Genomic DNA, 121,329 nt, shown 5'->3' with positions numbered 1-121,329 from the left:
TGGGTTATAGATCAAATCAAGCCTGAACTGACTCCAGAAGCTAAAATGAGTAAACTGAGGCTGTCGTATTTTGGTCACGTCATGAGACGACAAGAGTCACTGGAAAAGACAGTCATGCTAGGAAAAGTGGAGGGCAGCAGGAAAAGAGGAAGACCCAACAAGAGATGGACGGACTCAACCAAGGAAGCCACAGCCTTTAATTTGCAAGATCTGAACAAGGTTGTGAAAGATAGGACATTTTGGAGGATTTTTATTGATAGGGTCGCATGAGTGGGAAACGACTTCACGGAGTTAACATATATATACACAGCAATGTAGGAGAAAGGAGTGAAAGAAAGTAGAGAGGTTTGAAAAGAATTGAGTAAAGCTTTTCTATCTTTTTGACCAGAAAGTTCAGTCTCCGTAGAGACTGTCAAAAATTGCCAATGCCGACTATATTTCAAGTCGTCATGGCGGGGTATTGGGAAAAGTTTTCAATTAGCAATAATCGCGCCTCGGATTAACCTCATTGGCTACGATACTGCCACTGCGCAAAGCTAACGAGTCTCTCCTAGGCCATTCAGCCCCTAGACCGGTGCTGAGTCATGAGGTTACGGTGAGCTGGACTCAGGCCGCCCGCTAATGCCCGATCGCCGCCCGCACTGAAATCCCAAGTAGCCCCCATGTGAGCCACGTGTTAATTAAACAAGAACCCCGGTATTTTCTTATCACACGTCGGCGCTCCACCGCAAAGGGCTCTGGGTAGTTTATGCTAATCAGGAAAACGTCACACACATCGGAAGTTTGGGTTGTGGTTGCTGAGAAAAGAGAGGGGCGGGCGTAGCTGCGGGTCTTTCAGTGCAAGCGGTTCGTTCAGTGCCCTTGGACTCCAGTCTGCCGGGTGCAAAAACGACGCTGCAGTACACAGTCTCGCTGGACTATCCAATTAATTAATTCAAACATGTATCAATTATCCAAACGCCTTGCATGTTTATTTGGAAGGAAGTCTAGCTGAGCTCAGTAGGGACTCGCTACTGCGGGCCGGAGCAGTTAAAAAGGGAGGGAGCTGCATGGAGGTAAATCATCAAGTCTTTATCGCATTAGCAAACAAATAAATAAAAAAGCCATAGCGACAATACAGAACAAGGTGGAAATCCCGCCAAAACTAAATCAGTAACATTAAAGAAATAGTAACATAACATAGGTTAAAAAATTAAACATTTCCCATAAAATATTACAATAAAAATACAAATTCATCATTAAAATATAATAAGGACAGATCATACAATCTAGAGACAAATAAAAGATGACAAATGAACCAGAGTAGAGCAATTATGGGTCAGAGATATTATGGTCAGCATGTCCCATCATCTTTTTTATGCTTCATGATGGCAGCAGCAAATCTTGCCATTTGAGAAATAATATATTTCAATAATATTCAATATTCAATAATATGATTAATTTCTCCTGATCTGACCTTCCTGGGAAATGGGATAATATAGTCTGCAAAACTCGGTTACCCTCATCCTCATATCTTGGACATTGGAATGTGAAGTGGGATAGATCCTCAATACACTTTTGATCGAAGGAGCATACTCTTTTCTGCGTGGAGGTAAATGAGCTCCATGGAGGTAAATGGGTGATACACATGAAGCTGCCTTATGCTGAATCAGACCCTTGGTCCATCAAAGTCAGTAATGTCTACTCAGACCGGCAGCAGCTCTCCAGGGTCTCAGGCAGAGGTCTTTCACATCACCCACTTGCCTAGTCCCTTTAACTGGAGATGCCAGGGATTGAACCTGGGACCTTCTGCATGCCAAGCAGATGCTCTAACACTGAGCTAAAGCCCTTCCCAAATATGCATAGAATGCACTCAAACTCAAATGTTCTTTTATGTATTTCACCGATAAATCCCGGAACTCAGATCAGGTTCCAGATGTGCATGTATATCCCCCACCCCACCCCGTGTTCAGTTTGCACAAGGAAATCTGCTCTTTCTGCCCTGGACGTGTTTAATAACGTGAGTCTGGGATCAAGCTGAGAAAAATACTCTACACGTGCCCAAGGCATTTTGTTATAAATCATCCATCCTAGGCTTCAGCACATACTGAGAACAAGTTCTGGAGCAAAGGCATTCAGCCCAGAGTCCTTTTCACTTCCAGCAATATGCAGTCAATCAGGCCTACTTAGTATTATTTATATATTTAGAAAATGGGTATGCCAACTCCCCAGGAACCTGCCTTAGACACAAAATAAAAACAATTAAAAATTAAAAGACACTAATTAAAATCCAGCATTTAAAAAGCCCAGGCCAGCACAAAAACATAGATAATAAAAACAGATCACAGACAGCCTAAAATTACGCTTTCCAACTAGCAGGTGGGACGATATGGAAGGAAGCAGTCCTTCAAGTGGTAACCTGTGCCTATGTGTGATAACAAAAACGGGATGATAAGAGATCATGGCAGGGCTGTGATTAGTTTACCATGATACTTTTTGCAGCATAGAGAGCTATAAACCCCAACAGTAGCTGTTAGTAAATTTCCAAATAGAGTTGTACGCTTCCAAAATCATGTTTGTCACTGGGTCTAGCTCAGCTCAGCACTACAGTGAAAATATCTCTCCCCACTCCAAAGTAATCACATGGGGGGCTGATTTCAGTTCAGATGGTGTTATTTCCATGTTGGCTTGGCCTATAGCATCTCATTTCAAAAATTATGCACTGCAGTGCTCATATCCAAGACTCCCCAAGAGAGAAGAAAATAGCGCTACACCTAGCAACGTGCCAGCAAATCAAAAAAGGAGGGAAATGACAGGTGCCCCTTGCTTATTTGCCAAGACTCCCTAGACATGTTTACAAGAACGTGAGAATAAAACCTTCTTTTATAATGAAATATGCACAATTTCTCCTTGTCACTAAGGATTGAATTAGGGTTTAAGTCTGGGAACCAGTTTTCAATTCCCTTTGTATCTGTAATAATGTCCTCTTTATGGCCCACCCACCAGGATGATTTCTGTGTTGCTATCCAAAGCCTGTTTTATCCCTCTGTGTGCTTCCTGTTATCATGTGACTTCTCTCATGACACTGGTAGGAATGAAGACATTTTCTTTCTGATGTTGTATTTCTAAGTGTGGTTGCAACCAAGCTCACAAAAATCAGTGAACATTGTCCGTTCATTAATCTTGTGTGACACTGGATTCTAGCTATTTTATTTCTAGTGGCCACTAGACACCTTTTTTGAACAGGGTGGGTGAACTGAATCTTTTTTTATAGAGCTAAGGTGATGGGGTGGCATTATCTCTCAGGATTATGAGTTAAACTGATTTGTATTGTAACTCACTTACTACAATCAGGGCTCGCTATTATTTATAAGTTGTACAATGCTTTAAACTTGCAAAGAGTGTATAACCTCACTTCTCTGCACAACAGCCAGTCACGGAAGACAGATTGCTATTCTTCCAGTTTTATAGACCAGAAACAACTGGCGCACAGAAACAAGGATTTTACCACAACTAGTTTAAATAGCCACACCTTGTGACACAATCACATCTATGCAGTTTAAATGTAGGCTGCCTTTTTGGGTGGAAAAAATCAAATGTTACAACTCCCCATGTGCAGTTTGCAAAAAAAAATTCCCTGTAGTGGCCATTCCATGCAATAAGAGCTATAATGCGGTACTATCTGAAACCTGCTTAATTCATATGTAGTCCTGCTTCTGGCTTAGTGCTGCACATTCTTAGAACAGGCTTCCCACGTAATTTGGTTGGTTTCAAACACCCAGGTTACATTTCAGATGGCCACTCGCATGAGTTGTTGCACATAGGATTCAGGCTCCCATATTAGGAATTATCATCTTCATGAAACATAATAATAGATGTGTGTCAGGCCAAGTTATTACTTCCTAAAATGAGAGTTTATGAGGCTCAAATCTATCCAGCTGTTATATTTTCAACAAGCCTGAAAGCCTTTTCTTCACATCCCACAATATAAGAAGGATGCTCATGGCTCAGGGGTTATGTAGCCAGGCTAGAGTCAATGGGTGCACCATCATCTCATCCGGAGCACAGTTTCTGCTTGTCCAAGAATTATACCATACAAACATTAATTTGTGACATGGCTGATTCTGTTTAAAGAATAGGGATTTGTTTTTATAGCAGGGAATGTCTTTTTTAAAAAAACTTCAGCAACTATGACTGTGACCTTGCAGGAGTTTCACAGGAAAGCTTACAAGGACAGTCCATGTGTTCAGCCAGGAACTGAACATCATTGATTCACACCTCCCCTGCAAATTGTTAGGACAGGATCTGAACACACCAGGAAACCTTGCAACCTGACCAAGTGTGGGAGGCAGTCTACAGCCCTGGTGAGGCTGTGGTTAACCAGCGGTGAGGTTAAGGCATTGTTCAAGTTTATTCTAAGTGTTTCCTCTTCCTACATGAGCTACCAGTGGAACATCCTGCCCCAATTCACAACCATGCACATTCACACTGGCACCTCTTTTAATATGTCTTCTTGGCATCACTCCTGTTTTATTGAAATGTTGTAATACTGCCTCAAAAATATTGAGAGAACAGGGTATAAGGAGTTTTACTCCTACTTATATAATTCCATTTTTAAAATAATTTAAACTAGTGGCCTCTACTACATCCAGCGGCAGTGAGTCCTGCAAGTTAATTATGTATCGAATCCCAGCTGCACAATTTCCCCCCCACTGTATATTTATTTACTTCTTTTATACCCTGCCTTTCTCCCTAGTGGGCACCCAAATCAGCTTACATCATTCTTCATTTCACCCTCATAACTGGTGAGGCTGTGTGAGCCAGGCCCAAGGTTACCCAGCAAACTTCCATACAAAGTGCGGATTCGAACCCGGGTCTCCTAAATCCTAGTTCGATACTCGAAACACTACTGTAAAAACCTTGGAAGTTATGGCACTCTGCACATTTTCAGAGACACTCTTGCCTTCCCATGTTCTAGACTTGACACACATAGTTGAAAATATATTCAGAGGAAAAGCCTGGCAAACCCTGCCTCGAGCTCAGCTCTGACCAGGCCGCCTTCTTCCCTTCAGGTAACCCTGCCAGGTGAGGAAACGGTTTACCCAAGAACTTTTGCAAAGAGGTAATATACAACGCATGCGCAACGGTGCCTTTTCCTTCTCCCGACCTCTCGCCTTCCCGGAGACACCCCCGCGCGCCGGACTTCTTTTGCGCATGCGTAGTTCGCGCGGAGAAGCTGGGGAAAAGGAAGGGAAGCTGCCTAGAGATGGTTGTGCGGAAATACGCGGGGGCCATGATGAGGAAGGGAAGAGGAAGGAAATGAGCCAGGCCTGTAGAAAGGAAGCTGCGACGGCCGAAAGGGCAGCGAGGAGGGGCCGAGCATGCGCAGCGGCGCATCCTAAAGCAGCTGGCGGTTTCTCCAGCTGTCCGGGAGGAGCGGCGCGCATGCGCTCTCCAAACAGGGGGGGGGTTGTTGCCGTCGCTCGCTTTGCCGCTGTTGCCGCCTCTGCTGTCAGTTCCGGCTGCTTGGTGAGGAAGAGGATCCGGCCTCGGAGTTGCTTCCGCCGCCGCCTGTGGGGACTTAGCTCTCTCTCCCGACACTAGGAGCACCGGCTCCTTCCCCCTCCGCCGGCCATGGCCCGGGACTACGATCACCTCTTCAAGCTCCTCATCATCGGCGACAGCGGTGAGCGACTGAAGGACGGGGGAGTGGGCGGAGCCAGGCGGGGCCGGCCGGAGGAGCCTCGGTTTGGCCCACTGTGAGGGGTGGGGGAGAGAGCTGAGGGGCGGGGGGGGGGCCGAGAGGAGGAAGACCCCCATTGGTGGGCGCGGGGTGTGACAGAAGTGCCTATTGGTGAGCACGGGGGGGGGAGAAGAATCCCATTGGTGGGATTCCCCACTGGGGGGAGGGTACTGATGGGGGGGATAGAACAGGTGTTCTAGAGGGAGGGGTTGCCTTGGAAAGAGGCTTGGGGAGGGGCCGTGGCTCAGTGGTAGAGCATCTGCTTGGCATGCAGAAGGTCCCAGGTTCAATCCCCGGCATCTCCAGTTAAAGGGACTAGGCAAGCAGGTGATGTCAAAGACCCCTGCCTGAGACCCTGGAGAGCTGCTGCCGGTCTGAGTAGACAATACTGACTTTGATGGACCAAGGGTCTGATTCAGTGTAAGGCAGCTTCATGTGTTGGCCTGTCTAAAGACTTGTGGGGGATAGTAAAGAGATCGCTTTTTTAAAAGCGCATTATTTTCTTGAGCTTGTGTGGTCTGGCTTAGTTTGTTCTGCCCCAGAGTAGTAGAAGTGGTAGAAAGAAAGAGCAAGTAGCAAGTGTGCTCTTTCTAAAAGGGTTGCATATATTTTTTTAAAATAACTTAACGGTCAGAGTTTGGTATTTCTCATAATGGTCACACTGCTTCCCATTAGTCCTCTCACAGCAACCCTGTAAGGTAGGTTTTAGTGTGACCGTTGTCATATTGCGGATGGAGCTTTTGAGGCTCTGAGAAAGCAGCTTGCCTAAGGAGGTTGTGGCAGAGGTGAGATTTGAACTGGTGATGTCCTTTTCCTTAGTCTATTTGCTGCTATGAGACTGCTGCATATTTCAATGCAGTGGCCCCAAGGTAGTGCCCATGGGGAGGTTCCATGGCTCAGTGGTAGAGCCTCTGCTTGGCATGCAGAAGGTCCCAGGTTCAATCCCCGGCACTTCCAGTTAAAGGGACTAGGCAAGTAGGTGAAAGACCTCTGCCTGAGATCCTGGAGAGCCGCTGTCAGTCTGAGTAGACAGTACTGGCTTTGATGGACCAAGGGTCTGATTCAGCAAAAGGCAGCTTCATGTGCTCAATCAAACTTCATTTGTGGTAGAGCATCTGCTTGACATGCAGAAGGTCCCAGGTTCAATCTCCGGCATTTCCAGTTAAAGGGACTAGGCAAGTAGGTAATGTGAAAGACCTCTGCCTGAGATCCTGGAGAGCCGCTGCCAGTCTGAGTAGACAGTACTGACTTTGATGGACCAAGGGTCTGATTTAGTATAAGGCAGCTTCATGTGTTCATGTGTTAACCAGTGTGTTTTCTGATGCTCCCTTGCTTCTGGCTCAAAAAGACAAGCCTAGCTTTTCTCCACTTGTCAGAAGTGCTTCTGAAAAGCACTGGAGGCGGTGTTGTGTTTGCAGGGAGCACCCAGTTGGAAACAGCTGTCTTCATCAGCACAGAATGCTTGGTTTAGAACCTCCTAATATTTTGTGGAGCATGCTCTGTGACCGTTGCCATCCCCTCCAGCAGTTTTGTGGTGGCATACCAATCTGTTCTCAAAATTCCAAGCTTGGGCCCCCTTCAAAGATGAGAACAGGGACAGACAAGACACAATATTGCTGTGATTATTTATTATCTGGATAAGATGTGACGGGTGGCAACTTGGGCCTGTGCTTCCAAGTGTATGAGCGTTAAGAGTCAAAGTGCATCTGTCCCTCACCCTAGGTATATTGACTTCTGGAGACCTTAGCAGATGGATGCCAAAACCTGGGTAACTCTTAATATACTTGTATTCACGGTAGCAATGCTCTTAAAAGACACGTTGAACATGAAGATGCACTACATAACCTACTAAGCGCCTCAGGCCAAACATGCTTTTTCAGCTTCTCAACATACCTTTGAGCAGGCTAAGACACAAAACTTGTTTTTGACTCTTTCATCTGTGGGTTGTGAGCCTAGGAGGGAAGAGGAAACCCTGAGAGGGTGTGAAGGCAGATATGGTCTTGTCTCAGCAGAATGTGAGAGGTAGCCATTGACTACAGCAGGTTATTCAATAATGGGTATAGTTTTAAATTCAAAACATGAAAAATTGAGTATTGCTCAGGGTTAACTAATTCCTGTGTTTTCTGCTGGGGAAATACTGTGAAGTCACTTTGTAAGTAGATCCCAGAAACTATTGTAAGTATTGCAGTGGGTCCAGTGTGCAAAGGTCTGAGAGTCATTGTCTTAGATGCTTGCAGTGAGGATAAAATGAAGAAGAGCCTTTTATAGTTGCTGTCCTGTGCTCTGGAGGTAGGGTGAGATGCAGATACAATTGGTAGCAATTGAAAAATTGTAAAGCATTTTGCAGAATATTTTTTTAAAGTACCGTGTAAACAATTAGAAGGAAACTGAGGAATATCTGAAAATGACAGCATGTGAACTGTTTTCTTCCCTTGATCTCCATAGTCACCAAACACCTCCCCAGATGCTGGTGTCTGGTGGATGCTGTTTTTTATGTAGCACAATCAATATACATGGTAAATCGCACAGTGACATGAGAAAAGTCGGGTCCCTCCTTCGGTTAGTTTACCGAAAGTAGACAGAGAAAGGCAGAGTTACAGGGAAATGAACATGAGCATAAAAGCAGTTGAACATAAGCATCATTTCACGTAAGGTTTAGTTTTAATTTATATCTTCTCCATCTCCAAAGGAGCTCAGAGCAGAGCAGCATTCTCTCCTCACAACAACCTTGCAGTTATAATGAGAGGCAAAAGCTTGCCCAAGGCCATTCAGTAAGCTTCATCATTGAATGAGGATTTGAAATTGGATTTCAATCTACTGAACTTAGTAGTGACTTCTACCCCACACAAACTTTAGAAACCGAACATGCTTCTGCTGTCTTTGAACTGGGTCCAGGTTTCCAGTGGAAAAGAGTTTGAGGAATAAGAAACAGCCATTGAGAAGCCTCACGATGTGCGTTTAACAACCATATTTGGCATACCTAGTGGATTAAGTTGTGGAGTGGTTGATTCTTAGGGATTGTGTTGTGGACATATGGAAGGAGGTGATCTCTCAGTGTAATTGTTGAGGTTTTTAGGTCATCCTATGTGCCCCGTGGCGCAGAGTGGTAAGCTGCAGTACTGCAGTCCAAGCTCTGCTCACGACCTGAGTTTGATCCCAACGGAAGTCGGTTTCAGGTAGCCGGCGCAAGGTTAACTCAGCCTTCCATCCTTCCAAGGTCGGTAAAATGAGTCCCCAGCTTGCTGGGGATAAAGGGAAGATAACGGGAAGGCACTGGCAAACCACCCCATAAACAAAGTCTGCCTAGTAAACGTCAGGATGTGCCATCACCCCATGGGTCAGGAATGACCTGGTGCTTGCACAGGGGACCTTTACCTTATGTGCCACTTAAAAGTATTTATTTGCCCCAGAAGCATAAACGTGAATCAGCCGCATCACATAAGCAGTGCCTCAAATGACAGTTGTAGGAAAAGGGATTCTATTTAATTTGCAAGGCAAGAGGAAGTGCATGCGAACAAGCTGTACTTCTGCCTGTCACAGATGGAGGTTTGTTATGACATCTGAATATGGCCTATGAGTAGCTGTTTGAATGCTTGAAAAGTGCCATGTGAATGCTGTGTATTTCCTACACCAAAACGTTGTCTAAGTAGAAAATGCCTAGTGTATGAAGCCCAGGCTAGCCTGACCTCGTCAGATCCCAGAAGCTAAGCAGAGTCAGTCCTAGCGAGTACTTGGATGGGAGACCACCAAGGAAGTCCAGGGTCGCTATGCAGAGGAAGGCAGTGGCAAACCACCTCTGTTAGTCTCTTGCCTTGAAAATCCTCCTGAGTTGCCATAAGTTGGCTGCAACTTGATGGCTCTTTACGCACATGTGAAGGAGTTCTAATGACTGTGACTCTTCATCTGTTTCCTTGGCTTTTCCTTGAGAGAGCCTTCCCCTCCTTATGGTGTAACCATCCTTGATCAGTTTCTGTCCCAGTAGGTCTTAAGAGTGCATGAAAGCAGATAATCATGTATCAGTGGTCAGTTATCACAATATGCTTGCAGCCGCGCTATCTGTTATCCTGCTGAGTGCAGAGGAGAATCTTGCCACGTTGGTACCTGATCAGAAAATTAAGGAAGCAGTGGAGCAGGAAGAGTTTCCTCTCCACTTGGAGGACTGTTCAAATGACCCACTTACTAAGTGGTTACTTGTGCATTATGGTAGAGTAAAACTAAGTAATTTCTTGTTGATAGTCACTCAATGTCCCCATCCAGTCCCATGATAAAAATTCCATTTTATCCCAGTTGCCTGAAAAAGGCTTCTATGGGGAAAGTGGCCTGTGATTGCAGTGTAAATTGTGTGTGGCTTATCCTGCACCACAGAATTCATTACATTCCTTATGTTGTGTGTTTATCTTCTCTATCCTGTAAGGAGGGTGACTTGCCCCAACCTACCCAGTGAATGGGTCCCATATATCCAGCAAAGACAACTGTCCCCATGTAAGAATGGAAGCTGATCTTCTGGCTCCTGCATCAACTCCAATCATTCCTTTTCTTTCCCCCCTCCCTATAACCAGGCTTGAAACTCATCTTGAACCATTTTTTTGAGCTGGTCTCCATGCCTTGAGCTTCTGTTCAGAGATACCCGTTTCCCCCCACTTTTTGTGGGAAATGTGTAATAAAGTTAAGAGCCTCCTAATCCTTCAATGTATCCAAGTAAACCAAAACAGAAATATTGCTTCCACGAGCCAAATTCATACCAGGGGGCAGGGCTGTTCTCCTTACCAGCATGTGGGGAAAGCCGCTTCTTCATCTCTTGGCCTCGGCCAGTCCCTAGTGAATCATGCAGGGGGACAGGTGGGTTGCGGGTTGTAAGCAGCAGGATTTGAATAGTTCATTTTGGCCTAGCAGAGTGCCTGTTCTTGCTGTCTACTGATACCAGTGGTTGTTGATCAGCAGCAGTTGTTTTTTTCCTATGGTACTTGCCATTATAAGATATTTGAGATGTATGCTATTCGAGTTCAAAAAAGGTAACGAAAAGTTAATTTGTCTATAAAACCAGAGTTTGCCAGCATTCTTGCTATCCGGACAGGTGGGAAAGACTGAGGCGCTTTCAAAAGTTCTGTTTGGCCCTTAGAATCAGGGAAGAGTTTCTTCACAACATAAACTAATCTGGACTTCTTTAAAGCAGTTCAGTTTCAAAAGCTGCACGTGGTGGCAGAGCAACTTAAACATGCACTCACCCGAGCAAGCATTACTACTTCTCTTACCTTAATTCTGGTCTCTACAAGCCAGGCCAAATAAGAAGGGCAGGTGACGCTTCTGCAGAGATTCTCAGCTCAGGTTACAGAGAGCCTCCCAAGCTCCACTGTAAATGTTTCTGTCCAGGTGTGGTGCACGGATGTAGTGGTGGCAGTATACTGCTATGGTCAGGTGTAGAATGTTCAAGGGAACTGTGGGAGGAATATTATAAGATTTTAAACAGGGGTGTCATAAGAAAAGCCATGCTAGATCAGACTAAGGCCCATCAAGTCCAGCAATCTGTTCACACAGCGGCCAACCAGGTGTCTCTACAAAGCCCACAAACAAGACGACTACAGCAGCGCCATCCTGCTTGTGTCAAACTCATTTTTTACAAGGGCCAGATATGATATAAATGTCACTTGGTCAGGCTGTGCCTTGCCAGCCCAGATCAAAAGTGGGGGGGGGGCTGCCTCGGCTGGCCAGCCCGCTGTAGGCTCACCAGCCCAGATAGAGAGTATGGGGGTAACTCCCTCAGCTGGCTTGTGGGCTGGATAAGAGCTCTCAAGGGCCGAATCCAGCCCTGGGCCGTACGTTTGACACCCCTGCTTTAAAAGTTTGCAACTTGTTTTATATTGCTCTTGGAGCTGGTTGGCTGGTTGAACATCACCATTTGTACATTTCCTCACGGCGGACCAATCTTTCTGTTGCTTCCCATCCCTCCCTGTAGTCATTGTCATCCCCCCTCCCCGCTCACACCTGACCCCTCAGAAAAAGTTAGGACTGGGGAAACGCGGGATCAGATCCCTTCTCTGCCACATTGTCGTCCCCAGGTTTGTTGTAAGGATTAAATGGGAGAAAGGAGAGCCATGTATGCCATGGCTTCTTGCAAGCTGCCATAAGCAGATTTTCCAGAGGGATGGCTTGGAGGAGTTCAATAAATGCATGAATGACACCAAGCTTCTTGGAGAAGGAGCAGGAAAAAAATGGGATAGTTGTTGCTTGATCCAGTGGGTGTCGTTTTATCGCTTCTGGTAGGCCTGGGATCCTTTTCTCTGGTGTGAAGTTGTCGATATTATTTAAGTTGCCTGGTTTCCTGTAAGAAGTGACAGAGCCAAAGATGGGAGGGGCAACTGAAAAATTATTGTGGCCAGAGGAGGAAGGGTAGGGCAACAAAACCAACATACCTGCAAAAGTTTTTCTAGTTCAGCATTAGTGGCTTTGTAAAGAAGGCTGATCTCAGTCAGATTGTGATAGGAAATAGAGGAGGGATCGCTATAGTCTGCAGGGTTGGAATGCTCGAGGGCAGAGTAGGGAGCCAGTACAAGTGCTGGGGCGCTAAGACTATAAGCGCTCAAGCAGCGTTTGATCTTCATAGCTGTTCTCAACATTTCACTTGCATCTCCTTTATTTTTCTGTTGTGGCTTACTGCCCTCAGTTGGATCAGCGTTACTATACATCGCGTTCATTGAGGCTTCGAGGGTCCAAGATTATTTGGTTTTCCCAGATTAGAATCTGGCCCATCTAGACCATCATTGTTTACTCTGACTGGAAGGAGTGCTCCAGGGTCTTGGACAAAGGCTTTTCTCCACTGTGCTACCTGGAGGTGCCGGGATTGAACCTGAGACCTTAAGCAAGTACCCTGCTCCTCAGCTTCTCGGTGAGATAGTAGGAAGACACCTTGTAGTATATGACTCTTGTGTATCATAAGATGCTTTTTTTTTCTTGGATGTGCTTCAGATGAGTTCTATATGCGCTGTTTCAAAATCTGGTCCATATAAAATAACATTGATTGGATTCACCTTTGTGTTGAAAGCTGAAGTCTATAGTGCTCCTCGTGATCGCATTCCTGAGTGTCATTACTAAAAGAAGAGCAGTCATTTTTACTCTAAAGCAATGGTGGGCATTTGAACTGTGTTTCTAATTTCAGAGAAGGCAGAATGATGTGAGATTCTCATCCTCATGGCAGCAGACTATTGTAAATATAACTCTGTGTGTTGCTTTGAGTCTTACTGTAAACCTCACTCTGCATCTGTGTCTCCTTTTCACTCTGCTGTTCCCAGGCAAGGCTGTCAAAATGGGTTAATGCCACTGAGATGTGCCTGTGAAAAATATGAGATTGTGTGTTTTTACTTAACATCCTTTTGGCTGTGCTTGGACTCAGCTGCTGGGTTGCTTTTCACTGATGGGCTGACTGCAGGAAAGAGAACATTATATACAAATCCCCAAATGGCTGGGATTAAGAATGAAATGCCCCAACGTCCTGCTACTCCTACATTGCATTTTAGTAGTTGTTGTTTTCCCCTTTCTCTTTCAGGTGTTGGCAAGAGCAGTTTGCTGTTACGCTTTGCAGACAACACTTTCTCCGGTAAGATGGCTGAGGGCAATTCCAGCAGAGTGTTCGTGCTCTGAGCTCCGGAAGACATCTAATAATATGCAAATAATGCTCTGTGAAGTTCTGTAGGAAAAGGGAAGGTGTTTGTAGGCAGGGCGCTAAGGATACCCTTGTCCCTTTCCCTAGACCTTGGGGATACCAGGGTCGAGAGTGGTCCTCTTCCTTTACAAAATGTTCTTGATAATGGGCGCTCACCTCCTGTCACAGAACTCAGTGAGGTCAACAAGCTTAATGAAGTTCAGTGCCAAATTTCTTGGCTGCAGACCAATGTATTCTTACTTGAAACTCACAAGCTTAGTATATGTATGTGTGTGAGAGCAAGCAGGCAGGGATATCCATTGTGTTTATGGTAAAAGGAGCATGTAAAAGTAAAAAGGCATTATACTCCTGCACAGATGTGAAAGTTTACAGGTGTTTGGTAGCCTGATCCCAATTTAGTTACTAGTTTTAGGTTTGGGAGATCTGATACCTCTACATCAATGGCGAACCATTCTGTTTTTTATAGGCTATGCATCACGTTTTAAAGTTTTTTGGAGAGAGTTAATAATATGCGCTTGCCTTCAATGATTACATTAGCTCAGGGTAGTTCTGTCCTCATTCTGAAATGGCTTTTGTGTATACAGTTTCTGGGATGGGGTTTCATTGTTAGAGGTTTTGTCTTCATTCTAGGGGAAGGGTGACTTGCTATGGAGAAACAACAATATGCTGTTAGATCATTCCAGTGAATTAATGCAGTCAGCATAAAAGCTTTCCTGATCAGTGCTGAAAACTTACATTCAGCCTCCAGAGTACTAACTGGGGCTGTCTGTCTGTGTTCCACAAGGGCTGCGTAGCTTATAGGGTCGCTTTCTTTTTTGCGTACGCATTGTCTCTCCGCAGGCAGCTACATTACTACAATTGGGGTAGACTTCAAAATCCGGACAGTTGAGATTAACGGAGAAAAGGTGAAGCTACAGATTTGGGACACTGCTGGACAAGAGCGCTTCCGAACCATCACGTCAACGTGAGTGTATTGAGTAGGGCTGCTGACCGAGGAATTCGATCATCTGCCTTGCAGCTGATGGATTAAGTTTAAACTAATGTAAGCAGGAGACCTCTGTGGACTTGGGGAGGAAAGACTGCTGTGCCGGGCCACCTGGCCAGGTGATATCTGGTGCCATTATGGGTTGGTGTGTCAGTGGGGTTTTTCCTGCAGGGTCTCTGCATGTGCAGGTCTGAAGAAGAAGAGTTGGTTTTTATATGCCGACTTTCTCTACCACTTAAGGCAGAATCAAACCGGCTTACCATCACCTTTCATTTCCCCACAACAGACACCCTGTGAGGTGGGTGAGGCTGAGAGAGCTGTGACTAGGCCAAGGTCACCCAGCTTGCTTCATGGGTAGGAGTGGGGAAACAAATCCAGTTTATCAGATCAGCCTCCGCCGCTCATGTGGAGGAGTGGGGAATCAAACCCGGTTCTCCAGATCAGAGTCCACCGCTCTAAACCACTGCTCTTAACAACTACACCACGCTGGCAGGGTTTACCCCCCTATTTTTAAAAACAACTTTTGATATTTTTCTGAAAGCCTGTTCTTTGCCCCAGGTTTGTAGAAACATGTATCTTAGCCCTGGAAGCCTCCCCCTTTGGGTTTTTTTTAAAATCCACACCCAATGGGAGTGGGGAGTGGCATCCATCACTGTTAGATATGTTTACTCAAACCGCAATAGGTTCTTTTCTGAGTTATGGAGGAAGCGTAAGATAGCACTCATTGTTCAGTTGTGAGTAAAAAAGAGGCTCTTTAAAGCCATCATCAGAGGTGCTGGAACTAAAGCGCAGGTTTGGGTCCTAGGACACGTGCTAGCAAGTTGCGCTAGGTGCATCCTAAGAGTTGCACTTGAACCATATGGGGTATGGATTCACGACCACCTTTCTATAACATCCTTCATAAATGTGGAGAAGTGGGGAGGGGCCGTGGCTCAGTGGTACAGCATCTACTTGGCATGCAGAAGGTCCCAGGTTCAATCCTCAGCATCTTCAGTTAAAGGGACTAAGCAAGTAGGTGATGTGAATGACCTCTGCCTGAGGCCATGGAGAGCCGCTGCCAGTCTGAGTAGACAATACTGACTTAGATGGGCCAAGGGTCTGATTCAGTATTCAGCAGCTTCATGTGTTCATGTGAGTTATCAATTATTACTAAAAGGGAATATTCCTTATTACAGTGACTCATTACAACCAAAATAGCCTTAAAAAACCAACATCACCAAATTGGACCCCAGTGATTATGTTAACAACAATGTATATTTTATTATGAAGTTAAAGCTCTCTTATTTATTATGAGGTTAAAGCTCTCAGCCCTGGTATTTAGGTTTCTCTGTTCTTCAGAACAGAGTGCTAGTAAATAAAATAGTAAAGTAGTAGATAAAATTTTGCAGAATATAAACTCAGATGTGGCTGATGACCACAATTTGTACAGGCTTCAGACTGCAGCTGTTCTTGGTGCAGAAATGCAGATTCCTTGGTACAGGTATCAGTGTCTGAATTATTATTTTAAAACATTGTTTGATACGCATGTCTCTTATGTTGTTGCTCTGTACCTTACAGTGCACTGGCACTTGTGGGGTTGGGGTACCATGTATGGACCTGTTTTTAGTTGATAATTCAGTCCTAAGCAACATGGATTAATTTCTAATGAGGTTAATCTGTGTGGCGAATGTGAGACTAAAAATGGTTTGCTTACCTCGAAGCCCTCTGATGCTAAAATGAATATCTGATGTCAGATGCCTTTTTGAAAAGCCCATATGTGAAAGGCAGATCAGGGTGATACATAGACAACAGGGATTCTCCTCAAAACAAGCAGCACTTGAGAGATCATCTTCAGAGGCTGCGATTTGGGTCTCGAGCCCATCATGAGGGAGTCGGCAGGATTTTAAACCATTGCAGCGAAGAACCAGCGAGATTCTCCTAGCCCATCCCACAATAAACAAGCTGAACGGAAAAATGAAATCTTGGACAGGTACAGTTCTCCTCCCCCCATCCCTATGAGCAAGGTTAGAAAACTGAGTAAGAATGATGAATGTCATAATTGTACCATTCACTTTATTGTTATACCAAGGTGGGGGAAACCTCGCAATAATCAACCGTGAATTAAAAAACCAAGATACAATTAAGAATGTTGGAGGGGGGGTTGTATATTGCAAAGAACCCAAGTGCACTTGATTTCTTCCTCCCCTTCCCAGGAACAAATGGCAATCATTCGCTTACACGCAAGAAAAGAAGGGGTGTACTCAGAGATGGTGTTGGGATAGTGGCTATACTTGCCGCTGCCTATAGATTGTAAGGTGAGATGGCTGGTCTTGTTCATGTGTAGCCCATTTACTTTATTTCATAGAACTCAAAGAGGCTCACTGAGAATGTTCACAGAGAAGTCTCCTCTTGTTCTAATCCATCCGTGGGTTCTATTTCGAAGAATGTGTTGGTAGAAAGCCAGCGTGGTGTAGTGAGCGGTGGTTTGGCGCAATGGACTCTAATCTGAAGAACCGGGTTTGATTCCCCACTCCTCCACATGAGCGGTGGACACTAATCTGGTGAACTGAATTTGTTTCCTCACTCTTACACATGAAACCAGCTGGGTGACCTTGGGCTGGTTACAGCTCTCTTAGAGCTCTCTCAGCCCCACCTACCTCACAGGGTGTCTGTTGTGGGGAGGGGAAAGGGAAGGTGATTGTAAGCTGGTTTGATTCTTAAGTGGTAGAGAAAGTTGGCATATAAAAACCAACTCTTCTTCTTCTAGAGTATAATACTATATTGGGAAGAAACTGGCTTGTGGGTCTGTTCTGGTTACAATGTGGTTGGCTTCATAGGCATGGGGATGGGAAGACCTACATAAATGGAAACATGAAGTTACTTGCTGACTGTGCTCTGAGCGGGTGTTAATGAATACGGGCAAGGGCACTTTCTGGTGGATGGATTCTGGTGTATTGTATAGGCCAGATGCACACCCACTGAGGAGAGTCCTCTGGTTAAAGTTATTAAAGGAACTCTTGGAGGATAGGACAATCAATAGCTGATAGCCATGGTGGCTGAATGGAACCTCCATGTTCAGAGGCGATACATCTCAGAGAACTAGTTGTATGTGAGAGGGTAACAGCCTGTGAGGGCTGTTACCCTCTGCTCCTTGTGGCCTTTCCAAGGATATCTCATTGGCTGCTCTGTGAAACCGGATGCTGGACGTTGGGCCATTGGTCTGATTTAGTGTGGATCCTTGCATGTTTTTATGAAGGTCCCTTTTCCATGGATACCACGTGAAATTTTCATACTGGCCATAATAGTAGCTCTATAGAGAGCTTGTTCTCTTCAGAACGTCATCCTGTCCTGTACTCCAGCGTGTTCAGAAAAAGAAACATCAGGTTAATCAGCTGCTGTAGATTTATGCTTCTTGGCGTGACATTCTGAAATAAAGAAGGCAGATGTAAAAGTAATTTTCCCCTTTGAGTGCAGTGACTTGCCTGCCAGTTTTAGTTATTAATTTTGTCTTGGGTACATTGTCCAAGTTGGGTTAGTTACTAGGCAAGGATAAGAGTGTCATCATTACAAATTTAAACCATTTTACTAGTCATTCACTCTCCTCAGTGAATCATGGGACATATATTTCTCTGAGGAAGCAGCTAGAGATCCCATATAGTCTCAGCAACCTTGCCAAATTACAATTCCCAGGATCCTTTCAAGGTAGCCCTGACAGTTAGAATGGTATAATACCGAAGTGCTGTCATACAGAGGATGGTGCAGAATTATTATTTTTTCTGTTGCCCCAGAACCAACGGGTTGAAATTAAATCAAAAGAGTTTTCGGCCAAACATTAGGAAGAATTTTCTGACAAAGTGGTTCCTCAGTGGAACAGGCTTCCTCTGGAGGTGGTGGGCTCTCCTTTGGAGGTTTTAAAGCAGAGGCTAGAGGGCCATTTGTCAGCAATGCTGATTCTGTGAACTTAGGCAGATCATGAGAGGGAGAGCAGGAAGAGTTGCGTCAGCATTTGGCTCTCGTGGCCCTTTCTTACATGCCCAGGGAAATGCTGATTGCCACTTTGGGGTCAGGAAGCAATTTTCCTCCAGGCCAGATTGGCCGGGGATCCTGGAAGATTTTTTTTTTGCCATCTTTTGGGCATGGATTAGGGGTCACTGGGGGAGTGGGGGTGAGGTAGTTGTAAATTTCCTGCATTGTACAGGGGGCATTGTACAGGGGGTTGGACTAGATAACCCTGGTGATCCCTTCCAGCTCTATGATTCTACTTTGATAGTATAATGCCCTTACCACGTAGCTGTGGTGCATGTTAGGCCACGCTTTGATCTAGACCAACTGCCGATTAAAAAGTGGAACTTTTTTGCATTGCACAGCGCTCATTAGGCTTAAGGTGTTTAAAGCAAGGAGCACAAAAATCCCACACTCTGTGGCTCGGCTGCCTCTCAGGACAAAGAAGAAAGACGTCAGTATTGGGTCATGAATTAAATTCCCAACAGGCCTTGCTGAAGAGAATGAAGTTGCACAGTGTCCTTGCAGGGGCAAATCAAAAAGGGTTATTTTTGGAAATGTCTTGGGGAGAAGACAAGATAGACATGTTTTATTAGAGATTGTGCAGGGGTAAGGGCTGTCCCCAGCACAATAGAGAGCCAGTGCCTTTGGACAGGGCTGGAGAATTGGCAACGGTCGAGGAGAGTTGGCTGTGTGCTCTGTGGTCTGCCTTAGCCTTTCTTGACTGATACAGGAAGTGGTGTGGGGGGACTAGCAGCACAAAACGCAGCTTGAATGCTCCCCTGACTTCCTTGCAGTCCTAAGGCATCTCCTCTGAAGCTTACACTGAATGGGCCAGCTTCAGGCCGGAAACAATGATGTGGTTGAAACAGGCAGGCACCGCTGGCTTTCTTGTAGCTTGGGGTGGTGGCAGTGTGTGGGTCAGCTGCGGTGCAGCTCGTCAGTGCTGTGTCAGCAGAGCTTTTCCTGCATCTGGCTGCAGGCTTTAGCAGAGCTAAACCAGGCCCTGCAGGAATACTCGGAAAAGAGTTGTCAGATGTGAACAGGAAGTGTTTTGGAGCATGTTTTGTCACAAATCTCCATTGTCAAGTAAAGGCTACACCCAAGGCTGTTGCGCTCATACTACAGTTTCAGGGAAGTACTAGAAAGTGTCAGCTGTGGTACTGAGCTCTGAATCTCAGCTCTAACTTTTTTTTTAAAGCAACTTTCTGGTCCATGTAGTTGTGAAGCCATGATTGAGCAATGCCTGGTGAAATCGCAGAAGCCAGAACGTCAGAATTAGACTTCCTGTGGTTGGAGGGTGGGGCTTTGTTGACCTGTATTTTCCTGGCCTCTCCCTGTCACTAGCAGAAGCAAAAAAGAAAGAGTAAGTCCCTCAAGTCACTAGGTGATTTGTGCGTAAAGTGAAATGGGTAGGAAAGAGACTTTAGGAAGGAAAGAGGAAGGAAGAAAACAGGAGGGAGTGCTGTTGGGGGAGGGAGGACGCCTGGCAGAAAAGATGGTCCTTGAATGGCGGAAGGAAGTCAGACAGCAGGTGGAAGAGCATTCTGGGGCAGGGAGTAGCAAGGGCAAAGGGTCGCTGATGGGGAATAGTGACGGGAATGTTAGAGGTTTGGAATAGATAAGGGTTGTATGATGAAGACCCTGAGGAGAGCATAGTGAGAGAGTGGGGGGAAGAGCAATGCATGTTTGCACAACTTGGATTCTGTTAGTCACTCTTGAGGTGAAGAATTCTGGAAGGGGAGTGAAGAGTTCCATATGCATAGCTAACTTCCCCAGCATCCACAATATATTTGCAGCGGACTGCACATGGCATAGTCCCACCAACATTCTTAGGGCTGCACCTGGTAAATGCACAGTACGTGGGACTGAGAAGGTGCAAGGTGAAGCCAGGTGACTAGCCCACGTGGCGATCAATGTGCAACAAGCCTATTACACGTGAAAGCCAGCCCTCTTCTCCCACCCCCAGCAACTTAATCCATGCTGTGATCGGGCTTTTATCTGTTTTGCCATCAGTTACAAAGAGATTTGTAACTGTGCCATGTTAGACAAGCAAATGAACAGCCCCTCCCCAGGGAGTTTACAAGTGGACACTGAGGCAGACAGTGCGCGTAATCCTGGGAACTGTCATGTTGAAATGCTGTCTATGGAATCCATCCATGGCTCCATGTTCTTCTCGTTGTTGTAGGGTTTGTGTCCTGCCTTGCCATGGCTTGCTCCTTGCCCAGTGTCGTCTCCTACCCAACAGGTGTTGCACCTTCCATCATTTCTTCCTTTCTCTGCAGTAACCTTTGAATCCTTCGTGCTAAACTGCTTTCCAGCTAGCAGTGACAGCTGTTGTCCAAAGCTCACAAAGTCCTCTCCATGGTGATCCGATGCTTCGTTACTGTCTCCTGCCAATGCTGCATCCCACAGATTCATTTCCACTTCCTGCATAAAGCGCTTCCCCCATAAAGTGAAAGCACAGAAGTGAGAGGAGGCAGACTGTCCTTGCCTGTTTTTCACATTCAAAGGGTTGGGGGTATGCTGCTTTGAGGGACAGCTGTGGAAAAACAGGTTATAAATTAAAATATTAAGAAAGGCATAGACCTAGAAATGAGTTTCAAATAAGTCCATTTAGAGGAGGCGGTGGGTTACAAAACACGGATTGATGTGTCTGGGTTTTTTTCTCCTCCTCCTAGGTACTACAGAGGAACACACGGGGTTATTGTGGTTTACGACGTCACGAGTGCCGAATCCTTTGTGAATGTGAAGCGGTGGTTGCACGAAATAAACCAGAATTGTGACGATGTTTGCCGGATATTGGGTAAACTACCTTTGTGCCTTGTCCGTCCGGCTGCCCAATGGCTCATTCATGGGATTGCTTTTATCTTGTGATAGCAAGTCTTGTGTTATGGCAAAGAGATGAAGCTGTGAGCCAGGAAGTCCCTGGTTCAACTCTCTTCTCAGCTGCAAATGCTCTAGATGGCCTTAAACAAGCTGTTTCTTGTTAGTCCCTTCCAGGCTTCAATATGGGCATGACAAAAATATTGGCCAACCTACCGGTACTTTAGGGGTTACTAAACTAATGTACGCAAGGCACCGTATTCACCTTTCATACAGCCGCTGCTTTATAGCAATGACTCCATATATATACACCTCTTTCCATGAATATATGAGTTGGGCCCTAAGAATTCTGTAGTGACCTTATCATTATTTCTCATAGTTGGCAATAAGAATGATGACCCAGAGAGGAAAGTGGTGGAGACGGAAGATGCCTATAAATTTGCCGGGCAGATGGGGATCCAGCTGTTTGAGACGAGCGCCAAAGAGAACATTAATGTGGAAGAGGTAAGAGGCATCTGGGGCAAGACAGGAGTGAGTGAGGCTGCACTTCTCCCTCCAAGGCCAAAGGGCCACTGCCTCTGCGAAGGAGGCTCATGAGTGTTCTTTCCCACCTTGAGTTTTCAATCATAGAGGAGCTGAGAGGGGATTGCACAGCTATGTAATCTGGTTGCATCCACCTTTGCCTGCAAAGTGTTGTGTAAGCCATTGGAGCAGCAAGTGGGGAGAAAGAAAGCTGCTCCTTGTGGGTGGATGTCACCATTAGCAGGGGCAAGCCAAAAACCTGATGGTGACAAAACAGTAGCATGTTTCTTAGAGCCTGCTCCCCCTGTCCATCTGTTAAGTGTTTCCTTGCAGAAAGCTTGTTAGAAGCGGGCACAGAGTAGCCTGCGCTCACTCTTGAATCTGACTGCAGCCTAGCAGTGATGCATGGTGGCCCACCAGGGACTTGACAAGCCTTCTTTTGATGCCTGGAACTGCAAAAACGGGAAGGGGGGGCTGTGTCAAGCACATGGCAGGCCAGAGTGCTGGGCTGTGTACATCATGGTGGGTCACAAGTTGGGCAGGCCTGCGGTACATGTTACACAGCTAACAGGGTGTCCGGGAAACAGAAAAGCAACACTTCGCTCTCCCTGGTTCAGCCATGTCCCAGGAGCTAAGGACAGTCTACATACGCTGTTGAAATGAAACAAACCAAGCTGGATCTTACCTTAGTAGAGTTATGGAGGAACCTGGTGGAGAGGAGAGTAGTTTTCAAGCTAGGTTGTCAACCACGTAGGGTAAATCTGGGTTATATTCTTGAGTGGCAGGATGATACCTTTACTGCAACTGTTCAGCCTTCAGTTTGTGCTGATTTGTTGAGGGGAGTGAGCAGAGACTGTCCTTGACTGTCATGACCCACGCCCTGACCTGGATGGCCCAGGCCAGCCCAATCTCATCAGATCTCGGTCAGCTGTGGTTAGTACTTGGATGGGAGACCACTAAGGAAGTCCTGGGTTACTACACAGAGGCAGGCAATGGCAAACCACCTCTAAGCATCTCTTGCCTCAAAAACCCAATGGGGGTTGTTGGAAATCGACGGACATTCCAGACAAAAAAGACTGGATACAAAAGATGTTGGAACTGGTGGAAATGGCAAAACCTACGGCATTGATACATCAAAAAGATAATATGCAATTTATGGGAGAATGGGAGGCATGGAGAATTTATTGTGAAAATGAATTTCAAATAGGGGAATTTAAAGGTTATTCATTGATCTAATCCATTTTTTATTATTATTAGGGATGTTTTTATATTAAAATATTTAGTTATTATAATAAGGTTGATTTCAAGAAGGATAATAGTTATATATGATTTGATAACACGAATTTGTTTTATTTGATTTTGATATAAAAATTTATCTATATACATGTGACAATATTAGGATTAGAACCTTATACAAGAGAGTATATAAATTTATAATGAGGTAGACGGAGATGAAGGGGAAGTCTTTATTATATTTAGATATATTTGTATTTTCAACAATCATTCATTGTTTTTTACCTTTTCTGATGATTTTTGTTGAACTGTTTGTTTATATATTGTGAAAAATAATAAAAAATTATTATAAAAAAAAACCAATGGGGGTTGCCATAAGTCAGAGCTGCGATTTGACGGCACTTTACGTGCACATCCACAGTGCATATACCATGACTCGTCCTGTCTTTAACACCCTACCTGGCATTCTGTAGACACTTGATGGTCGGCCACAACAGACTTAAACAGTTTTTGTAACAATGCTGTCGTTTTTTTAAAAAAGGGTTATCGCAGGATCAACCTCTCTATTTTTAAATCCAACATGGGTTCATGCTCTGCTCAGAACTACATTCTTCGGGGCTCTGACCACCCAGTTGCTACCTCCGTATCCCCCTATTTTGGTTTTATTTTTTAAATGGTTGCTCAGGCATTAAAAGTCTTGGTACTTAAATTCTGGGCTTCCATAGCACCATATAACATAACATTTTCTGTGAGTTTCTAAGAGTTCTATGAAGCATTGCCAGGATAGGATCCCATAGAGGAATTCCGCAAACAGTATGGGTGCCTGTGTGATTTCCCCTCACACACACTGGTTTCCCCCCATGTTGTTCCTGGGAGTCCCTGGAAGCAGTATTTTGTGCTGTAATGGGAGTGGGGGAGACAAAGAGAGTCTGCTCTGTTAATGGAAATTACTTCTGTTGGTGGAAATGTTCTTTGGGATCCATTCCTAGATCTGTGTTAGCCAGGGTTAACATGCAGAGATCATGCTGAGGCAGGATAAAGGTCGACAGGGGTCACTTGTAACAGAGGAGGAGCTTGGAATGAGGGGAACCTGGGGTCCTGCAGCCAGGACTTTTTACCTCCATCCGACGGCCAATTAACATTCTGCCAATACTTGTGCTTGTTCTAAGATTGGTTGGTGTAGCCCCATTGTAAAGAGAGACTGTCACCAGCTTGCTTTTGCCCCCTTCCGACTCTCAGCTGATTTCTTTTCGCTCTCTTGCAACAGATGTTCAACTGCATCACAGAGTTGGTACTGCGAGCAAAGAAAGACAACTTGGCAAAGCAGCAGCAGCAGCAACAGAACGACGTGGTGAAGCTAACGAAGAATAGTAAACGGAAGAAGCGGTGCTGCTAATGCCCTTTCCTCCTGCGGCAGAGACCGCCCACTCAGACAGCTCAGCCCTTCCAGCCAGACTTGGGCAGTTCCACTGGGCTAGGCCTTGGGAGGACTTGTTTTTTTTCTCAGTTTGTGCCGTTATTTAAAATGAATTCTCTCCGCGTCTTCAGTCAGGAGGCACCTTACCACAGCAGTGCCAAGAAGGTATTGGACGGAGGTGATCCCTCCCCCTCTCTCCTTTCTTTTTTCAAGAGCATCTTGTAGACAAAAAAAATGACTTTGCCTACCAAGTGGACTTTTGATTCTAAACGTTTGTACATAATGTATATTTGCTTTAACCAACTGAGTCTGCCCCTCGTGTCGCTTTGGCTTCTGCCTTCTTAATATCATCCGATCATGGGTTGTCCAGAATTCCTCCCCCCCTCCTTTTCCAAAGAAACAGAATAATGTCCTTATGCAGAGTTGGCATCCTCTGCTCTCTGGAGCCTTTTCTTAGCTTCCAGGCTAGGAATTGACATCCTTGGGGCTTTCGGTTTCACTCGCTGTTGAGCTCCGGGCTGCTTTGGGAGCCTTCTGAGATTTCTTCACTATCATTCCAGAATTGCTGATACTGCTGGAGTTGACTTGGCAGTCCTTGAAATAGCTGCATTCTTGCCTCTCAACAGTGTGGTAGAGGGCAATGAGAAGCCCCCTAGGCCATTTGTTAAAATGAAACCTTCAGGGATGAGATATGTGTTTTAAAACAACCTTTTTTCCTCTGATGACATTAATCTCCTGTAGCATCATCAAGAGCTACGGAATTGTCATTTGGCCAAAATGTCCCTTCCCACCCCCTTTCTCCCCCCCCCCCCATCCGTCATTCAGTATCCAGTTTAGAAGGGTTGAATTCAGAAGTGCTTTTCTGAGGGACAAAGTCTTTGGAGTGTGTATGTGTTATGTATAAGTGCTGAAAAGTATAGGAGGGGACTCTCGCTCTTCCCAGTGGTGCTTGCAACCCACAGCGGTTGCCAGGCTATTTCCAGTGTCCTCCTCATTAGAATGGGTGCCCTCTTGTGGATATCAAGAAGTTGAGAGGCCACTTGGTCGGGTTTGTGTAGCGGTGATGGATCTCCTTCAACAGGGCCACTAGGCTCTTTTTAGGCTGAAGATAAAAACCAGGATTCTTCTGGCAAACATGTACTTTGGTAGGGATGTAACTAGGGCTCACCTCCTTGGCATTTAAAGATCGACCTCTCCTAGCGTATTAGGAGGGTATTGCCTGGGCTGTCAGAAACATCTGCTCATCAAACTGAAACGTGTGTGTTTTGTGGCCCTTGACGATGATCATGTTATCAAGAGGCCCTCCAATGTCATTGACCGCTAGGACTTTGAATCATGTAAGAAGGGCTGAAAACCTTATTTATTTATTTTTTTCGCTTGCCTTTATTAACGTGCCCTGATTGTACAGTCGCATCACAGGTAGTCTGACTTCTGCAGACATTTCCATGCAATCAGTGAATGTGATGGGTTTCAGCCAGTGAAAGTGTTTTTGGCGGGGGGGGGGGGGGAATAATATCCTAGCTTCTTATCTTCCACCACCAACTTCTCTGTGCATCTCTTGTAAGTTGCTTTCACTAACTAAAAAAAAAATGGGAATGTGAATTTGAACAATCCAGTGTGAAATGAATTTCTAGTGTAAGAGGCCTGTAGAAATGGCAGAGGTTATCTCAGTTTGGATCTGATGGCCTGAAGAAATTGTGTATCATTGTGAGCGGGGTGGGATGCAGTGCGTGCTCTCGAGTTGCAGTGGTCTCTTGGTAACGGGGGACACAGATGCGGAGCTTTGCCAATCCAGCAGTACAGTATCTGGCTTTGAGGTGTGGTATGCTTTTTCCAGTGCTGCTTTTAGCCGTCTCCCTCCTCGTTCAACCTTGGCTCATCGTTAAAGGAGGTTGTACAGTGTTAGGCTACTTGGCGGATGACACCCGCAGGGAGTATTAAAGGGGAAAAGGGGGGGAGATACTGCATCCTTGGCAGTGCTAATATCAAGCGGTGGAATGTCTAACGGGTTTGCTAGGATTATTTCTGTATATTGAAACTTTCTAATTATGCTTTTTAAATAATTTTAAAAACTAAAAATAAAGGTGCCAAGCTGCCAAACCTTCCTCCACACGCTCTTTGTCTTCATTGGTTTCCCTGGCTTTGAGTATAAACCGTTGAGCCCTGGTTTCTGCAGAACATCAGACACCTTTCAATGGAATATCTGGTGTACAACGGAAGTTTCACCTCTGTGATCAAAATGTACTTGCCAGTTTTAGTGTTCCCATTCCACAAAAGGATTGAGGATTCTGCCTTTGGAAGTGTGGTTTTGACCTCCAGAGAGTCTTCCCTCTTTCCCATTACTGCTTTCTGCTGTCCTGCTGGCTCTATCCAAAGATCTTTCTCTGCTTGCTGGGTTGTCTTCCTGAACTACTATAATATGTATTTGTAAGCTGCCCTTTCTTTCCTTACTTTAACTAAACTCTGTTCTTTTATGTGCTGGCTTAGGACATACCTACACTCCATGCTTCCACTGGTTTGGTACAGAATTGGCAGCAATTTTCTGAACTACAGCTTCCAGGCTTTTTTGGGAGATGCCGTGACCACATTGAAAGAGATAACATTTATGGTTTAGATACTGAACATAAGAACATAAGAAAAGCCATGCTGGATCAGACCAAGGCCCATCAAGTCCAGCAGTCTGTTCACACAGTGGCCAACCAGGGGCCTCTAGGAAGCCACTAACAAGACGAGCAGCACCATCCTGCCTGTGTTCCACCGCACCCAAAATAATAGGCATGCTCCTCATACTAGAGAGAATAGGTATGCAGCATGACTAGTATCCATTCTAACTAACAGCCATGAATACCCGTCTCCTCCATGAATATGTCCACTCCCCTCTTAAATCCCTCCAAGCTGGCAGCCATCACCACATCCTGGGGCAGGGAGTTCCACAATTTAACTATGCGTTGTGTGAAAAAATACTTCCTTTTATCTGTTTTGAATCTGTCACCCTCCAGCTTTAGCAGATGACCCCATGTTCTAGTATTATGGGAGAGGGAGAAAAACTTCTCCCTGTCCACTCTCTCCAAACCATGCATATAGACCTCTATCATGTCTCCCCTCAGCTGCCTTCTTTCCAATCTAAGCAGCCCTAAGCGTCTTAACCGCTCCCCATAGGACAGTTGCTCTAGTCCCCTAATCATTTTGGTTGCTCTTTTCTGCACCTTCTCAAGCTCTGTAATATCCTTTTTTAGGTGTGGGGACCAGAAGTGTACACAGTATTCCAAGTGTGGTCTCACCATAGATTTGTACAAGGGCAGTATGATATCAGCAGTTTTATTTTCTATTCCTCGTCTAATTATGGCCAGCATGGAATTTGCCTTTTTTACAGCAGCCGCACACTGGGTTGACATCTTCATTGAGCTATCCACTACCACCCCAAGATCCCTTTCTTGGTCTGTTGCTGCCAGCACAGATCCCATCAGTGTATATGTGAAGTTGGGATTTTTTGTCCCAATATGCATCACTTTACGCTTACTCACATTGAATCTCATTTGCCATTTTAATGCCCATTCTTCCAGTATGCAGAGATCCTTCTGGAGCTCTTCACAGTCCAATTTTGTTTTAACCACCCTAAATAAATTGGTGCCATCTGCAAACTTGGCTACTTCACTGTTTAACCCCAACTCCAGGTCATTGATGAACGGGTTGAAAAGCTCCGGTCCCATAACTGATGTTATGTTGCACTGATGGTGGTGAACCATTGGATGTGTGGTGGGGTAACATGGAATGTTCAGTGGTGTTGGCTTAAACCTTCCCCACAGAGGGCACACTAGACTTTGGTTATGGTGATTAAAAACCTTATATAGATATGCTGAGGAGCAAGGGGTGAAGTCAGTGTAGAGTCCTTCATTTTGCCATCTTCCTCAATCCTTGTCATTAACCATCTTGCTGCATGTCTGAATGCTTTGTTCTTCAAAGTCTTATTTGCTGATTTAACTTACCATGGCATAGTCATAGCTGGACAAAAATGACTCACCAGGGGAGCTCTGGCTGAAATAGAGAAGCAGTCTGATAGACTCACTCTTGCTTCCATCTTCTCAGACGCATTTGCCACTCGTCAGGGAAAAAATTAGTTGCATATCTCTTAACATCTGCTGCAATGAATTTTATTGAAACATAACTAACTTTCCCTGCTGAAATTGTATCTGAGAAATTGTGGCAATATTGGTGATGAAGCATGGTATTTGGGAATGAGTTGACAAATTTATACTGGGCTTGATGACCCAGTATCCACACAATATACCCATGCTCTCAGTTCACATGTGAAAATTCCAGTTTTGCAAGCAGAGCATCTGCTCTCTCAATGAACTTCAGTCAAACTGTGTGTAATTCACCCTGAGTCTGTAAGAAGGGCAGGCTATAAATGTAAATAAATAAACCTGGCTGGAAGGCTAGAAGATGGTCGACCTGAGACCAATCCTTTTTTTCATTGTTTTAAAGGACACAAATAACTAAGTTGGCCAGCATAATTTCTGCCCCAAATAAATTGGTACAAAGCAGCATTACAGCCGGAGCATGACCGAACCTTTCTGGGACAGAATAAGCATCGCAACTGGATGTCTTGCCTTGCCCAGCTGCTAGAATTTTAAAAGCGTGGAACAAATTGAGTGGATGACCATTTGTGCACTTTACTCTCAAATAGTTTTTGACAATGTCCAAGTCTCTTAAGAAAATTTAGCAGTAACAAGATTACAGGATTGGTCTTCATGTTGATCAGTAACTGATTTTTTAAGAAGAGTTGGTTTTTATATGCTGACTTTCTCTACCACTTAAGAGGGACTCAAACCGGCTTACAATCACCTTCCCTTCCCCTCCCCATAGCAGACACGCTGTGAGGTGGGTGGGGCTGAGAGAGTGATTAGCCCAAGGTTACCCAGCTGGCTTTGTGTGTAGGTGCGGGGAAACCAATCCAGTTCACCAGATTAGCCTCCGCCACTCGTGGAGGAGTGGGGAATCAAACCCAGTTCTCCAGATCAGAGTCCACTACACCACGCTGGCTTTCTTTAAAAAGATACCAGCCTGGAAGGATAAACAATCTGTATCCCCAAATGTCCTGTGCTGTGCAGGCTGGCCAGTCAGGACTCCTCTGGAGCAGCGCCCTCAGGTCAAGCTAGCAAGTCTTGGGAGTGTCAATAGATGCTGGCAGCCAGGAGCTGGAGGCAAGGAGCTGACAGACAGGCTTACACCTAGGGCAGGGGCCATTTCCCCCTCCCCGTCCGGAGTCCTCGTCTGGAGGCCTGGTCTACCGCCATAAAAGCCTATTGGTAGACCTGGCCTCTGAAGGGGGACTTTTTCCCCTCCTTGGAGTCCAGGTCTACCGCCAAGAAAGCCAGTGGGTAGACATGGCCTCCCAATGGGACTCAGCCGGAGGCCAGGTCTACCAAAGGAAGCCCGCCCCGCCCAACAGCTGATAGGCGGGGGGCAGGAACCGCCGAGCCGCCCACCCAGCAATCGCGCGGTGGGAGGGGAGGCTTTAGTCTCCCAACCATTGAGGGCAAGGGAAAGGGGGACCTGGCCATTCTCCACGGCAGGGGGGGGGGAGAGACAGTGCGCCCGCTCGCCTGCTCTCTCTCTCTTGCTCTCTCTGGCGCGCGGCTCTGCAGCCCGGCTGCCAGCGCAAGCGGGCGCGAGAGCAGGGGCTTTGAACTAAGTTCGGAGAGCTGCACTCAACGGGCCGAAGAGCCGCATGCGGCTCAGGAGCCGCAGTTTGCAGACCCCTGGCCTATGGGACCAGTTGATCCAGCAAGGCAGACTTCCCAAGCCTCAGCAGGCTGGGAGGTGATCAGGCTCGGCTGCACTGCGCTGTGGCCAGGATCCTGCAAATAAGTATCATCCTCGCAATGTTATGCACTGCCAGTCTGGCAATTAGCCTTCTTCAGGCTGCTTCGGCCTTTGTAACCACCATTCTTGTGGAGAGGAAGCAGGTCCTGGGGGGTGGCTATCACAGTGGAGGTACAGTGGCAGGTTTTCATTTGCAAGTTCCAACAGGGTGGTCTCTGACACATAGCCCACTGGCGACTCTTCCACGTCAGGCCCTCCCTGGTCCCGATGGTCCTCCTCATCCAGTGGCCTTGGTTTCTCAGGCTCTTCCACTGAAGACTCTTGAGTCTGAGTTGCTGGGCTGGTCAAAGGGGGTCATGACAGCAATGGGAGGGCAATGAAGTACCTGTAGTGAGACTGGAGGTGTGTAATTTATTCATAGACTGTCTGCAGTGAGAGGTGGAAAAAGAAGTAGCCTGATCTGCGGATTGTTCAAACTGGTGTAATCCCGAGAAAACTCAGGACTCCCAGATTCCCAGTCCTCCTCATTGTTAAAATATACGCAGGACATAGGCAATTGCAGAAAGCAGAAGAGCCGCTGAATGAAGTTTCCAGTGGGCAATGCTTCTGTGCCCTGTAAAGCATTCTGCCCTGCCTCATCATTAGTAAAAAGGTAAAGGTCCCCTGTGCAAGCACTGGGTCATTCCTGACCCATGGGGTGACATCACATCCCGACGTTTCCAAGGCAGACTTGGTTTACGGGGTGGTTTGCCAGTGCCTTCCCCAGTCATCTCCCCTTTACCCCCAGCAAGCTGGGTACTCATTTTACTGACCTCGGAAGGATGGAAGGCTGAGTCAACCTTGAGCCGGCTACCTGAAACCAACTTCCGTCGGGATCGAACTCAGGTCGTGAGCAAAGCTTTGGACTGCAGTACTGCAGTTTACCACTCTGTGCCACGAGGCTCATGATTAGTACAAGCCGAATAAATGATCCAAAATATGGTTTAATTGCATAATTTACCTAGGATGCAACTGGGTTTACATTTAATCTCAAATCTTGATCTTTTTATCCTCAGATTAAAAGTACACACGTCCTCACACTCCAAGATGATGATTGCCTTTTCACTCCTTCCTTAATCTCTCACAGAGATCTATCTTGCCAGAACTCAACTACCTGTACTGCGGCCATGTATCTGTTAGCACCTAATGTCACACAAGTGGCCACAGAGACTGTCCCAGTCGGTCAGGCTGTGTGGGTTTTACCATCCCGGTGAGCAATTCACAAAGACAAAACCAGTAGAAAGGACTCTTTTATTTGGACGAGAACTATTTACAAAAGAAGCAGTAGAGCAGTGTTTTCTACTAAAATATGCCTTTATAGAATCTTATAAAAACCATATATTTATTTACATTACTGCTACATACAAAAATTACTGCACTGTGTGGTATGTACATACCTACATAGATACATTCTGTCTGTTCATCCCTGCTGTGTGCTTTTTTTTTTTTTTTTAACACCCAGTTCCCCAAGGGACCCACAGCTCCCAGGCACATCTCCCTTTTCGGTAAAAGCATAGGTGGGGCTAACGGCAGACTGACGTTCTTTGGAGATGCAAGCTGTCCCTAGAACCGGCCATCCAGTGGGAAAATTAACTCTTCATCCTCACTTTGTTCTAAGTGCATACAGCAAATAAGACACAAACTCATTCCTAGGTTGTACCACTGCTGGTGGCGGGTTCACTTGATTGAATTCCTGCAGCATAGAAAGCTAGAGGTGTAGGAGAAGAGTACTAGCCTAGCCTTCTCTCTGCATGCTAGTTTCACATGCGCAAGATTATTTTTTCCCATGGAGCAGGGGTTCAGGCAGTTCTTCCCCCTGCATTCTAGACTGGAGCATCCTTCCTCCCCAATTATCGCTGATGTGACATTCATCCATCCCAACCATTACTTTTCTTTTTTGACCTTGTATGCAATGGAAGATGGATAGATTCTGGCTACACATTTCACCTGCCGTGTGTGGCAGCCCATCTTTGCCTGAAGAGAACTCTAAGGACTCCTGCCTAGAGAGGCAGAGACTGCTGGAGGGGATCACAGGTGAACACAGGGAAGCAGGAATGGCTGGCGGCTGCTCTCCCTGCAGAAAGGTTAATTTCCCCTGCTCTCTCTCCCCCCCACCCTTGGAGGGAAGACCAGTTGCTAAATACAGAGACAATAATAGCTGAACAGTTAAGGGAGAAAGGGAACTAGCAAATCCTGCCCCCTTCTTTGGCTCCAGCCTTCTCGGCTTGTTTCAAAGTCCTCAATAAGCAGAGCTCAGTAACTGGCTTCTGTTCAGGTGGGGGATGTAATATGTAGCCAGCATCAAATGACAATGCATGAAGGGGAAAAGATGGCATCATTGTCTGTTTCTAAGTGCAATAATGGACGTTTAAGAAGTTTGATTAAAAATTCTTTGTGCAATTGTTTTTTTTAAGACCACCCCTTTAGATAATGTCTCGTGACCTCCCAATAGCCTGTTGACCCCTCCCCAGAATGACTGAGAAGGGAGGCCCCGCCATTTGCTCAGCTGACAACCCCCTCCTCACCCAAATTCATCATATGGACTAAGTTGCAGGCCCCACCCAGATTTGTCACCAAGACCTACCCCTGGCTATGGTTCAGTAAAATCACAGTGCAGTGCATGAGTGGGGCTTGCTCGAAACCTGCATGGAGGGGCTGGGCAGATATGGCAGGTAAACTAGAAACCCCAGTGAGCGAGAGAGCGCTGGCTCACTCAAGAGAGGCCAGTATCTCCTTGTTATTGCTTTCCTTCTCTTTCCTTCCACAAAGCTGTGGAGGATGGCTGCCTTTGTATCAGGTGGCTTATACGTGGGACGACATCTTAACAATAAGTCTCCAACCTCTACCACAGTACAGCTGGACCCTACATAAGTTTACTCAAAAGTAAGACCCAGAGTTCAAGAGAATTTAGTCCCAAGCAAGCATGCATAGGATTATAAATTTTGTTGCATAGGAGCACACTCATTCACCGTCAACTGAATTCTGCAAATTCTGGCAAGATGTGTCTTGTTCCTGTTAAATCTTCCTCAAGCTGTTCTCATCTTGGCACACACTAAACAATGAAGAACAGGACCCTGACAGAGCCAAAAAGGTAAATAATAACTCAAAACACTGGAAGCAGCACCTGACACCTTTTTGAAATCTTTAGGAGAATCTATGCGATTCAGTAAACTTTAGAAAAAAGTCTCAGAATAATTAAATAACACACTAAAATTCATTTTTAGCGAAACATAAGGCAACAAAGTCAATTTTCAGTGTAGTCTGAATTTAGCACGTTTTCAAATATACCTGCAGAGACTGCAATTACTATTATGGAAAAACATGCGCCCTGAATTCTGAAAATGGTAGCAAGTAATGACATTGCAAATTACTTCAACGGTACTGCTCTTAATTGTTAAATAGAAATCACTGTAGCCCCAGTTAAAATAAACAAGATGAAGGAACAAATAGAACTCACACAGAAAACTTATTAGACGACCATACCCCAATCAGAATGCAGGTTTTCTGTATCAGCGATTGTAATTTCTGTAGAAACTTTTTTTAAAAATCTTGTTAATTCATATTACACTGGGAGTTAGCTTTGTAGTGTTTTTAAAAATATTTCTGTGCACTGTTTTATTATTTTGAGGCTTTATCTAAGGCTTACTAAAAGTTATATATATTTTTATCGATTCCCCTGAACATGATTTCAAAATACATAAGGAACTTTCCAAAAAGTTTTATTATTTTCTTTCAAAAAAATGTTTTGGCTTTGCCTGGGTGCTGGTTTACATCTTAGTACAGCAGCTGAACGCACAGTAGGTTTGATGTCAACTATCATGTCCGGACTACAGTTGCCAGCTCTAGGCTGGGGAATTCCTGGAAACTTGGAGATGGAGCCTGGGGACAGTGGGCTTTGGAGAGGAGAGAGATCCCATAGGGCTATAACGCTACAGAGCTCACCTTCCAAAGCAGGCCATTTTCTCCAAGGGAACTGATCGCTGTAGTCTGGAGACCACTTTTAACCCTGGGAGATCTCCAGCCCAGAGTTTGGCAACCCTAGTTCAGACACTCTAGTGGGCAGCTGAATTTAGCAAACAACCTTCTTTTCCACACCTAGTATTGTAATACTATTAAAGGATTTTTTTTTTTAAGGCCATATGCTCCTGTCTGAAAGGGCAACTGAGGAACCAGCAGGCGTTGAGGTGGGCGATGATCCCCAAATGGGTGGTAAGGTGGGGGCCTGGCCCACCTTCTACATTTAAAGATTCGCACGACCCTTCAGCCTGGGTTGGAAAAGAACAGCAGGTTAGGAATTTCTGTTGTTGCTCAGGGTTTTCCTTCTTCTCCCTCATTCCCATTTCGCTTTACCCTCTTGAAGTCCAGTCTTCTCAATTGTGCCCTTTCTACAACGATGACATGCATAAAGTGCTTACCGCTATGTTTACAATATTAAATTCGTCACAGGGATTGCTTGTGCCTTTACGTTATAACAGTCCTAATTGCCCTTCAAGCACAGGACCCTTTTGCTCTGTGTGGTTTTCTAACTCTACATGTGTTTCTAATTAAGCCACCAACTCTGGTAGCCTATTAGGGACCCCTGGAAAGTTACGTGCACTAAATTCTTATTGCTACCCCCTGAAAGACCTTTCCATGATCACAGTTTGGGTTCCCCCTCTGGGGACAGAGGATTCCCATGTATCTTTGGGCACTGCTCAGGGATACAAACACAAGGATACAGGTAAGTATGCCATTGGTATTTTTTCCTTACTGGTGAGGGATAAATTGAAAAACATCCTCCCTTTGTACCGAAAAAAGACAGGGGAGGGAGCAGCTCTGGCTAGGGTCACCAACTGCTAGGGCTGCCAACCTCCAGGTGGTGGCTGAAGATCTCCTGGGGTTACAACTGGTCTCCAGGTGACAAAGATCAGATCACCTGGAGAAAATGACCTCTTTGGAAGGTGGACTCCATGGCATTATAACCGGCTGAGGTGCCTCCCCTCCCTAAACCCCACCCTCCTCAGGCTCCACCCTCAAAATCTCCAGGTATTTCCCAATCCAGAACTGGCAACCCTACCAACTCTGATTGGGAAATTCAAGGGTGAAGTCTGAAGAAGGTGGGATTTGGGGAGGGGAGGCACCTCAACAGGTTATAATGCCATAGACTCCACCCTCCAAAGCAGCCAGTTCCTCCAGGGCAACTGTAGTCTGGATATCAGTTGTAATGCCAGGAGATCTCCAGGCGTCACCTGGAGGTTGGCAACCCTAGCTATGTCAGAAAACAACAGTGAGGCAGGTGTATGTTCCACTGCGCACACATGCATATACCTGCATGTGCTGAATGCAGAAAAGAAAGCCTGGGATACAAGGCATCATTTTCATACACAGCAGAGTGGACCTTCAGCTACTTACTTCAATTTGTAAAGCCTGATTCTCATTCTGAGAGAGAGAGAAATGCCCAGTCTAGGGAGGCTGCTGCTTCAGAAACACCTACATAAGGAAGGAGAGGATATGTGGAATTGGCTAACATAGATGTGACATTGCTCAGCTTAAGAGAGCCGTTGTTACTCGACTCCAGAGGATGTAGTTCAGAGGACTAGGCCCTTGGCACTTGATAACAGAAGGAACTTGAATATAAGGATCTCTCTTCTCCATCCCTATCACCTTTCCCATCCAGCTTTTCTATATATTGTCGAAGGCTTTCACGGTCAGAGTTCATTGGTTCTTGTAGGTTATCCGGGCTGTGTAACCGTGGTCTTGGAATTTTCTTTCCTGACGTTTCGCCAGCAACTGTGGCAGGCATCTTCAGAGTAGTAACACTGAAGGACAGTGTCTCTCTTTCTACACCCTTGACACTGAGAGACACTGTCCTTCAGTGTTACTGCTCTGAAGATGCCTGCCACAGTTGCTGGCGAAACGTCAGGAAAGAAAATTCCAAGACCACGGTTACACAGCCCGGATAACCTACAAGAACCAGCTTTTCTATGTGCACCCCAACAGTCGCAAGACAAAGGCTATATCTATAGGGTTCAAATCCAGGAGCACAATGGACTGGTTCCACCTAAATGGGCCCTGCCAAACCCAGCAAAAGAGTACATCAGACTGGTTGGCATAGCACATGAAGCTGTCTTATACTGAATCGTCCATCAAAGTCAGTATTGTCTACTTAGACCAGCTGCAGCTCTCCAGGGCCTCAGGCAGAGGTCTTTCACATCACCTGCTTGTCTAGTGCCTTTAACTGGAGATGCCAGGGATTGAACCTGGGAGCTTCTGCATGCCAAGCAGATGCTCTACCACTGAGCCACAGCCCCTCCCCTATGGCAGATACGGGCCACTTCAAGACTGCCCAAAGACTGTTCAATCTGTGTTACCAGGTTCCTGTTTTGAGTGCCCGAAGAGGTGGCTGAGTCCAGCAGCCAGAAAGTCAGGGTATCCACAAATGGCCATTTATGCATGGGAGGTTTTGCCTTGGGTTTGCCACTCTCTAGATGCACATTTTCCCCATCCAAATTCTCAAAACTCTTATTTTTGAGTTTTGAGAATTTGGATGGGGAAAATGTGCATCTAGAGAGCGGCAAATTCAAGGCAAAGCCTCCCATGCATAAATGGCCAATGGCAAAGGGCTAGTTCTCACTGAGGTAATAAACTTCTGTTTAGGCTGAACCACTTCAGATGGTAGGTGGGGTCTCAGCTGACAATGCTCCCCCATACAACCCCCCCCCACACACACACTTCTTATAGAATCCAGCATCAGGAGAAAGAGTTCTAGCTTAGTCTACTCTTTGACACACAAGAGTGTTTTTTTCCCCTTTAATATACATGGGATGAATAGAAGGGGTTGCCAGGTCCTTGCTGACCACCAGCCAGGGATGGAGGGGTTGGGTTGTCAGATCCAGGTTGGGAAACTCCTGGATATTTGGGGATGGAGCCTGGGGAGGACAGGGACCTCAGTGGGGAACAATGCCATAGAGTCCACACTCCAAAGCATCCATTTTCTCCAGAGGAACTGATCTCTATAGTATGGAGATGAACTGCAATTCTGGGGGATCCCCAGATCTCACTTCGAGGCTGGCACCCCTAATGAAGAGGCAGTCAGTCATATAAGCCTGCAATGGTAGTCTGAAGTTGTTAAACCCAGATAGAGGGTTCCCACTAAAGAAGTCTCACCCTTGGAACTACCACAATCCCTAATTCACCTTCTGCTTGGAAGGCCAGCATTATCTCCTAAATACCAAAGACATTTTTGAAGATACATTCTTTCTTAGGGTGAAGACTCCATCTAGGCAGCACCCGCACACCTCCCCAGGAAAATGCCACTCTCTCTTCACTTCTGTTCTGCAATCAGCAATCCCCCCTTGCCCTAAAACCAGGATAACAACAGGGGAAGGTGAATTAAGGATTAGAAGTTAACAAACCATGTGCTTTTGCTTAAGGGCAATCTTGTGCTGTGGGAGTGGGGCACTGAGGCTCCCAAAGACTCACAACTTTTTGAACTGACCCCCCCCCCCCAAAAAAAAGATAGGCAACAATGTCTTTATGGAATGCTTCTTGTTCTCCTGCTTGGGGGTTACAGCAATTGCCTAAGACTATGGGAATTTGGCTTCTGACTTCAGACTGCTTTCCAATTTCAGCTGTTTAGGGATGCACATGTTCCCCTAAAGCCATGTTACCCAAGAAAGAAAGGGGGAGGGAAATTACCAAGGTAGCGGATGGGTTCTTGTATGCTCATGACAACTCCACTCTCCCCCGTGAGATTCAACTTTCTATAAAATATGCAGGTGACTCCAAGACACTCCCAAGAACTTTGGGGCTCTGCATCTTGGTACCAGTTGCACATACTAATCTACTTCTCATGGGCCCGAGCTCTCATGACTTTCCACAAAGTCTTCTCATGGATCTTTGCACTGTGGATAAGGACAGACAGACACACCATGCCGCTGAAGGCAATGGACTCTCAGTTGGTAAGAAGTCTTTCTATCAGCACCACCTTTTACAGCCATGTTCCCCTTCCTTCCTAGCAAACATCTGGAGCTGGCTCCTTTAAAGTGATCCCTCTGGGAGAAGAGAAATGACTTTAAGACACCTGGAATACTCACAGCAGAAACAATAGACCCTGAAGGTTTTGCGTTTTCTTTTTCATGTTGCTTAAGGTATAGGAAAAAAAGGTCCTTTCAATTGCTATCACACTAGAGATCTGCAATTTTACTATGACATATGTAAACATTGAGTTCAGACCACGTTGGGTTGCAAATAGTGCAGAGTTCAAGGGTTAACTCCTTTGCCCTTTGGCGGTTTTCTTCTTTGATCAGAATTTGGGACCATCCATCACAAGCTGGGCTCACTTACCCTCCCCAGCTTCCTTCATCTCACCTCCCACCCCAAAAAGTTAAAAAAACAAAAAACAAAAAAGAGGATAACTGGAAAGTGCTTGCTCTGTTCCAACTAATTTTTCTTGAAAAAAGAAAAGAGGCGACTCCCTTCTGCCCCGACGGGCTCGGTCCCTTGCTGCTCAGGCCTCAGCAAGGGAGAGGGTCTGCTGCGCCGCTTTGCTCCAGGACCACTGGAGAAGGAGTAAGTGGGTTGGCTCCATTCCTTTGGATGTTTGTCCATCAGCTGCTGGTCAATGACCCTCTGCATATCATCCTGTGGCAGGAAGAAGGAAAGCCATTAATAGGAGGGGCAGAGAGGGAGTGCTTTAGTCATGACTTAACTGCAGGGGTGCAGTGAGAAGTACTTTATGGGGGGGGGGGGTAAAATAAGAAGGTACAGTGATACAGACAGCAGCTTTTATCAGCCCTGACCTGGATGGCCCAAGCTAGCCTGATCTCGCCAGATCTCAAGCTATGTAGGGTCGGCCCTGGTTAGTGTTTGGATGGGCAACCTCCAAGGAACACCAGAGTCATGAGGCAGAGGCAGGCAATGGCAAACCACCGCCAAATGTCTCTTGCCTCGAAAGCCCTATAGGGTCAGCATAAATCAGCTGTGACTTGGCGGTACAAAAAAGTTTTATCCTTACAGCAACCCTGTGAGGTAGGTATGACTGTCCCAAGGTCACCCAGCAAGCTTCCATGGCAGAGAGGGTGTCCGAACCTGGGTCTCCCAGATGATACTCTAACCACTACACCACACTGGTAGTTGAACAGAACTTCCATGTACGGAGGCAGTATACCTCTGGATACCAGGTACGAAAAGACAAAAAGGAGAGCTGTTGCCTTCAGGCCCTGCATGTGGGCTTTCTGGAAGCAGCTGTCTAGAAACAGAATGCTGAATCAGACTGGTTCTTATACTGTTTCATCAGGGTCTTCTTTATTTATTTAAATATGATTACCTCCCCCCCCAGTTTTCCTTTGGCTCAAGGAGTCTTACAGTAACAACTAAAACATTACAAGAAGTTAAAACCAAAATAAAGTAAACCCCACATAACACCCTTCCCCCCCTAAAGGATGCCTGCTGTTCATAGCCCATCAAAAGCCTTAGCAAACAAACAGGACTTGCTGCACCTCCTAAAGATCTCCAACGAGGGGGCATCCCCTGCCTCTTTGGGAAGTCTATTCCACAGAGTGGGAGACTCAACGGAAAAGATACCGGCTCTGGCCAATGCCAGCCACACCACTAACAGCCAGTAGGTGTAGGATTGCCAGGTCCCTCTTTGCCACCAGCGGGAGGTGTTGGGGGCAGAGCCTGAGGAGGGCGGGGTTTGGGGAGGGGAGGGACTTCAATGCCATAGAGTCCAGTTGCCAAAGTGGCCATTTTCACCACCTACCATATATGAACTTATTGTTGAATCCATTGTATGTTAGAAACACAGACTGTGTATGAAAATTCAAAAACACAAGTTGAGTGTATAATATAATTGACTGATGTAGCAGCAATTATTATTTATGTTGAAATACAATAGATATTAAAGAAAAGTTTTTGTTACAATACATAAGATACAAAAAAAACTTATTGTCAACATCCTATTTTACTCACGAGTAGTAAGTCAACATCCTATTTTACTCACAAGTAACAAAAGATACAAAAAATCTGTATTGTCAACACCCTGGTTTACTCACGAGTAGTAAGCCAACACCCTATTTTACTCACGAGTAGTGATATATATATATATATATATATATGTGTGTGTGTGTGTGTGTGTGTGTGTGTGTGTGTGTTTTCAATTTTGATAGCCATAATAGCTGTATTTTTTTGAATTGCCAAACCTCCAGGTGGTGGCTGGAGATCTCCTGCTATTACAATTGATCTCCAGGCGACAGAGAACAGTTCACCTGGAGAAAACGGCCGCTTTGGAAGGTGGACTCTATGGTATTATATTCCTCTCCAAACCCCAACCTTCCTCGGGCTCCACCCCAAAAATCTCCAGATATTTCCCAACCCAGAGCTGGCAACTCTAGTGGAGGCTGGTGCCATGGAAACAGCATTAGAGAGGCAGGGAAAAAAATAAAAGCAAGAGACTTGGGGGGGTTGCATATGTTGGAAAGGGGCAAGGAGGTTAGTTACTTAAATCTATAGGGGAAGAAAAGACCCAGAAAATTAAGTGCCCAGTAATTACATTGGGATGAAGGATGGAGCAGCTCATATGCATAAATATAGGAAATTAAGATATTCTGCAGAAGAGAAGAGACAATACCATATTAATATTTTAAATAAGCAAACCCTAGAGTCTGTGTGTATCTGTAGAAGGGCGAGGCTCTGTTAGATTAATTCACATTACTAGTTCCTGATTTACATTATTAGATGTGAAGCTCAGAAGCAGTAGAAACAAAGAGTAGTTTTGCTTTGCCAAAGACTATTTAAAGAGTTAAACAGAGAAGTAGCAGAGACACCTACAGATTAATCCAAAGTAAACATCTGTGAGAATACTGTGAGAAATGCTATACTGGAAAGAATAGGGAGGGGTTATCTCTTCTGCAGCATTTTTAACCTAGACGGAATGTATTTACTTCATTTATACCCAAGCCTTTCTCCCAAGCAGGTACCCAAAGCAGCTTTGTAAATAGGCTGTTATCTGAGATAGAAGGGAATAAACCCTGGTCCTACTCCAGACATGGAAGTGAAGGGAGGGATTTCCAAGAACAGGATCGGCCCCGCTCTCAACAGTTGTCTCCAAACGTTTTCCTTTAATTAAAATATACATGCCTCACTTTTAATTAATAATTCCAAAGTGGTTTTTAAATATGCAATCATATACTAATTAAAATTAACAAGAAAAAAAAGCAGGTCAAGTACATCCAACAGATACCATGCCTTAGAGAAAGGACAAAAAGACCCAAAAAAAACCCTACGCTAAATCATCCAGGTTCTTAAATACCCAGATCTTCAATGGCTGCCAGAAAACAAGCAGCAAGAAAAGACAAACAGATTTACTCCCAGAAGGCTAGGCTGTCAAACATCCCAGCTCACCACCATTCAGACAGCTAGGACTGCGTCAGGTCCCCACACCAACCGGCCAGGGGATGGGAGTGTAGGGTGGCCAGATCCAGGTGGGAAAACTCCTGGAAATTTGAGGATGGAGCCTGGGGAGGACAGGGACCTCAGTGGGGTACAATGCCACAATGTCCACCCTCTAAAACAGCCTTTTCTCTCTCCAGGGGAACTGTTCTCTGTAGTCTGGAAATGGGCTATGATTCCAGGGGATCCCCAGGTCCCACCTGGAGGCTGGCATCCCTACAGAGAGCAAAGGGTTGTACAGAAGGACTCCAGATGTTGACTGGAGGAGTTGGGTAGATTACTATGGAAGGGGATGACCTTCAAGACAACTGTTTAGGGCTTTAAACACCAACAACACGATTATTAGGCAATTAAAAAGGTAAAGGTCCCATGTGCAAGCACCGGGTCATTCCTGACCCATGGGGTGATGTCACATCCCAACGTTTACTAGGCAGACTTTGTTTACGGGGTGGTTTGCCAGTGCCTTCCCCGTTAGGCAATTAGGCAACAGAATTATTGCCTAACAGAAATGCAGTCAATGTAGTTGGGATACTCCATTTGATGAGCTCTAGTTAATAATCTATCAGCTGTATTTTGAACTAGGTGCTTCTCAACACTTTTCAAAGGCAGCCCCATATAAAGCATGTTGCAACAATCCACTCTGGAGGTTACTAGGGCATGAATGACTGTAGCTAGGTTCAGTCTTTCTGCACAAGGGTCCTCCTATGCAGTTTAAAAAGTACTTCCGTTCATCAACAGATGCATCCAAGGATCCAGGTGCATGCCCATTCTACCTAGGCTGCAGCTGTATCTCCAGATCAGCTGCAGCATCAGCACCGAGTTGTATCCCATGCAAAGTCTCTGCTGGTGGAAGGGATTTACGACAGTGGAATAGGACTTCTCAGCCTCCCCTCTCCCATTGCAGCCTAAAATGCCCCCCAAATGCTGCTCTTGGGGGACAGTGGAACCCCAGGAACATCAGTGAGGAGTTGAAGGTCTGCCATGGGAGGGCAGAATTGGTAAAAGCAACCCTCCCTTCCATCCATTGAAATGTCCAACCCAATATCTGACTTATATGGGAAAAAGTAATCCAGACAAACCAGTGGTTGCCCATTCACAGTGCTGCAGGGGGAGGGGCAAATCCATCTGTACAACAGTGGGTAGCCCAATATCCACTGACAGAAACTCTCTGTATACAGAGAGCTCTGAGTAGAGTTGCTAACCTCCAGGTAATAGCTGGAGATCTCCCACGATTACAACTGATTTCCAGCCAATAGAGATCAGTTCACCTGCAGAAAATGGCCACTTTGGCCATTGGGCTCTATGGCATTGAAGTCCCCCCCCCTTCCCAAACCACACCCTCCTCAGGCTCTGCCCCCAAAACTTCCCAATGATGGCAAAGAGGGACCTGCCAACCCTAGCTTTGAGAGATATTGCACATGTGCAATATCCATCACATATTCATCCTGCCCTTCTTCTCTAAGGAACTCAGGGCAGCATCTATAGTTTTCTCCTCCTCCAGTTTCTTCTCACAACAACCCTGTAAGGTATGGTAGCTTAACAGTATGTAAGTGACCCATAGTCACTCAGTGAGGTGAGGCTTGTAGCTAAGTGGCAATTTGAACAGGATTCATCAGTCCTAGTTCAAAAAATCTCACTGACTCTCAGTGTGGATGCAGGTGGCTCTCAGGACAGGCAGGGCCTTCACTCTGTGTCTTTCATAACAATGGATGTTCCAGTAACATTATACATACATTTCAGTATGTACAGATCATTTAATGTCAAACTGAGATTAGCCTAGTGAAACAGGCCTAGGTGCTTGGCGTGAACTTGGCATAAGGAATAATTTCAATACAAAAGGAGTCCAGTGTAAAAAACAGTGAATATTAACTAGACTGTTGGTGAAGCCAATGAAGAAAAACAAGGATTTTCAAGCTCTTATGTGGATTATATCAGCAAATGCTTGGTTGCCAGGAGTACCATCAAATGCAAATGAATACCAATGAGACTCACGTCCACTCTTAACACAACACTAGCATCATCTCTAAACTGATACAACCAGGGAATTGACCCTAGAGAGGGTTCACCTAATATCTGTAATGGGTTATAAGCTTGCCATCGCCTGTCTCTTAAAGCTGTTGCTAGCTCTTGGCAGAAGCTGCTTTTGATATCATTCAGTAAAAATGAATACATTTTTATTCCAGCATAAGCTTTTGTGGACTTCAGCCCAAGTCTTCAAATGAAATGAGCGAATCCTCACCATGCGGGCATTTAATGTAGTTTAAGTACGTTCTGAGAAGGTTGATTCTGTTCTAAAGTGTTTTAAAAACAATGCAACTACCATGAGGAATGCAGAAGACCCAGTTTGCTGGGAGATAAAACTTTCAAATGGGAACTATTGACATAAGGAGCTGTTTATAGGAAGAGGAGCAGAGAGATGATTTTCATATTTTGATTCACAATAACCAGCCAGAACTTTGTTTACTGGTACTGATCTAGTGGGTACTGTATGATTCAGCAACGAGTACCCATAAGCATAGCAAGATCCAGTCTTGGATAACACTGCACAAACTCCAACCCACATATGTTCTTAATCCACCAATTCAATAAAAATCGTGGAGACCAGCTCCATGCTGCAGGCGAAAGCCATTCACACCCCAACAATGCAGCCACATTGCACTCCACAGAGTTCACTGTAAATGCTTCCAGCCATCCAACCAGGACACAGAGTAGTTGTGGAAAGGGAAGTTTCCCTTACTGAAAGAGAGTGTGGAGCCTCCCTGTTTATGTTATGCAGGTTCACTGAAACCAGGAATGTCCTTGCTCTAAGTTCTAGTGACATCCTTAATTTCACACTGAAAAAGCAGTCCTATGCAGATCTACTAAAATCTAAGCTCATTGAAATCAATGGCATTAGAGTAACTGTTTATTCATTTAGAAAGTGCCTATGCTCCCTCTCCAGACAACCTGCTCAAGGCAGAACTCTCCATAGGGCTGCACTGTGAATACCCTAGCTTTTAATGACAGGGAATATTCAATGATGCAGTCTATTCAGTTAGCGGCTCTCTAGAATTTGTTTTCCCCATCACAGGTCCTCAAGATCCTTTTAACTAAAGTTGCCAGGGACTACTATGCAAAGCTTGTGCTCCACCACACAGCTATTGGCTCAGAGATTCAGTTCTAAAATGCTGTAACATACTATTACAAGTAAGTAATAAATCAGTGCAGTACATTTAAATACTTAGGAGTCACTTTTGGTGAGACCTTAAATTGGAATTCACATTTGGTAACCATCAAATCCTCAGCTTTAAGGATTGTGGGAGCTATTCTGAGATTTTACTATAGCAAAGGGGGGTTAATTGATCAAGTTTTAAAATTATTTCTAAGTAAAGCTGTCCCCCACTTACTATATGGTATTGAAGTGTGGGGATGTAAGGAACCTATTATGTCTAGTCTGGAAGCTATTCAAAATTATATTGCCAGGCAAATTTTGGCACTCCCGAAGGAGTCCTCTGCGGCTCTGATGAGAGCCAAACTCGATCTTCCTCCTCTTAGAGCCCGCGTTCATCTAGCCATCTTAAAATTTTGGAGGAAAAATAAAAATGCTAACATATTAGTTTACTGAACAATCCTTTAAATTCTTGCTGAGCAAGGATCCAACTCACCTTCATATTAATAATAATATTACAAGTAAGTACATCAGAGAAAAAAGCATGCTTAAATAAAAAAAGAGGCGCAAGGAGACAGACCACCAAATTCAAAAAGGTCCTTGTTAAAATGTGGCATGACTGTGAAAGATGGCGAGAGAAATGATAGAAAACCAACAGAAGAGAACACGTGGGAGTCCGTAGATGCTTTCATTCCTTCCATTAGATGATGAAGCGACACTGAACTGGGATGGGATGGGGACAGGATGAGGTGGGCATGACAGAAGGGTGGGAGCTCACCTTAAAGGCAGGAGGGGTGTACGACTAAAGCTGTTGTTACGGGAACTGAGAAAGGCCACTAGATCAGAAACCAAAGGAGCCATATAGTAAAAAGCCCTGAGGAAGCAAACTGTAAGCACAGGAGAGAAGAGAGAAAAGGAGAATACAGAGAAGTTGAAAACAGGAGAAAAAAGGTCAAGGGGAGGAGGGGAGGTTTCTACTGGGTTTATGCGTGAAGGGTGGGAAGTGGGGAGGAAATAAGGCCTGGTTTACACATACATGTTAACCACTTGAGAAATCAATCATCTCGTGGTAGACTTGCATGTGTGAATAGGCTGTCTCAAATCTGCCACCACAGATCAAATATTTGAATCGCCTGCAGTCATCTCAAACGTAAGTCTTTTTCACCAGTGGAGTCCTTTCACACACTGAGCTGCCAGCCATCAAGTGTCGAGAAATCAAGCACCTTGCTTGCATGAGAAAAGCAGGCTCCAGCTTCAATGTATGTGCTCTGTACTAGGCAACATGAGAATCACCATCAGCTTTGTCTCCTTCAAACACAGCTTATGCCCATCATAAACAGCCCAGTCCTCTTTTCCCAACAGTGTGATTGTTAGGAACTCTGGGTTCCGGGGGCAGGGGGTGGTGGAATGTCTAACGGAGATCTTCCAGCCGTCTCAGATTTAACCCAGGCCCACCAGATCATTCAAACTAAAATAGCCACATTTTCTAGAGCCCATCATTCAAATGAAACATGGCCGTTTTCTACAATGCATACTACCGGTACATTATTCATATTCACATATCCCACAAAAAACACACACAACATGCTGGGGACAAAAGTGTGTAGATCTCCTTCTGTAAATGGCAACGATCTCTCGATTGTAGTCAGACCAGTGGAGCCAATTGTAATTTATATCGCTATGGCACTGTTTGAAGTAGGTTATGATTCAATTTTTATGTTTATTGGGCTATAATTCTTAAGATCGTCTGGTTTTGAAGTCTTTAATAATATGCATTGCCTTGAGAACACAGGAAGTTCTGTTTTTATATAATTTGGGGGGATTATTTACGCTTAATTTTGCTCATTAAGTTAGGACCATTCTCTTGGATCCCATTGATTTGGCTCAATTTTGTAACAATTTTTCAAGTGCTTTATACCAAAGCTTCCTAAACTGTGGGTTGTGACCCCACATGGGGATGTGTAGCTGAATGTGGGGGTTGCGAAAAATTTGGCAACGGTAAAAGGTTATATGTATACCACATAATTGTTTTAAAATTAATTTTTTATTATTTATTATCTGTAAATGTTTAATTTGTATACCTATTTTATATACCTGGGCTCGCATAAAAATTTCTCTGGCGAAAAAGGGTCATGAGTGGAAAAATGTTTAAGAAACCCTGCTTTATACCATTGTTGTTGTTTTTACCTGTTTTTGTTTTTACTTAACTCTGTCTAAAAGACACTCAAAAGTGTTTCCAAGGAGGCTAGGCTTTATGAGGGATGCTCCTTTTTGGTGTTGAACCAAGGCAGTGGGAGCTGTTCTGGCTGATGAATAGGTGCGGGGGCTTAGCCTTCTCTTACCTGCCACGCCTCAAGCTGCTGAGAAAGATTAAGTTTCTGTTGGATGGCATCCAGGAGCTGACTATTCAAAGACATCATATCAATCTTGCACTTGGCTAGTTCCATTTCGACAGCATTCTTCCTGCAAAGCAGAGCAGAGACTGTCTCAGAGAACACAAATACAGAAGTAGCTCAAGGAACAACGTTCGATTTGAGAACCAGCTCAACCGACAGTGAAATCAAAGTTAGTCACACGCTTATAAAGCAAGAGTTCTGAATGAAAATTTCTGTTGCAAAACTATACTTTCCATATCTTGTTCACTTCAACCACACATAGGGCTTTGCCAACTTCCAGGTACTAGCTGGAGAGCTCCTGCTATTACAACTGATCTCCAGCTGATAGAGATCAGTTCACCTGGAGAAAATGGCTGCTTTGGCCATTGGACTCTATGACATTGAAGTCCCTCCCCAAACCCTGCCCTCCTCAGGCTCCGCCCCTCCTGCCCGTGGCGAAGAGGGACCTGGCAACCCTATCTGGAGAATTTTACCAACAGGAATCAAGTGCAAGGCCAGCCACATCCAAGACAGCAAGCTCACAAGGCCCAGCTAGAGTTGTCATCCTACAGGTGGGGCCCAGAATTACAGCTGATTTCCAGACTCCCCTGGAGAAAATGGCTGCTTTGAAGCATGGAATCTATGGCATTGTACCCTGCTGAAGTCTCTCCCCAGGCTCCACCCTAGGGTTGCTGGGTCCCCTTTGGCCACCAGCGGGGGATGGGGGGATAGGGTTGCCGATCCAGGTTGGAAAACACTTGGAGATTTGGGGATGGAGCCTGGGAAGAACAGGGACTTCAGAGGAGTATAATGCCATAGAGTCCACACTCCAAAGCATTAGTTTTCTCCAGGGGAACACATCACTGTAGTCTGGAGATGAGCTGTAATTCCAGGGGATCCCCAGGTCCTACTTGGAGGCTGGCATCCCTACTCCATCCCCAAATCTCCAGGAATTTCCCTAGAGTTGGCAACCCTAAATCCAGCCTCAAGTGAACAGGCACTCCAAAGTCCTTTGCCATGTGGCAGAGAATTCTGGGACCCTCTGTCTCTTTCCCGCTCTCCTCCACTGAGAGGCAGCATGAGGGACATAGCCAATGTAGGACAACAAATACGGCACTCTCCTAAATTCGACTGCTCAAAGTCAGACAATCCAAAAGATGGAGCTGGGCCTGTCCCAACTTCACAATTAAAAGACCTTCTCCTCACTATCGAAGGGTACAGGGGAACATTGGAGAAACAGAGTAAATAATAAAGGAGCTAAGTAAAAAACTGGATGCATTTAGAAGGTCTGAGATAAGTAAAATCATCCCAGGGGATGACATTATTCTGGATAGTGCAGAACGGAATGATGTCATCTAGCTTATGTGGCCTATGCTTTACATTTGGGCTGGCTTAGACAATTATATACTTGACCTGTGGAGACCCCTGACATGCACTTTGCCCTGTCCCAAAGTTTTCCCCCTGTATAATGAAGGGTAATTGAAATATGCTCCTTATGAACAAGCTATGCATGCCCTATCCCTCTGCTTCCTTTCTGCAGACCACGGGTCACCAACCTTTTCTTTAATGAGAACTACTCATCCTAAGCTATTATACACACAAACACAGAGACACTATCAGGTCTGTTGATTGAGCCTTCCTGAGTCTTTGAGTCTCATAAGAGCACTCTCTCCCACGATTTTTTCCCCTGGGTCTTCCAGGGGCTGCACAAACTTACTCTTCAACAGCCAGCAAGCTACCAGTATCGTGCAATCTATCTGCTGGAGGCCCCTGTTCTGGATAAACTATGCAATCAATCACCACAACATAATGTCAGTTTCTGGAACTCAGATAAAAACTTAGCTATGATTATTAACATTGAGCGATGCTCAATGCTCATCATTTGATGGGCAGAGAGGAATAACAGGCTGCCATACTGAGATAGACCGTTGGTCAATCTGATCTCGTAGTATCTGTACTGACTGGAATTTGCTGTCATGCAGGGTCCACCCCAGTCCAGACCCAAGATCCTTTTAACTGGAGAAATCATGGACAGAACCTGGGTCTTATGCATAGCACAACTGTACATCCTACAACTGAGTTTTGGCTGCTAACTAGAGTATACTGTATAGTGTGTACTTCTGGGGTGGGCCCAAACAGCCCACTCAAAGTGACTCTGTTGATGGAGGCTGAAGCAATGTTGTTCCCAAATACAGCGCTCTATATTTTTCTCCATGTGGTTCAATGACAGCCACTCCTTTATGCTGGAAAAAGCAAAGGTTGTGGCCCAGAGACATCAATGGGATCGAGGTTAAATTTATCCACCAGCGTGGGAGAGGGACAGATTTTGCTCCCCTGTCAAAACTGTTACTGCAGCCCTTTTATCACAGAACTCAGTGGGAGCCAATGAAATCAAAGCTTGTCTCTGCTCTACATACTCTGGGTTGTGTTTCCTAGCAGACACCCAGAATTTGACAGAACATCTATGAGCTAGCTGTGTGGGTGGGTATGCACCACTGGTCATTCTCATCATCCTATCAAAAATGCCTGCATAATGAATATTCACTCGCTGCCTCTGAAGCAGTGGGCAGAACAAGTCCACCGGAAGCTTACGGCGGAATAAAATTTTGTTGTTCTTTGAAGTGCCACAAGATGCCTGTTTATTTGTCTGCAAAGCTGCTGGAGCAAAGGCCGCCAAATGTTCCTGCACTGTAAAAATCCCTACCACTGAATGAATATTAAACATTGGGATTCAAACATCCCCAGAAAGGCAGCTGGTTTCCATAGATACAGGAGAACCAGTAACCCACACACATACTAAAATGTCAGAAGCTGGCTTTTGCATCAAAAATCAGCAGCCAGCCAGTTTCCTCCTTCTGCCAACAGATGGCACTGCTGTGGTGGGACTTTAAAGGAGATTGGTATTCTTCCTTGCGTGCCCAAAAGTGCCCCTTGAGATATGATGACCAAGTCCTTGAAAATAACAAGATTGAGCTGTTGTGCAGTTTCCCCTAACAAAGATTCTGCTGCAGCCTTGTGTATTGTAATAAAAAGAAACAAAGCAGTAAGTGTAGTGAAGACCTGACTAAGATTATGGGATGCATTTGTCATTTTTAAATATTACAGATTTAGGGTATCCTACTGAGTAGCAGCATAGTGGCTAACGGAATTAACTGTGAATCAGGACTTCCAAGTTCAAATCCCATCACTGCAATGAATTCCACAGTAATAATTCCAGAGGAGCAGCCATCTTAGTCTGTGGCAGAAAAATTACACAAGAGTTCAGTTAGGGTTGCCAGCTCTGTGTTGGGAAATACCTGGATATTTTGGGGGTGGAGTCTGAAGAGGGCATGGTTTGTAGAGGGGAGTGACTTCAATGCCATAGAGCCCAATTGCCGAAGTGGTCATTTTCTCCAGGGGAACTGCTCCAATTGCAAAAGAGGCCTGGAGATCAGTTGTAATAGCGGGAGATCTCTAGCCACCACCTGGAGGTGGGCAACCCTAAGTACAGTGGCACAACAGATGCATGTATCTGAGGAAGTGAGCTCTGGCTCATTAACTTTTATGTGCTGAAATACATTTTGCTAGTCTTTAAAATACTACTGGACTCCTGTGTAATGAATTAAGTAAGTAACCTTACTCTTAGGGCCAAACTAAACGCCACAGGGTAGCTTGTCTGCCTCGTTCAGATATAAAGAAAAGAGTGGGGGAGGTCTATTTTTATATACAAGTCAAGGAATGCACAGATGAGCTAAACTCTGCACTCTATCCCACCTCTCCTTACCTCGCTGGATCCCATAGCTTTGAGCGTTATTCTCCCAGCCCAGTTCCAATACCAGAAATGAGTCAGGTTGAGAGAAAGAGCAGATAAGAACAGAAAAGGAAGATGGGTGGAAGCAGGGGGGTGTATCACTCTTCTCATCTTTTTGCTCCTTTTGCGTGAAAAAGACCCTCCCTCCCATCCCAATTGGGCAGACATGCTAATAAGCACATGCAGGCTGCCCTGTTGCATCTACCTGGGCCATTAGCTATGCTTTAAATATTCCAAAGCATGATGCGAGGGTTGCTGTTTATTCAGACCATCCATAAGACCCAACTCTAAAAGCCACCAGAAAGGGACATGCAAAAAAGAAGAGGGAAGAATAACCGTTTGCAGGACTGTAGTGGGAAGGGGATATTGGGGTTTGATCCCCTCAGTAATGTGTCAGGTCCCGCTCTGAAGTTTCACTTTTCCTCAAAAACAAACCCCACAAGTAAAAATACCAACATCAAAAAGCATACAGTATATGTCGCAACTTCACAGGAAGAAATAAACATACTCCAAGCTTCCAGTATTCTGGCCAAGGAATTCAAAGACAATGGGATGAACAACAAGCACTAGATCAGGGGTGTCAAACTCAATTGTCACGAGGGCCGGATATGCCATAAATGTCACTTGGCTGGGCCGGGCCATATCAAGAGTGGGGGGGGGGGCTGCCTCGGCTGGCTTGCAGGCCAGATGCAGCCCGTGGGCTTTATGCTTGGCACCCCTGCACTAGATACTTGTGTTTTTAAATGTGTCAAAATCAGGTTTGCTTTTATTATACTTTAGCAGTTTAAAATACAGTGCATGTATTTAGGCTTCTGTTGTTCTACAATGGCCCTGCTCTACCCCACCTAGGGTTGCCAACCTGCAGGTACTAGCTGGAGATCTCCTTCTATTACAACTGATCTCCAGCCGATAGAGATCAGTTCACCTAGAGAAAATGGCCACTTTGGCAATTGGACTCTATGGCATTGAAGTCCCTCCCCTCTCCAAACCCTGCCCACCTCAGGCTCCGCCCCCCCCCAAACCACCGTTGTCAACCTTAAACCCACCCCATGTTGGCTTTATTTGCTTGCAATACCATTTCTGGCCACTGCCTTGAGCGTCACTGGGGTTCTACCCAAACATGAACAATGCTGCTTACTTGGCAATTGCTTCATCCCGATCCCTGATGGCCTTCAAGAGTTGTTCGCTTGTGTCTTTATCATCAACAGTCCCTCGGAGTCTGTCCCTTTCCTCTTTAAGGGAAGTCATTTCTACGCTCAGTAGTGTTACCTGGCAAGAACCAAAAGAAAATTAGCGAAAGATCTGGGGTTGACACTACTTCAAGGTTGTCTGCCCTGAAAGTACCACAAAGAAAAGATCGAAGAGGAGGAGGAGGAGGAGAAGAAGAGCTGGTTTTTATATGCCGACTTTCTCTACCACTTAAGGAAGAATCAAACTGGCTTACAATTACCTTCCCTTCGCCTCCCCACAGCAAAAACCCTGTGAGGTAGATGGAGCTGAGAGAACTGTGACTAGTCCAAAGTCAACCAGCTGGCTTCGTGTGTAGGAGTGGGGAAACAAATCCAGTTCACCAGATTAGCCTCCGCTGCTCATGTGGAGGAGTGGGGAATCAAACCCGGTTCTCCAAATCAGAGTCCACCACTTCAAACCTCCACTCTTAACCACTACACCACGCTGGCTCTCCTAGCAAGGGCTAGGGGGTCACCACATCACACTCACAGTAATGGCATTTGGAGGCAGCGGAGAAATGATTAAATCCTGCTTGTTCTGTCTAAATAAAAAGCCAGTCCTTGCAATTTAAAACCTTGAATTTCTAAAGATCACATGCTAGAATGCAAAAACAAACAAAAGCCCCAAAAATATTGCTGCTAAACAGCTTTAAGCCATTCCCATAAATTGTAAGAATCAGCTTGTGACTTCCATACATTTTGAGTCTCCAGTTTCAAGTTTGTAGTCCCTACAGCTATCTGGAAGCTGTGTTAGGATAACAGAATGCAGAGGACCCTAGAAGTCTTTTTAAAAATACACTACATTGTTCACAGGAGAAATCCAATGTTGTCATACATATCCAAGGACCAAGCATGCTATTTTTTTGCAGATAATCTTTTGTTCTTTTTTCTCTTTCTTAAAAAAACCCTCTACCCCTTCTTGAAGCCTCATAGCAGTGAACAGCAGCTCAACTATATTCATTACTCTTTGTCCCTTAAAAGACTCGTTATCAAAATAGGCCATATAAAAGAATCCAAGAGAAATGAAGATGGTAGGAGGGCTGGAAGGCAGAGAAGGGAACAGGTAGAAAACCAGTTTTTAAGAACACTAAACTCAATGGGGGAAAAACCCTCCCACACATGGAGAACAGTCAGTTCCTCTGAACACGGGGGGAAGGGAACAGCACAGGAGAACAATTCTGAGAAAATTCAGGAGCAGGAGTGTAGCATTTATGTTTCCCTGCCTCTCTCTCTCAGTCTTCTGGCTTTATCCCATTGATAGCACTTGGCCATTACGGTAGGAGAGGGGGGAACCTGGCCAGTCAAAGGGCAGATGTGCAGACAGTGTATGTTTTGGCAGATCTGCCTGTGTTATTTTTAAATTTTGAATGTCCTTAATTCTGTGTTTTTAAATTACATGCATTTTTTAAAAATCTGTGCTTGTTAGCCATCTTGAGTCTGAGGAGTTAATGGGGGACATAAATGATTATTTATTTATTTTTTACTTGTCAAACTTATAGCCCTCCCTCCCTGGCAAAAGCCGGGCTCAGGGCAGCTCACAGTCATATAAATATACAATATACCATAAAACATCATAAACATAATTAAAACAATGGATTATAAAACCAGCTCTATAAAATCTTTAAAATCACATAATTCCAACGGTGCATTTAACTGCGACATAAGGCCACAGCTGGGCCTGCTGGTGGGTCAAATAAAGGACAGAACCTACAGATAACATAAAACACTCAGGAAGGGTGGAGTAGGGTAGGGAGGCCAGCACTGATGAAGAAAACCATAGCTGGCCTCAACCGTAAGCCTGGTGGAATAGCTCTGTCCTACAGACCCTGTGGAACTCCATGAGGTCCCACAGGGCCCTGGTCTCACTAGAGAGAAGATTCCACCAGGCAGGGGCCAGGGCTAGGGTTGCCAACCTCCAGGTACTAGCTGGAGAGTTCCTGCTATTACGACTGATCTCCAGCCGATTGAGATTAGTTTCCCTGGAGAAAATGGCTGCTTTGGCAATTGCACTCTATGGCATTGAAGTCCCTCCCCTCCCCAAACCCCGCCCTCCTCAGGCTCCGCCCCAAAAATCTACAGGTATTTCCCTACCTGGAGCTGGCAACCCTAGCCAAGGCCGAGAAAGCCCTGGCCCAGGCCAGTCGGACACTCTTTGGGCCGGGGACCACCAGCAAATTAGTATTTAAAGATCTTAAAGTTCTCTGGGGGACATATTATATAAATTAATTAAATAAAATCCATACAAGTCTATTCAAATGCGTCAAAACCATCCCACATAGGACAGTGCTTACCTGGCTGTGGAGTTGCTGCAGCTCTTCCAGGCTCTGCCTCAGTTTCCCCCGCTCACCTTCCATTAGCTCCCTCAGGGCTCTTGAGTCCTCACTTGTCTGCTTGATCTGATCTTCTAAGGCATCATCGTCACTTCTACGAGAACTCTGGCAGTAGAAGGGAAATAAACTTGTTCAGCTATCATCACTCAGGGTGGAGGGAACATGAAATTAACACGGTTTTTGCACTTATAAAAAAATTGTAGCATAGGATGCTTTTAAGGAAGTATTATCCATTGTAGTATGCCGCACACCAGAGAGTAACGTAAGCAAGAAGAGGCAGGTGCACGCCACAAAGAACGTACAATGTAAAATTCAACAGTGGCAGGGAGGGACAAAGTTAGCAGAGGGTTTATGTGAATTATGCAGTTGTATGAATTTAGACTTAAGTTCAGAGGAGGAGAAGGAGGACTAAACTGTGATTCTCAAAGGTTTTCTTAAGTGGAGCCTACTTCCAGACTTAAGAACATAACATAATAACATAAGAAAGGCCCTGCTGGATCAGACCAAGGCCCATCAAGTCCAGCAGTCTGTTCACACAGTGGCCAACCAGGTGCCTCTAGGAAGCCAGTAACAAGACGAGTGCAGCAGCACCATCCTGCCTGCGCTCCACCGCACCCAAAACAATAGGCATGCTCCTCTGATACTAGAGAGAATAGGTATGCAGCATGACTAGTATCCATTCTAACTAACAGCCATGAATACCCCTCTCCTCCATGAATATGTCCACTCCCCTCTTAAAGCCCTCCAAGCTGGCAGCCATCACCACATCCTGGGGCAGGGAGTTCCACAATTAAACTATGCGTTGTGTGAAAAAATACTTCCTTTTATCTGTTTTGAATCCCTCACCCTCCAGCTTACTCTGTCGAGGACTGGCTTACAAAGTAATGTCACACCACTTTCCCCCTTCCCAACTTAAAATGCAGGAATCTCATACCACTTAACACTGAACTGTTTTATTTTCATTTTAATACTCAAACAGACAGCAATATTGCTATTTATTTATAAACACAACACACAGCAGCACTCTCACAAAAGCCACAGGAAGCGGCAACTGTGTGGTTCGCTTTCTTAATAGCCTGCCTGGCAGCCCCTACATCCCTGTATCTTTCTCTTTTTCTCACTAACCAGGGGAAAACTAGTCTACTTGCTTCCTCTGCAGCAATCCACATGCTTTAGGAGCTGCTGCTGCTGGCATTCTCTGCCAGATTCTTCACACGGGGATTGGGGACCTGCCCTGTCCTTCAAACACAAGACCACCTCCTTCCTTTTTCTTCACTGCACCTGTGCCTTTTCAAGCTGCAGTCAGTGTGGCCAGCATCCCAGCTTCAGAGAGAGGTGAGGAAGGGCCTTCCCATGAGATAGCCAGGCTGGAACACTGCAGTTGCCATAGCGACTGCAGTGCCTCAGCCCAGTCTTGGGAAGGCCGTCCTCGGCCTCAGGAGACATCCATGTCTTCAAGGCCCAGCTCAGGGGCTGCAATCACTACGGCGACCACAGCACATCCTGGTGGGCTTCACTGGGAAGCCCAGAATGTCTTGTAGGATCCTACGAGGCACCTGGGCCTCCTAATGAAATCTGCCACAGCACTTGCAATTAGGGAGGTAGAAGTAGAGATTAATAGACGTGTGCTTTGGAGTGGTTTAAATCACTCCTTATGGGCAGAAGGTCCCTGTTGGGGACCAGTGGTCTTCCGTGTGGGACCTGTCAACAAACAACAACAAAACTAACAATGGCAGGCTTTCAGTCTCCACCTACAATGCAGTGTACACTGTATTTTTCTTTTTTTAGGTGAGAGGAAACATTGAAAGCAGGCAGCACGGATCTGCTTGCGTGCCAGCTCGAAGGGTCCGGTTTTTGGATCAGTCCGGATATGGCATGTACAGATAAGGGACCTGTATTGGGTTCTAAGTGGAATGTGCATACGGTATTACTCCCATTCTGCAGACACTCCATTGGTTACCTGTGTGGTGTAGTGGTTAAGAGCAGTGGATTGGAGCGGTGGACTCTAATCTGGAGAACCGGGTTTGATTCCTCACTCCTTCACATGAGCAGCGGAGGCTAATATGGTGAACTGGATTTGTTTCCCCGCTCCTACACATGAAGCCAGCTGGGTGACCTTGGGCAAGTCACAGCTCTGTTAGAGCTCTCTCAGCCTCACCTACCTCACAGGGTGTCTGTGGCGGGGAGGGGAAAGGAAGGCGATTGTAAGCCGGTTTGAGTCTCCCTTAAGTGGTAGAGAAAGTCGGCATAGAAAAACCAACTCTTCTACTACTACTACTACCACCAATCAGGTTAAATTCAACATTCTAGCTATCACCGACAAAACCCTTACAACACTGAATCCATGCAGCTGCAGGACTGCCTCTCCTGCTATGTTCCACTGCGATAGCTGTGCTCATCTGAGCAAAGCCTTATGAAGATGCCACCCTGCAAACCCGTGAAACCGGCAACTGTCCATTTCCATGCATTCTCTGTGGTGGCTTCCACATTATGCAGAAGCCTGAGGCTACCAGAAAGCCCCCCTCGTTTTGATCATGTCATAGACTGTGCAAATCCCAAATGTTCAGGATGGCATTCTTATAAAGGGATCAAAACTATAGTATAGTGGGTCAACTCAGGAAGTTGCTTCTATAAGAGACAGTATTACAGTATGTTGCAATGTTTATTGTACATTTCACCCCCACTTTTTATTGCAATTCAATATCTTCAGCCTTTATAACCTTTTCTTCAGTATGGTACATCAAGCGTTAGTTTTGTTGCTTGCCTACATTTACTGTTTTGCTGCCATAGACCAGGGGTATCAAATATATGGCCTGCGGGCCGGATTGGGCCCCTTGAGAGCTCTTATCCGACCCACGAGCCAGCCGAGGCAGCCACCCCCTACCCCAGTCCTGATCTGGGCTGGTGAGCTTGCTGTGTGTTTGCCAGCCAAGGCAGCCACCCCCACCCCGCTCCCGATCTGGGCTGGCAAGGCATGGCCCAGCCCAACCAAGTGACATTTATGTCATATCCAGCCCTCATAACAACTTAGTTCACCACTCCTGCCTTAGACAGTTCTCTTTTTCTTTTTGCTAGTATTGTTTTCCAGTTCTTCAGTCCTAGCCCCACTGCATTATTTGCTCTTTAGAGATCTTTGCTGTTTGACTGAATTGTTTTTATTGTTTTTATCATATTTTGTAATCTGCCTTGAGTCTCAATGAGAAAGGTAGGCTGTAAATGAACTCAACAACAACAATAATATCTGGATAATTCTACCCTGAAACATATACTGAAAGCTATGCTCTGTATAAAGCACAGGTTGAGATGGTAACATTGATATTAAATGGATAGGTCAAGGCTGCAGTGGTGAGAAAGGGAACAGATAAATGCATAAAAGGATAAAAGCATAGAGAAGACATGGCAGAAGGCACACAGGTGAGCATGAGAGAAGTGGATAAAAAAAGTTCAAGAGTAGGTAAGCTTCTACCAAATAAGGCGTGATGAGGAGAGCGAGAGATGATGCAGACAAAACAGAGAGGTGAAGAACTTTTCAAGGAGACCACTAGAACCTTGAAGTTGATCTCAAGCACGACAGGAACTCGGTGTAAGGGCTTAAGATTGGTTAGTATAGTCAATTGACATCCCAGGGTTCAATCAGACTCCCAGGGGCATTCTTTCTGCTCCTAACTCCATACATTAAGTGCATAGTGATACAATCCTATTCATAGTTACTCCAGTCTAAGCCAACAGATGCCAGGTCTGCAAAGGATTGCACTGTAAGGGACTTGCTTTCATGCAAGCAGAGACTTTGGCAAAGGACTCCATCTTTCCCAGGGCCACTAGGAACCCACAGCTCTTCCCATGTTATGTGCCTAAACTCCTCACCACCCCGACCAAGTCACAACACAGGAAAAGGTGAGTGACCAGCTGAAATGAATAAGGACACAGTTCTCCCAAGGCCTCTGTTGCTATTAAATTGGGAAAATGGGAGATAGAGAGCCCCTTTGCATGAGTCTCAGCTTGGATGAATATCAAAACTGTTGGCTCTACAATTCCTTCTCACTTCAAAATATGACAATACAGCCCCTCTAAAAAGTTAGTTGCTGACCAGGGGGTTAAGGAAAGGAGAGGAGGCATGGTCACAGCAGTGGACAAGAAGTCATTTTTAGTAATGAAGATGGAATGAAGATGGGAAATCTGGCAAGCGCGCCACAAAATATAACTTACTGGGGAGTCTGTGCCATCTATAACACTTTGTATCAGTCGCTTCAGTTCACTGAGAGCGGTGCGTAGACTGCCGGCTGGCACGTCTTTGGCTGATGAGGTTTCTGAAGATTCATCCATGGAAGAGTCTGTTGAGACTGCAGAATCTGCACTATCGTTCCCTCTGAGGTGAGTGCACAAGTACCTGACTTGGCAGTAAGCTTCCCAGAGCTGGAGCCTCAGCTGTAAAGAGAGAATCCAGGCTACTCTGTGGTCATCTCAATGCGCCTTGTTTTTAGAAAAACGATTCAACATTCCAAAAATGGAGACGTGGACATTGCATCAGCAGGACTCATAAGAACATGAAGTTGCCTTCTGGCTCTGGTATGAAAGTCTTTTAACTGAAGAAGACTTGGATTCATCCTAAGACCCTATATGTAAGCAAGCATGCACTCTTCAACTAAAGTGTAAACTAGATGTTTTTTTGAGAATCGGGTCTGCGTTTCCCAAACCAAACTCTCTTGCCATCAACCATATGCTGCTGGGAACTCATTTCCCAAGCATGTGGGGCCCTAATTCAGATTAGGACGTCAGCACAGGGGGAAGGGGCTTCAGCTTGTGCCCTCTGTGCCATTTTCCCAACCCAAAAAAGCCCCAGTAGGGTGCTGTTTGCACCACAGTGCAAGAAAGGACACAGAAGGTAATAGGCAGCTTTCTAAGAACCTCAGGGGTCTCTCCCTCTTTTTAAAAAACAAGTTTCTGGCCCTTATGGTTACAAAGGTATATTTGAAGGTATGTGAACAATGCCTCTTAAAATCTAAGAGACAGCAACCTAAGATTTCCAGTTCCCACATAGTTCCTAGTAGTTCTCAGTCAGTAACACTGAAAAAAATTACATTAAATAGTAAAAAAAAAATGTTTAAAAACAGTAAAAAGCACCAAGACAAATAATTTTGCACAGTTGATACACATAGCAAAACTCAGGTTCTTACTACAAATTTGATTTTACCATAGAGTTCAGAGTTCTTTAATTTATTTTTACTTTAGTGCAGACTGCAATTGAATAATTGTTGAAAAAATTTGCATTGGCACTCCTTGTTCCCCAGGAACATGGACAGCTTCAAGTTGAAATAAATAAGTAAATACAACACTTTAAAAATGTATCATATTTAATGTCAAAATTTATCAAGTGTAGCTTTTTCTGCCACAGAAATGCTTGTGGTGACCAAGGGAGCTTAATTACTTATTGTCGGTTGTGCAGCTCTTTACAGAACAGACTTTCTCTCCAGAAAGCTCCAGCCTCTGAAGTGGAAGGCTGTAAACATCAAACTGAAACCAATATCTCTGCCAATATTCAGCATCTGTCAAAGTCCCTGTTTTACTAATCAAATTTCAAATACAAAACTTTACTTCAAAATATAAAATCTGAGTGCTTAAGATTTGTTAGCATCTCTTGGTTATTTTCACTAGCCTTAAATATGGAACCTTATAAGCCGTCCCCTTTCAAATACTGTTTAATTCTATTGTATGTCACCGTCAGATACTAAATGCCATTGTAAACCAGCCACCCAATATGTCAAATGTCATATAGCATATTAACTATTGTTGCTAAATTACTGCATACCAACCATCAAATACTGCCAAATAGAACATACTGAAATCAAATGTCATAGAATGTCAAGCTGGGACCTCTAATATTTGGCAGCAATTGTCTTATTTGGAGAATATTCAATGTAAAAAAATGTGCCTAGCAGAGTTCTTGGGAGTTAATTCACTTTCGCTATACTATACCCTCTAATCTGTATAGTACCTACAGCCCATTGGAGCACAGAGTTTTGATACCTGTTCTCTCTCTTGCTCCAGCTCCTCAGCCTCCATGCTTTGTTCAATCTCTGACAGCAAGGACGTGCTGGTCGAGTTGAAATGTTGGAGGCTTCTCTCCTCGCTGAGTTCCTCCACTTTTAGCTGTAGCTGCCGATACGACAGTCTCACCTCCTGGAGTTCCATCTGGCTCTGGTGCAACTGCGATAGGAAAGTATTAGACAAACACACACAAAAAACAAAAAGGAGAGATTAGCAAACGAAACTGAGGATTGCGTTGTTTCCTTCCACAAAAGGAAGAAATACTGATTGCTCACTCTAAACTAAAAGTCACACCCCTTCACTAAGAAACAACAGTGTTTCTATCACTTCCCTGATTTGAAGCATGCTTGGCAATAAGCAAATGCTGGAAACAAGCAGTGATCTGCAAATCAGATTTAGACCCTGCACGCACAGTTCTGAAAGCACCAACCACAGCATAGGAGGGGCCAAGGAATATCTCAATGAAAACTCTGAGCATCCTTTCCACATTACATCCCCCGGGGTTCTTTGCAGGAAGACCTGACTCTGAACTGGTTATAAAACCAATACAAGCTTGCAGTATAGACAAGGAGCCCCATGGTGCAGAGTGGTAAGCTGTATTACTGCAGTCCAAGCTCTGCTCACAACCTTAGTTTGATCCCGACGGAAGACGGTTTCAGGTAGCCGGCTCAAGGTTTACTCAGCCTTCCATCCTTCCGAGGTCGGTAAAATGAGGACCCAGCTTGCTGGGGGTAAAGGGAAGATGACTGGGGAAGGCACTGGCAAACCACCCCGTAAACAAAAGTCTGCCTAGGAAACGTCGGGATGTGATGTCACCCCATAGATCAGGAATGACACGGTGCTGGCACAGGGGATCTTTACCTTTACTTATAGATAATACATCGATATCCTATTATCAAAATGCCCAAAGTAGGTGATTTGGATTACTGTCTTATTTGCATCTAATGGAACAGAACACAACTAGTAAACTGTGTGTTGGGGAGGGGGAGAGAGGTAGAATGAATATGCTATCTTGGTGAGAAAACAGCAGAAATTGGCAAAGAGAACACAGCAGGCACTTTTATCAGTTTCCAAGGAAGTAGTGGGCTGGATTGATATGCAGCAAAGGGGAGGCAAGGCACACTGCAGGAACAGTTTCATTTGTACATGCTTACGGCTATAATTAAATCCTTAAGAATGGATTAACACACAGTGTCTGGTGGGCGGCATTATCTCTACATTACCAGCTGCGGTCCTTGATGAATTCAAGCTGTACACCTAGATTCACCTGGAAATCTGCTTCTGAAACCACATACCTAGTCCGCACATCCATGTTCCGTACTTCACAACCATAACAAACCAAGAGATTATCAGTATGTGTGAACCGGCCATATGATTCTCTGTGAAGCTTTTTGTCAAGTCAGTTCATATATTCTGAAGCCAGTAATCAAATCAGAGACATGAAGTGATGTACATACTTTTGTAAACATGTGGGACTGAGATATTTCTAAGGGATTTATCTCCAAGATTGTATGAAGGCTAATTCACACGTTACACAACTGCTTCGCTTTGTAATCGGAACTGAATCCTGACAAGAGGGAGGAAATGCTGGTTGGGATGGCGGGGGTCTTGAAAGACATTGACCCCACTTTTGATGGGGTCTAGCAGACACTCGCTAACTCAGTTAAGAGCCTAGGGTTACACTGGATCCAGCACTACTGCTGGAGAAGCAAGTTAATGCAGCTGCAAAAAAAGGACCTCTTTCATCTTCATTTAGCTCAGAAGATGGTCCCCTACTTTAACTCAGCTGATCTGGTCATGTCAATCCATGCTACTGTTATCTCAAGACTAGACTGTTGCAATGCACTGTGCATGAGTCTGCCCTTGAAATCAGATTGGAAACTCCCGTTGGTAGAGAATGCCACAGTTTAGTTACTATCAGGCACTAGGTGGAGTTTGTTTCAGAGGGCAGCCATGTTGGTTTGCAGTTGAACAGCTACATTTGAGTCCAGGAACACCTCAGAGACCAACAATGTCTCTATTTAGCCCAGGGGGGTCAGAACAATGGAACCCCTCATGGTTGAATAGGGACATAGGATTCTTATCTCACCACAGAATGTTGTTCTCCCAAGCATTTCCCCTCTGCTCTAAACAAGCTGATTACAATGCACATTGTACCCATGAATCCTGAGTTCCTTCTTTGCAACACCCCTCCCACCTTTTGACTGGGATATAAGGACTTGGAGATCTCTATTCCAACTAATATCTGACAGAGGGAGCTTTGATTCGCGAAAGCTTACCCTGAAAATTTTGTTTGGTCATTTATGCATGGGTACTTTCACTCACATTCGCCCCCAATCTGTTTTGGTTGTTCCTTGGAGTTATGCATGAGTTTTATGTCCATAAGAGATGATCTCGCTGCCAGCCCTCACAAATCCCGGGACTTCCTGTTCCTCTATTAACCCAATTCTTCAATCACTTCTGAGATCACCCTGGGTGAAACCCCCATGCATAAGGTAAAGCGTGGGACATGGAAGCTTGGGGGAGTGACGTTTCTCTCACAGAAAGCACTACAGCCAATTACAAAGCAGCATGTCAAGGGGCGGGGATTCATATGCTTCCTGCTTCCTGGGAGTTCTTTCTGAGCAGAAGAAAGGATTTAAAAAACGAGCCTTGAGTTTCTTCCCTCTCCCGTTTCTTTTAGAGAGCTCCATTTTTTAAATGCTTTTTTTTCACAGCACTTGCGTTTCCACGAAGCAGGGGACTTTTCTCTCGCAGTAAGCACTACAGACAATTACAAAGAAGCATTTAAAGGGACGTGGACTCCAGTGCTTCTTGGTTTGAGCTTGGAGACTGCTGGTGCATAGATTCACAACAGGAAAATGTGGGTCCAGAGAGCAATGAACCTAAGGTAAAACTCCCATGCATAAACAACCTTGGTCAATAAGGTGCTACCTGGACTCGAATCTTGGTGGAGTTTGCATGTCATACCCATTCTGCAGCATCTGAGATCTGATGAGATCGGGCTAGCCTGGGGCTATCTAAGTCAGGGCCTGCTCATGCTGCCCCACCTTAATGCTGCAGCCACACAAGTCCTTGGCAAAGAATGTATGACCTACAGCTCAAACCCACCCTGTGGCTGCATGTTAAATGGGAAGTTCAACAGTGACAAGCAAGCAATCTTTCAGGGAAGTTTGTCTCCATCACTGACCTCATTGTGAAATCCCAGGCCTCCCTGGAACACAGTCTGAAAACCATTTAAAGAAAACCAACCTATACATCAGCAAACCCAGGCTGGCTACTGAATATATGCTCAGCAGGAGCTGCAGCCAATCCCAGATCACCCCAGCTCACCAACATGGATGCTTGTATTATACAGATATTTTTACATCTACATGTGTGGGGAGCAGCTTATGCAGGGAATGAACAGAAGATAATGGAGCAGGATTATGAGGAATTCTGATTGCTAGGGAGACAGGAGAATGGTGTGTATGTGAGAGTGACAGGTGAGGGAAAGTGACAGTTGGAGAACTGCAGGAGAGGAAAGTATGCTGCAGGTTGAGACCGAACTGTTTGAAGAAGTTGTGAAGGGACTAAGAAAAATATAAAGCAAACCACCACAATCCAGACAGCGGACTATGCTGCCAAGAAATGGAACCCCCTGAGCTGAATAATCAACAGAGCAAGGGGGGAGCTGCCAGTCCAAGGCTGGCCAGGTGTTTGCGAACAGCTGATAAAATAAAAAGTGGCAGACAGAAGAACTTAGAAGTTCCAAAAGAGCCAACTTGAAGTAATGGCAAAATAAGACTGATCAACTCCGTTCTGTGTGTGCACACAAATAAGGATTCAGATTTTGAGAGGAAGCTGTTATTTGAGTGTATATAAATCCTTAAATAAGCATATCATTATATTGAATTGTTAGGTTAAATGACTAATTTTGCTTATCGTCTTTTATTAATTTGTTTTAATATCCTTAAATAACTCAATTGGCCTTTATAACCAAAATGCATTAAATTCATGCACTGGCCTCCCACAACTCACGCAGACAGGGTTTGAACACCCACCAGCAAAATATGAGAAACCTAACAAAAATAATTCACATTTGACAGATTCACAGCTTATATTTCCAGGCTTATATTTAAAATTATAATGTACCCTTAAGGCTGAGGATACTATACAGCTAAAAAGAATCCCACTGTGCAGATAGCGGAAGCTCCATATTGTCTTGTTTTTGAAATGGGAATTAAGTAGCTTTGCTTTTGGAAACCTTTCTTTTCAGCCCCTTCTGCTTCCCACCAAGCCCCCTTTGCCCCTTCTGTTCTCCTTACCTGCATGTCCTTCTCATGGCTTTGTCGTTCCAAGATCAACACTCGGTCTTGAAGCTCCTCCACTGTTCCCTGAAGGAGATTATTTTCCTCCATCGTGGCACTGAGGCGACGCTCTAACTCATGCTTCCTATCCGTAAGCATCTTGATCTGGGGCAGGGAGGGAGAGAAAAGGATGGAGGAAAAGGAACCCCCAACTAAGCCACAGTTGAAGATGAATCTGAAGATGAATTTCCAGTTAACAGGGAAAGATGGAGAAAAACTGGTGAGAGCCTGCACCTGAAAGCAGAAGCTGGCACGACTTGGAACGCAGGAAGAGAGTAAAAGAAACTTGCCTGGAGAGGAGTGGGAGGAAACCCTAGAGAGCTGGAATGTGTGTTGCCAGGCAAAGGAGAGGGAGGGAAAGGAGAGGAGAAGTCAGACCACTGTGTTCTCTGGAATTCCCAAGAGATAAATCCGAGAAAGGACGCCCTGCCCCTCTTTCTGTCTGCTGAAGGATCCACCTTGCTACACATCAGAACGCAAAGGTTGTGCAACACACAGGTTGACTATTTCCACGCTGGATTTATTAAGCAAATGAAGGGAACTGGGAAACTCTGTATGTGCATTTGCAAAACATAAGAATTCCCTTGCTAGATTTGATTAAGGTCCATTTAATCCTGTCTCCAAGTTGCCTCAAACAAGGAAAAAGGGAACCAAACCCAACCCCCGCAAAAAGCAGGTTAGGAACCAAAAAGGTTAAGCTGTCATAAAATAACAAAACAGTAATTTCTTTATGGTGCACAAAACTCATAAAAGATTAAAAACCAAATCCTCATCGAGGTATTAAAACCAAAATATGTAAAAAAAACTTAATACAGTTTGGTAACACACATAGACCACTCTAACCAGATGCATTTCGGCCCTAAGGCCTTCCTCTGTCTGCTCTTACTTGAAAAATAACTGTATATTTATCCTTGTACATGTGTATAAATTTCCTGAGACCACCGAGGAAGGCCTTAGGACCGAAACAAATCTGGTTACAGTGTAGGGTTGCCAGGTTCCCCCTCTTGATCAGCAGGTTTTCGGGTTTACCCCCAGAAGTGCCACATCACCATGGCCGCTTTAGCACTCAAACAGAGTTTGGCCACGCGCACAATTGCCGCTCTGGAGCAGCTGGGCTGATTGGCAAGCAGTTGCCCGCCGAAATCACCCACCTGACAACCCTATTACAGTGGCTTATGTGTGTTACCAAGCCGTATATATTTTTACATATGGCTTTAAATACCTTGATGAGGCTTTGGTTTTTAATCTTTTATGAATTTGTGCACACAATAAAGAAATTACTATTTTGTTATTTTATGAACCTCAGCCTTTTTGGTTCCAACAAGTTGCCTCTAGAAGTTCACGAACAGAATCACTTTTGGTATTCAAAGGTATAATGCCTCTGTAAATGGAGGTTACATTTAGCTACTACGTCTCACTGCCATTGGTACACTGACTGATTTTAATTGTTTTTATTTTAAAATATTAATGTTTTATAGTAGAATGCTGTAAGCTACTTGGGAGGGAATTTTACAGCATCGGACAAATTCTTGGGGAGTAGTTTGTTTTAGAGCCATCTAAGTTAGAGGCCATCATCATATCCTGTGGCACTGAATTCCATAATTTAATTATAAACTGAATGGAGTACTTCATTTTGTCAGCCAATTAACTTTGCAGAGTAACCCCAAATTCTGCACACTTTTATTTTTATATACACTTTTATTTTTACTGACGTAATTCCTTATGTGCCCTGACCTAGACAGTCCCAGGTTAGCCTGATCCTGTCAGATCTCAAAAACTAAGCTACCGTAGGTCGATCCTGACAAGTATTTGGATGGGAGATCTCCAAGGAATACCAGGGTCGTGAGGCAGAGGAAGACAATGGCAAACCACCTCTTAACGTCTCTTGTCTTGAAACCCCTTCGGGGACACCGTAAGTCAGCTGTGACTTGGCGGCAAAGAAAAAATTACTTCTGTAGTAACCAATTTGCTTTATCCACAAAATGCAATTACTCCCTATTTGCATTCGTCCTTCACTCCTCCTGCTGGGGATGATGCTCACATACTGTGCGTGTTAATTGCCATCTGGTTGCTTCCGACTTAGAGACCAGCAAGATTTTTGGAGTATAAGCATTCCAGAGTCAAAGCTCCCTTCATTAGATCTGACGAAGGGAGCTTTGACTCTCAAAATCTTATACCCCCAAAATCTTGTTAGTCTCTAAGATGCTACTGGACTCAAAAGTAGCTGTGCCACTAGAGAAATATGTGAATCCTGGAGACTGCATACTTAAGACACCAAAGCAAAGCTTCCCTAACTTCTGATATCCAAGGCACACTTCACCCTAATTTAAAGTTGGAGGCTTTACTCCTTTAGCCAAAAAGGCTTACTTTTAGAATGAACCTGCCCTTTTTCTGCAGAAGTCACTAATCTGGCCTTGGGAGTTTGTTCCTGGGAGCAAACTCCCAAAGCCCGATTAGTGACTTCTGCAGAAAAAGGGCAGGTTCATTGCTCCTGATTGGGAGCAAACTCAAAGCAATTATTCATGCAAAAAATAGGTAGTAACCCATCTCAGAAGGGAAGTCTGCTGTAAATCTGCACTGGGTGTGATTGGCTCGATCCCTTCAAATGCAAAGATTCACCTATAGAAGATGCTGTCTGGAAGAAAGACTCAGTCTTTTAAGTCCTCGGGGATAAATCATTTGTGGGTTTGGAATAAGATGTCTTCAATATGCAGATAATACCCAGCTCTACATTTCTGTAGACATGTTACCTGGTGATGCTGTAGAAAAAGTGCCTTTTGTCATTTAATTAGTGTGTCTGTGTGTGTGTAGGTTTTTTTTTTGGCTCACTAGCAGTTTCCTCATGATATATTGGTATGCCCAGACATGCAGAATTACTGTACTAAGAAGTACCCTGTACTGACTTTCATAAAATCATCTAAAAATAATAAAGTGTTTGCTGTGTTTAGAGAGCAGGTATACTGAAGGCCAGAACTGATGTTCATGGTGAGTCTAAAACTTTCTCAGCAATTGCTGCTACAACTCCTTTATTAGCAGCTTCTATTAGATTTTTCTACCACCAGTAAGGGTACTTGAAGCATCTGTTGGCAGATTTTCTTCCAAAGAAAGAAAAGACAAGTGAGCCTTACAACATGCAGGGATTTCCCCCCTCTCATTTCATACTCCTCCATAGTCTATTATCCTTTCAGCAGATAAATGTTAAGTCACCAGATATTATTCAGGACTTTCTGATATTCTTTCTGGATGCTCTTTTCATTACATGGAAGTCACAGTCTCAAAAAAAAAAAAAAACCTTAAAAAACCCATAAACAACATTTCACTAAAGATATGAACTAGCATGATATAAGGTACAGTCAAGAATCTGCTGACTAGCTCAAAGTGTTCCGAGCTTTAAAACATTTTTTTTACTACAGGGGAAAACTCAATTTAAATCATTGTTGTGCCATTCTAAGCATGGGGTTTTTAAAGAACATAAATCCTAAAGAGATGAGTAGGGCTTGCTCTCTTGTAAGTACATTTAGTACTGCAGCCTTAGGCTGATTTCACAAGTGCCACTTTAAAAGTTTTTAAGCCTCTATCTCACAAAACATAATAAAGCTATTTTAAATTCTCTTGCATTAGGGATTTTAATTGACTGATTTAAAAATCATATTTCCATATTCTTGCATTTTTGGGTCACCTGTGAACTCTAGTGCATTTATATTTCTTAGGTTTGCCTGGTCCCTGTTCGCCACCAGCAGGAGGTTTTTGGGGTGGAGCCTGAGGAGGGTGGGGTTTGGGGAGGGGAGGGACTTCAATGCCATAGAGTCCAATTGCCAAAGCGGCCATTTTCTCCAGATGAACTGATCTCTATCAGCAGGAGATCAGTAGTAATAGCAGGAGATCTCCAGCTAGTACCTGGAGGTTGGCAACCCTAATAGTCCTCTTTACAGTCCTCCGCTTTTCCATAGCATTGTATGAAGACGAAACTATTCTTTGGTCATCAGAGACGCCCAAGAAGGGCTTTCCTTTTCTATGAGCATGTTTCTGCACCCTAGAAAACTATTTATCCATCTTTATTCTGCCCTTCCACCAAGGAGCTGGGGGCAGCCTTCTCTCCCCATTTTAATCTCACTACATTCTGAGATAGGTTAGAATGAGAGAGGCTCTATATGAGAAGATTTCCAAAAATAGGCAGATACTGAGTACAAGCAGCAAAGGACAGCTGCCTCACAAAGAGAGCACAACAGAATTTGAAGCACCCAACTGACCATTGTCAGAAGAGATGTTGCTGAGCTAGATGGACCACTGGTCTGCCTGTACACTTACTTTCTCTGTTGTGGCTCTCACCTTATGAGCTTGCCTAATGCACTTTCTCCATTGTTTATCATAGGTCGTGCCTGAGACATTCTTTAATCCTTGCCTTATTGCACATCTTATGTTTATTGGACATCATTAGGGTTGCCAACCTCCAGGTAATGATATAACAAGCACACAAGCCACAAGTAATAAGAACTAGCAATGTCTGAGTCAATTTGAATTATATTGTATAAGCAACCTATAACATCACAAACCATGCATCAAAAAACATGTATTAACAACATACAATTGTTTCCACAGCATATAAGATATGCAAAAGTATTAAGCCAGAAATTATCAACAAACAGTGGCAAGTCCCAAGAGAAAAAAAGCGCTGTGCAAGCCATGCGCAATGAAGACTTTGAAAGTGAGTCAACGTTGTGTTGGCATCTCAAGGTAGTGTGTCCCTAAAGCAGGGGTGGGGAACCTTTTTCCTGCCAAGGGCCAGTTGCACATTTATGACATAATTCAGGGGCCATACAAGGTATAGATCTCCCGGTGGTGGGGGGGAAGAGGCTAGGGTTGCCATGTCTCCAGCCACCACCTGGAGGTTGGCAACCCCAGGGGAGGCCACACAGAATGCCTGCAGGGTGCCCCCCCTCCCCCTCCCAGGCGGAAGGGCAGCCAGCAATGGGCCCGAGCAAACGAGGTGCCACGGGGGCGCAGCCCACAGTCTATCGGCAAGGGAGGAAGGAAAACAAAGAAAGAGGAAAAGGGAGGGAGGGAGAAAGAGAGAAAGAAATGGAGAGAGAGGGAGAAAGAAAGAAAAGGACGAAGGGAGACAAAGAAAAGGACGGAGGGAGAAAAAGAAAAGGACGGAGGGAGAAAAAGAGGGAGAGAGGGAGAGAAAGGAGAAAGAGTGACAGAAAAAGAGGAAGAAAAGAGAGAAAAGCCTTCCCCCCACACACACCCACTGGCCCCGTGCGACCGGACCCCAGCCTCCCCTGCCCACACACACACACACACACACACACACACACACACACACACACACACGGCGGCGCACAGAGCCCCGCACGACCGGGCCCCAGTCTCCATGCCCACAAAAGGGCCCCCCTGAAGCCCGATCGGCTCCTGCATGCATGCTCTGCCGCCGGGAGCCGCCAGCCTCTTTCCCCCTCCCTCTCGCTGCTCAACAGCCGACAGTCGGTGAGAGGAGGTCCAAAGGGCGCCACAGCGCCGCTGTAAGCCAGGAACACCCTCTGGGAGGGCTGCCCTGCGCCCTGCCTCTGCAGCAGGGCCCCGGAGCTCCCGAGGGCCACAAAAAATGTCCTCGGGGGCCGCAAATGGCCCCCAGGCCTGAGGTTCCCCACCCCTGCCCTAGAGGAAGAGAGCTGTACGAGGCATGCACACTACAACTTAGAGGCTAACGCCGCTGAAAAGCTTGTAAACAAAGCAAAATACATTCTGCTGGATGGAAATAAGGTGGAAAACAAATTGTAAATACCGTCCTTGAAAAGTACCCGAAGGGTAAAGACTTGTAGAAGGCAGTAGTTTGCTCAAATCAGGATTTGCTCATCTCAATAACAGCACATGCTCTTTATAAAAACCTCCAGGTAATAGCAGATTTCCTGCTATTACAACTGATCTCCAGCCGATAGAGATCAGTTCACCTGGAGAAAATGGCCGCTTTGGCAATTGGACTCTATGGCATTGAAGTCCCTCCCCTCCCCAAACCCCGCCCTCCTCAGGCTCTGCCACAAAAACCTCCCATTGGTGGCGAAGAGGGACCTGGCAACCCTAGACATCATATGCTGCTGACTGAATTGTTTTTTATACTTTGCAATCCACTTTGAGCCGCAGTGAGAAAGGAGGGCTATGAATGAAGAAAACAGATAAACAAATAAAGCATTACGACTGATGTAACAGATGCCATGTTTCTAACGTGGTACACACTAAAATAAAGCACACCTTGTCAATGGATGTTATACAAAGTCCCCGAATCTCCTTGCAGAGCAGGCAAGACAAAGGCATATGAGGAAGTCAGTGACCCAAAAAGGCTAGAGAGGCATGAACAACACGACAAGTGAGGCATGCAGAATGGGAGCCAATGGACATGCACTTCAAATCCAGTGAAAGCTTCTGTACTTACTTCAAGGATTTGCTGCTCCACAACCAAGTAAAGAGGGGACAGGGAAGGGGGGGAAAAGGGGACAAGTCACAGTTGGTGGGGGAAACACGAAATTGGCCTACATACTTAAGGAAAACAATACCTCTTCTAAAACTGAAATTTCACCCCCATTCCTTCAGTCACTTTTACGTTGAACCTTGGCTTGGAAAACTGACTCTTACATAATTTTAGATTGTCCTTTTTATCAGTGTACGTGCGAAAAACTATTGTCTGCTTTATTAGCTACCAAAAGATCTTTGAACAACGATTTGAAATGTCAATTTTTCTTGAATGACTCGATCCCTGAAATAACGGCGATGGTAGCTCAATTTCTTGCTGAGGTGCTGTAGATTAAAACTGTTTTTAACTAGTATATTTTGTAAATCACAATTTATAGGGATTATTACTAATCCCTAATTTAAAGGGTGCTGTATTTATATCCTGCTTTGATCATTGGCTAAAGTATTGTAATTATGCCAGTAAAGGTATGTGTATGTAACTGACTCCAGGAGAGAGAAAAAATCCATGTGTAAAGTCATTGTTATTTAGGATTGACAGTGGATTTATACCACTGAAATATAACAGAGACTGAGCTTTAGTCCACTCTGGCCAACTGTGGTTTTCCAAGATAAAAGTATCCCAACTCTACAGCTTGAAATCTCTTTTTAACTGGAGATGCCAGTAATTGAACCCTTGATTTTCTCCATGTGAAGCACATGCTCTGCACATGAAGCTAGTATGTGCTAGACTGTATACATCACCAAATCTTTTTGTCTCTATTGCATCATTCTCTGATTTTGTGATCCAGTTTTATTACATTGTTTGTTGTACGTCATATACTGTTGTATTGCATTGTTCTCCAATCCTGTAATCCTGATTTATTGTATGTTTTAATACATGTTCTTTAATTCTGCAATCCAATTTTATTGCATTGTCTGTTGTATGTAGTATAATGTTCTTAATACATTGTTATAAACTGCAGTCTGCTTTGAGTCTGAGAGAGAAAGGCGGACTATAAATATAAATAAAATCCTCTTCAGCAGTTACGCTTTAGAATGATGCAATATTCAGCTGCCTGAAGAACCAGTAACACTGGGTTGGAGCCTACCAGCTTTCCTGATGGCCAGACAGCACTGAGGGGCCCCTTTTGCCCATAAAAAAGGATTACGGGATTCGCACGGACAAAAGGCATGTGGGATTGGAGCTGTGAGTGGTAAGAGAAATGAGCAAGACTGAGCAGAAATGCTCGTAGAATCCAAGCCACAGTCATTTCCTGATCATCTGCATACAACAACAAACAGCAGCTCATTTGCTCCTTTTTGGTTGCTTTAGTATATAGCTAGCTGCACCCAAAGTGTCCCGTCCAAGCGTGGACCCTCCCCCCACTCCCTAGACACCCTTTCCTCTCCACGCCGAAGTATCACTTCCACATGTTTGTTTCTGCACAAATGAAAACTTGAGCAAAGCTCAGTTCTTTTACAAACTGCAAACATTTTTCTTACAAGCAAAACTGTGGATAACTTTTCAGTCACATCTTTAACTTGGTGGAGCTGCCAGTAGGTAGCTAAACGCGACTGTCCCAAGCTTATATGGAGATAATGATTGTATGCCTTCTATTTTAGTTGGGGGTTTTTTTTGGGGGGGGGTTATATGCCGACTTTCTCTACCACTTAAGGCAGACTCAAACCGGCTTACAATCACCTTCTCTTCCCCTCCCCACAACAGACACCCTGTGAGGTAGGTGGGGCTGAGAGAGCTCTAACAGACTTGTAACTTGCCCAAGGTCACCCAGCTGGCTTCATGTGTAGGAGCGGGGAAACAAATCCAGTTCACCAGATTAGGCTCTGCCACTAATGTGGAGGAGAGGGGAATCAAACTCAATTCTCCCGATCAGACTCCACTGCTCCAAACCACCGCTCTTAACCACTACACCACACTGGCTCTCATTATTATTTTACTTACTTTACTTTCATGATACTGTTCATTTGGCCAATTCGGCCCTGAACAATATCACACTGAGATCGAAAATTAAAGAAAAAGAAAAGATCTAAATAACCCACAAGAAAATTAGTATTTTAAAATCTTGATTGACCGGGGGGGGAAACTTGGCAATTGCCAATGTAGTATTAAAATCCACCCCTGCTAAAAGAACCCTCAAATTACCCAATTCATAGACAGATAAAGCCTTTTATCTGGAAATCTGTCTATCTCTAGCTTCGTTGAGCAGGTCGCAGCTAAACAAGGAATGCTTTACTTGATGGGACTACCAGTAGAGGAAGCTAAATGCAACTGTCCCAAGGTTATATGGAGATAATGATGTATGACTTCTATTTATTTTACCTGTTATTATTTTACTATTTTAGCTGTTATTTGCATTTCATGATTTCAGTTGATACCATCAATGTGGGCAACATTGGGGGGAAAGAAAGACACGTAAATGTGTTTGGGAGCTGAGTCCAACATGGTAGCTATCAGCTGGTAGTCCCTGATGTAAGCAAAAGCAGAACCAAGCATGAAATATAGAGGGAGCTTTGCTGCATGGTTTGATCCACCTGTAATTTCTTCTTCTATGATGGTTCTGTCCCATGTGCTTGAGTTAAAGTTCCTTGCCCCAAGGGAGCCAGAGCCTATGCCACAAAAAATGATAATGTAGATATTGCCTCAACGGGCTTCAAGCTTCAGGAAAAAGCTCTGCTCATGCACCCATGGGGGCAGGAAGATGAGACCCCCTCCTCCCAGCTGAATGCAGGAGGCAGAATTGTGTGTATGTGTGAAGAAAAAGCTGTTTTAGGTTCTAGGAGAGAGATAACAAAGCAAACAGACACTGCTGTGAATTGGCTGAAGCACACTGGAGATGCAGACTCATTCACTCCGGATGTCTGATATAGGACAGCAAATCTGCTGCCCTGCAGGGTTGCCCTTTTGACTCCATCTGTTCTCTACTTGACCATTTGTAAATAAAGAAAATCTTACAAAATGCCAAACATCTCCAGTGCTCTCGCTTCTAAATAGGAACCGAACCAGAGAACCCCCAAAGTAACACACAGTTTGGTGTGAATGGTTCTCTCATTTCTCATTAAGAGAACAAGAGTATGATAATTATCAAGCTTTAGGAGCCAGCTATCTTCATTCTCAATGGGGTCTGGTGGCATTCTGTGTCAAATAATTTCTGAAAATGCTAATTTTCTACAATCCAGGAACTACACTCTGAGACACAAATCTGTGCATTTTGGTTGTCACACACACAGTATCGCACTCCTATCACTAAAACTCGCTGAATTTCAAAATATACATACACCGTTTTCACAGCTTGGCCTTTTATCTTTCTTGGGAATTACCAGCAAGTGGGACCTGCCCAAGATGTTCATCCACCATAAGGCAGAGAGAGGTAGGGACATAATTATCTGCAACTGATACAGTTCTATGAGAATGTGGGCATAAAATACACAGATTCGAGCTATTACTTCTCTGCTTCATTTATTATGGGTGCATTGAAAGTTTTGCAACAGTTCTTAGCTTGAGGGAAGAAGGGAACACAGAAGGAACAGACATAGGGTTTACAGGGACTTTGGATTAAAATGCAGGGCCTCCCATGTAAATGAGGCCACAAGGGAAAACAGAGCTGAGTGATGTACACAGTTCTCTCTCCCCATTGCCAATAATACCTTCCCAGCTTCTGGTTTCTTTGCTTTGAGCAGATACTACCATTTTATACTTTTGTGTTTCTTTCCCCAGCCATGAGATCTAGAAACCTGAATATGGAAGTACAAGTCCTGACAATTTTTGTCAAAGGGGCCAGAATTCCAATTTTAGTTCTAAGCCTTAACCCCCAAAAGGCAGGTTCTAAGGCCCATTCGATTCAGCAGGATCAAACTGCAAAACGTTTTCTGGACTCTACCACAGTAGGTAAGAGAATGTGCAGTGAAACATTTAAACCTGCAATTCTATACCTGCAGCCTGATGTGGTATAATCCAGGAAGAGCTTAACCACTTAACTCACCTGAATGCATCATTTGGCCCTGGCCTGCACCAATGGCATTGCCATTTCCAGTCCCTTTTGGAAAGTGAACTCACCTCCGCTTGAAGACTCTCAAGTCGTACTATGTGCTGGCTGGTTGATGATTTCTTCTCCCTGAAGTCCTCTTGGAGGACATGAACCTGCGTAGACAGTTGTCTTTCCACCTCTGATGCCTACAAACCAGAAAGTATCAGAACATTAACACAATTGGTTTCTCTTCCTACCATACATATATCTCCAGGTAGTAGCAGGAGATCTCCTGCTATTACAACTGATCTCCAGCCGATACAGATCAGTTCACCTGGAGAAAATGGCTGCTTTGGCAATTGAATTATATGGCATTGAAGTCCCTCTCCTCCCCAAACCCCGCCCTCCTCAGGCTCTGCCCCAAAAACCTCCCATGGGTGGCGAAGAGGGACCTGGCAACCCTACAACAGCTCTATGAAGGAGGTCAAATTGAGAAAAGAATGTGTGACTGGCTCAGGGTTACCCAGTGAGCTTCATGGCCAAGTGAAATTTGAACAAGGGTCTTCCAAGTTGTAGCCTAACTCTAACTGCTATACCACACCACTATTCTAAAGACACACACAGGGCAAAAATAGGTTTGCCAGCCATCAAGTATTTTACCCATCTGTGCACTGTTTTTCCTGTTTCAGTACCAAGAATTTTCCTGAATAATCACCCTAGTCACAGTTTTTAACTGCTGAATAAGAGCACTGAATTTCCACCTCACAAACTCAGCATTTTGATCCACTAATAATTATCTCCTGATTCACAGGACACACACATCCGGCTCCTCCCTGTGACCCATCCTGACTCCACTCACTACACCCAATTCCCTGGGACTGGAGTTCCATTGCCAGTGTGGGTTTCCTTAAAGGTCTGAATCTAGCCCCTTTCTGCCAGCAGATCTATGGATAAAAACAAGACTACTGCTTCCTCCATGGATGGTGTTTTTTCAGAGAGCAGGAATCTATCCCCATCACTCCCTTCAAACTACATCAGGTTATTCCTTAGGACCACTGCTCAGTTCAATTATTTCCCACAGTGAGTAACAAAGGTCACCTTTAAGTGGGCCTATTGCTACATGCCGATAGCACAAACCCTTCTCCCTTTAAGGAGAGAAAAGCTCAATGGGTAACTAATCTGAGTTAATAGCTATCATTATTGTGAGATGTAAAAAAGACAAACCCATCCAAAAGCTAGCCTTTGAACCTTGCACAGAATCTTTCCCTTGACATAGTGTAAATTCGTACCCACTCAGGGTGCCCCCCACAAGGAAGATAGTAGCCATTTTGGCCTCTGATGTATCATTAAAGGTTTTAATTCTGGCTTTCTCTGTTGGTTTCTCCCCACTCCTTAGGAAATACAGCATACACAAAAGCAATACAGTTTTTCCAGAAGCAGAAATATAGATGGATTTGAACTGAAGCACATGTGCATTTGATTATGAACATTTAAATTTGTTTGCCTGTTTGCAGAGTATGGAGATCTGGGTTTAGCTCATTGCAGAACACATATAGGCAACGGACAAGCATCCTGTGTGATTCCCTAATTGGCACATAACTCAAACTGAGACTAGAAAAATGGCCAGTGGAAGAAGAAGAAGAGTTGATTTTTATATGACAACTTTCTCTACCACTTAAGACAGAATCAAACCGGCTCACAATCACCGTCCCTTCCCCTTCCCACAACAGACACCCTGTGAGGTAGGTGGGGCTGAGAGAGCTCTATCAGAGCTGTGACTAGCCCAAGGTCACCCAGCTGGCCTCATGTGTAGGAGTGGGGAAACAAATCCAGTTCACCAGATTAGCCTCTGCCACTCATGTGGAGGAGTGGGGAATCAAACCCGGTTCTCCTGATCAGACTCCACCGCTCCAAACCACCGCTCTTATCCACTACACCACACTGGCTCCCAATGGAGGAGCAGAGGAGAGTTAAACCACTACAGCCTGGATCCAAATCAGCTGCCTGCCATGGCTGTTTTTTAACAATTTAAAAACAGGCAAAGATCTGTTTACAAACCTTCGCAAATCTCATCTATTGTTACCCTGAGAAAAAACTTTGAAGGAAAGTGGCCAAAGTGACCCCCCTACACCAGTGCAGAGTAGATTGTAAACGCAATGTTAAAGGCACCACGAAAGCATTAACCAGAGATATATTGTGCAGCCCAATCCTGTATAGGTGCCCAGGCATCCCACTGAATTCCATGAGGTTCGCTTCTAAGCATTTGTAGGATTTGTGGCCTTGACAAACACAGTTTTGGAAGCAGAATGTTTAATAAATAAATAAATGCAAAGTGGTGCATTTTCTTGGCACATGGTCTCAGATCTGGAGATGAGTGTATTAGAATGGCACTTCGACATAGGGGAATGCGTTAATGTCACATATACAAATGACTACTGCACGTTCTCACTCTGAAATAAGCTTCTGAAGCCATGGACGATCTGTGTCACTTTGGCTAAACTACCACATGAATTGTCAGTTTTGTGCCAAGAGTCCAGCCTTGGAACATGAAGTAAAAAAATAAAGCTGAGGGTGCCTTCTGACTGCGTGGAATACTCCCCTTCAGCTGATAATTCACAGTGGGTAGCCGTGTTAGTCTGTCTGCAGTAGTAGAAAAGGGCAAGAGTCCAGTAGCACCTTAAAGACTAACACAAATATTTTCTGGCAGGGTAGGAGCTTTCGTGAGCCACAGCTCACTTCTTCAGATACAGCTTCATTTTCTTCAGAAAGCTCCTACCCTACCAGAAAATATTTTTGTTAGTCTTTAAGGTGCTACTGGACTCTTGCCCTTCAGCAGTTAACTGTCCAAAGTACAAGCCCACACATTTATGATGGGGGGGAGGGGCTGGTTAGAACTTCCCACTGTGGCAGTTGGTGACCGCTTCAGGGCCATTTCCTGCGAGTGAGTGAGCAGTCCCTCACGCAGCCAGCCATGACCAAGGACAGTCCCTCAAATTGGGAAGTTCCTCCCCAAACAGCAGCAGCCCGTCTCTATCACCTTTCCATGATCACCAGTGGGGACTAGATATGTTGCGGGCCAAGCTGGACAAGGAGAACCTGCGCTCTCATGAGCTCTGCCAGGCAGCCGGAAGAGGCTGGCAGCTGCTGGCTGACCAGCTCCACCCCAGATGAACTCCGCCGGCTGAAGGAAGCGACTCAGAGGCAGCACGAAGCCAAGATTCGGCAGCTGATGTGCTGGAAACAGGCAGAGGTGCGCGAGGCCCCAGAGCTCCTGCAGCAGAAGCGCAATGCTGCTATGCACCAAGCACGGGACTTGCAGTGTCAGGTGGCCAAAGAGCTGGTCAGCTGCGTCAGCAGCAGGCATGGAGAAGGAGGAGGGTCAGGCAGGGGGCCGAGTGCCCTGCCAAACTCCAAGAAGTCCTGGGCAAGTTCTGGTGGGAGGTTGACAGTGATCAAGCCGCTAGAGTCTGCCACCTAAAGGACGAGCTGGAGCTGAGGTTCTGCCTGAAGTATATTCTGGAGCGCTTTGAAGGGGATCCTTTGTCTATTGGCTTCCAGCACAGATTCAGGCAAGCCTCTTCGCCCCAGCATCCAGGCACAGCCAGACTCCATTCTTTGGAGAGTCTCATTGCTGCCTGCAACCCAAATGTCACTGCAGTTTCCAAGTCCTGCTCCTTGGTCAATAACCAGAGCAGATGTGAGTCTCCCTACCACCACTCACTGTTGCAGGAAGGGAGCCCTGCCAACATCAGCTGTCCAGAGCAGCCCCAAAAGAAAGCATGAGATAAAGAATTGGATGTTGAGAATGAGTCCAAGAGAGGCTTCTGTGGATTCCCCCCCAGAAGGCAAAGTGAACAGTTGGGGAGTTGCTGGAGAATGGGCTCAAGAAGTCCAGCCACAGCAAGGCTGGTTGTCTGGCAACAGTTATGCCCAGCTGATGAAGCAGAACACAGACTCGTTGAACTAGATGGATCTAGAGTAGAGGTGCACTCATCTCAAAGAACGGAATAAACTGCTATGGAAGAGCAGCTTCCCAGACAGAGTGAAATGGCTGAACAGGGAAACTGCTAAGCTGGCCGTCATTGCCAAGTGGCTAGGTGAAAGCTCCAAGAAATTCCAAGAAGTTAGTCTGTTAAAGCAGTGTGAAAACCTTAGACGCGAGGTAGAGGAAAAACAAAAAAGATGTGATGAGGTCGAATTGAAACTTAATATTGCATTAAGTGAAAATGCCAGGATATCTGAGGAAACTCAACTCCATGAGAAAAACAAGCGGGCAGAAAAGACTGAAAATTAAAAAGCTGATCTGAAGGTGAAACTAATACAGGGAACTAATGAGATAAATTCTGCTGTTCAGTTGACTTAAGAACTTGAAGTCAAAATAGAGAACTTAGAACAAGTAATTAAGATTATGGAAGAGATAGAATCTGAACATGAGAAAACTTTACTACAGCTGCAGAAGAGGTTGGAGCAGAAATCTACAGAAGTTACATTTACTACTCCATCAACAGGACCACCTAATGCTCCCCTTGATGTCTAAGTCCCAGCTGGTTCTTCTGCAGACATTCTAGTTATTAGCTGGTTACCAATAACAATCCATGCATCAGGATCATCTAATGGGGTTAAAGTCACAGGCTATGCTATTTATATCAGTGGACAGAAAGCAACCGAAATAATGTCACCAACAGCTGGGAGCTTAGAAGTTTCCCAAATAAAGATGTTCCAACGGCTTCAGATCATTTCTGTAAGGACTGTTTCTCCGTTTAGGGAGTCTGAGGATTCTGTGCAAACTTTAATTCCGTCAGTCCTGCAGAAAACTCCTAGCACTTTATTCTCAAAGTTTGTTGTCTCTGAGCTGACTTTCAAAGAATCCGAAGACAGGCCAGTCACTGCAACAACCTGTACATCTTCATCCAGCTTCTCTCACATGTATGTCGAACGCAGATACCAGTTTCACTGTTCACTTCACTACTAACTGCAAAGACTCAGTAGGTCCTATGCCCATAAACAATTTTTATCTGAATCATATATCCTCTTCTCAGTCATAGAATAACAACTTCTCACATTGTAAGAAATGAAAATAATGGAGATCCTATTTTGCAAATATCTGCTGGCAAGCAGACTTTACAGAACTCTTTCCCCACATTGGGGTGTGAAAGATCTGCCAATTCCTCCCCAACAGTAGTAGAGGCATTCACTGAAGACATTAACAAGAAAACATCAGAAGCATGTGTGACTAAAAATATGATAATGAAAGCAAACCAGATAACAGTCAGGTATGTGTGATGACTGCAGAAATTCAGCTTGTCAAAGCTCTCTTGAAAACTGTGATGCAAATCACTTGAGTCCTGAACCCAGTCTTTCTTCTACAGAGTTTGAACTGAAGCAGGATAAAGATGTAAGCACACATAACATCTGTCTTCAGGAAGCACCAGATATATACCCTGAGAAGGACCAAATGAAGCAAATTGAACAGTTATGCAAAGAACTCTCCAAAATAATGGTGTCTAAAGTTGAATCACAGGAAGACAAAACATGTAGTCCATTTATGCATGGGAGGTTTTGCTTTGGATTCGCTGCTCTCTAGGTGCACATTTTCCCCATCTGAATTCTCAAAACTCAACAATAAGCCCCCATGCAGAGTTTTGAGAATTTGGACGGGGAAAATGTGCATCTAAAGAGCGGCAAATCGAAGGCAAAACCTCCCGTGCATAAATGGCCTAAGAATAGGAAGCTGGCATTCTCTTGATGACTACAGCAATAATTCTGAGCTTTCAGATGAAGAGGAGGACCTGCATTGTGCAGGGGGTTGGAGTAGATGACCCTAGTGGACCCTTCCAACTCTATGATTCTGTGACCAAGAGAGTAAATTGAGCATTTCTGGTGAACATGTCTGTAAGCCACAGGAGAAACCAGAATCTCCCAGAGAACTGTGCAAATATCTGGGACTAAGCAATCTTTTCCCACATCATTGTGTGAAAGATCTGCCAATTCCGCCCCAACAGTGATAGAGGTATTCACTGAAGACACTAACGAGAAAATATCAGAAATGTGTTTGACTAAAAATATGAAGGTAAGGAAACAAATGGTGCAGAGGGAAACGATTCTTTAGTAAGTTTAATAACCCCAACGCTTCATCAGGGGGAATCTAATAAATGAGAAAACACAAAATAATAATATAGGTATATGTGATACATTATTAAAACAGCATAAAATTATACATAGTACAATTCACAGAGCATGTACAGAGTGCAATATCTAATCACATCTAAATATTGAGAAAATTACATAAACAATGTATTCTATGTATTGTAAATTTGCAAAGAAATCGCTTTTAAAATTGCCATTAATTAACACTGACCTTTCAGATTCTATTTAGCAAGATCCCCATGTATGCAATCAAGCAAAAGTGAGTCATTCCAGCTGGTACCGACTGTTATCTACAGAAGTGTTTGCCAAGAAATGTTCTCATTTAACCCCTTAGGGTGCAAAGTTTTTAACCTCAGAATCCAATCAGCTTCTTTCCTCAACAGAATTGTCATCCTGTCTATCTGATTTATATATGACCCCAAACAAGAAGTCTGTGGGTTTATGCTTATTCTCTAAGAAAAGTTCCATCAGAGGAGCACCAACTCTTTTGCTAAATTACTCTTATGTTCAGAGAATCTTAATTTTAGAGATCTACTTCTTGCCAATGTAATTTTTCCCACAACCACATGATATAGCATACACCACATGATCATAACTACATGTTGTGAATTGTTTGAGGTCATATTGTTTATTGTCAACAGGATTAGTAAAAGATTTCGTAGATTTTGTGTTTTTGCAAAAACAGCAGTGCCCACATGTGGTCCACCTAGGGGTGGACTACAGCCTAACAAAACAGATTGTGGATTCTTAGGGTGACGAGTGTTGCTATACACCGGAAGAGCTTTCAAATTAGCTGTTTTTTTATAAGCAACAATAGGTCTATTCCTACACATTGGAATATCATCCAGTATGTTCCAATTCTTATCAATGCTTTTTTAAAATTACAGAATTGTAAGTTAGACGGCATACAAATGTTCGCAGGTCACTTTTCTTCTTCTTACCCAAATGTAAGGGTCTACCCCCTCAATCTCCTTGCCTTGACTCTCAACGTCATGGGTTTCAAGCTCCAACTGAGCTTCCTCGGCCTCAGACAGGGTTGGAGACGAGGATGATGACCCGGCTCCTTCGCCGGCTGCTGTATTTGCTGTGTTACTCTAGGAATCAGGCAGCCTGCATCCTCCCCGGCCTCAGCTCTTGGTCTGATTTTAAAGGGTATGCGTCCTCCCCCTGGCTCTGCCCCTATACAAGGTTACCAATATGTGCCCTTTCCCCGGCTCTCCTCCCTCCAGGTTCCCTCCCCATCAGTTCCCAAGTTTGGGCCCCTTCCATCAGCCAGGGAATGGGCACATTCTTGTAACCATGGAGCCAGGGAAAACTGGGGGGAGGGAGGGATGGAGCAAACCCTTTAAAACCAGACCAAGAGCTGCACTGCGTACATGCTCTGTGAATTGTCCTATGTATAATTTTTCTATATGATTTTTTAAAAGTTTTTAATAATGCATCACATATATCTATATTATGTCACCGTTTGCCTTCCTTACCTTGTCGTCAGGATGGGCCGCCGTAAACCGCCCCGCTCAGAATCTCCCTCAGGCCTCAGAATGAGAGGGGAGGGGGTTGCACCACCTTGTTCCTCTTCCTCTCAGCCGGACAGTATCCACCGCCACCAGGATGAGCCTGCTCCATTCCCTCCCTGGCCTTCACATGGATCTGCCTTATATTCCCTCGTGCTCCCATTACCCATCCCACTGCCCACCTGCCCGTGCTTATCACCTTCACTTGGCCGCTGTTTGGGACCTTGTGTGCACTTTCCCCTTTCCCTGCTTGGGTCAGCCTTAAACTCGAGGAGTCTGGTCCCGCTTTTGGTCTAGCTGCGTCCTGTCCCAATTGCGCCCTCCCCACCCGAGCCCTGTTTGCTGTCGATGGGCAGAGAGGCTGCAGCAAGCCAGCCAGGTGCAGCCAGGGGCTCTTCAAGCTTCCCGTAGCTGTCTGTTGACAGAGTTCTCTTGATGACTATAGCAATAATTTTGGTCTTTCAGATGAAGAGAGGAGGACCAAGAGAGTAAATTGAACATTTCTGGTGAACATGTCCGTAATCCACAGGAGAAACCACAATCTCCCAGAGAACTGGCAAAATGCAAAATTATAACTATGACTTTGAAAGGAGATCAAGCAATGGCACACTAGTGTCTAATTCCAGCCCCCGAAAAAATGTTACTGCAGAAGATTCAGTCAGTAATGACACAGCAAGATTATTTGTAGCCCTTTTTGATGATGATCCCACCACTATGTTCCTTGCAATGTGGTCTCTGAAATGCATATTGATAGTATGGAAGCAAAAAATCAGCTGTTAAAGAAAGCTTATGCAGGTTGAAAACTTATGAAGAGTTTAATGGATCTATATATGAAGTAAAGTAAACAGAAAATCAGGTCTAAAATCTTAGTAGCAGGAGTATAAAATGGAACATGTCATAAAGCACAGCTAAAATCACTTTAAAAAAACTGTTGAACATATGTATAGAAAATTAGTTGTCATGTAGAAGTGGAACATTATTACAGTATTTTACGGAGTTTTAATCAGTTTTAATTGTTTCTGTAGTAGGGGGGATATAAATGTTAAATATAAATAAATATTTATGCACACAGATAATGATGGACTCCGTTATGATTAGTTTAAAAGCACTGTACCTATTGATCTGTTTGAAAGATACACTAGATGCAGAGAGAGAGAGAGAGAGAGAGAGAGAGAGAGAGAGAGAGAGAGAGAGAGAGAACACGAACAAATGAGCAAACCCAACCACTTCTGGGAGGGAGTCAATTTATAAGTGTTGCCTGTTGTATATTTTGAAGTTATGATGGGAAATCAATATTCATAACTTTATATAAATAGTAACATGAATACTATAAACTACTTCACACATATCAGGCGCCTCCAAATGATGGTAGTTTTGTGGGGGAAATTCACAGTGGGTGCTCCAAAGTCCAGAGGGCACTATTTCTTCAGGTACTACAAGTGCTGATTAAGTTGCTGTTTTTCATCAATGGCAATACTTTTCTGAAGTTGCTGGTAAAATAGGCTTTTTCAGGTTCACAAGCAAGCCACCCTCCACTTTGCTGCGAGGACAGTACATTTGTTACCATAGCTTCCCCCCCCTTAAAGATTCAGTACGTACCAGCAAACACAATGGAATCTTGCCACAACTTACCAAAAAATAAAATACACAACATTCACGCTGGAAAAAAAATTAAAAACTTCTATTCTATGAAAGCTCACAAATCTTCCTGCAGAAATCCAACCAACAACTTAGAAGCCAGAAGATCTGAAGACCAAAGAAAGAAAATTTAAAAAAAGATAAATGTCCCAAAGAACAAGAAGTGGGAGTCTAATTTCACCTCCCGTCTTAGGGAGTTTCACAAGAAGGCTGTAAACCCCACAAAAAGCAGTAGTCCCTGTAACCTTACTTTAGAGTACAGCGAGGGCACCCTGAACACAGAATCCTCAGTTGATCTCCAACTACAGGAAGAAAATGTACCAGAAAAGATGCTCCTTCAGATAGGCAGGACCCAGGCCAGTGGGATGGTCATTAAAGGTCAAAGCAGGACTTTGAATTAAGCTCAGAAATTAATTGCTAACCAGTTAAGTGCTTTAAGGATCAGTGTTCTGCTGTCCCTATTGAAGGGCACCAATTAAGAGCCCTGCCTGCTGTATTCCAGACCAGTTGCAGTTTTGAACTCTCTTCAAAGTAGGGCACATTATAGTAATCCAATATTGAGATTGGATTACTAGTCACTAGTCTTTTATTGGGCATGTGGTGCCGCTCCAGGGACCATGATTGAATCCTCCCTTCTCTTTCCACACTATTTAAAAGCCTCTTATTCTTTCCCTACCCCCCCCCCTTTTCCTGGAGGTTGTATACTTATAATGCTGGAATTCTAGAGTGTATGTCTCTGAGAAAATAAAAATAAGTAACTTTTTACTGGGCAGAACGTTTTTCCTCTAGCTACCCACTGGGCAAGAGTAACTCCACCATCTTCCATTAATATTGGGACATGGTTATCACTATGAGCAGCAACTGTTAGATGAAATCTGTTCTTAGCAGAGGTTGCTCTTGCTAGTTGGTATATTTTAAAAAACAATTGCAGTGCAAACACTGCAAATGTTTTTAAATATACCAACTAGTAAGGGCAACCTCTGCTAAGAACAGATTGCATCTAACATCTATTAGCTGCAATAAGCAAATGGCACCTCCATATACAAAGGCAGTATGAGAAGGCATGTCCAAGAGGTTTGCTTCCAGAGGCATCCAATGAGCCACTATTAAAAACAGAAGACTGGACTACATGAATTTGTGGTCTCCCTTGCCAAGGCAAGGCTTATGAGCTTGTCAGAGCTCACAGAATGTGGAAGGAATTTACCCTAGAAACAAGAAGTATGATCTGGGGAAAAAGAACCTGTACAGTGCGCAGACGGTGCTCCCCCCGCTGGCAGCAAACTGCCTTGCAGACAGATGGGAGACCAGCATGGATAGGAAGATACGTACTGAGAGGCTCAAGGCAAGGAGCTCTAAAAGAGAGCTTCTGAGCCTTGGGAAGTAGCTTATGCAGATGTGATCTCAGGGGGCTTTGTCCACTGTAATGCAGGCAGATGGGCAGAGAGAGTGCCATGAGATCAGTGACCATCTGTCTGTTTCTTCTGAACAAAATGCCCGTGAGTGCACGTGTGTATGCCTCAGCATACTCAGAGTTAACAAGATTATGGTCCCAACATTAGACTGCTTCTAAGCCACCTACCATCTGTGCCGACACCTTAAATCTCTATCTCCACTATGACGTTTTGCGATGGCTGTGTATGTTTCCAATTTTTTCCCCCTTAGGGGAAGGATGTCTTTTCTTTCACACAGATACCAGAATGATTACTTCCAATGTGGCCGAACTAGAGATTACAGCATCGATGCGTGCAACCTGTGGTTGCCCCCACCATTTTACACCTGAACTTGGGCCATTGAACAATGCTGTGAGGGCCCGATCCTGATTGGTCGATCCAGATGCTCTCGTCTCACACACACACACACACACACACACACACACACACACACACACACCTTTTCAAACATCGAAACAAAATGCAGAGGATAGAAAGGAGCGAAGGGGTGTTTCCTTTCATTTAAACACAAGGCATACTTTCCCTTTCAGACAGAAGGAACTACTCATGAAGATACCATCCTGCTGAGGAAACAAAGGGGTGACATTATCGTGTAAGTGATGCCGATCACTGCTCCCAAACCCGTCTCCCTAAACCTCCCACTAGTTGCCAAGAGAGACCTGACAACCTACCCAGGAGGCCCAAGCCACTGCTGGATTCCTCCTTCTGTCTACTCCGGCTGCACTCTGCTTCCTGAGCCCTGCCTCCCCTCTAAAGCCTGTACCAGGTCTGCTGGGCTCAGAGGCCACTACTGAAGCCTTTCTGGGCACAGCCTCACCGTTGTTTCTCTCCCTGCAGCCTGTGATTGGGCTGCCTGCCTGGGGTAGGGGGAATTGTCCACTGTTGGGAGTCCCCTCCACTGGGACTGCAGGTTCCTCCGGAGCAAGTGAGTCCAGGGGTGGGGTCACCACCCCAGACAGCTAGTCTGGCGCATGAGCTCTGCTACTCCAGTGCACAAATGTCACATATCTCCATTACCCATTGTAGCACTCATGGCATCTGTGATGCAAGTCGTCCAACCATCCTCTAATTACATGAACCTATTTAATAAATACCATGGGGGGAAGGAAGCCTCAGTGCTCTCTAATAGGCCCCTACTGTGGTATTAATGCTATTTTTAAAACAGCATTATTTCTAATGTAAGCCGTTAGTTTAACAGACCTCTATTAAAAGGTATGCCTCGGTTCACAAGAAGGCTCTTGGAACAGATTGGTTGGCTGGAATACACCAAAAGGTTCCTCTTACAACTGGGATGCACAATTGAAACCATTATAGAGGCTATTTCTTTTTGGGGGGTCTATGAGACAAAACAGAATTCCACACAGGCAAGATCCTACTATATGTGTATTTGGCTGTAAAACCCCTTCAGCAAAGGTCTCACTTATTTTCAGCCTCATTAATTATCTCCTTTTGTCCCCACCTCTGAAGAATCTATGGTTAATTATTCTTGTTTCTTTGAGGGAGAAGGAAGTTAAGTACTGCTTTTTTACTTTGAGGTCACCCAATGTCATTGCTCATAATTGCTCATAATTTTATTGTTTACTGTCATAACAGCATGAGTACAAGGTAATGACCATTAAAAATGAGCAGTGACTTTGGCTACAAAGAAGAGGAATCAGCATTTTCACTCCCTCTCACACAATCACACACTCACAGATCATTACAAATGATCCTTGAATGCTGAGAGACTAGGATCTGGAAGGAGAAAAGAAAGACAAAATTTTAAACGGGCATTTGTCCTGGTAATCCTCAAGAATTCTTTTGCAGTCTGCCTACAGGACAACCTGGTGCTGCCATAGTACTTTAAGTTTTTAAAAATACCATTATCAAGTCTCAAAAAGAAGAAGAGGATGTAAAATGAACAAATAATGCATTGGAATGCAACATGTTGACTATGGCATCATCTGGATTGTCCGTTTTAAATATGAGTGAACAAATTAAGGCAGCGCAATTCCAAATTAAGTTGCGAGTTTGGAATTAACTGATGTCAGAGGGAAAGCCGTAGTCTAACTGTCCCCTTATATATGGCATTTGTAAGTGTAGTAATTGTACATTTGTGTAGTATGAGTGAGAAAGAAAATACAAAACATACCTGCAGTCTGATTAGGGTTGCCAGGTCCCTCTTTGCCACCGGAGGGAGGTTTTTGGGGTGGAGCCTGAAGAGGGTGGGGTCACATTATACATGATGCAGGAGAACTGTTTTCTGACCAGATCTGGGCTTTTCCCCTCCAGTATTAAAAGCAGCTGCTGGGGAAGGGGTGATTTGGGGTATAGTGCAAGGAGAGGGGTTAATCTTCCCACACCATTTGCCTGATCTCCCTTTCCCTGTTTAGAGATGTTGTGCGCTCACAAGGGGAGTACACTCAGGTACCCCCCCTATTGGCTCCAAACTCAATCACCCAATGGGTGTTTTTAGCATTTAAAAAAATCTGCAAGACTGCTGATCACAGATCTCCCACAGTCACATTTCAGGTGATTCCACATTGTTACCCTTCTTGCACTGCTGCAAACTTAATTGGAACAGCAGTTCTACGCTAAACATAGCACTAAGATCCTCATAAAAATCTATCCCCACAGGCAAGATCCTATTATAAGTCTATTCAGAAGCCACTTCACCAAGGTATTGTCCCCCCACCAATTTGCTTTTGTTCCTTGGTTTTCAGCTCATACCTTTTATATCACTGTTTACAACTAGAACAGTATGATCTAAAAAAAAAAAATTAAAAAAAAATGAGCTGTGGCTTTACCTGGCTGCAAAATGAACACACATTATGTACACCCCCAATTTCCCTAACTGATAATTTACAATTGATTAATGAATGCTGTAGGAGACCCAAAAGAATAGTAAGTAATTAAGTTAGAAGGAAAAAGAAGGCAGGGGAGTTTAAATGAACAGTTGCCCTGAGAACCCTTGATAGCGTTTTGACTGTCCGCACTGGATAGCCTGGCTCTGCAATTCCCAGTGTGGAGTAGTGATTAGGGTGTTGGACTAAGGCTACAGAAGCCCAGGTTTAACAACCCCCTCCAGCAATAAAGGTATCTGAGTGACCATAGTCCAATAATTCTCTTAGCTTACTCACTGCATAGGGCTGCTATAAGGCTAAAATGGAGGAAAGGAGAACCATATAGTTAACCCTGAGGTCCTGGGAGGTGGGGTGGACTAAAAAATGATAGGCTGTGTTTTGTTTTTAACCATCAAGTTTGAGAGAGATAACAATAGAAGGCAACTACTTTGTCAGGAAATTCAGTAAACAAATAACGGCAATTTCCGTATTAAATGACTTATGCGAACCATTCCTAGTTTGGCATTCAAGTGCTTCAGTCCAAAGACAGGTTTACTTTACTTACTACTCATCAGCTGCTTATGAGAACTAAGCCTTATTTGGAAGTAAGCCCCAGAGATTTTGAACAGAGGTAATTTCCAAGTAACTGTGTTTAGGATGACAGTCACTTCACACACACACACACACACACACACCACTATAAAGGCACTACTTCTAGATAAGAAATAAACACGAAACTCACATGTGGAACATAATGTGTGCTATTTCTGCTCTATACACTGGGGAAACAGAGACAATTAAAGCTTCCCTGTGTGCATACGCGAAGCAAAAAGCCCTCTATGCAATTGTTATTGCAGGAGTTAAGTGCAAAAATAATTAATTTCCCGCTACCAGCTGCACATTGTAAGTGGAAGCTATATGCATATGAAAGTTTGCAAATCACCTGCAAGCCCTGATGGAGCATGAGATATTCCAAAATCATCCTGGAACATAAATATGGAAGCTCCCCAGGTTTCTATACACTGGCTTGCAGGACAAATTGTCCCATAATCTCTCAAGCGGTATCCAACATATATATATTTTTCAAATTGTGCTTTCAAATTGTGCATTCTCCATTTCATACGTTGAAAAAGACCAATGTAAGTCAAATGTTGTCTTTGAGTCATGCATAATGCACTGAGGAGTGAAATATTTCTCTATAACCCCCTTGTGATGGAACAGACTTGTAAAGTCCATACTATCTGGTCCTGGAAGATTGGGAAAACCCTCTAGCTGTCCCAATTCTCCATTCAATGCTGCTGCCCCTTTCCCTTACTCCCAGGGAAACCAAATTTCTCACTGGGTAGTCACTGCTGCCACCAACAAATCAAAAATTATTGCCTGCTAGACGGATTTGTACATCTAGCATTCTGTATCTGCATTACTATTTAAAGAATCTAATTAGTTGCCACATATTCCACTTCACTTGTACTAGCTAGCAGGGGGACAATCTATCAACGTGGTGTAGTGGTAAAGAGCGGCAGACACTAATCTGGAGAACCGGGTTTGATTCCCTACTCCTCCACAGGAAGCCTGCTGGGTGACCTTGGGCTAGTCACAGTTCTCTCAGAACTCTTTCAGCCCCACCTACCTCACAAGGTGCCTGTTGTGAGGGGAAGAAAACTGCTTTGTGACTCCTTATGGTAGAGACAAGCGGGGTATAAAAACCCACTCTTCTTCTTCTATTACACCTTTTGAGCTATCGCACTCAATGGATGGCAAGCTCACCTGCTGCCTCCCTTTTACCACACTTTGGAAAATTTCAAATAGGCATTCAAAATATACGAAAGTTTAATAAATAAAAATATACTTGGTCAGTTCAAACATCAGGCTGAGTAAGGATACAAAGAAAAAGTAAAAACACACAATCCTCTAAACCCTAAACTCTATATTTGTCCTAAATTACATTTAATTAGGATAGGCTAGTAATTCTTCAAGTTGCAGCATTTAAAAGTCCAGCCTTACTTTAGTTCTCAGAGTTGGGACTTCTTTCTCCACTGACACATGGACAAGATGGAGTCCCTAGATAAAGATTTAGTTCTTCATGCTTGCGCTTGCGCCCATTCAAGAAAGATGAACAAGGCGCAAGAGAGTTTCTTCCTCATGTCCTGAAATGTATAATCTCCCTTAGGAGTTACTCTCCCCTCTGGGGTCAGTCCTGATCTACCTATTTCAAAAGGAAGAAAGTACAATCCCTTTTGGCTGTGCCAGTTTCTATCTCTTTAGATGTGACATTCCAGCAGATACATTTGCATAACTAAGCTCTGGAATGCTCTGTGCTTGGGAAAGAGATGACTCATTTCCCGTAGATTTGCTTTTGTCAGTCTTTACCAGCGCTGCAGCTTCTGGAGCATGTGTAGAGCGTAGACCTGATTAATAAAGTACTGAGGTAGATTCCAGCGTGGAGGGCATTTCTTCACATTCCTCAACAACATTAAAATGTCCCAAATATTGCATTAGGCAATTTCATTTGATACATTTCTTAACCGTGGTTCATCGATTTAGCACAATACACTGCATAAGCAAATGTGTTACTAATGTAAATGGTTAAGGCCTCCCAGGGCATCTGGTTTGCCGCTGTGGAAACAGGATGCTGGACTAGAAGAAACTCTGTTCCAATCCAACAGTGCTTTACTTGTGTTCATATCAATGGATTTCCCCTTGAACTTCACTGCCTGCTTCCTAAAGCAGGATATTCTACATTTCTAATCAGCACTAAAATACGCTTCTTCCTGTGGAAAAGAGAATGATTAGAGCTAGTATGATATATGCAGTGTTTGTTCAGTTAGTTACTTGTGCCGCAGGGTACGGAAGTATCTTGTAAGTTCTGGCTTGTGTGTCCTGAGTCTTTGTGTCTATGCCTGCCTTGATATTTTGGTCTCACTACTGCAATATGTCCTGTTGCATTTTATTTTCTTGATTCAAAATAATACTGAAACCATCGGGGGGGGGGGGGAGAGGCAGTTCCCTCTACCTTTCCGGCTATCCTCAAGCTGTTAATGTTAAAAAGAGCACTGGGTAACCCCCAAGTGGCCACTTCAGACGTCACTCTTGTGTCTCCCACAGTATCTGCAGCCTCACCATAACGGAATTGCAAAAAAGAAAGAAAAAAGCTGAAACCACCACCTTGTTACCACAGCAACACCAGCAGACCAGGACACTGTAATGTGCTGTAACCTAGCAACTAGTGACGGAACTCCCGAGCTGCTCGGGGAAACTGCAAATAAGCAGCCGCGGCTGAGATTGATTGTCCCTCGGCAATGGAGAGGGTGAGACACGCTGCTGTGTGGAGCAACACCCTGACTGTTCTGGTACACGAATAATGAGGGGAAGCTTGCACGTCATTCCCCACCTCTGGGGACAGAAGCGCTGCAGGATCCAAACAAATGAAGGTGATACGATTGAAGTCGAGCACCAAGTGCATCCTTTCCCCTTCTCTGCCTCAACTGGATGGCATCTTCTGGGCAATGTTAGTAGAGACTGTCTACCACAGAGGAGAAAACACCACCAGGGTTCACTGTTTGTTTTCAGTGGCCAAGCAGTACGGCACAGGCTTTGCAAGTAGATGCTAACAGCTTCGATCCCTACCATACCCAATTCAAAAATCTCACAGTGAGCCTAAGCTTAGAGAGCTAACCACAAGATCCTGTACTGCTTAGTGGTTAGAGTGTTGCACTGGGAACCAGGAGATCAGGGTTCAAATTCCCGCTGTACCTAGAAGCTCACTAAGGGATTTTGGTCCACTCCCTTTCTCTCATCCTAACTTACAGGGTTGTGGTGACGATCAAATGGGAGGAGAACAACATACGCCACCTTACATTTCTTGGAGGAATGCAAATAAAAAAAGTTACTAGGATAAGCATAAGAAAAGCCATGCTGGATCAGACCAAGGCCCATCAAGTCCAGCAGTCCAGTGTTCCACAGCGCCTAATATAATAGGCATGCACCTCTGATCCTGGAGAGAATAGGTATGCATCATGACTAGTATTCATTTTGACTAGTAGACATGGATAGCCACGAACATGTCCACTCCCCTCTTAAAGCCTCCCAAGTTTCAGCCATCACCACATCCTGTGGCAGGGAGTTCCACAATTTAACTATGCATTGTGTGAAGAAATACTTCCTTGTATCTATTTTGAATCTCTCACACGCCAGCTTCAGCAGACGACCCCATGTTCTGGTATTATGAGAGAGGGAGAAAAGTAGGTCTGTGAATATCGATAAACCTGAACAGAAAATAAGCCCCAAAAAGCCATTTCGGTAAATTTCAGGTTCAGGTTTACCGAATTCCAAAACCTTGGGGGAAAGCCAAAGCCAAATTGGCCATTCCCAACAAAACCGGGTAATTATCCAGCTTTTTCAGGTTCTCCCCAGGCTTTGCAAAGTTCCTGGGGGGCATTTTTTGAGGTAGAGCCCCCAAACATGCAGGATAGCTTGCAGGGACTCTCCTTGCAAGAACCACCAAGTTTGGTGAAGATTGGGTTGGGGGGGTCACGCTGGCTTCTAAGGAGCTTCAGCCCCCCCCCCTCAGGAATGGGCTCAAAGAGTCAAGAATGTGAAAGCTATATAAGTGAACAGTTAGTGTCTGATACGCTTATTTTCCAGGAAATTCATCTAGGGACATCTAATGACTTTCAACCTATGCTACAATCCACAGATATGGCTGTATTCGATTAAAAAACACAGTTAACGCAAAACCACACCCAAGAAATCCAAATTCTACTCTTTAAACCTGACTCTGCAGTTTGGCTTAATCAAGCATACTTAGCATATTTGTCCAATGGTATGAGTTTTGCATTTATTTTACTTCAATCCTGCTCGTCATGTGGAGAAGTTTAAATGTGTATGATTATAATTCTAGTTTTGTTAGTCAACAGTAGTGGAGCAAATTGCTATACAGGATTCTGAAGCCCTCCTCATAACCACTGGAAGCATCCTTCTAGCCTCTGAGAGCTAGGAACTTGGATTTATTTTTTTAAGCTGCAGTTCTCAGAAAACAATTCTGTATGCAACGCTACATTGTGCATTCCTGCAGCATCACAGGACATAGATAGCCATGCCCATTGATAGCAAAAGTCCCTGCTGCAGGGCAGTATACAATAAAAGTGCTTTTGTTCTCTTGACCACAAGTACAGTCCCTAGACAAGTGATAGGGTCATTTTTTTTAAATCTAGGGATGGCACACTGTCCCTGAAAAAGAGCAACTCTCAGCACACTTTAGGGCCATAAGCATTGTACCCAACAAACCTGGCTTTTCTTAAGTGCTAAGAAAGAGCACCACGCTCAAAAGGAGACCTACTTGCAAAGGGACACAGTCCTGCTGAGTATTTGAGAAGGTCACACAATAAGCAAGTAAGACATTTTGAATAGTATGGTAGTACTTAGCTTGCTGCACATTGCTTTTCTCCATTTTCAAATCTCCTCAAAGCAGAGGACCAAATTATGCCCGGCCACCTGAAGCACCCTTTAGCACAGGGTTCCTCAAACTTTTTAAACAGGGGGCCAGTTCACTGTCCCTCAAACACTGTTGGGGGCTGGACTATAGTTTGAAAAAAGTATGAACAAATTCCCCGTGTGTGTGGGGAGGAGGAGGCGGCGCGAGGGGGCTCTCCTGAAAAGCATCCTCCTCCCGAGCCCGGACCTTCCCCCTTCGCTCTGCAGCTGGGGCTCGACCTTCCCTCGGCAGACGCAGCCTCGCCCCTGCCCCAGCCTCCCTTGCGCTCTCCACACGCACGCATGCACAGAGGCGAGTTAATGGGGAATAAAGAGGCTGGAGTCCGCGGCAAGTGCCTGCGCCTTACAAATGTAGTGGTTAAGAGTGGCGGTTTGGAGAGGGGACTCTGATCTAGAGAACCAGGTTTGATTCCCCACTCCTCCACGTGAGAAGCGGAGGCTAATCTGGTGAACCTGGTTGGTTTCCCCACCCCTACACACGAAGCCAGCTGGCTGACCTTGGGCAAATTACAGCTCTGTTCGAGCTCTCTCAGCCCCACCTGCCTCACAGGGCGTCTGTTGTGGGAGGGTATGGGAAGGGGATTGTAAGGCAATTTGAGTCTCCCTTTGATGGTAGAGAAACTCAGCATGTAAAAACCAAGGCCATTTATGAACGGGAGGTTTTGCCTTGGATTTGCCGCTCTCCAGATGCACATTTTCCCCATCCAAATTCTCCAAACTCTTCCCGGGGGTGGGGGGAGCTTACTTTTGAGTTCTGAGAATTCGGATGGGGAAAATGTGCATCTGGAGAGCGGCAAATCCAAGGCAAAACCTCCCGTGCATAAATGGCCACAAGTCTTTTTCTTCTTCTCCCTGGAGATATGCCCAGCCCCCTCCCCCAAGGGGCCCCTACAATTACCTCCAGGCCACAAGGATACCCCCAGGAGGAGAGAGAGCCCCAAGCTGTGAGAACGCTGCCCGACTGCGGCCAAAACAGGAACGCCAGGGTCACGTTGGGCTGCATCGTGGAGGGCCCAAAGGCCCAGGCGCAGCTGCATGGAGCTCGAGGAGGCCAGGCCCAGCCAGGCCACAAAGCTAGGCAATGGGAGAAGTCTCCCGGTGGGGCGTGCTGCGGAAGAGAAGGGGGCGACCGGGCCCAGGAAAGGGGTTTTGGGCCTGGGAGGGAGAGAGTGAGGGGGGCCACTGGGCGGTACGCGAGGCGGCAAGACGCCTCGTGCGCCCAGGAAAGGGGGGTTGGGGCCAGGGAGGGTGGGAGTTAGAGGGCGAAGGGGGCCACGGAGGCAAGACGCCTTGTGCGCCCAGGAAAGGGGGTTTTGGGCTGGAGAGGGAGTAGGGAAGGGGGCGACTGGGGTGGGAGGGAGGCTTCCGGCTGGGCGCACGCTGCCAGGAAGCCCAGAAAAGCTCTGTGGAGGGGGGCAAGGGGGGACTGGCTTTCTCAGTCCCCAGGCCGAACAAAAGCCCTCTCGGGGCCGGATCCGGCCCGCGGGCCGTAGTTTGAGGACCCCTGCTTTAGCAAACACCACAAACTACAGGGAAAACAGAATTTTTCAAGTTAAAGCCTGGAATACGCACCAGCCCATGCTGGGAAGAGAAGGATGACACAGACACACTGTGCTGTGAGGAAGCAGAAGCAGGCCACAACATTGATTATAGGTTCCTCAAGGCTTGGCGCAGCATAGGCTGGGGACAATGGGAACAACTGACAGCCCAACTGCCGTCAGCACTTTCCCCAACTCGCCTGTTGGGGTAACTTAGGGCAGAGGGCTGGTGTCAGAGCTGGAAGAGGTAGAAACCGCTATTCCTAGCCATCAGCATCCTCCTAGGGGTGAGGCTAATGCATCAGCCCTGAGGTTGGCTGTCCTGCAGCCTGCTCCCCAGGGCCTCTTAAGGGGACTCCCTTTTTGGTCATGCAGGAAGCCCACCGTGCACAACCTGCTCTGTGTTCCCCAGCCAATGCCTCAATGCAGCCAGGTGTGATAGTTTTGTTCTTTACAGTACAATCAGGAATACACACACACTTTTCTTTGCTCTGGGAAAGGCAAAAAACCCAGGGCCTCAGAGCAATCAAAGCCCTGGGTAAAATTCCCTTCCAGCCATGTTAACCAGCAACCCCCACAGAGGCATAGCAAAGGGTGAGTAAAGGTAAAGGTAGTCCCCTGTGCAAGCACCAGGTCATTCCTGACCAAGGGGTGACGTCACATCCCGACGTTTACTAGGCAGACTTCTTTACGGGGTAGTTTGCCAGTGACTTCCCAAGTCATCTTCCCTTTACCCCCAGCAAGCTCGGAAAGATGGAAGGCTGAGTCAACCTTGAGCTGGCTACCTGAAACCAACTTCCGTTGGGATCGAACTCAGGTTGTGAGCAGAGCTTGGACTGCAGTACTGCAGCTTACCACTCTGGGCCACGGTGGTAAGTAGCACACTGAAAATAAACTCAGAAACCATAGAGTGGGAGGGCATACCACCCTTAGCCTGTTCCTTTTTAACCCAAGCTGCAGACCAGAAGGAAACCTGGGCTCTAGGTCCACATGCACACACACCCTCAATGGGCCAGCCCCTTGGAGTCAAGCTGCAGGAAGCTGCTTCATGGCTAGCTAGCTTACAGCAAAGCTGGGCCCATTTGCTCAGTGTCTATAGAGTCCTAAACATCTTAGGACCAAGGCACTTGAAAAACTCTCCTCCTCCCATAATAGGGTTGCCAGGTCCCTCTTCGCTGTTGGCAACCCTATCCCATAACCTCCAGCTCACCAGTTAAGATCTGCCTCACAAGCCCTGTTCTCCACCCCTCCATGTAGGGTTGCCAACCTCCAGGTACTAGCTGGAAATCTGCCATTATAACTGCTCTCCAGCCGATAGAGATCAGTTCACCTGGAGAAAATGGCCGCTTTGGCCATTGGACATTATGGCATTGAAGTCCCTCCCCTCCCCAAACCCCGCTTTCCTCAGGCTTCGCCCCAAAAACCTCCCGCTGGTGGCAAAGAGGGACCTGGCAATCCTACCTCCATCCCCCATCCCCCCAGAAGTGGCAACTAGAGACAGGGTTTTTTTCTGGCAGAGGCATCTTGTCTGTGGAATGCCTTACCCCTTGAGGCTTGCCTGGTGCCTACATTGCTTTCTTTTAAATGCCAGGCCCAAGCGTTTTTGTTTACATAGGCTTTTTACTAAGGAGTTGATCTTTTAAAATCATGTTATTAGTGCACTTTTAGCCTGAAAAATTGTTAAATTAATTTTAAGCTGCTCAGTTATTTGTTTGTGTAAAACTCCGGCTGGGGTTTTTAAAATGCTGGGGTTTAATTTATAACTTTTAATGTGTGTTCTGCAGTTTGTTAATTTGTAAGCCCAGAAGACGTGGCATAAGAATTCCCCAAATAAATAAAATAAGTATGGGGCATTTGGCATAACTGCTTTCTATGGCACTGTTAGGGCGAAAATGAAGGGTCGCTTTTGCCTCCTTTATTCCCTGTTTCAGCCAGGATCAAATGCACGTTCGGCGAAACGCATGCGTTCGATCCTGGCTGAATCCTGGCTGAAACAGGGAATAAAGGAGGCTAAAGCAACCATGCGTTTTCGCCCTTAGTTCTTGTTGTATGTTGGACTGAAGCATAAAAAGCAGCATCATATTCAAGGATTGCAAAGAAAGCCGCAAGATCTTTAAGCTTTGCTTTCTTCCCCAGCCACCATTAGACTCACCCTGCTGAGCTGATCCAAGAGTCTTTGGTTCTGTTCAGATAGTTCCTGGACCGCCCGAGTCTTCTCTCTATCTGCTTCCCGTAGATGGACCTGTTGTTTCTCCAGTTCATCCTGGAGCTGTTTCACATCGCTCTCCAGCTCTGATACCCTTCCTTCCCATTCCCCCTCTTTGTTCTCAAACCTTCGCCTTAGTTCATGTTTCTCTTGTTCGAGGTGCTGCATGACACAAAGAAAATAAAGTGAAAACGAAGAGTTGAATGCCATTGTCCTCTTTCCCTTTGGGCCAGCAAGCATATTTTAAAACACATGCACAAGTATAAAACAGACAAGGGAGGGATCCACAAGAACTTACGGGGTGGGGGGAGGCATCTCATTTCCCCCTCCCCCACTATTTCTTCTTTCCCTTTCCTGAAAATCCCAATAGCCTCTCCCCTTTACCTACTTCCTTTTCTTTTCCCCCTTGCACCAGCCAACATACCTTCATCCCCCCCACCCCGTTGTCTTCAGCTTTCCTGCCTTCCCTCCTTTGGGCAGCCTCTACCAAGGAAAGTTATGGCTAAGTTGTGCAGCATTGGCAGCTCGACCAGACCCAGTAGCATGGTGGGGAATGCATAAGAACTTGCAAGGGAACCTCAGTTTCCACTGTATTCCCTTTCCCACACTGTTTCCTTCCTCCTGGCAACCCTCATATTCTCACATTTCCCTACTTCCTTTTCTTCTTCTCACTTACCAACCACCCTACCTTTTGTCTGCCACCCATCTTCTGTCTTCAGCTATATTGTATTTATTTATTTCATTTATACCCTACCTTTCTCCACAATGGGGACCCAAAGCAACTTACATCATTCTCCTGGCCTCCATTTTATCCTCACATCTACAACTGTGACGTAAATTAGGCTGGCACAAGGTCACTCAGCAAACTTCCATGGCACAGTGGATCCCAGCCTGAAACTCTAACCACTTTACCATGCTGGCTTTTGTTAGGTGACTGCTGTTGAACAGTAGCAAGCAGTCAGTCCTGGATGAGTCATGCAAGTAGTGTGGTATCAAGTCACCCAGCGGTTGCAACCAGGCCTGGCCCCAAAGAGTTCTCTCTCAAAATGCCAAAACAGCCATGGAAATGGGCCTGAACCCTCACCCTGCTTTCTACTGACAGAAACCAAGCTTGAAGGCTGGAAATACCGTTGTGGTTGCCTGGCAACCTCTACAACACCACTAAGACAGCATTAGTTTCTTAATGCAACAAGTGCTGCTTTGATTATTTTGGTGTTTTGTTCGTATTTTTCTGCAAACCTGGAGCTTTTCTGAGGTTTGTAGAAAGATCCGTCTTGCCTGTTCACGGCCCCAATTTAAGTATCTACAGATTTGGCCATGTTGAGAATTAGACATATTGATTGATAGACTGTTCCAGTAAGAATCAGGTTCCGTCCGGTAGATAAACAGTGAAACAATCAAAAAAAATCAATCAACAGAAAGCATCATCGGTGACCTCAACCAGTCATTTTTTTTTTTTTTTTTGCATCAATCTATTTCCATCCTGGTATACATTTCTAACACCTCGTTCTGCTGAAAGGCTTTTAAAGCCAGAACTTCATCCAGTTTTGAAATTTTCATCATGTCATGCAAGTGGGGCTTTAAAGCTTCCATTTCCCTTTGATGTAAGACTCCACTCGGTTCCTTAATTTGGAGCCAAGCTATACATTTAAAGGAATTATGTGGCACAGCCCCCTTACAACTATATTACTTCCAAAAGCACTGCAGACATTGCATCACAGTCCACTATCAACCTGACATCAAGACGCAGAAAAAACAACCATGTCAAAGAGAATGTCTACAGCCTAGCCTTTTTCCTGATGTGCCCGCTTTCTATAAGCAGGGTATTTTAGATATGGCGGGCCATTAAATGTGATCTGCCTACCTACATATAATCACAAATATAATTGTTCTGGATGTGTTGAAGATAAGCCATTAGTTGCTGTCAGGATACTCGGGGTTGGTTAACATAGTTAGGCCTTAGGCGCTTGCTTCCCAAGTAAAAGAACAACTCGTTTCTCTTCAGATCCAAACATCTGTATTCTTTAATGTTTAACACCAACTTGTTAATAGAAAAACGCAGAACTGGGTGCAGGAGAATGGTCTTTATTCTTATTCTATATTAATTCAGGCTTACAGGCTTCTGAGGCCTTTTGTGCTAGCTTTTCATGTGGGGGGGATCTCCACTCCCCAGGACTTCGATGGAGCAGCTTCCTCCATGGACTTTGCCTTGCAATTGGTTATTGTCAGGCTGCTGAAGCCGAGCTCTCTCCAAAGATACTCAGCCCTCCTGGTCTACAGCTCTCTCGCCTCTCAGGTAGGGCTGTCAATTCGGTTCGGCCCGAACTGAAAATCAGCCGAATTTCCCTTGATTCGGCGGTTTTTAGTTCGGACGGATCCGAACTCAAAACTGGCGGGCAACCGGGGGGGCCGAATTCAGCGAGTTCGGGAGTTCGGCGAATAAATTCGGCCAATTCGGCCGTCAGTAAGCAGCATAACCGTCAGTAAGCAGCATTCTCCTCCCCCGGCCAATCGGTGGCCAAGCTGGGTCTTCTTCTGGCCAATCAGTCAGGATTGAGTGCTGGAGGAATCAGCTGATGTGCGGCCGGCCGGGGAAAGAGAGAGAGAGAGGGAAATCCTCATGTGTGTGTGAGGGGGTGCTTGTGCACATTCGCTCCTTTCCGTGGCTGCAGGGGGCGCATTTTTTGGGGTACCGACCCCAAACTTTCAGGGGATATTCAGACAGTTTTTTTTAAGAGACCACCCAAGTTTTGTAAACATTGGGTCAGGGGGTCCCGAGATATGGGCTCCCCCCCTTTTTTCTTTCCATGGCTGCAGAGGGCGCATTTTTGGGTGTGCCGACCCCAAACTTTCAGCGGAGCATCAGACTAGGCTTCTTAAGATACCCCCCAAGTTTTGTAAACATTGGGTCAGGCCCCCCCGAGATATGGGCTCCACCCCTTTTTCCTCTCCCCCCTTTTCCATTTTCGTGGCTGCAGGGGGCGCTTTTTTGGGGGTTCAGCCCCCAAACTTTTGTCATAGCTTCAGAGAATCCCTCTTAAGAGACCACCCAAGTTTTGTAAAGATGGGTTCAGTGGGGGCTGAAATATTGGCTCCCCCCCTTTTCTCTTTCCATGGCTGCAGGGGGCGCATTTTTGGGTGTGCCGATCCCAGACTTTCGGCGGAGCTTCAGTCAAGGCTTTTTAAGAGACCACCCAAGTTTTGTAAACATTGGGTCAGGGCCCCCCGAGATATGGGCTTTCCCCTTTCCCCTATTGGGATGAATGGATCACCCTCGAGAGATGCATACATATGGATCTTATATTGGATACAAATGGAATCATATTGGATTACCCAGCCTCCCAGCCCCTCCTGCTGGAACAGAAGACAGCCACAGTAAGACCCCTTTGGGGGCTTTAATCTATATTTTTTCTTTTCTGTGTGTGTGTGGGGGGGGAAAGCAGAGTCTGTGTGTGTGTGTGGGGAGGGAGCAGTTTCTGTGGGTGGGGGGGGGAAGCCAAAGGGGGCTTTTGCCGGTTCTGCCTGGGGTGTGTGTTCCCCCTCCAGTCTCTCTCTCCCTGGTTTGAGGGGGGGCTTCATTTTTATTCTTCAGGTTTTTCCTCATTCATAAGATCAGTTAGGTTATTTTGATGCTTGCTCAAAACTGGTTTTCAAATGGTGACTTAAAGAATGCATCTGCCTGGTCCCAAGTCCAATGCAAAAGGAGACATTCCACCCCCTCCTGCTCATTATGCATAGCTAGCTGCCTCTGTCCCTTTCCATGGTATGCAAACTCCCAGGTGTCAGGTGTTGCTATGCACTGTTGCAAAGGTTTTGCATTGCGTGCTTGTGTTGCTTTGCAGTTGTATTGTTTTGCAAAATTCTTCACACCTGCCCCGCCCTTTGCATATTTGCAAAGGGGTTGCTCTGCAGTTGTGTTGCTTTGCAAAGTTCTTAGCACCTGCCCCGCCCTTGCTCTCATCAGCTGTTTGTCGGGCCGGGAGCTTTGTGCGTGGGCGGCAAGCTCTGCAGAGAGATCCACATTAAGGGTGGGGGGGACCCCTTTCAGGGCCCATATCTCAGCCCCCCCTGACCCAATCTTTACAAAACTTGGGGAGTCTTTCAATATACGTCCTTTGAAGCTCTGCTGAAAGTTTGGGACCTCTAAGCCCAAAAATGCCCCCCCCAGAGCCGCGGAAAGGCGCGGTTGTGTTTTTAATGGCTTTATTCGGCCGAATTTTTTTCCCGAACTTTGAATTCCCGCCGAATTGAACGGATCCGAAGTGGGGGAGTTCAGACTTCGGCACGTACCGAACCCACAAGGGCCAAATTCGGCCGAATCCGAACTGTACCGAATTTTTTTTTTTTTGACAGCCCTACTCTCAGGCACTTTCTACCTCCTGAGGGAATTATCTACTGCAGGTGTCTAGATTTCAGCTCTGTCCCTGTAATATAGTCCTTCACAACTCTTCCTCTGTCTTACTGGCTGACTGAACTAGTTCTCCTTATAGGTTGAAGGGAGACCGAAACACCTAACTTTTAATTGGCTCCTATCGAAGATTGTTAAAGGGGCCATAAAGATTGCTTCGTTCTCCTTGCTATCTGATTACCAGGCTAAGGGACCAACACAACAGTTCTATTTTCCCTCCATTTTCTCTAGTTAGCTTTACAAACCCTGAATGTGCATGACTGTTCAGCTTTCCAATGCATAAAGGCCTTACATTCATTCCAATACATTTTTTTTTCTGTTTACAATTATATATATACAAATATACACTTTTTTTTTAAATTTCTTCACAGTTGGCTTCTGATCTGTTCTGGTTGAAGAAGAGCCGGGATGAGAATGACATGGGAGGGAAGGTAGAAAAAGCAAATAGATAGGCCTGGTTTATTACAAACGAGAAAGCTCCTGCGGTTCTTTGTCATGCTCAGCTACCTGAAAGTCTCGGGCAATCATCAACTGCTCCACCAACTGTCCCTATCCACCTTCAATACCTGCAGCTTCTTCTCTGAACACCACATGGTGCCTCTTTCTTTTCCTTCAGACCCTTCCTCAAAAACCCCTTTTTTCATGACGCCTCTGGCTTAGCCACGCAACTGATATTGCTCACCCTCACCTCGTACGCCTTTTTCTCTCCCCCCACACACTTTTCATTCCTTCTTTGCCTTCTCCAGTGTCAAAATATAGACTTGTAAGCTCCTCAGGGCAGATGCCCTGCGTACACTTAGTTTTTTATTTCTTAAACAAAAAAAAGTTAAAATCAATCTGGACTCATCATACTCTGATTTGCCAGCCTTTCCCCCCTAAATCCTGGTATGTTAGGATTTGCTACTCCGTGCTGAGGCAAATGGACTTGGTCCTCATCAGAGATATTTTCATCCGTTTTCACTGTGTTTGAGGTTTGAGCCATGGCACGGACAACCGATGGCTGAACCTTGGCACAAATTATGCTCTAGTAACCCCTCCGGGAATGACAAGTTAAAGAAAACAAACTTCTGCCAAGCTTTCGCTTACATACACATGTTCTGAGCGGGGAAGGAAATTGGAGAGAGGACCATCACCCTAATTTTTACCTCAGTTGTCCCCTTCTTCCCTTGTTTGGAAAACATTCTCTCTCTAAAATGGTGCCCCAAAAAGATGCAGAGAGGGGCTTTCTTCACCAGCCTTTTTTTTTTTTTTTACCTCAGAGCTTAGTCACAGGTGGAGACATCCCAACAGTTGCTAAAATTCCCCTCCTTAGAATTGCAACTGCCTGTAGAAAAAATGTCCTGTCCTTTGAATAGAGGCTTGAGGATATGTTATTTACCAGGCAGTGTAATTTATCCCTGTGCCATAAAAACCTTTGCTGTCCATTTCTGCACATAAAGTCTTTATTAAAGGGACAGGGCATTTTTAACCAGATCTGTTGGCATCTAGTCCTTCCCTGTGAGGAGGGAGAAGAGCTTTTACTGCAGGAATTAGTTTGTCAGTAGCTTGTTTTTGGAAAGAGGTGTCAAAATGGCCTCACATGCCCCTGATTAAAAATTAAGGTACTACATAGGGACTGAGATATAGGAATTAACAAATGTGCCCTCCTGCAGATGTTATTTTTTCTGTCTCTGGCACTTCAGGGCAGCCTGGCTATAATATATGATAGCTTGTAGGATATTTTCATCCTATGTTCCCTCCTCCAGCGGGGTCCAAGGTGGGGGATGGATACATTTAAGCCAAGGCTCAGAGTTCAGGGTTGCCCAGCTTCAGCTGCAAGCCTATTATCATGACACAGTCTATTTATGTCATTTCAGGAATAATATACATTTTTTTTCTTTAATGGCTGATAAAATTGTATACATGAAATTGGCTGGGCTTTTCTGGGGTGTAACACTTTATACATTTGTTCTAGGACCAGAAGAATTATACTTGGGCTCTGCTCCTATTAAAACCTGGAAAGCAACTTCCAATTTATTTCACGCATACTCAAATGCCAAGATTTATTTTTTTTGTAAACTCTTATGTTAGCTATCAAAGGAAATATAGAATGTTCTCTCTCTCCTCCTCCTCCTCCTCCTTAACTAAAGAAATTTCTTTATTTATGTTAGTTATAGTCCACCTTTCTCAGTTGGACTCGAGGCAGGTTACACAAAATGAGTCAATACAATCGACGGATGGAACATTCACCAAACAGTGCAATAGGATTAGGGTTGTAGAACCAATCAGAAGTTTAAAAACAGAACTGAAGCAAAGCATAAGTATTAACAATGAAACATTAAATTATGCAGAATTCCATAGTAGGATCCTGGTTTCAACACTAGTATAGACCACAGTCCCTAACAATTTTTCTAAGTAATTTTTCTAAGTAATTTTGTAAATAATTTAGTACAGCGCAAGTCTACTGCCTGTGCAGAAAGTGGCTTTCAAATTTTAATCACGGTCCAGGGGTCTTCCCATATCCTGATTCTTTGAAACTGACAGTGAGATAGAAATCCTTATTTTATTTCACTGATTTTAAGGAGGATGAAACAGAAGTAAATGGACATATTCCAGTTCTATTTTAAAAATTCTGAAATTGAATGTTTAGGAAGCATAAGAAGCTGGCAAAGAGCATAATTAAAGAGCATAAATTACTCCATGCACACTTAACTAATCTAGGACAGTGAATTCATATCCGGAAGCTGGAATGCTATTTCCTATTTCAGTAAGTAGAGGGGGGAAGATAGCAGGATATCAAGCCCTACTTTGCATATAATCTGCACAAATATTTTACACAATATTTGTTGGGTATACTTTTTATACCTTATACCAACCATTACAATATTATATACCCAGATAGAACAGTTGTCATTTTTAAGCAAAGGGATTTGTGCTTTTAGCATGCACCAGCAGGGGACCCACAAAAACTTGTGGGGGTATCTCTTTTTCCTCTCCCCCACTATTTCTCTTTCCCTTTCTTGGAAGCCTCCATTGCCTGTCCCCCTTTCCTGTTTCCTTCTTGCCTTCCCAACCACCTGCCAATCTACCTTTATCTGCCCCCCTGTCTTCAGCTTTCCTTCCTTCCCTCTCCCTGGCAGCCTCTCCTTGGGAAAACTCTTCAGCACTGCTTGCCACCAGGGCAGGCCAAGGAGATGCAGGAGGCACTTCAGTTTCCCTTCTATCCCCTTCCTCACACTATTTACTCTTTCCCTCCTCCTGACAGCCCCATAGCTTCACCTTTCTTCGCTTCCTTCTTTCCTTTCCTCCCACCAAGCAACCTACCTTTTATCTGCCCCCATCTTCAGTTATACTTATTATTTATTTATTTCACTGATAGCTGCCTTTCTTCACATTGGGGACCCAAAGTAGCTTACATCATTCTCCTCTCCTCGATTTCATCCTCACAACCATCCTGAAAGGTAGGTCAGGCTGAGAGTGTATGACTGGCCCAAGGTGAGCTTCCATGGCAGAGTGGTATGGTTGCCAACCTCCAGGTACTTAGCACGGGATTATAGTACATAAATGCACATAAACAGGTAGTAAATAACAAGTGTATAATAAGTGCTGAAAGACAAGACAAGTGCAGAACACAAAAACTAAGCAACTAATTATGTACAAATTCTCAGGTAAATCTGAAACAGTCCTTGTCATGTATCTGAGAGTAACAGTCCTCTTCTGGATTTCAAGATAGTCAATTCCACAGGATATCCAATATCGGTATAAATCGAAAGAAATGGGGGACGGCCGTTTCACATAGGTTTCTTCAGCCCCAAAATACGTCCTACATTTAAACACATTATTTAAAATAGTACTATTATTTAAAATAGTACTATTTTAAATAATGTGTTTAAATGTAGGACGTATTTTGGGGCTGAAGAAACCTATGTGAAACGGCCGTCCCCCATTTCTTTCGATTTATACCGATATTGGATATCCTGTGGAATTCTATCTTGAAATCCAGAAGAGGACTGTTACTCTCAGATGCATGACAAGGACTGTTTCAGATTTACCTGAGAATTTGTACATAATTAGTTACTTAGTTTTTGTGTTCTGCACTTGTCTTGTCTTTTAGCACTTATTATACACTTGTTATTTACTACCTGTTTATGTGCATTTATGTACTATAATGCTGTGCTAATTTCCAAACCTATTGGTACAGGCACGGAGGTGCCCTATGTTTTGTTGCTTAACCTCCAGGTACTAGCTGGAGATCTCCTGGGATTACAATTGATCTCTAGCCGATAGAGATCAGTTCACCTGGAGAAAATGGCTGGTTTAGAAGGTGGAGTCTACAGCATTACACCCCACTGAAGTCCCTCCCCTCCCCAAACCCTGCCCTCCTCAGGCTCCACCTGGAAAATCTCCAGGTATTTCCCAACCCAGACGTGGCAACTCTACAGAGTGGGGATTCTAAGGTGCGTCTCCCAGATCCTAATATGAAACTAACCATTACACAACACTGGCTTTTGTGCGGTGGCTACTGTTGAAGAGTAGCGAGCAGCCAGGCCTGTGTGAGCCATGGAAGTTGCATGGCAGCAAGTTGCCTAGTGGTTGCTTAGCCCTCCCTCAGAGGCCAAAACATCCCTGGAAAGGGCCGTTCTCACTCCCTCTCCCTTTTACTCACAGAAAACAAGCCCGGAATGATGGCAAAACTGTTATGGTTGCCTAGCATAAACATTGAGGACATTCATTTCTTAAAGCTACAGGTTCTCCTTTTATCATTCTGGATATTTTTAACCCCCTTTTATGTTTTTATTTATTTTAGATTTCAGATTTTTCTGCAAATCTGGGGCATTTTTCAGGTTTGCAGAAAGATCTGTCTTGTAATTCACAGCTCCGCTCTCTGGCTTTAAGTTTCCTCAGATTTGACTGGGTTGAGAATTAGATATATTGATGATAACTAGTTGAGAGGCCCATTTCATTTGGTTTACTTCAGACATGTATAAGTCTGTCATGATCAACTAAAAGCTCTCAATGCTTTTTTCTGTTTTGTAAATCACCTGACCATTAATTCACATTATTACTCTATTAACAGCCTCAAATGGAACACTGGCTGTTAAACAGCATTCCTGGCTTCTCTGAAATATAATAGAACTCAAAAAGCCACCTGCAGTCACTTCAGCAGCTTCAGGTGGAATAACAATAGTTAATTCCGTGGGCTGAACTAGGACTTTGTCCAGGAATATAAGTGCTTCTAAGGAATAATCATGTGTAATCTTAAACACAGGAGGGCAGGGGCAACAATAGACCACCTGCCTTCTTTAAATGACATCCCAGCTAGAAATTGTATGCACCCCCACTCAAAATAACTGTCCTGTGTAAGTGTCTGGCACAGATTTTCAAAGTAAAACTATCCCTGGTATCAGACACTCTACATTTAATCTCCCAAGACCGGGGAAAATACCAATAACAATGAGAAATTTGTTACTAACTGCAAAATAGCATTTGCTCTGAATTGCTGCCTGTCCTAGCCCCATTATTTGCAATTACTTTTTAAAAAAATCAATACGTATCCTAGTTTTGCAGGGCTCCTTAGAATGTTTTTCCAGGAGAAACTTTAGAGAGAGATCTCACGGATGCTCTTATAATTAGATATGAGCTCATCACTAAAGCACAGAAATTAGTCCATCCATTTCAACACTGCTCTTAATTTACATTTCACCCATATTCCTTTTCAAGTATGCATGGCATGTTGACATAATGGAGAGATTGAATATTTTTCCTAGGCTGGGTCTTAGGGCTTTACCTAACGGTTCAGGAGTTAGCTTTCTTCTCAGGGTCTGCAATAGTTCCACTACAACATTTACCTATAGCAAGAATACGATCTACAGGAAGGAGCCCAGAATCAAGGGAAGTGGCCGCTTTTTGCTTTGAAAGCTTTTAGCTCTTCAGCCCACCCCTGAAACATCAGGTACAGCCGTACTCTTCCCACCAGGTATTTCCCCTGAGCTGACAGGCGCTGCCCTCTGAGACTCAAGGTAGAGCTACACATTATCAGTAATCCTGTGATAATTTTGCCAACTGTTTAAAAAGAAACAGAATGCAACATCTGGGACTGTGATTGAAAGACTGGTGGAACAGACCAGGACTAACTCCTGGAACCACGTCAAACCGTGAGATCCAACAATCCCAACTTTCCAACCCTTTCCCTTGGGCTGTATTCTCACTGAGATTCACTCCCCCGCCCCCCAGCTGCTTTTACCCTTTACTGGGAAAAACTCAATGTACCTGTTAGTTGTCCCCAATGACAAGGATCATGATGAGCAGGCCACACTAGGATTGCCAGTTTCCAGGTAGTATCTGGATATCTCCCGTTATTACAATTGATTTCCAGACAACCAAGACCAGTTCCCCTGGAGAAAAGGGCTGCTTTGGAGGGTGGGTTCTATGGCATTATACCCTGCTAAGGTCCTTTCCCTCCCCAACTCCACCCTCCACTTCCAAAATCTCCAGGTATCTCCCAACCCAGAGCTGGCAACTATAGCCCACACAGAGGGTATAAAATCAACAGATAATTTTATTGTAATTGCAAAGTTATATATCAGACAGAAACTTTGAGCTGAACTGACTGCAGCATGAACCAAATCAAACTGCCAAATGAAACTGCTCTTGTAAAGAGGCTGAATTCCAGCACTTCCTAGTATGGCAAGTCAGGGGGGACAATCAACTACACTCAATATGGATCAAAGTAGCCTGGGGAATGTCAATTTTCATAAATGGAAAAATGACCTATGGGGAAAAGGTTACAAAACTCCCATGCAAAGTCCAGTCTTCCCCTTTATATTGAGCCTCAATGGCTGCATTTTGTAAAGGAAAAATGATCAGTAAAATTATCTCAGAAGAAACCCTCAAGCAGGGCATTAATACTACAAAACATTCAACAGTACCTTTCTTTACCCCATATTTTAGCTTCAGAAAGCTAAATCATGATGCGACTAACCCTTCCAGTGGGTTCCTTGAAACTTCTGAAGATGCATCCAGCAGTTGCTAAAGCGCCTCTCACCCACCCAAAAGCTACCTAATAGTTCAAGCAAGGATGCAACATGGTGACATGGAGAAAGCACATGCTGAAAGTGAAAGGCAATGCCTCACCAGGCCTGTCCTCACCTGAAAACAGGCCTGTCCTGTAGACCCCCTTCCATAATAGTAATAATTATGTGCCATCAAGTCCCAACTGACAAATGGGACCCCAGGACCATGGGGTTTTCAAGGAAAGAGATTCTTAGTCATTGCCTTCTTCTGCACAGCAACCCTAGTCTGAGTGTTCCAAGCTGTTCACATGAATTTTTTCAATAATCTGCAACCTGTAAAATATGACAGCTTTGTTATCTCCATATTGCAGATGGGTCATGGTTGAAAGATATTGGTTTGCTTAAAGCCAACTAGGAGATTAAGAGCAGTGATGAGAACTTCCCCTTGCTTCAGGCTTGGTCTCTTAGGCACTATGCTACAATATCATTTTTTAAAGGACTGTGAAGGGAAACGTTTCAGGGAAGGCAATGACCACATATTATCACCTGCATATCGTCACAAAGAGCCACAGATCATCACAGCCTACAGTTTTCTGAACTCTCACTCAGGTTATGAAAACTTTAACTACAGTTAAATTAACACAGAAGATGCCCTCCGTTGCCACTATGAAAAGGTCTATGCTGAATTTATAGTGAGCAGGTCAGCGGGGAAGCAATTTATAGAATGCTCAATCACTCTTGAACACAGAGGTTTTATCCCAATCCCTACACCACTCAGACTGGAGGTTGGGGAAAGCTTGTCTAGGGGATTTAGTACGGTCATTTCCAGTTCGGAAAGAATTAAGGTCATTTTCTATGGAAAGGGAGGGGATCATACGACATCACACTAGGGCAGACAGATGGAATTTTCAAGAATAAAGGACATTCTGAATTTTGTTTGTGGGAAATATAGGCAAGAAACAGTAGTTCATTTTCCTCCAAGAGTTTAAGGCAGTTTGAAAGAGGTCATGGTTGCAGTATGTACCCTCATCCTACTTTCACCTCTACAACAGATTTTGCAAGTTCTTGTGAAGGTTCAGTCACATGAAGCTCAATAGAAAAACAGGCCATAAGAACAAGAATTCCTCTTTGTAAAGTACTACAGGATATTGTTTTTACATCCTACTTTATGGGTTATCTGAAAAAATGGCTCTGATATTTACTGCCAAATGTATACTTTCAAACATCCCATTTGACTACTGGCAAGTAAACACACTTAAACATCATAGTAAAGGATGCTTCTCTCAAACTAGACATTATAAGGGGACAAACACCATCTGATGCTAGAGTTCCACAATGTGAATTCCAGGCCTATTATTTGGACCAAAGCAGCAGCCATGGGGGATCATGATATGGATCAAGGTTGCAGAGCTGGGGAGGGTAATTCTTTGGTGCCCCTCATGCCATCCCCCTCCCCCATTCTTTAAGACAGACAGGCACAATAGGAGGGAAAAGACAGGACTGTTGCTCAGTGGTAGAGCATCTGCTTGGCATGCAGAAGGCCCCAGGTTCAATCCCCAGCATCTCCAGTTAAAGGGACTAGGCAAGTAGTTGATGTGAAAGATCTCTGCCTGAGACCCTGGAGAGCCGCTACTGGTCTGTGTAGACAATACTGACTTTGATTGACCAAGGGTCTGATTCAGTACAAGGCAGCTTCATATGTGTTTATGACCACTCCTATGGGTGTGAGAATTTGGGAGCAATCACAGGGTGAGGAAGATTCAGTTCCCCCATCCTCAGTGCATTGTCTTAAACCCATATTGGAAATCTCACTGTTGTTTTTTTAAGGCTAAATCATTTATTAATTTCCGTCACGGAACTCCAGGATCACCTTCCTCAATGTCTGCCTTTTCTGGGAACTATTTCCCTAATACCATAGTTTGTTTTCATGGCTTCTGTGCAGTCCCACATGGGACTGCGCAGGCCAATGTGTGCCTGCACAGAAGACCACAACGAACAACAGTTACAGGTAAGTGCAACCCTGTTTGTTCTCATCCCAGCCACTTCAACCAAAACATCTAACTGCAACGGCTTGGATTCAGCTTCCATCCTTAGCTGACACATTTCCCATCCCACTGCCCAAATGCAGATTGTAAGTTTCTTGGGGCAGGGGCCTTTTTGACATGTTATTTTCTAAGACACTATGTTGATAGTACTGTTATCACATTTTATTCCGACCTTCCTCCAAGGAGCTCAGGGTGGCACATGCAGTTTCTCTCTCTTCCATTTTCCCCCACTATGAAATTAGGCTCAGAGAAAGTGACTGGCCCAAGGTCCCCTGATGGCACCATATAAACGGTTCCTTCAACACAGGAATTCTGCAACAGAGATTTAGTAAGCATCTGTAGGTCACTTTTCCCAGCATCCCCAAATGGAACATAATAAACTTTGCCCAGACAAGTGTTGTTGACTAAATGGTAGGATAAAAAGAGGGACCCGGTTCATAGAGAATCTCAGCAAGTTTAAGATTCTACATGAAGAAACTGTGTGGTTGTTTTTAAGTCCTCAAGATGGGAATGCTGGGTTGAAGAGCTTACCCCATTGTTCCCCAACATGGAGAACATAAACAAGACTCCAGTGCTGCACAGCCATTCACAATGAACTAACTGGAAGATGTGTAGGTTTGCACAATGGCTTTTTGTCCAATCAGGATGTCTACAGAGTTGTTATAGGAGGAACCAGGAACAGTGCTTTATGCATCCCCTACTGATAGCTTGGGCTTCTCTCTCTAGAAATGGAGGCTTCAAAATAAACTATGGAACAAGGCAAGGCCTTAGGTTGTGGTGGAAAGTGACTTCAAGTCACAGAGTTCAAGTCCCAGCAGCCACTGACTCTTGGGGGACTGTGAAACTATCATTATCTTTTAAAGTCATCCTTCCATTTAGAACAAGTATGCATGGGCCAGGGGAGCCAAGTACATTACCTGCTTCTAACTGGGTAAGATGAGGAGGTCACACACCAATGGAGTCCAGCACTGTAGACTGATGACAATTTGAATGTGGTCATTTCCCAAGTAACTAAGTGCCAGAAAAAAAACAAGGCAGTGTACCACAGAGATATGGAGGCCGATCAGTTCTCCCTATCCCCACTGCATTTCCGACCCACAAAGGGAAGGTTTCTGTTGGGAGCCAGAAGCTCAGGACTGTGCATCACTCTAGTCTTTTCTTAGCTCTGAGGATAAGGCCCTGATAAAGCCACCTATGCACCAGATACTGAACCAAGCGTAGCCCAATATATCTGCTCCTATCTATTAGCCAACTCTTCCATACCAGACCTGCACTATTCACACACTGGCAGACCTGGATAACTCCCCCGTCCCAGTCTCGCCCATTTTCTGTTGAATATAAACCTCACCAGGAGGGTTTGTATACAACTCCTGTGTTCCACGTAGTACCTAGAACAAGCATAATGGTGAGAACAGCAGCTGCAAATAGGTAGGGGATACTTGGAAACGTAGGCCTTCACCTGCACTTCTCCCTTGGGATCGAGAAGCATATCCTTTCGGCCCCACAGTTTTAGCCATGGTAAGCCGCATTTACCTGCAGCAGATCTAAACTACCCTGAAGGCCAGCTCCTCCCTTGCCTGCTTTTCACCTTTCTCCACAGTTCTGTGAGATTCACCAGGCCATGAGTACCACAGTGTGTTTCCTATTCCAAAGGTCACACCAACGAATAAGGTTATAGGTCCAGCGTGCAGCAATTCAGAGCATGCACACTTGTGTTGTGCCCTCCCCTCAATATCTAAAATGGGAAAAACCAGAGCTCAGCTCGACCTGGAAGTCACAAACTTCTGACACTATAGATCTGTATCCCTACTGCTAAGCCAAATAAAAGGTCTGGCAATCTCAGACTGAGGAGGTAGAAGGAAAGGGAGGGCATGAAAGAGATCACAAGCCTCCTGCACATGCTCAAGAGGCCTGCTCTGTCAGTCTCACACCTTCCCAAAGACGGTATTTTCCAGAATGGTGTAGGCCCCGCATAAACCCCTACTTGCACCTCTGGCATTAGAAGGTAGGGCCGGTGGGCCCAAGCAGACCTGAGTCATACACGTGAAAGAGATCACAAGCCTCCTGCACATGCTCAGAGGCCTGCTCTGTCACGCTCACACCTTCCCAAACACGGTATTTTCCAGAATGGTGTAGGCCCCTCATAAACCCCTACTTGCACCTCTGGCATTAGAAGGTAGGGCCGGTGGGCCCAAGCAGACCTGAGTCATACACGTGAAAGAGATCACAAGCCTCCTGCACATGCTCAGAGGCCTGCTCCGTCACGCTGACACCTTCCCAAAGACGGTATTTTCCAGAATAGTGTAGGCCCCGCATAAACCCCTACTTGCACCTCTGGCATTAGAAGGTAGGGCCGGTGGGTCCTACACGTGAAAGAGATCACAAGCCTCCTGCACATGCTCAGAGGCCTGCTCCGTCACGCTGACACCTTCCCAAAGACGGTGTTTTCCAGAATGGCGTAGGCCCCGCATAAACCCCTACTTGCACCTCCGGCATTAGCAGGTAGGGCCGGTGGGCCCAAGCAGACCTGAGCCATACACGCCCCTCTTCTTTCCAGCACCGGCCCCAGCCGCTTGGGGCTCCCCCCTCCCCGGGCGCCTCACCTCCAGCTTGTCGGTCAGCTCCTTGTGCATCCTCTCGTACTGGCGGCCCATGTCCTGGTTGCGCTCCAGCAGCGCTTTCCCCAGCCGGGCGGCCAGCACCAAGTCCTTCTCCTTCTGCCTCATCAGGGAGAGCAGCTCCGGCTCGGGCACGGCCACGGGCGGGCCCTGCGGCTCCGGCTCGGCCGGCGGCTCCCCGGCGGCGGCCAGCAGGGCCAGCTCCTCCTCCAGCGCCAGCTCCAGGTCCACCGAGGCCGGGCGGGCAGGCGCCGGGGCCGCGGCGCAGTGGCTGTCCTGCGCTCCGGCCGCCGCCGCCCCGGGCAGCTCCATGCGGCAGGCGCTGTCCAGCTCGGGCGGTGCTGAAACGGACAGGCAGAAGGCGGACATGGCCGGGCCCCGGGCCGCTCCAGGCGACAAGCCGCCGGAGCGGGGAGCCCGGAGCCCGCAGCGGGGAGCCGCGCGTCCCCCCTTCCTCCGCGGCCCAGGAGCGCGCAGCCCTGGGTTCGAGCGCGGGGGGCGCCGCCTGCGCTGCCTAGCCGCCCCGCTGCGGCTGCGGCGGCTGCTGCTGCTGCTGCTGGGCTCCCTCAAGGCGATCGGGACGCCGCTCGGACCAAGACGGTGAAGCTGCAGCGGTCGGGGTCGTGGTGGCTGCTGGTGCCGCCGGCCCGGCTTTGCGGCGCCGCTCCCCGAGCCCCATCTCCGCCGGGGCGCTTGCAAGGCATCGTGCAGCCGCGGGGAGCTCGCCCCAGCCGCCGCCGCCGGCTGCAAACGGCAGCCCGGCCCCGCCCAGGGCCTCTGACGCCAGCCAACACCTGTTTTTGGCCGCCTGCTCTGATTCGCTGAGGCCGGTAGCTCCACAGCCCGGCCTACAGGTGCTGCACCCCCCCTATTAACCCCCTCCGCACCCTGGCTGGCGCCAGAACATTCCCTTCTCCCCCACCTCCCAGGTCATCGCGCGCCCTCCCGCTGCCCAAATGCAGATTGTAAGTTTCTTGGGGCAGGGGCCTTTTTGCACATGTTATTTTCTAAGACACTATGTTGATAGTACTGTTATCACATTTTATTCCGGCCTTCCTCCAAGGAGCTCAGGGTGGCACATGCAGTTTCTCTCTCTTCCATTTCCCCCCACTATGAAATTAGGCTCAGAGAAAGTGACTGGCCCAAGGTCCCCTGATGGCGCCATATAAACGGTTCCTTCAACACAGGAATTCTGCAACAGAGATTTAGTAAGCCTCTGTAGGTCACTTTGATGCTCTTGCCACCATGAATCCGAAATCCGATGCCATCCTTCCGAATCGTGGGGAAGCACCCAGGGACATCAGCCATGTTTCCAAACTTACCCGATCAGGCTGCATGGATGCTGCTTTCTCTCTGCCAGAGGGAGACGGCAAAGAAAGTAGGGCCGGTGGGCCCAAGAAGACCTGAGTCATACACGAGAAAGAGATCACAAGCCTCCTGCACATGCTCTTATGGCACCTAAACTTTGGTCTTATGGTTGGTTTGTCACCTGGTCTTATGGCAACACCTGGAAGGATAAAAAGGAAGTTGTAAGGCATTCTATGATTTCCCAGTACTTTGCATTTTGGCTCCAGTTGGGGAAATAAGATTTATTCCTGGGAGATTTTGCCTTGGATTTGCCCCTCTCCGGATGTACATTTTCCCCACCCGAATTTCCAAAACTGTGCATGGGGGGCTTATTTTTGAGTTCTGAGAACTCAGGTGGGGGAAATGTGCATCTAGAGAGGGAATAATCCAAGGCAAAACTTCCCATGCATAAATGGCCATAGTCACTAACATCGACCGGCATTCTCTCTGAATTCAAACGCTTCCGAACACAACAGTCAGTGCATTAATCAATTGACTGTTGTGTGATGAAGGGAAGGGCCTGAAATTCTATAAAGCCACATGGACATGAATGGTGCTGCGTTCGATTGGTTTTATGTATTCATTCGTTCAAATGTTCAAATCCAGCCTTTCCACCTAAGTGGTCAAAGTAGCTTATGTGTAATCATAAAAACACCAAGTAAGGCCTTGTTAAAAGCCAGTATGCAGAACAAAACAACCAATGAACTAACACAGTGTCATTAGTTAGGATTTCATAGACTTAAAAAAACAAAAACCTTTGTGCTTCATATTAATTAATCCACAGTTAATGCAACTAAACTGGGAACAAATCTCATTGAAGTTAATGGAACATACTTCTGAGTAGGTATGTACAGGGATCAGGTTAAGTAACTGCAAACCTAGTTACATTTGTTGAGGAGTAAGCCAAATCAGTTGGGATTTTCTTTTGGGTAAACATGGGTAAAAATGAGTACCCAGCTTGCTGGGGGTAAAGTGTAGATGACTGGGGAAGGCACTGGCAAACCACCCCGTAAACGTCGGGATGTGACATCACCCCATGGGTCAGGAATGATCCGGTGCTTGCACAGGGACCTTTACCTTTACTTAAACATGCCTAGGATTGACCAACGCATGTCACTACTTCTCTGCATCCATTTTCTTCGCAGTTGCTGCAATACAGATTTCAATCACAACTTGGGAGACTAGTTCACACATACACTAACATCTGATGAAGGCCACTGGCTGGCTATTTTATTTATTTATTCAAATTTTTAGGCTGCCCTCAATCCCCAACCAAGGCCAGGCTTGGGTTACAGCAAAGTTACTCTCTCAACCCAATCTCTGTACTGTGAGGATGCTCAGACTTTTAAACAGAAGTAACACATCTGAAAGTAAATAAAGTTTAGGTGACAAACCATAATTTAAACAATTCATGACCATTTGAAGTATATGATAATTTAACATCCCAATGACTTGTCTTTTGAGGGAGATCCATCCCTAGTCCGTGCTGTTCCACTTTAGATTTTAGTAAAGGCAAAGCCTATTTAAAGGCCCCTTTGGCTACATTCAAAATAAAGGAGGCTGAGTTGAGAACATGTTTGCAGTTTAGAGCATGTGTTGTGATCATTTGCTTTGTTTTATATGTTTCATAATAACTGTGGTGTCACCAAAGCAAGGCAACCCCCAAATGGTTGCTTGGTATGAAAAGGATATCTGTGACTTTGACATGCTTGCCTAAATGCATAGGCTTATTTTTGTAATTGGCTAAATTTACATTTCTTATTTGCTGTATTTCTATATTGCTTTTCCTCATTGCTCAAAGCAATTTACAATACAAGAACAAACTTACATCTCCCCTTCCCCTGTGACTGTATTAACCCTTCCTCCCAGCAGGAGAGGTCTTTAAATCCTGAGAGCCAAGCAGGGAGGAACCAGGTGTGGCTCTGACTCTTGATGATAGAATGGTAGTTGCTTAGATGTTGGGCTCTCTAGGACAAGAAGTCTTTAATGTCCTGAGGCCCAATCAAGGAGGAGGCAGAATTATATCCACATTTTCAGCCTAACAAGGATCCCCAAAGGGCTCACAGTTAAAATACAGCACTAAAAAAAAAAATCCATATACATTCAACAAAATGCATTAAAACTATTAGCAGCAACCCAAATCATTAAACCAGCTACCACTTCTACCCAGTAATCCAAATGGTTGCTTTGAACAAAAATGTCTTGATCCTCTGAAAGTCAGAAGAAAGTATGGTGGACTTGGCTGGGAACAGGGTTCCAGAGGCAGGCTACCATCACAAAGAAGACCAACATCTAGCCACCTTTGTAAGTATTTGTAGGAATTATAAAACACAAAGGTCTCAGAACATAAGGGGGAACCTGTGGGAAGAGGTTTTCCTTTAGCTATCCTGCACCCAAGCCACTGAGGGCATTAGAGGTTGAGACCAGAACTTTGAACTGGGCCAGGAAACAAAACAGTAACCTGTCCAGTTCCTTAAGGGTTGGTGCATGCGATTTCTACCAGATAGCCTCATCAGGAGTTCAGCAAGTTAGGCTTTTAGACCCTTTTCAAAAGCTGTCTTATGTAAACTGAAATATAACAATAATCAGGCCTAAACTAAACGCTGCACAACACCAGCTTTTTAGAACTGAAAGAATCTACATCAAACCTGCTTCTAGTTCTGTAGACTTTGAATCATCCACAGACAGTTTACTTTAATCTGGGCTGAGTTGTTTTGTTTTCAAGCATCATATTATTGCTACTAGTTGCTTTTCTTTCTCCAGACCACGGAATGAACATCCAAAAAGATTATGCCTTCTGCCGGTAGAGCCTGTTATAATTCGTGTGGTCTGATTAACGAAAGCCACTGTGCTGCTAGTGTTAATCTCTAATGCCTCTTTCCCAGGGTATAGCACACAAAGGGATTATATAGAGAATTTAATCCATCCCAAACAAAGCCTCTCTCTCCCCCTCTTCAAGCTTATAAATCTGGAGATAGTGGAAGGGATGACTATGAAGATCGGTGCTGCACTCAAGGCCACTTTGCATATATGTTGTACATCTATGACTTCTCCTGGGCTCCATTCAGTCATGTTGGCTTGCAAACTCAGAACATTGTGCCTGCCCCCAGCGATGGCAGCCATCGGGCACCCCACATCCTATTACACACAGTCACTCTGTGGATATTAATGTTTTGCTTACTGCAAGGTCATACATTAATCTCCAGTAGAGAAAATCTGTCATGGCCCTTTTAATTTAATTATTGCTTGTGGGTTTGCTTTGAACTCTTGGCATGAATGACCCTTCCATTTACTGCAGCATGCATATAAGCAGATCAAAGTACTTCATGGATTCACATTTATGAATGAATACAATTTAACTGGGGAAAAATACTAATGCAATATAGAAAGTTTGCTAAAGCAGCTTCTGGTATTCCAACCATTCTGGATTAATTTATTTAGACCAATAAGTCCTCTCTACTACCCCAACAAAAGAGATGATTTCTTCTGAAACAGACTTTGGACATGGCAATGCAGTAACACAAAAAATAGAGATAGACGGGAAAAATATAAATTTCCATTCATGAGCCCATCTTCCAGCCCCACAATCCTAGTTTTCAGAGCCTGTTCATATATACCCATTAAGGCTAAAATCTGGCTAAAGAAAATTTAGTTTGTTAATTATACAAGAGAGGGCTTTAAGATCAGGCCACACGAACTGCAATGTGAAAAATTAGAAGACCCCTTCAAGATAAGTCCATAGGTCCATCTAATCTAACATCTGGCTTCCCACAACCGCCAAACATATGCACCTGGGACATTGGATGACAGGGTGGTGATCTGATACTTGGATCCGCCCCCATGGTTTTCCGCCAGTGCTACATTCTGTTGTGATCAATAAAGCTGTGGCCATTTTATTACCCAAAAAAAGTACTGTGTGTGTGTGTTTATTTTGCTGTTTCTCATTCCCCCCCTTTTCTCCAGGGAGCCATTTGCCCGTGGGGCCACAATGGTCTTCCCCCACAACTCCTTCCTGGCATAAATGAGGTCCAGCAAACGAGAGACAATTGAACCTCCATTCATCTCTCTCTGTGCATGTTGTCATTCAAGTGGGAAGAAGAAATAGCAGACACCAATTCAGAAAGAGGGAAAAGAGCACAGTTCTTTTTAAGTGATAGCCAATTAATAGGGAAGGGCTTTTGATTAAGCATTGATTAATTGATCACATACTGCAGCTGTAACACACCTGGATGACTGCAGCATCAAACAACAGCTTACATATGTGAACGAGCTATTGCAAATAATCTATCATCAGTGTTTGAGTCCCTTCACACATTCGGCTATGAACCATCAAGAGCATTCAACAGGTCAGGAGCCAGAAACCAAGAGAGAGACACAACCAGCCCTGGAGCAAGATCTTCCCCCTCTTACCATTTCAAATGTCCAGCTTCAATTCATAGCCTTCCCTTCTGAGATTTAGTTGCTGTTCCCAAGCCAGATTCATATTCCCTGATCCCCATTTTCCACATGAAAAAACTTATAAACACACGGTTAATGCCCAAAATCATCATTCAGAGGAGTTCAAACATAGGTCAATCCCCTTAAACTCTAATCTCTCCTTTCTAGAGAAACAGTCCCATATAATCAACACTCCACAAGAATGTTTGTTGCTGCAGAATTACTAGCTGGCTCAGCTGCCATGTTTCACCTATGAATTAGCAGGGATATCCTGCATTCATACAATATTTCACAGGCAATTATAAGGACATATTTGCAACATCCCAGTTCAGGGGTCCCCAATCTTTTAGAGCCTGTGGGCACATTTGGAATTCTAGCACAGCAACAAAATGGCTGCAACAAAATAGCTGCCGCAGGAGGCAGAGCCAGCCACAAAATGACTGCCACAGCTTCACTTCAGTAACACAGTGTAGATCCTTGTGCTGTGCTGGCAGCTGCTGCCAAAGCAACATTTTGAAAACAAAACAAAACTGCATAGCCCGTAAAATCTCCAATAGTGAATTAGAAGCCTTGCTGGGCAAAAGCACTACCTGGCCCCGCCCACTTCCTAAAAACACTTGGGGGCACCATACCAGGGACCCCTTGCCCCAGTTCTTGTACTAAACATCACTGCTGGAGCCTCCAGCCTACAAATTATTACATGTTGTGGAAGGCTTTTCTCCGCCTGCTTTATTCAAGCACCCTACAATAGCCAGTCTTTCTAAGAAAGGTCATCAACCGATCTACCCCTCAGTAGCTGCAGTGTATGAAATGGCAGCTGTGAACTGCATGGAGTCTTGCAGTATAATCCTATGTATGTCTACACAGGACTGTGCCTTAGTGGTTCGTATCGCAAGCATCATCATAGTGCACACTAGAGCTGAGATGCATCCACCCCTACTCTGAGTCAGCGTGGTGTAGTGATTAAGAGCGGTGGTTTGGAGACTTCCGGTGGTGTGCTGGGATGAGTACGACGTTCTCTCAGGCTGTCCTGAGAGAAATCCAAGTTTGCGCTAATTTAGGGGTGATATATGCACCCCAATCCGACCCTTGCAAGTGGGTCGGACAGCAGGAATTCCCTGCAGCCCGCAAACGCAGTTTGACCTCCCAAAGACTCTGAGGGAGCTTTTATAAGTCCCCCAGAGCTCTGGACGCCGGTCCTGCGAGGGCAATTAGGGAAAGGAATCGCCAAAACGCAGCTTTGGCACAAGGCTCTACCCTCCACCACCTTAACACCAACATAAGGACTATTTTAAGAAAAGAACCTCACCTCTCGATGCCCAAGTGAGTACAAAGA

General features: G+C 45.0%; 2 protein-coding genes and 1 non-coding gene across 6 annotated transcripts; 1 reads left to right on the top strand and 2 right to left on the bottom strand.

The window, feature by feature from the left end:
• Positions 1-397: 397 nt before the first annotated feature.
• Positions 398-538, bottom strand: LOC130486627 (U4 spliceosomal RNA). Its single transcript, XR_008933751.1, has one exon. It is a non-coding gene; the product is annotated as a U4 spliceosomal RNA (small nuclear RNA).
• Positions 539-5,481: 4,943 nt separating this feature from the next.
• On the top strand, positions 5,482-24,712 carry RAB35 (RAB35, member RAS oncogene family). 2 transcript variants are annotated; one of them, XM_056859363.1, is made up of 6 exons: positions 5,482-5,665; positions 13,263-13,313; positions 14,220-14,343; positions 21,027-21,151; positions 21,551-21,675; positions 24,194-24,712. In XM_056859363.1, the coding sequence occupies exons 1-6, from the start codon at positions 5,614-5,616 to the stop codon at positions 24,320-24,322; spliced, it is 606 nt and encodes a 201-aa protein (XP_056715341.1). In that variant the 5' UTR covers positions 5,482-5,613; the 3' UTR covers positions 24,323-24,712. The 2 variants fall into 2 exon arrangements, with proteins under 2 accessions (XP_056715341.1, XP_056715342.1); XM_056859364.1 differs by lacking the exon at positions 21,551-21,675 and having other exon boundaries at positions 24,194-24,297.
• Positions 24,713-38,603: 13,891 nt separating this feature from the next.
• On the bottom strand, positions 38,604-114,578 carry BICDL1 (BICD family like cargo adaptor 1). 3 transcript variants are annotated; one of them, XR_008933742.1, is made up of 11 exons: positions 114,195-114,578; positions 98,093-98,308; positions 75,427-75,543; positions 64,863-65,009; positions 60,535-60,714; positions 58,717-58,935; positions 54,472-54,615; positions 52,090-52,220; positions 47,129-47,249; positions 45,565-45,673; positions 38,750-38,830 (listed from the first exon to the last, which is right to left on the bottom strand). XR_008933742.1 is itself a non-coding variant. In XM_056859562.1 (10 exons), the coding sequence occupies exons 1-10, from the start codon at positions 114,576-114,578 to the stop codon at positions 38,630-38,632; spliced, it is 1,860 nt and encodes a 619-aa protein (XP_056715540.1). In that variant the 3' UTR covers positions 38,604-38,629. The 3 variants fall into 3 exon arrangements, 2 of the variants coding, with proteins under 2 accessions (XP_056715540.1, XP_056715542.1); XM_056859562.1 differs by lacking the exon at positions 45,565-45,673 and having other exon boundaries at positions 38,604-38,830; XM_056859564.1 differs by lacking the exons at positions 45,565-45,673; positions 58,717-58,935 and having other exon boundaries at positions 38,604-38,830.
• Between the last annotated feature and the right edge of the window lie 6,751 nt (positions 114,579-121,329).

The sequence above is a fragment of the Euleptes europaea genome, chromosome 13 (assembly GCF_029931775.1).
Source record: "Euleptes europaea isolate rEulEur1 chromosome 13, rEulEur1.hap1, whole genome shotgun sequence".
In the NCBI taxonomy this organism is placed as follows: domain Eukaryota; kingdom Metazoa; phylum Chordata; class Lepidosauria; order Squamata; family Sphaerodactylidae; genus Euleptes; species Euleptes europaea.
This window is presented reverse-complemented; position numbering and strand designations above follow the sequence as displayed.

What these genes read in the sequence shown, in the direction of transcription:
- RAB35 (XM_056859363.1), top strand. Translation starts at nt 5,614, where the DNA reads ATGGCCCGGGACTACGATCACCTCTTCAAGCTCCTCATCATCGGCGAC. An exon ending in TGCAGACAACACTTTCTCCG is followed by an intron (nt 13,314 to 14,219) that starts GTAAGATGGCTG and finishes GTCTCTCCGCAG; the next exon opens with GCAGCTACATTACTACAATT. An exon ending in CGATGTTTGCCGGATATTGG is followed by an intron (nt 21,152 to 21,550) that starts GTAAACTACCTT and finishes TATTTCTCATAG; the next exon opens with TTGGCAATAAGAATGATGAC.
- BICDL1 (XM_056859562.1), bottom strand. Translation starts at nt 114,578, where the DNA reads ATGTCCGCCTTCTGCCTGTCCGTTTCAGCACCGCCCGAGCTGGACAGC. An exon ending in TTGAGAGTCTTCAAGCGGAG is followed by an intron (nt 65,010 to 75,426) that starts GTGAGTTCACTT and finishes TCCCTGCCCCAG; the next exon opens with ATCAAGATGCTTACGGATAG. An exon ending in TGGAGCAAGAGAGAGAACAG is followed by an intron (nt 58,936 to 60,534) that starts GTATCAAAACTC and finishes CTCTCTTTACAG; the next exon opens with CTGAGGCTCCAGCTCTGGGA.